At 42.4% G+C, this 144,179-nt stretch overlaps 1 protein-coding gene across 2 annotated transcripts; it reads left to right on the top strand.

Moving 5' to 3' along the window:
- The first annotated feature begins 33,236 nt into the window (after positions 1-33,236).
- LOC100995628 (cleavage and polyadenylation specificity factor subunit 6-like) lies at positions 33,237-143,317 on the top strand. 2 transcript variants are annotated; one of them, XR_010108960.1, is made up of 7 exons: positions 119,969-122,973; positions 123,845-123,869; positions 129,665-129,721; positions 133,357-133,461; positions 136,554-136,665; positions 137,484-137,589; positions 139,804-143,317. XR_010108960.1 is itself a non-coding variant. In XM_055096086.1 (3 exons), the coding sequence occupies exons 2-3, from the start codon at positions 63,145-63,147 to the stop codon at positions 88,571-88,573; spliced, it is 765 nt and encodes a 254-aa protein (XP_054952061.1). In that variant the 5' UTR covers positions 33,237-34,035; positions 62,725-63,144; the 3' UTR covers positions 88,574-91,996. The 2 variants fall into 2 exon arrangements, 1 of the variants encoding a protein (XP_054952061.1); XM_055096086.1 differs by lacking the exons at positions 119,969-122,973; positions 123,845-123,869; positions 129,665-129,721; ... (2 more) ...; positions 137,484-137,589; positions 139,804-143,317 and adding exons at positions 33,237-34,035; positions 62,725-63,217; positions 87,882-91,996.
- The last annotated feature ends 862 nt before the right edge of the window (positions 143,318-144,179 follow it).

Genomic DNA, 144,179 nt, shown 5'->3' with positions numbered 1-144,179 from the left:
TGTGCTGTGCCCCGGGGAGCTGGTCTTCAGTGGTTCTCTCATTGACTCCCTTCCTCTCCACTTCTAGTTGAGTTCAGCCAATGGGAAGCACCAAGAGGAGACAGAAGGAGGGGAAGGGAGTGTGGATGAGCTGTTGACTTCCCCTCTTGAAGGCCACAGCTCCTCTGAGGCAACCCAATCCAGTAACTTCATCTCCCTGCACCCATTATAATCTGGGGGCAGGAGTTAGTTTTTACTGCATTACAACCTCAAAACCTCAGTGGCTACAGGAGCAAGCATTTATTTCCTTGCTTGAGGATTTGTAGGAGGTCTTTGGTGCTATTGGGTTCAGCTGATCTTGGTCAGGCTGCCAGCTGGGCTCAGATCTGCTCCATGGGTCTCCTTATTCCAAGGCCATCAGATACCAAGAGCATGTTCTTCTCATGGCAAATGATAGAAGCACAAGAGGGCGAGCCAAGCCATGCAAGCATATTTCTAGCCTCTGCTCCAATCACTTCCTACTTTGTATTCTATTGACTCAGGCAAGTCATATGGTCAAGCTCACAACAAATGGGATGGGCAGGTTCATTCTTCCTATTCTACTGGGAGGTATTGCAATGGTTCGAAAAGAAAGTGCTGGAACAATACTCTTATTGACTCCACAGTGGCCATGGCTCCCCACTGGTGTATTCCTGGCATTCAGCATTCATCTTGTTTTTCCAGAGCCCCATCCACATATTTGTAAATAGATCATGCATGTATAATTTTAATGGTTGTTTTATTATTTAAATATGTTTTGGTGTCATTAACTTTTGTATTAAACTCTCCTCAAATTACCCAATTTAAGGGTGTTAAAAACATTAATTTATCATGCAATTGAGCCGATGTTAACAGAGAGCTTCCTCTGTGCCCTGTTTGGGATGGATGAGAATCAGATTGACAAAAATGATGCCCTCTTCTTGCTGAATTCACATCATGTTACATGCAGTGTGCTAATATAACTTCATATGCATCATCTAATCTAATTTAATTATAACAACCACCCTGGACAGACGTTCCTATTACTATTCCAATATTAAAGAAACTGAAGCTCAAAATGGTGGAATGACTTACCCAAGTTTTACTCAGCTAGTAGGTAAGAGGCAGGATTTGCCCCCAGGTCCACCCTACTCTGCAGTCCTTTCCTCTTAACAAATGCATTTCACAGCCTCACATGCAGCAAAATAAGCACTTTGCAAACACAGTTTCATTTCACCTTCATCTGTGCAACAAGTTCGGTTATCTGCTCATCTTGCAGATTAGAAAAATCGAGTCTTGAAGAATTGAGACCAACTCCCTAGAGTAGAAAATTGTACAGCTGAAATAGAAATCCAGTTCTATCTGACTCCAAAACTTATTCCCTTTCTACCACACCTCACTGTCAATCAAATCTACTTTCTCATCAAGACTGTCCTGAGCAGGTCCCAGTGGGAACTCTGGCTGGCTGTGACCACGGCCCACTGGACAGAGGTCAGCCTCCTCTACCCTCTGCTTTATCTCCCTCTAAATTGTCTGGCCTCTCTCCAGGCTCTGCTAGCTCTCCACTCCCATGTCAACTGCTTTTGGTTGCTGCCTGTCACCCATGTTTTACAGCCCTCTCGATGAAAAGCAAATTCATATTGATTTCAGAACAACTCGAGCTGTAAATTACTGGTGATGATCAGCTTGGTCATCCCGAGGTGAGAATGTATTGACTGGACCAGGGGCCTAAATCTAATTATTGTCCCAGGAAACCCATTGGCAAGGCTGTCGAATGCCTATGTGGAAAGGAACTATTAAAATGGCCAAGAGCTACCTGCAAAAGTATATAACACATAATTTTAAACCATCATCTTTGTCTGACAGATCGAAGTCCTGCAGCTTCCTTCAACCATTGAATTAAGTGTAAGAACTGGCCTTGAACCATTTCTGTTATTAATAACGGTAATAATGACCTGATGACAACACAGTAATAGCTCATATTCACTGACCAGTTTGCATGCATTATCTCCTTCTAAAGCCTCACGATAGCCCTGTCACTTACTAGCTGTAGGGTCCTGTGCAAGTAAATCCTTAGCTTTTCTGTGCCTCTGTTTTCTCATCTGTGAAATGAGAGGTAATAGTAAAACTACTTCATCATAAAAAGGTAAAAGTTAAATATAAATTGCTAAGATCAGGAGCTAGATGTATTCTTGTCCCCATTACTCATGAAGAAACAGAAACTCAGAGATGTTAAGGGGCTTGCCCAAGGTTACACTGCTGGCACAGGGTTTTTGTCTGGATAGTGGTGGATTAATTTTTAAATGTTGAGCTGGGTGCAGTGGCTTATCCTGTAACCCCAGCACTTTGAGAAGCCAAGGCAGGAAGATCGCTTGAGGCCAGGAATGCAAGACTAGCCTGGGCAACATAGCAAGATCCCCATCTCTACAAAAAATTTAAAATATTAGCCAGGCTTGGTGGTGGGTGCCTATAGTCCCAGCTACTCATGAGGCTGAGGTGGGAGGATCAATTCATCCCAGGAGTTCCAGGCTGCAGTAAGCTATGATCACACCACTGAACTCCAGCCTAGGTGACAGAGCAAGACCCTGTCTCTTTAAAAAAAAAAAAAAAATGTTGCTGAAGTGGCAGCATTTTAAAATGGAACTGATTTCCTGCTTCTCTTGAGCATTTAAAAACCCTGGCAACACTGAGCTCACATTTCCTTCTACCGTACTTACTGCTGACCAAATCTAGTCTCTTAGCTCAGCTGAGCCCAACAATGCCAAAGCCCCCCGAGAAACTACTGAACAAAGAAACAGACTCCAAGATTTTGAGAATGTCTGTAATGCCCTGGATCAAATGCCAGAGTGCCTGGGTCAGAGGATGCTGACCAGCTGTACCCGTTACACGGGGCTTGTGCTCCCTGGTTTACTGTAGTCCCCAACACTCCCTACTGCCCTGCATCTGACCCGCTTCTCTCATTCATGACATCTGCCTGGCCCCTATAGGCATCTGTGGTTATAGAATAGATTAGGCCACTCAACATCAAATCAAACTGAGGGATATACTATGATCATCCCCAGCAGATACAGAAATAGGGTCAGGGAGACAGTGGCTTGCTTAAGATCACACAGCACGTGACAGAACTGGAATCTGAATGCCAGCCTACCTACTTCCAGAGCCAATCTTCTCTGCCCTTCACTGAGGTTCCTTCCCAGTCAGTCACAGGTGAAAAAGCCTGCAAGCAGAGACAGGAAACAAAAATCCCTGTCCATCTCCCACACTGGGAAGGAAGGTAAAGAGAGTGCTCACCTCTACTTTCAGGTTTCATGGCCTCTCCTGCAACTGCTTTTCTGAGGACAGTGTTATTTCCAACGGTTAATGGCTCCATCCGTGCAAAACCCTTATCAGGGATTGCACAGAGCTTACATTTGTTGCTGTTTTGTGACCCGCACAAAACACATTCCGTTTGTTTATCCTTTTTTATTCTTCAGACCTTGAAGGAAAGCAGGAGGCAGGGAGGGCTCTGGCTGACAGCGACCCCTTTCTCATCACCCACCCCCCACGGGGATGGTGCCAGAGCCCCACTGCCCTGCCAGCCACTGTGGAAAGACAGCGTTCCCCCACCCCAGTAAAGCCGCTCCACAGTTGCCGGGAGGCCCAGGGAGAGAGATTTTATTTTTTCTCCCTCTTATGGGACTGACAGCTTGGACAGTAGCTTCCCAGAAACAAACTTTATTCTCAGGGAGACGGACGTGCCTGAACCTTGAATGTTTCCAGAATATTTATGGCTTTTCTGTCTGCCCTGGTCTGTTTTGGCCATGATACAAGGTTTCCCGTTCACCGCCTGTAGATGCCTTATTATTGCTCCGCGGGCTCAACTTGTATGTAGCTAGGGCAAAAAACCACTAAGTGACTCTGTTGTCTCTAGTTAGTAACGATGGTGCTATTGCTATGTGTATTAAGCACTGTGATTTGTGGAGTCAGACACTACGTGCTTCACATACATCCAATCATTTCATTCTAACGACACCTCCAAGACGAGGGCAGAGAGGTGCTGAGAGGGGAAGTTGATTATCCAAGGTCACAAGCTAGGAAGTAATGGAGACAAGATTCGAATCCATAAACTAGTGTCAGAAGTTGTCACTGCAAAAGTGCAAAGACACCAACTACCTCTGTCTGCTCAGGGATAATTTTGGGGTTTTTTTGTTGTTTTTTTTTTCTGAAGTTATATCCTTCCTACTCTTTGAGTATTAAAATGGTATTTCTTTTATTAAATGATGGAGACAGTGGATGTGTTTGTTGTGTTTGTTTCTAGCCCTTAGTAATTTTTTTTTTTTTTTTTGAGACAGAGTTTCACTCTTGTTGCCCTGGCTGGAGTGCAATGGCATGATCTCGGTTCACCACAACCTCTGCCTCCTGGGTTTAAGCGATTCTCCTGCCTCAGCCTCCCGAGTAGCTGGGATCACAGGCATGTGCCACCACGCCTGGCTGATTTTTTTGTATTTTTAGTAGAGACAGCATTTCTCCATGTTGGTCAGGCTGGTCTCGAACTCCCGACCTCAGGTGATCCATCCGCCTCAGCCTCCCAAAGTGCTGGGATTACAGGCATGAGCCACCACGCCTGGCCAATAATTTTTAAAAAGAGCCAGACATGGTGGCTCACGCCTGTAATTCCAGCACTTTGGGGGGCCAAAGTGGGAGGGTCACTTGAGCTCAGGAGTTTAAGACCAGCCTGAGCAACATAGCAAGACCTTGTCTACTAAAAATAAAAAAAAACTAACATGGCATGCTGGCAGGTGCCTGTAGTCCCAGTTCTTTGGGAAGCTGAGGAAGGAGAATCACTTCAGCCCAGAAGGTTGAGGTGGCAGTGAGCTGTAACAGTACCACTGTACTCCAGCCTGGGTAACAGAGCGAGACCCTGTCTCAAGAAATAATAATAATAATAATAATAATAACAACAAAATTTTTAAATTGCTATCCTATGTCTTTTCCTCCCACCCCCTAGGCCCTCAAAATCCAAGATCTAGAGCATTTCTCCTGATGATCAAGATATAGTGCTGAGCTTGGTGGAAATTCACTACTAATCCAACAAGAATTAGGTTGGTAACTTTCTATTCTTAGCAATGTTTCTGCCCCACTCCAAAAAAAAATCCAAATATACCTTGAACACTTACTATGCATCATTTACTCCAAAAACAAATGCTTATTGAACATCTACTTTGTGCAAAGCCTTGTTCTAGGTGCTGGAAATACAAGGTGAAGCAAAAGAGGCAGAGCTACTCCCTCAAGGAGTTTACACTCTGCTGGCGGAGATGAGAATGAATCAAATACACACACACACACACACACACACACACACGTGAACTTGTGAGCTATGAAGGGGAGGTGGGGGCATGCTGTGAGGTGGCTGCATGCTGTGAGGTGGCTGTTATGTGGACTAGGAGGTCAGGGAAGTTTTTCCCAAGGAAGCCACTTGTGAGCTGAGATCTGAAGAATAAATAGGCATCAGTTAATGGGACAGAGGCAGGAAGAATCTTCCAGGCATTAGGAAGAGCATGAGCAAAGGTTCTGTGGCTGAAGGGAGACAAACACATCTGAGGCCAGAGCGAAAACCAGTGGGGCTGGAGCAGAGCAAGCAGAGGGGACACAGCATAAGACGAAGTTCAGGAAGCAAACAGGAGCTAGGCCTTGTCCTTTAGGGCTCGTTCAGGGACTTGCTCTTTATCTCGGGAACACTGGGGAACCATTGAAAGGTTTTCAGCCCCAGGCACTTGAGGAGATCCACTGATCAGATGTGCTCCCATTTTTAAAGATTCCCTTGCTGCAGTGACAGAGAAGAGGTCAGAGGGGCTACAGTCAGTGAGAGGAGACAGATTCGGAGTCCACTGGATGGTACCGATATGATAGTCAGTCACATGGACAAAGGCCAATATTTGAACTGAAAGCCAAGGTGTTCAGGGTCCTGCCAAGCAGAACAGAAAAGAATCAGTTCTCATGCATAGTGCTCTGGTGAGCTGGTGAACAAGTGCAATGCCTTTTGCAAGGGCCTCACCCACCTGCACCATTTCAAGTAGGGAAGCCAACTTGTTGTCCCAGTTTGTCTGGGACCTTTACCACTGAAAGTCCCATGCCAGGGAAAACTCCATCCTCGGAAAACTGGAGGGTTTGTCACCCTAATTTCAGTACCAGGTCTGCTGGATCAATCAGGGTATACCTGCACCTTGCTCCATTTAGCATTTCATTAGAATGTGCCAGGTGACCCTCGGTGCCTGAACTTGAGATTTTTGCCTTGATTGTGTCCTGCAGTATGCATTAAAATATATTCTCCTTGTAGTGACTGGGATAAGTAGTCTAAGGAGAAAGACACCTTGTTGCCAAAATGCTATTCAATAAACCAGGAACTGGATTCTTGAAATAGTAAAAAAATTCTGAATAATATTTATATAATTCTTATAAAGGAGTCCTATATGTTACTCTATTAGGTTGGTGCAAAAATATTTGCAGGTTTTTGCTAGCAGGTTTTGCCATTACGGTTACATGCTTCAGCTGCAATGAGAGACTGCCTGGGTTTAAATTCTGACTTTGTAATTTACAACCTCCATGAGCTTGCGTTTGTCTTGGCCTGTCTGTGTCTCAGTTTCCTTGTAAGTAAAATAGAAAGAATAATAATATTTACTTCTTAGAGTTATGATGAGAGAAGACACGGGCATCCTGCCTGGCATGCACCAGATGTTCCATAAATGTTACCTCTAGGTGTATATTAAGGGACCTTATCTAGGGAATTGTATGAAATTGATTCCATTAGAGTTTCGCTGTTCAGTAGCCACTATGGGCATGCAGTTACTGACCACTTGAAAGTCTCAACTGAGATGTGCTATATACTGTAAAATACTCTTTAAAGATTTCTTAAGAAGAAGAGAATATAAAATACCTCCTTGCTAATACGTTTATATATTGATTCCATATCAAAATAATAACATTTTGAGTGTGCCAGGTAAAATAAAATTAAAATTATTAAAATTAGTGTTGCCTGTTTTTTAATATGGTTATTAAAAATTTTAGAATTATATATGTGCTTTCCATTTGGGGGTTATGTTGTCTATTCAACAGTGCTGGATTAGAGGTCTGGAGGTCAAAAGACAAGAATAATCAACAAATTAGGGAGAAGCGCTACCACCCTTGAAACACTCCTCTGGAACCACACAAGTCTTCAGTACCCACAGCTCATTGATGAAAAGTTGTGCATCGCAGTTGCACCCACCCATCCCGAATGAAAAGATCCCTTTCATCAGACATCAAATCACTCCATGTTCAAGTTTGGATTTCCTTCCAGAATTTTAGAAAGCAAAGAGAAATCAGAAAAAGAATGATACTTGGAGAACAGAATTTTCTCTCCTGGCTGTTGGAAACGACACTGTTCTTTAGCCAAAAACAAATGTGCCCTTTCACATAGATAACCCCATTTATCCTCTGAACCTTGGGACAGTGAAGTCCGTCTTCCCACTTTCAAGGAAGTGGGAACCCCCCAGAGTTTGGAAATGCCTCCCAGCTCTGGGATGAGGACCTCAGTGGGTAGGGGCAGGACATTGTGTTCTGTCTCTTGGTGCAACTCCAAGTCTCAGAGGTACTCAAGCTTATTAGCTATGGACATAGACAAGAGACCTAAACTCTCTGGGCCTCAGCCTCCTCATCTGTAAGTTGGAATACATATAGTAACTAAGGGTGTTGTGGTAAGGAATGAATTAGGTAATGTGTGTGATTTGCTTATCACATTATCTGACAAATAGTAGGCACTCTTTTGTGTCTGATTTCTTTCCCTCTATGTGAGATTAGTCCACATTCTTTCATGCAGTTATCATTTGCTCATTCTCAAAGTGGTGTAGTATTCCACCATGTAAATATACGGTAGTCCTCCCTTTTCCATGAGGGAATACATCCCAAGGCCCCCAAGGGATCCCAGAAATCAATATAGTACCATACTGTATGTATATTATTTTTTCTATACATATATACTAAAGATAACATTAATTTAGAAATTAGGCACAGTAAGAGGTTAGCAACAATAACCAATAATAAAATAGAACAAATATAGTAGTATACTGTTATAAAAGTTATGTGAATGTGGTTTCTCTTTTTCTCAAAATATCTTATTGTGATATACTCATCTATTTTCAGACCAAGGTTGACCATAGGTAACTGAAACCTAAGAAAGCAAAACAGAGAGAATGACTGTACCACACTTTATTCTATTGTTGATGGCCACTTGAATAGTTTCAGGCCTGCAGCCATTATGAATAGTGATGCTATGAACATTCCAAATCATGTGTATTCATGGACACAAGTACATATCGGTGTTGGGACAATACAGGGGGGTCACTGTAAAGTCTAAGGGTGTGGATGTATTCAGTTTTAGGAGATTTTAGTATATCATTTTCAGAGTTTTGTATCTACTTATCCAAACATCAGCAATGAACGGATTTGCAGTTCCCCCATATCCTCAGTGACACTAGATATTACTAGATATTGAGAATTTTCTTTTTAGTCATTCTGGTGAAAATGTGTTAATATCTTGTTGGGTTGTCAGTTGTATTTTACTGCAAACTAATGAAGCTGTGCATGTTTTCATTTCTTTTTTTTTTTTTTTTAGCAATGTGGATATCCTCTTTTGCAAAGTGCCTATTCACATCTTTTGCCCATTTTCTTTTGTTTTTTTTTTTCTAGATACAAGATATTTGTTGGCTCTGTGTATTATGGGAAGCATTTTCCACTCTGTGGCTTCTCTTTTCACACTCTTAATGGTGTCTATTGATGAAGAGTTCTTTGTTTTAAAAGAGTCCATTATTTTTCCTCCATGGTTAGCACCTTTGACCTAGTTATATAATCTTTGCCTACCCCTAAAGTCATGAAAAATTCTCCTTTATTTTATTCTTAAAGTTTATTGTTCTATCTTGCATAGTTAGATCCACAGTAAATCTTGAACTGATTTTTGGATATAACTGTGAGGTTGAGTTGAAGATTTCCTTATGGGAAATTAAGTCAGAATCATTTCTTGAAAAGCATGGCCAAATTCGTTTTTGTTTTTGTTTTAATCTCCATAAGTACTATATTTCAATATATATTAAAATACAAAATGTATGTGAAACATATGTATTCAATATATAGAAACAATATATTTTAATATTTCAGTTGCAATTACGTTTTTTTAAAATTTTACTTTAATTTCTGGGATACATGTGCAGAATATGCAGTTTTGTTACACAGGTATACATGTGCCATGGTGGTTTGCTGCACCTATTGACCTGTCCTCTAAGTTCCCTCCCCTCGCCCCCCATGCCCCAACAGGCCCCGGTGTGGGATGTTTCCCTCCCTGCGTCCATGTGTTCTCAATGTTCAGCTCCCACTTATGAGTAAGAACATGCTGTACTTGGTTTTCTGGTCCTGTGTTAGTTTGCTGAGTATGATGGCTTCCAGCTTCATCTATGTCCCTGCAAAGGACATGATCTCATTCTTTTTATGGCTGCATAGTAATCCACGGTGTATATGTGCCACATTTTCTATATCCAGTCTATCATTGATGGGCATTTGGGTTGGTTCTATGTCTTTACTATTGTAAATAGTGCTGCAATAAGTGTACGTGTGCATGTGTCTTTATAGTAGAATGATTTGCATTCTTTGGGGTATATACCCAGTAATGGGACTGCTGAGTCAAATGGTATTTGGGGTTCTAGATCCTTGAGGAATTACTACACTGTCTTCCACAAGGGTTGAACTAATTTACATTCCCACCAACAGCATAAAAGCATTCCTATTTCTCCACAGTGTCACCAACATCTATTGTTTCTTGACTTCTTAATAATCACCATTCTGATTGGCATGAGATTGTATCTCCTTGTGGTTTTGATTTGCATTTCCCTAATGATCAGTGGTGTTGAGCTATTTTTTTTTTGAGACAAACTTGCTCTGTTGCCAAGGCTGGAGTGCAGTGGTGTGATCTCAGCTCACCACAACCTCCACCTCCTGGGTTCAAGTGATTCTCCTGCCTCAGCCTCCTGAGTAGCTGGGACTACAGGCACATGCCACCATGCCCAGATAATTTTTGTATTTTTAGTAGAGATGGGGTTTCACTATGTTGGCCAGGCTGGTCTTGAACTCCTGACCTCGTGATTCACCCACCTTGGCATCCCAAAGTGCTGGGATTACAGGCATGAGCCACCATGCCCAGCCCAAGCTTTTTTTCATATGTTTGTTGGCCACATAAATGTCTTATTTTGAGAAGTGTCTGTTCATATCCCTTGCTCACTTTTTGATAGGGTCTTTTCCTTTTTTCTTGTAAATTTGTTTAAGTTTCTTGTAAATTCTGGATATTAGACCTTTGTCAGATGGGTAGATTGGAAAAATTTTCTTCCATTCTGTAGGTTGCCTGTTCACTCTGATGATAGTTTCTTTTGCTGTGCAGAAGCTCTTTAGTTTAATTAGATTCCATTTGTCCATTTTGGCTTCTGTTGGAATTGCTTTTGGCATTTTTGTCATGAAGTCTTTGCCCATGCCTATGTCCTAAATGGTATTACCTAGGTTTTCATCTAGGGTTGTTATGGTTTTGGGTTTTACATTTAAGTCTTTAATCCATCTTGAGTTAACTTTTGTACAAGGTATAAGGATGGGGTCCAGTTTCAGTTTTCTGCATATGGCTAGCCAGTTTTCCCAGCACCATTTATTGAATAGAAGATCCTTTCCTCATTGCTTGTTTTTGTCAGGTTTGTCAAAGATCAGATGGTTGTAGATGTGTGCTGTTATTTCTGAGATCCCTGTTCTGTTCCATTGGTCTATATATATCTGTTTTGGTACCAGTACCATGCTGTTTTGGTTACTGTAGCCTTGTAGCATAGTTTGAAGTCAGGTAGCATGATGCCTCCAGTTTTGTTCTTTTTACTTAGGATTGTCTTGGCTATATGGGGTCTTCCTTGATTCCATATGAAATTTAAAGTAGTTTTTTTTCTAAATCTGTGAAGAACGTCAATGGTAGTTTGATGGGAACAGCATTGAATCTGTCTATTTCTTTGGGCATTATGGCCATTTTCATGATATTGATTCTCTTATCCATGAGGATGGAATGTTTTTCCGTTTGTTTGTGTCCTCTCTTATTTCCTTCAGCAGTGCTTTGTAGTACTCCTAGAAGAGGTCCTTTACATCCCTTGTTAGCTGTATTCCTAGGTATTTTATTCTCTTTGTAGTAATTGTGAATGGGAGTTCATTCATGATTTGACTCTCTGCTTGTCTATTGTTGGTGTAAAGGAATGCTTGTGATTCTTGCACATTGATTTTGTATCCTGACTTTGCTGAAGTTGCTTATCAGCTTAAGGAGTTTTGGGGCTGAGATGATGGGGTTTTCTAAAATAGAATCATATCATCTTCAAACAAAGACAATTTGACTTCCTCTCTTCCTATTTGAATACACTTTATTTCCTTATCTTGCCTGATTGCCCTGGCCAGGACTCCTAATACTATGTTGAATAGGAGTGGTAAGGGAGGGCATCCTTGTCTCATACCAGTTTTCAAAGGGAGTGCTTCCAGCTTTTGTCCGTTCAATATGATATTGGCTGTGAGTTTGTCATAAATGGCTCTCATTATTTTGAGATGTTTTCCATCAATACCTAGTTTATTGAGAGTTTTTAACATGAAGCGATGTTGAATTTTATTGAAGGCCTTTTCTGCATCTATCGAGATAATCATGTGGTTTTTGTCTTTGGTTCTGTTTGTGTTATGGATTAGGTTTATTGATTTGCATATGTTTAACCAGCCTTGCATCCTAGGGATGAAGCTGACATGATCATGGAGGATACGTTTTTTGATGTGCTGCTGGATTCAGTTTGCCAGTATTTTATTGAGGATTTTTGCATTGATGTTCATCAGGATATTGGCCTGAAGTTTTCTTTGTTTTGTCTTTCCCAGGTTTTGGTATCAGAATGATGCCGGCTTCATAAAATGAGTTAGGGAGGAGTCCCTCCTTTTCAATTGTTTGGAATAGTTTCAGAAGGAATGGCACCAGCTCCTCTTTGTACCTCTGGTAGAATTCAGCTATGAATCTATCTGAAGTCAAATACCTGAATAGACCAATAACAAATTCTGAAATTGAGGCAGTAATTAATAGCCTAAAAAGCAATCATCTTTTTCTTTGCATCCTGACTTCCCATTGGTTAATAGTCCCCGTGTTGTGTGGGTATGAGACAGCTGAGTTATGGATGTTCTTTGTTGAGGTTCTGTGAGATATATCAATGTGGTAAGCAGCCACTTCAGTACATGGGTAAGTTATTGCTCATCATCCTGGAGTAGGAGTAACTTCCAGGGATACTGTTTCAGTTCAGCTCTATAGAGAGCTAACTGAAAGGTGCTAACTAACACAAAGCTAACTAACACAAAGGTGCAGGGCCAGATGTAATCCCACGATGGGAACATATCCTGTAGTGCTTGCACCAGAACCATGTGGGAAGTGAAGGAGAAATGAATTTTGAAATCAGTGGCACCAGAGGCTCCATTTTTTTTCCCATGCTAGGATATATAAAATCACAAGAAGCAGACTTTAATCTGATCAAAGGTGAATCAAAATAGAAGTTCTCTCTATTGGAATATACTTGATAGCACAGTGTATGTAATTATAAATGTGCCAAACAATGAGAGTTATAACAAAACCTTTCCTATCATACCAAAAGCAGAAATTCATAAAGAGGAAGAGATACATTTCAAATAGAATCAAAGACTAGGCACTTAGATTGTTCAATAACCAAATTAATGAAGAAGAATAAAGTTTATCAACATATTGCAGGATTATATAAAGTTCTGATTTAACATAAAATGAAGATAACACAAAACTCTTTACATATTTATATTAGTGACAGATTGATTAATGAGTGTCATTACCTCCAGGAGTATTTAAGTTTAACCAGTTATCTCTGTCTCTCTCTCTCTTTCACACACACACACACACACACACACACACACACACGACCCAAAATCCCCAGAAATCTGACAGTTCACATATGTAAGAATCTTGATATAGGGCTTGCCCAAATTTGACAACAATCCTTAAAATCAACATTACATTACAAATAATTATATGTGACACCAATATTTTTTTCTAAACTGTGATTAATAGAGAACAGATTTCTATCCTTCATGATGGAAGAAAACCTGTAATATACTTTTACTCTTTCTATACCAAGTATTATAAAATTAGTGCTATCTGTAGGAGTAATCAAACACTATGAAGGAAAAAAATAAATAAATCAGGAATAAAGCATTACACACAATTATTTTAAATGTTATTTTTTCCAAATTTTGTGATGTCAGTCACATTTCTCAGTTTTCTTAAATTGATGGCTTTTGCAGTTTCTCCTCTAATTCTAAATAACTATTCACTTTTGAACTGAAATTTTACAATTTTTTTTCTTAAAGCAGTCCACAAAACTGTGGCAGTTTTGAACCCTATAAAACATGGATTGACACTTACAGCCAGCCATCAGTTCATCCTGCCCCCATCCACCGTGCCTCATCCAAAGATATAATCTCCTTCACCCCATAGTCTCAGGTGACCCCAAAGTACTCAATACATATGTGCCCAATGAACAGCCAAGGCTTTTTAAAAATTATTATTAACAAAAGTAGAGAGGAAGATATTTCTGACATTTTGTTGAGGAAGTTGCGATGAGAGTGGCTTTGAACTTATAACCCTGAGAGCAGCTGATTTTGCTAACCTTTGGGATAAACTCGACCATGAGTACTAAAGAACAAGGCTGCAAGTTGGGGATAATTCAGGATTCTCCACACTCATTTTGTATAAGCCTGCTCTAAAGGGCTCTGAAGAGAGGGACCAGGAGGGAGAAAAAGTTGCAAGTGCACCGCGGAGGTGAGAAGCTATGAAAACCACCCGGAGCCCCATCAGCAGGTGTGGCCTGAGAGCTGAGAGTTCATTGACTGGACCCCCTGCTGCCCAAAAGCTCCCTCCTAACTGAGCTGGATGCTAAAGTTATATATGGCACTTAGTAGCAATTCAATAAGAATGTGTTGATTGAACAGATAATGCTACCAGTTGAGATATGATTCTTTCGTTCTTGATATCTTATGGTCTTCAAGAATCCTCTACAGTAGTGATGCTAACTTAGGCTCTAGGAAGCCCTGAAATTGTATGTAAAACGTAGGCATGAATGTGTTTTTCTGGGGGGAAGTATCTATAGAGCTCATCATATTCCCTGCAGTGTTTAAGGCTCCAAAGAAATCTTGAGTTCTGCCCCATCTGTCCACGTCCAGCTAAGGGCACTGCCCCTGCTCCCCAGTCCCCCAGTGCTCAGATGCCAGGGCAGTAGAGGGCTCTGGGGCATACATCAATGGTAAGTAAAGAAACAAGTACTCCTGGAAAAGATAAACCACCAATGATAGGTGGCAGCACTGCAGAACCAGAAGGGACCTTAGGGATGGGCCTGTGTGATTAAGCCAACACACCCAAAAATGGGACCTTTGATAAGACAAGTGGGAGAATCTGTCCTCCACCTTCCCTTTTATAGATGAAAAAGGTCACAAGACCAAAGTGCTCATTGTATAGCCTACAGCAGTTCATTCACTGATTCAGCCAACATTAGCTGAGACCCTCCTCTATGGCATGCTCTGTGCTCAGTGCTGGGGACACATGGGCGCTGCCCTTGAGGTTCCCAGGGGAGTGGACACATGACAAACTGCCCATGGAATAGGTCTGTCATATTCATCTCTGTATTCTGCAAGCTTCGCCCAGTAGTAGGAGCTTAATAAATAGCAACTTCTACTGGCATTATTGCAATATTATGTCTCTGGCATTTTAACTTGGACAAAAAGCTTTGTCAAGTCACACCCTGTCCAGGTATTTGCTGTGTAACCCTGAGCAAGTCACATCATCTCCCTGAGATACTATTTCCTCATATGTAGGCTGGGAACATACATCATGGGGGCCTGTGGGGGTTACCGGAGCTAATCCGCGAAAAGAGCTCCACAAGTTACAGTGATTGAAGTTTAAATCATTACCATATGGCAAACAGCCCTGGTAAGCACTCTGGTCTCCAGTCTGCCTCCTGGGAAAGGGCTGACCAGCTCACCTGTCTCTACCAAACTAGGATCGAAGGAATTAGAAATGGTGGTGCTCAGGTGGGTGCAGAGCAGCATCTAGTGGACTAGAAGGGGAACTGACGAAGTGTGAGAATGGCATTGGGAAGAGAAAGTTTGAAGGCTGGGACAAAGGTTGACAGAGGAGCCAGGAAGGAAGCCTGCACGTGCTGGGTGTCCCCAGCGGGGAGATCAGATGAGGTCCCTTAGAAGTCAACAGGACCTCAAGCCCCCATGTGCTAGCTGAGGGCATCCCTCTTCTACACCCAAGCCTCCCTGGGTGCTGGGTCTCTGGGTCCCTGGGTCCTGTGGGCTCAGGGGCCCATATTTCTCAGGTTCTGCTCTGTGTCCAGCTGAGGGCACTGACCCCACTGCCACAGTCCCCAGTGCTCAGATGCCAGGGAAGTAGAGGGCTGTGTGCCAGGGCACAGCCAAGGCATCCTCCACTGCTCTGGGCCACAGGTGGGCAGCTGAGCCCCACATCCCACTAACACCAGGTCCTGGGATTTCTGGCTCTGCCCATTTTTTCTCTCAGCCTCCATTCCAACCACGTGGATCAGCAAGGAGGAGCACCATGCTGTCCCTTCACCTTTCTCCATCCTCCTTTTCTCCCCGTCATCTTCTGCAGAGGAGATCCCAATAGGAGCCCCTCACAGAGTTATGAAGGGCAAATGGGATAACTCAAGTAAAGTGCAAAGCAGGTACACAGTAGTGCTCAAGAAATGGGAGCCACTACTACATCTCCATCATCACCATCAGGACAGGCACACGGTAGTGAGTGCTCAAGAAATGGAAGCCGTTACTACATCTTCATCATCACCATCAGGATAGGCACACAGCAGTGCTCAAGAAATGGAAGCCAGTACTACCATCTTCATCATCACCAACACGACAGGCACACAGTGAGTGCTCAAGAAATGGAAGCCATTACTGCCATCTTCATCAGCACAATCAACCAGAGGAGAAAGAGCCCACTATGTTTGAGAAAAGCATTTATATGTTGATAAAAATTTCCTTGTTATATTTATCATTTACAGTCAGTAGTAAGAACATTAAAAAGTTAAAATATAGGTGCCAGATGTTAGTTTCATTCCTGTGAATTTATTGAAATAACAGACAAGTAAATACAATTCTATTTGTCAGTGAAAAATATTTTTTAAAATCTTGTCAAGTGTAAATTTTACTAATAGGGTAAGTCCTCACCTAATGTCATTAACAGATTCTTGGAAACTGCAACTTTAAGTGAAACAATGTACTACAACTCCGATGTTACCATAGGCTAATGGATATTAACTAGAGTTAAGTTTCTACAGGCATATTTCTGGCCACAAAAACATCACCAAACTTTTTTTTTTTTTTTTGAGATGGAGTCTCGCTCTGTTGCCCAGGCTGGAGTGCAGTGGCGCAATCTTGGCTCACTGCAAGCTCCGTCTCCCGGGTTCACGCCGTTTTCCTGCCTCAGCCTCCCGAGTAGCTGGGACTACAAGCACCTGCCACCACGCCCGGCTAATTTTTTCTATTTTTAGTAGAGACGGTGTTTCACTGTGTTAGCCACGATGGTCTCGATCTCCTGACCTCGTGATCCGCCCCCCTCAGCCTCCCAAAGTGCTGGGATTACAGGCGTGAGCCACCGCGCCCGGCCAAACATCACTAAACTTCTAAATGAAGAGCAAAACATTTCTAGTATTAAACATTGAAATAAATGTGAGCTATACATACACTTAAGAAAGATTAATAAAAACAAGTAAGATAATCATTAACCCAGTAATTCCAGTTCAGGGTTGCAGGTGGCCACAGCCTATCCTGGCAGCTCAGGGCACAAGGCAATAAGCCACACTGGACAGGATGCCATCCCCTCACAGAGCACACTCACACCCACACCCACACTCACTCAGATGGGGCCATTTTATTTATTTTTTTTGAAACAGAGTCCCTCTCTGTTACCCAGGCTGGTGAGCAGTGGCGTGATCACAGCTCACTGCAGTCTTGACCTCCCAGGCTCAGGTGATCCACCCACCTCAGCCTCCCAAGTAGCTGGGACTACAGGGGTGCACCACTACCCCCCGATAATTTTTGTATTCTTTGGAGAGATAGGGTTTCACCATGTTGCCCAGGCTGGTCTTGAACCCTTGGGCTCCAGTGATCCTCCCTCCTTGGTTTCCCAAAGGGCTGGGATTACAGGTGTGAGCCACCGCACCTGGCCCAGACTGGGCCCATTTAGACACGCCAATTCACTTGATGTGCACATCCTGGGAATATGAGAGGAAACCAGAGAGCCAGAGAAAACCCATGAACACATGGGGAGAATGTACAGACTGCACCCAGCTGATGGCCTTGGCTGGGAATTGATTTTTCTTTTTCTCACCAACATTATAATGAAACATTTTAGTATTATTCCAGGACCTGCTGTACAGTAACTTTAAAGGACTGAAGAGCAGAAAACTGACATTTATTGACTGTCTACTATTTCCAAGAGCTACCATTCCCAGCCACTTTTTAATCATCACCACAACTTTATAAGGCAGGGATTATTACCCCGTTGTTGGAGAGAGGCTCAGAGAAGTGAAGTGACTTGTCCAAGGTCACACAGCAAGTGAGATGACCAGAACTTAAACCTAGGTCTGTCTGAGTTCAGCCCTTCACAAATCACCATGCTGCCTCCCTCTCTTCAAAACATAAAGCAAACAAATAAAACAATTCACTATTTGCCTGGGAAATTGTTGGCAAGAGCAAGACAGGATTGGAGGAAAATGTATTCCCAGACATACTGTAAACCTCCTGACTCCACTGGACAACTTCTTTTGGGGCCTGAGAGCAACAGTTGCTGGGATTCCCTTCATCCACCACAGCACCAGGTGTGGGCCAGGGTCTGGTTGCTGAAGGATCCAGCCAGAGGTCCCAACCATCCCATGTCAGTGCCACCCCTGGTGCAAGGGATGGTAGATTCTCCCAGGCAGGAGCAGAGAACCACTGGGACTAACATGCAGGCACCGGAGAAATGGATTGTGTATGTGTGTGTGTCTGCTCTGTGTGTGTGTATATATATACACACATATATACATATATATACACACACATGTGTATATATACGTATATATACACATATATGTATATATACACATATATGTATACATATATGTATATATGTGTGTATATGTGTGTGTGTATATATATGTCTGTTTTTCTCCCTCTTTTCCTCCATCCTCTCTCTCTCTCCATTCCTTCTTAGCCCTGTCCCTGACCCTGTCCTTCTGCCTCCCTCTCTATCTTCCTCTCCCTCTCCCTCTTGCTTCTCTCCCTTCTCACTCTCCCCTTGAATTGCTCCCCCATCTCTGCTTCTCTCTCTACTTGCTGCTCCATCTTTCCCAAATGTCCTCCCAGTGTCCAGGGCAGATGTCACCACTCAGTTCCCTAGTTTACATACCCTCACACACCATTCCTGCACAGACAGACCAGCATTCATAAATCCTAAGTCTTAGTTCCTGGGAGAGAAGCAAGAGTGGGCCCAATGCGGGTCAAGGGTCCACCCCAGGTCCTCTCGGCCATGCCAAAAATTCAGCTGCCTCCAGGAGACTCTCCATCACCTTCTCCTTCTTCTCCTCCTTCCCATCACATTCCAATGAGCTCCACGACCTGCACAGGATGAAGGCAGATCAGGACCTGTGTTTTGTCTAGGCTCGAAGCCTGGTTAGGCCCTAGCTCAGTGCGTGGACTATGGAGCCAGACCACATGGGTTCAAATCCCACTTCAGCAACTTACAAGTCGGTGACCTGGGCCAGGGGGTTAATCCTTTGAGTGTCTCAGCTTCTCCATCGGCAAAACAGAGATAAGAACAGTGCCCCCTCCTCAGAGCTGTTGTGAGGATAAAATGCAGATGAGTATATGCGAGGAACTCAAAACAGCACCCGGCACACAGAAAACCCTGTGTTGTCGATCACCATCATCTTTACATGATGACAGAGGCAGAGCCCAGGCAGCCCCTCAAGAGGCCAGTCAATACCCTCCAGGAACACACGTGCAGTGGAGCAAGTTGGGTTTATTACTCCTTGCAGGGAGGAAAAGCACGCACCATGGGGGAACTGTGGGGTGTCAGTTTCAGGTTGGTCATTTGGGGCTAGGTGTCAGTAAGCAGTGGCTCCATAGTGATTGGATGCTGCCAGAATGTGGGGACAATTATACAATTAAGTGTCTCAGCACATTGTACGTAAGGGGAGGCTCACTCGAGTGAGAATAAAGTTCTGACTGGTAAAGAAGCAGCAGCCACCCAGCCCTCCACAAGGAACAAAGATGTTGGAATTTTGGAAGCCGCACAGGAAGCTTGTTTTTATTTCACATTTTATCACAGTCTCAGAGTACCTTGTCTAATGTTGATATTCCATGAGGTTACTTATCTCCAATAAAGCGACAATGATAATGGCCTGTTTCTGGTCATCAGACCCATTTCTGGACGTCAGGGGCTGATTTTCTTTCTCAGGCCTCATCATTCACACATATTCATTCAAAAACCATTGAATAAGCACCTCCCAGATGCCAGGCCTGCAGCAGGCACTGGGGATACAGTGGTGCATAAGTGGAGCCCCTGGGGGCTCTCAGCCTAGAGGGGAAGCAGGGACAGGAGGGGTGACAGAAAAAGGCGGAGTGACAGAAAAGCACATGGAGTGGAAAGACATCAGCCAGTGAGGAGGTGGGGGCAGCCCATGACATGTGAAGCTGCAGAGCCAGGCCAGGGCTAGAACGCCAGGCCCAGTAGACTATGCTGAAAGCTTTTCATAGCATGTGGCTTACAAACACACACACACACATGCACACACAAACACACACATGCACACACGACATAAAAGAGATAAGAAAAGCATTCAATAATTTTGAGTATACAATTTTTGGGCCAGGCATGGATGGTTCACACCTGTAATCCCAGTGCTTTGGGAGGCCAAGGTAGGAAGATCACTTGAGGTCAGGAGACTGAGAACAGCCTGGGCAACACGGCAAGATCCTGTCTCTACTAAAAAAAATTTTTTTTAATTATCCAAGCATGGTGGCACACCCTTGTAGTCCTAGCTACTCAGGAGGCTGAAGTGGGAAGATCACTTCAGCCCAGGAGTTTGGGGTTACAGTGAGCTATGATGGTGCCACCACACTTCAGATTGTGTGATAGAGCAACACCCTGTCTTTTAAAACAAAAGCAAAAACAAAACCACAATATGATATTCTTATACTGTGTAGATCATAAAAACTATGACATAGATATACAATTGACCTTGCACGGTGCAGGGGTTGGAGCACCAACACCCCGTGCGGCTGAAAATCCTCATACTATGTTTTTGGAAATGTAACAGCTAATAGCCTACTATTGACTGGAAGCCTAATGATAATATAAACAATAGATTAACACATATTTTGTATGTTATATGTATTAGATACTGTATTCTTACAATAAAGTAAGCTAGAAAAAAGAAAACATTAAAATCATAAGGAAGAAAAAATATATTTACTATTCCTTAAGTGGAAATGGATCATCGTAAAGGTGTACTAACATAATCTAAAATGTATTGTTTAAAAATAGATTATCAAAGAGCATGTATAAAATACTCCAGATTTTTAAAAATATGAATATACATACCACTAATGCCCAAGTCAATGGGAATTACATTGGAATGTACATACCACTAATGCCCGAGTCAATTTTCCCAATGCAAAAATTAAAAAAAAAAATATGTCCCAGTGAGTGAACAGAAATGCTGGGGTTGTCCAGATTATATAAGCTTTTAGGGAAAACAAATATGTACTTATAATATTAGTTTAGATGCAACTATCTATCTATATGATATATTTTATGAGTGTTGCTGGTTTCTTTCACATTAGAAAACATTTTTTTTTTTTGAAGCAGAGTTTCACTCTGTTGCCCAGGCTGGAGTACAGTGTAGCGATCTTGGCTCACTGCAACCTCCACCTCCTGGGGTCAAGCAATTCTCCTGCCTCAGCCTCCCAAGTAGCTGGGATTACAGGCACACGCCACCACACCGGCTAATTTTTCTATTTTTAGTAGAGACGGGGTTTCATCATGTTGGCCAGGCTGGTCTCGAACTCCTGACCTCAGGTGATCCACCTGCCTCGGCCTCCCAAACACCTGGGATTACAGGCGTGAGCCACCGCACCCAGCAGGAAAACAATTTAGTTTTTTTACAGAGACAGCCAACCATCTTTTATTTATTTATTCATTTTTAATTTCAACTTTTATTTTAGATACAGGGGGCATATGTGCAGATTGTGACATCGGTACATTGCACCCAGGTGTTGAGGCTAGTACCCAACTGGTACTTTTTCAACCCCCATCCCCCTCCTTCCCTCCCTCCCTCCCCGCTCTAGTAGTCTGCAGTATCCATTATTCCCATGTTTATGTCCACAGATGCTCCAAGTTTAGCTCCCACTTATAAGTGAGAACATGTGGTATTTGGTTAGAAAACAATTTTTTTAACTCAAATTCTTCACAAGCATCTCCAACAGTAATGCCTTTCTCTTCTCTAAAGTGAGTTTGGCATCTTCAAAGCCAAGTTTTCCAGGGCTTCACATCTTTTCTTTCATCTAAGTGGAGGGAGAAACAGAAGCCTTGAATCAGGAAACTCTTGACCACAGCAAGGGATTCATGTGGCATTAGGATATTTTTAAATTAATCCTTTAAGTGTGAAACCTCCACAATATCAATGTGAGATTCTTCTTTTAAGTAACTGTAAAAACACTGTATACATCCCCATCAATGCATGTAAGTGTAAGGTCATCTTCCAAGGAATAATTGCTAAGTCTGAGTCCAATTTCTTTACCACTTGTTTTCCTGGTTTCCCGGGACACCTCTTTAGGTCCCAATATTCATGTTAATAGAGGTCCTTTAAAGCCCATGCATCTTCTCTAAACTTCCTTTTGCAATTCAAAATGAAGTTGAGAGAAACCCTTACCCCATGAACAACTTTTTAAGGACTCATTCTCTCTTTCCTATGGGATAATGGGGAGGGGGCTCATATAGACATAAGACATGAACAAGGCCTACTCAAATACAAATGGTAAGGGTCCCTTGGTTTGGGGATTATTTTCGTGGAATGGTTTCATTTAGTTCATTTCGCGCATCTGCAATTTCTACACTTTCTACTAAGAACATTCATTGCTTACTTAATAAAGGAAAAAAACAACAAATAATGGTTGTATTTGCCATTTCTTTTAGAAAATAGTTAGTCTCAGGCTCCAGGACCCCTCAGGCTCAGCCCAAGCTTCCCATCCCTGACCCCAGGCAGTCAGCACCTCCTGATCTCAGTGACAGGTGAAGCCACCTGGACTTCCTGGGTCGAGTGGGGACTTGGAGAACTTTTCTGTCTAGCTAGAGGATTGTAAATGCACCAATCAGCACTCTGTGTCTAGCTAAAGGTTTGTAAATGCACCAATCAGCACTCTGTAAAAACACACCAATCAGCGCTGTGTCTAGCTAAAGGTTTGTAAACGCACCAATCAGCACTCTGTAAAAACACACCAATCAACACCCTGTGGTCTAGCTAAAGGTTTGTAAATGCACCAATCAGCACTCTGTAAAGCAGACCAATCAGCACTCTTTAAATGGACCAATCAGCGCTCTGTAAAATGGAGCAATCAGCAGGACGTGGGTGGGGCCAAATAAGGGAATAAAAGCTGGCCACCCGAGCCAGCCACGGCAACCCACTCAGGTCCCCTTCCACGCTGTGGAAGCTTTGTTCTTTCACTCTTCACAGTAAATCTTGCTGCTGCTCACTGTTTGGGTCTGCACTACCTTTATGAGCTGTAACACTCACCGCGAGGGTCTGTGGCTTCATTCCTGAAGTCTGCGAGACCATGAACCCACTGGGAGAAACAAACAACTCTGGATGCCCCACCTTTAAGAGCTATAACACTCACTGCGAAGGTCTGCGACTTCACTCCTGAACTCAGCGAGACCACGAACCCACTGGAAGGAAGAAACTCCGGATACATCTGAACATCTGAAGGAACAAACTCCAGACACACCATCTTTAAGAACTGTAACACTCACCATGAGGGTCCGTGGCTTCATTCTTGAAGTCAGCAGACCAAGAACCCACCAGAAGGGACCAATTCCGGACACACCAGGGGCAGATATTACACTATCTAGTTTTTGTAGGGGGCAATGTCTCCTCATGCAGCAGGAAATGGGGAATGATGGAGGCCCGTTCCAGGACATGCTAGGAAATTCCCAAGGAAGTGGGGGCTATGCCCAGGGAGGTTGCATAATCTTGAGCAAATCACTTACACCTACATCTTCGCCCATTCTCCAAGCAAGCTTTGCTTTACAGGACCCTGGCAGCCATTTTTCCTAGCAGCCTTAAACAGAAAGAGGAAATTCCAGCTCAGAAAACTCAAATTTCAATTTTTGAACATGAAAATAGCAGGAAGGACCCGGAAGGCCACTTACAGCAGCCCAAAGAGTGAGGAAGTTAGATGCTGCCTGGAGGACTTCCCAGCCCTCTCCTCAGCCCAAGGAGAAGAGGATAAATCCCTCTCTGCCCCACACTGTCTCCTTCCCTGTCAGCAGAGGAAAGCCTGCTGGAGAAAGAATGGAAGGTGCCCTTACAGGACTGGGCAGAAGCAGAGAGGATTTATTCCAAGGGGTAGCCTCGTCCTGCAGAAATGGAGCCCTCCAGGGATCTGGATAGACTCCTGGGGACAGGCTAGTGCCTTCTTAGAGTGCAGCCTTCAACCCTAGGGGGACTGGGAGGAGGAAGTGCAAGACGCCTGGCAGGTTCTGCGCTTCCAGGATGAGCTGCTTCCAAACCATGAAAACATATCATCATTTGAAAGGGATGTGGGGGCTTCAAGGCTTGTAGATGGAATACATATGACAACCATAACATGAAGAGCCACATGAATGTATATGACTGTTAGGCTTTCACATATTACTCGAGTTGGTAAGATACACCTCTTATTAGACTGAAAAGTGTGGCATACATATTCTAATCCCCAGAACAACCACCTAAAAATAATTCCAATCACATTCAAGACAAAATGGATAAAATGAAAAGTCCTATGTCAAGGAGGTAAGACTAATGCAACCAAAACCATCTACATACAGGTTATGGGTGAATAAACATCCACCCAGAAGTTTTCATTTCTCTTGGGCAAATACATGGAACAGGATTACTGGGTTATAAGGGAAGCATGTCTCCCTCCACCTGCCCTCCCCACCACGAAAGACCCCGTCAGAATCTGTTCAGCCCTTGAGGGGCTCTTCCCAATTCCGCTGGAGAAAGGGCAGGACATCTCGAGGGTGCTGACCCCAAAGCTGCCACCTGATGGCGCAGCAGTTCTCGCCCTCCTAGCCCAAGGGATCCCCGTCCTATGCCGTCCCCTGTCAGCGCTGGGGCCCCAGTGCGGGAGGGCCAGCTGCATTTCCCCATGAGCCTGTCTCCCTCGTACCAAACACCCTCCACCGGCAGCTGCCCCCTGTGCACACTCCTAGGGTGATCTCTGCCCCCTCCCTTTCCTCCCCGGTGCGTCTTCCTTGCGGGTTCCATGAGCATGCGCGCCCATTCTTGGCTCACACATTCCAAAGGTGCATCCCAGCAACAGGCCCAACAGTGCAGGATGAGCCTTTGGCTGAGTTGGCAGCCAAGGAGAAGTCGCCAACCTCGCTGTGCTGCCAAGACCTGACTTGACACTACTGCCCCGCTTTGCCCGTTACCCGCGAAAGCTTTGCTCCACAGCGCCCCCTGCAGGGGGCTGGGAGGGCAGCTGGCTTCCTGCCCTTGGCCGGTTCCTTGGCTGCCCCGGCTTCTGCACTTACCCTTGGTCCTGGACCAACTCCAAGAATTCAGTGACTTTACAGTGGCTTTTCTTAGAGCCTCTTGGAGACAACATCCTAAGATACTGCAGACCCTGTGTTTTGTTTTTGGTTTTGAGGGCCCTCTGAGGGCCCTCAAATGGACCCTGAGGAAATGGATGCCTGAGCAGGACAAGGACCTTGGAGTCACAGAGGTTCTTGATAATTAGAGAAAGGGGCCTGATGATACTGGGGGTGCACAGATCACATTTAGGTCCTTGAGGGTCAATGGAGGGCTCTCTTCTGTCGTGCCCAAGCCTGGGCCTCTGCAGAGAGACCTCCATGCCCAGAGATCAGAAGTCAGATTGAACAAGAAATCCCAGCCTTTCTAGGTGAGCTCCTGCCCCCAAAATGCTGTCTGCAGCTCACACAGCACCACAGAAGGTTTCCCGCCACTGAAGAGGAGGAGGGGGCCAGCCTCATTCCTCTCCCGGCTGCCACTCCGGTGCTCAAAGACAGTGAGTGAGGAGGGACCCTGGTTTCCCTCTTTGGCTACAGAGGTTTCCCAGAGGAAGATCTGGAGTGAAAAGGCAGCAGATGCAACACAAGGGCAGAAACTCGCTTCCAAGAATGGCTCCCTCGCATCCACAGTACTGGCCCCTTCGATGCAAGTTTCCTCTGCTGCCATGCAGGCGAGGGGAGCCTCTGACGCTGTACCTCCCTCCCAGCTGGGGTTCCCACTCACGGCTGAAGACCTGGACCTGGAGAAGGAAACAGTGCTGCTGTGCATCCACAGTGCATTGTGGGGTGAGGCCAAGGCCATCTGGGACTGGGGAGCCTTGCAGCCTTCCCATATTTTGCCACCACCTGCGGCAGCAATGGCTCCTCTGCCCACTGCCTCTCCAGACCCCCTCCACCCTCTGGGACTAATGCACAGGAGGAGGGACGCAGGATGCAAGACTGCTCAGGCCCAGTAGCCCTCCTGGAATCTGCTGCAGTGGCTACCTCTATGCCTCCTGTGTCTGGGAGGAAGCACAGCTCACCAGGGCCCCTGTTCTCCCCCTCAGAGCTCCATCCAGCCACCTTTTCATACTTCCTGGTCTCAGCCTTGCTGACCCTGCTCCTTCCTCATCATTAGGCAGATACAGAGCACTGCAGCAAAAAAGAGAGGGGTCCCAAGCACCACACACTTCGTGGGGGAAGCTTGGGCCTGAACAGCAGTAGTCCCTGTAGCCAGAGCACCCAAACCATGGGACCCAGCGCCAGGAATAATTGTTTGCAGGCACTGTTGCCCATGCTTTTTAAGCCACATCCCTAGAGGGCTACCCAAGCAGAAACCCCACATTTCAAGTTGGGGGCCTAATGCCACTTGCAAGCAAGGCTGCCCCTAGGTACATGCCTGCGCCAGCCTCTGACCCTAGCAACCGTACTTCCCATGTGGGCCCTCACCTTTAGGGCTCCCTCATCCCCTGTCCAGGGTTCTGCAGGGCCTTCCTCCTCCAGGTTGGGTTCCACTCCCTTGGGGTCCAGGAGGGAAATGCTGGTCTGAGAGGAGAACTTCCTGGAGCCAGTGCCCACCCATCCCCTCAGGCTGGACTTTGTGTGAGCCTGTTTAGATGGGAAATGCAAGGCTAGCCCCTACCTCTGCCATCCTGGAGGGCTAGAGATATAGCATTCCAGTCCCACCCCTTCCCTCAAAGCTTTAGTCTGAAAGCAGGTAGTTTGAGGCTCTTAAATTGTCCTATCCCAGTGGTCAGAGTCCTCATAGCAATAGACAGAGGTAGCATTCCAGTCCCACCCCTTCCCTGAAGATTTAGTCTGAAAGTAGGTGGTGTGAGGCTCTTAAATTGTCTTATCCCAGTGGTCAGAGTCCTCATAGCAATAGACAGAGGGCCCTTGGTTTATTTCACTCCAGTCCTGAAGCAGGTGGGATACTCCCTGCTGCCTACAGTTGACTCTCCTCTCCCGTTTTTTCCCCCAGAACCCTTGTGTGTCTTCTGTGTAACTTATAATAAAGCTTTGTTATTGCTTCTGTACAATAAGAATTCTCATGTGTCTCTGCTCCATAAATCAAGTGTGAAGAGAGTATTGACTTACATGAGCGGTGACAGATTTAACTGATTAAAATTTCCTGTAACCTACCTAATGGGGTGTGGAAAGCAGCACAGCTCAACGGCTAAAAGGACTCAGTATTAAATAGTGTTTGGGGTTTAAGGGATGGTTTGGGTTTAAGCCCAGGATCAAGTGGCCCCAGGGAAGGCATAGGCGGGGGACTCATCCCTGCCTGTAAGCACAGCTCTCTGACTTGGAGTAGACTGGATCATCCCTAGAAGTCCAGACTCTACACGTTTAGTCTTTTTTAATGTGGATTGCTTTTTCAAAAATTTTTGCTTTTAATTCAAACTTGGACAAATCACTTACACATATATCTTACCTAGAGAACATAGGCCCAGCATCAAGTCTCCTGGCCTGGGGCAAACAAGGAAGAAAACTCTCTTCTGTAATCAATAGAAAATTAAGTCTAACTGGATAAGGAATATGTGCTATATATACACCATGGAATACTAGGCAGTCATAAAAAGGAATGAGATCATGTCCTATGCAGGGATGTGGAGGGCACTAGAGGCCATTATCCTCAGCAAACAAATGCAGGAACAGAAAAGCAAATACCACCTGTTCTGGCTTATAAGTGGGAACTAAATGATGTGAACACATGGACACAAGGAAGGGAACAACACACAGTGGGGCCTGTCGGAGGGTGGGGAGTGGGAGGAGGGAGAGCATCAGGAAGTATGGCCAATGGATCCCTCGGTGATGGGATGATGTGTGCTGCAAACCACTGTGGCACATGGCATAGGTTTACCTACGTAACAAACCTGCACATCCTGCACATGCACCGCTGAACTTCAAAGTTGGAAATGTTTAAAAATCTTTTAAAAAGAGAAGGAAAAAAGCTTAATCCTAAGTCTAGAATGTGACATAGTTCAGATTAATTCTTTTCATCTTAAAAGAATCAACTTCTGCCTAAAAGAAGCAGAGTACCTCTAAGTATGTATCTTCCTTTTTTCAAGATTTAGAATGGAGGGCTGTTTGCAGAAAGAGAAGATAAAATTCATGATATTTTAACTAAAATAAGGGTAAAAAGTTCATACCCACCCTATAAAGTGCGCATTCACAAGTGATGGACAGGCATAAAGATCTCAGGTAATTTGCCTGAAGTCACCCAAGTAATTAATAACAGGTCTTGGGTACAGAAGATAAGCTGGATTCTAGTCTAAACCACAAGTGCTACAATTCTACCACAAGTTGGGCTGACCCCGAGGCCCAAGCTGTGTCTCCACCCCACCCAAGTGCTAAAAATGCAACCCTTGTAAACCATGTCGCCACTCAGGAAAGTCATCTTACACGTGGTAGAAAAAGGCAAGTGCTTTATATCAGTTTATTAAAACATGTATCGAGTGATGATTCTGTGCTAGACCTCTATGCTGGGCACTGAGCATAGAGAGCTGAAAGGCAAGTCTTTTTCTCGGGGCAATTACAATCTAGTGAGACAAATGGATGAAGAACCAATAATGAGAGCTTAAGAAATACACGCTAGAGGGAACACTAACCAAGGCTGGGGAAGTTGAAATTGGAGCTGGATATCAAAAGAAGAAGGAAGCAGCCAGGTGGTAAAGGGACATTTTCAGAGAAGGAAGAAGGAGTTTGAGTCAGTGGGACCCTCCACAGAGCTCTCTGAGCTCCTGATAAATACCTATTGAATGAATGAATGAATTGAATGTATAAAAACAAATGAGTATTGTCCAAATCTGAGATATGCCAAAGTCTTGGTTCTTTAGCCTCTAGGGAGTCTGTCACTTGTGACAGAGGCTCAGGTGCATGTATACCTCCCCACACCTTCCCTGCCTTGCTTCTCCCAACAAAGCAGCTCACATTTGCTTTCATACTGGCTACACTGGGGTTTACCTTTGATGTGGCCACCCCTCAACAAACACTAATGAGCTCCTAGGAAGTGCTGAATCCTAGTGCTGAATCCCAGAGCACAGGCTCTGGGGCAGGCTGTGCTGGGTTCAAATCTCAGCACTGCCATTTAATGGCTGAGTGAGCTTGGGCAATGGGGTCAACAACAGTACCTGCCTCAGAGAGTGGTAGGGAGGAAAACATGAGCTGGCTTCTTCAAAGTGCTCAGCAGAGACTGACAAGGTTAAGACATAGGCCACTCAGGCAGGGAGCACAAAATCTAGCCCTAGACTAGACTGGCAATGCGTAGCCAGTTATCTCAGGTTCGCACACACCCAGAACTGGCACAATGCAAATCAGACACCTCTTCCAGACAAAACAGCAAACATGAGTGAAAAAATGGAAGACTCTCGTCACTAGTGTCAACTCTTGTCTGTTGAGGATTTGCACTGCACTCAGCCATAATACAGAGCTTTCTCCTGGAAATGTGGTTTATTTCATGATCCAAATGTTGATCCTTTAATCTGTTTCCTAAGAAGCTGCAAAGGAAAAGTGAAGTGAGGAAATGGAGTAGAGAAAAGGAGAGAATATTTTGCCCCATACTTTCAGGTCGTTGACTCTGTGTTGGCTGCTGGGTGTGAGTGACTAGAATCAACTCTTTCTCCTTTCCTATTTTTCTCCTTTCCTACTTTTTCTCCTTTCCTGTTTTGTGTGAAGAATCTAATCCAAGTTCTAAGTCTGAAAAAGGTGTATGAGTATATTAATAGCAATTTCATTTTCCTGATCTCCAATAAATACATGATAAGTAAATATTGTAGAATGATGACTAAAGGGTGCCAAATTATGAGCCTGCCCATATATTCCACGGCTCTCATAGGTGGGCTCTGTGGCAGATTCAGGAAAGGTTGAAATGACTGTGAGCTGCTATTGTAACCTTGGTAGTGGTGGTGGTGGCCACCTGCAGAGTCATTCTTTGTTGTTAAAAGGAATAGGTCATAGCCCAGAGATGTAATTTTTCAGCCCATGTGGTTCAATGGAGAGAAATATAGCAGAGGCACAAAGTCAGATAGCTGCTCCTCAATAAGAAACCCCAATCACATTTCCAAAATGGAAAAGCTAAGCTGTTCTGAATCAGCTCTTTGCATGCATCTGATGTAGAACTTTCTTCCCCCAGCTCTGCAGTCACTGTACTTCTCAGCTGCATCAAGGTAGCCCCAGTGTTTGTCCCAATTGCTACAGAAACAATGATTTCAAATCCAGAAACTCCTGATGAATCTTAGGGCCTGGAATGAGACTCTGATTCATTGAATTTTCCAGTTATTTAAGTATTAATCAGAAAATCCTTTGCCTTTCAGTTCCTGTGGCTGAGAATCTTCCAAGAAGTATGTTGGTTCCCTCTTCTTATTCTTCACAGCTCCATCACTGAGGAGTTGGGCAGCCTTTCACAGGTTACTTAATATAATTGCTACAGATGATCGTGTAGCAAATTACCACAAATTTATCAGTTTAAAATAACATACATTGATTATTGCGCAATCTCCACATGTGCGCATGTACACACACACGCACACACATACACACACAGACACAGACACAGACACATGCTTAACCAGAAATGGGGAACTAGTGGTACAGACAGGTTCCTAAGAGAGCCCAAAGGATGACTTCCGTGTCTCAGGGAATCAGAATCAGTAATATTTGAGCTGCATCTAGGAGAGTAAGAAGGAGACCACCAAGGGTCATTATTACACACTTAGAATACTGACTGAAGTGAATTAAGATTTACTGCTCAAAAAACATAACAGAAAAACACTCAAAAGCAGCTCTTCTCACCTGGGTGGTCATCTGTAACATGAAAAACTTATCATCCTTATCCAAATATTAATTATTACACCAAAATTATAAGGTAGATATCAAAAGGGCAGTCAACCCTATAAGGCAAATTTGTACACTTCCTGGCAACGTGGATAGTGGTTCAGATTTCTAGCAGCTGCTGATGCCAAGCCTAGGCAGTAACTAAGCAAGGAAGAGAAACTGAGGAAGAAAGAAAAGAAGGGGAAACCTAAGTTTTTGACTCACAAGACAGGTTCTGCTCCCACAGATATCCTTCTGAGAGCTCCCAGGCCCAGAGCTATCTAGAGGGAACATGAGACTATCCACTATCCACAATCCATCATTGCAAGACTGAATAAACAAAACGTGGTCTATGCATTCAGTGGAATATTACTCAGCCATAAAAAGGAATGAAGTACTGTCTTAGTTTGGGCTGTTATCACAAAATACCATAGACTAGGTGGCTTACAAACAACTGAAATTTATTTCTCACTGTTCTGGAGGCTGGAAATCCTAGACCAGGGTGCCAGTATGGTCAGGTTCTGGTTAGTAGCCTCTTCAGGATTGCAGACTGCTGACTTCTCACTGTGCCCTCACATGGTGGAAAGAGGATGCCAGAGCTCTCTAGGATCCCTTTTATAAGGGTACTAATCCCATTCATGAGGAGTCTGCCCTCATGCCTAATTGCATCCCCAGGGCTCCATCTCCTAATACCATCACGTTGAAGGTTAGGATTCAACATATGAGTTTGGGGGTAACAGAAACATTCAGTCCATTGTAATTACTAGTATATGCTACAATGTGGATAAACCTGGAAATCATACTATTTTTTTAAAAGCCATTCAAAAAATAATACGTGCTGTATTATTCCATTTACATGGAATATCCAAAGTAGGTAAATCCACAGAGGCAGAAAGCAGATTAGTGGTTGCCAGAGCCTGGGATGAGGGAAATGGGGAATGACTTCTAATGGGTATGGAGGTCTCCTTTGGGGCTTATTAAAATGTTGTGAAACTAGATAGGGGTGTTTATTGTACAGCATTGTGAATGCACTCAGTACCACTGATTGTACTCTTTAACGTGGTCAATTTAATGTCAGGCAAATTTTGCCACAGTAAAAAAAAATAAATAACCCCAAGTAGGAACCTTATTTCTAATGGTTGTCACAGGGCTTAGTTTACACCAATGTCACCTCCTCCAAAACAAATAACTATTTAATGAGCAAAGCCACACAAACAATATGATAGCCTGAGAAAAATCCTTGAGACTCCTCCAAAAAACAACAGTTCAGGTACACATAATTGTAAAGTAACATAGTTTATCCTAATTCTGAAAGGCAATTAAATATATACATATGTATGTATATATGTACACATGTACATGAAATGGCAGTCACTTAATAGAAATATAAACCAAATAATAAGATCCAGTCAGATAAGAACTGCACACAGGTCTCCTTTAAATGGTAAAAGTGAAACTAAAAGTTTCCCATGGCTTGCAAATGCAAAGACAGACTCACAGAGCCTTTTGTGAATTTGGAAGTTGAAGGGAACTATCTGATCTCAGATGAAGATTAACCATTCAAAAGTTTATTTTGATTGTTTTAACTAAATTGCTCCATTTCTTTTAAGTAAAAAAAGAAGTGCCTTAAATTTATCCTTCAGTCTATTAAAAGGGGAATAAAAACTCTTAACTCCAAAACAGATAATGGCGTTCTAGTGTCTGATCTTGATTGACAAGCTGTGGCTGTCTTAGCTGTTCACCATAAAACTAAACATGAAAATATGAAGTTTCTAAATGTCCTTTGCTCTCATTGAATGAATTAACTAAAAAATAATGGAATGCTATTGTCATTAAGTTCAAAGCCTACTCCAAAATCATCAAGTTCACTTATAATAGTCTACTGTACTAAGTGGCCTCTTAGCAATTCCTTCAGCAGAAATATTTAAGAATCGGAGTGGAAAATAAAATTCAACTTAATTAAAAGATTCTCCTTGCATTTTGATTATCAATATTGCCATTAAGAAGGTGCATTGGAAACGTATCAAACCTGTTCCCCCAAAACATCCTTTTCCCAATTTCTGTAACAAGATGGTTTTATTGTGTCATGTTATAAAAAGTCGGTCAAGAAAGTAAAAATCAGAGTTTAAAGAAAGGGCTCAGTGTGTCCAGAAAAGAGGTACTGAGAGGAAGAGTCACTTTGGAGGCTGTAGCCTACAATTTTCAGATATTGCCTCACAGGTAAAAATATACTTGGAGTATCTTGGAGAGAAAAATACAAGAGAGTTGAAAGTTTTCCAAAGAAAAACACATCAAAGTTCAATGGGAGGCCCAGCTGTGGGCTGCTCCCCAAGCCAGCCCGCGCCCCACATGGCTGCCGCCCCCGCGGGACCTGTGTAGCTGTCCATCGCCAAGTCGGCGCCGGCGGGCGAATGCGCAGCGAGCAGTTCCCCAGCAGGCTGGGCGGGCGGCCAGCGTGGCTGGGCGTGGCTGGGCGTGGCTGGGCGTGGCTGGGCGTGGCTGGGCGTGGCTGGGCGTGGCTGGGCGCGGCCGGGCTGCCGGGGTTCCGGCCCCTGGCCTGAGAGCTGTGCGACCGTCGCTCTTCTTCCGGCGGCAGGTGTACGCGTCGTTGCCCGGCCGCGCAGACGCCTTCCACCGCATCTTCCTCTTCTGCTGCCACGAGCCGCCGTGCTGTGCCGCCCTGCGAGTTTCTAGGAATCAGCTACCCAGGAAAAATGATTTTTACTCATATGAGCCACCTTCTGAGAATCCTTCCCCAGAAACAGGAGAATCGGTGTATCTCCAACTTAAGTCTGGTGCTCATCTCTGCAGGGTTTGTGGCTATTTAGGCCCCAAAACTTGCTCCAGATGCCACAAAGCGTATTACTGCGCAAGGAGCATCAGACCCTAGACTGGAGATTGGGACATAAGCAGGCTTGTGCACAACCAGATCATTTGGACCTTACAACTCCAGACCACAACTTCGTTTTTCCAGAATTTGAAATTGTAATAGAAACAGAAGATGAGATTATGCCTGAGGTTGCGGAAAAGGAAGATTATTCAGATATTATAGGGAGCATGGTTACGCAGTTTCAGGACTTCATTCATTAAGTGGTTAAACTTAATGCTCGGAAGAAAGGTCTCAATGTGTCTAGAAGAGAGGTACTGAGAGGAAGACTCACTTTGGAGGCTGGAGCCTACAATTTTCAAGGATTGCCTCAGGTGAAAATATACTTCCTGGACTTTGTTTCCTGACATATATCAGGTGTGTTCTGCTCCCTATAAAGACAAGAGGAGGCGGGTATCCAGATGGTCCCACGAGTAGGGCTACACAAGATGCTGGAGGCTTGGTAAGTTCCTCTGGGTCCCAGATCTTTTTCTCAGGTCGGGATAGTGTGAGTGCCTAGCACAGTGTCGGGCATGCAGAAGGGCCCCTTAAAAGTTTCTCTTTCATCTGGCCAGTTTTAGATACACAATTTTGTCAGTTTATCTGCAGTGCATACTCTTGGGTAGTGCCTGTGCTGACCAAGTATCTTAGAGGCTTATTTTATTATAGTAGCCAACATTTATCCAGCACTTAACCTTATATAAAGGGCTGTTTTTGCATGAGCTAATTAAAATCCTGAGAGTAGACCAGTAAGTCAGAAACTCTGCCCCGTTTTGAAGGTGAGGAAATTGAGGTTCTGGGTATAACTTGCTTTAGTCACATAATGTTAAGTTTTACAATTTGAGCCTTGAGCCATACACAAAGCCACCATAAACATTAGATTTATAGACTCAAAATGAAAACATCAGCTTACTGGTTTGTAGTTCATACCAGTCATACATTCCAAAACATGTTTGAGTCTTACTCTGTGCCTGACCTTGTGCTTGATAATATGGATATAATGGGAAGCAACCCTCCAGTGGTCATGCTCACAGTCTCATGGAGGACCCCAAATAATACTTACGGAAGATAAATTCCATGTAATGACTGATAAGAGTACAATACAGGTGTCATGGGAACATGTGACATTACTGAAGACTGCCTGGAAGGGGACACACGTGTGTTCATACCAATAAGATGAAAAGGATAAAGAATGAAAATGCTTACCTTTAGGAGAAGGAAGAGCCTAGAGTAGGAGGGTCAAGGATGAAACCTGGACTTCAAATATGCCTTGTTTATGTAAATGTGACTTCGGAACTGTGTGAGTATTTTAAGATACTAAAATCAGTTTTAAAATAAGTTTTAAGAAGCAGTCCCTAATCATCAAAAGTAAAAAACTCTTGATGTAGTCATATACCCACACTAAGAACTCTTCTAGGTGACTTCACAACATAGGGCAGTACATCTCTAGTGGAATATACCCTGAGAATGAAAAGAACGTAACAGTGTTAGTGTTTTCAATAAACATGTTATTACTAGACTGTTGCTGTTATTTTGAGATGGTTGTGTGTGTGTTGGGGGATAAAGCAAATGAGTAATTATGTTGGTGTTACTGAGAACTGAGGTGTTGGGCATGGGAGGAAGATTTTGTTGATTGTGTCTACATACCATTCTCTCTAAAAGGAACTCCAGGCTCTTTGGAGAGGTCGTTGATTCCAGAACTGGGTCAGGAAATGTTCAAATAATGTGGGAACATGGTCACATCAACAAGGTCATATGAAAGATTAAGGAAGCTAGCAAGGATTACTAGGGCCATGTCAGAAGAACTCAAGCAACATGAAAAGGCTCCTGTTGGCAAAAGATAGACGGTTTGCACATCCTGCATCAGATATGTTTAACGGGTTCAAAATAATACTTAAAAGAACTCAGTAATCATCTTTGTAGGATACTTGGGAACAGATTCATTATTTTCAAATTGGTAAATAAAAGGAAAGAGTTCACATTATAGGGGTACATAACTTAATTATGAATGAAGTGATATCTGTGGGATTTACTTCAGAGTAATCGAGTTGGAAGTGGCAGAGAAAGGAAACACTGGACTTGATAGTGTTGAAGCTGATTAATGGTACGTGGTGGTTCATTATAGTATTTCCACTTTTGTATATGTTCAAATTTTTCCAAAATAAAAGGAGAATTAAAAGAAAAAAATTCAATGGGAAACAATCCTTTAACAGAAATTCACTTTATTGTAACCACTCTCAGAATCACATGGTCCATGATGATGAGATGTACCCTTAATATATGGGGCTCAGGCTTAGGAGGGAGCTGAGTGTTTTTAAGTAGAGTGGAAACAGCTGTCATGCAACTCAACATCGGCATCCTCACCAGCACCAAGTCCTTATCACGGGAGCTCAGGACTTACCAAATTCATATTTCTCCTAAAGCTAATGTATCAGTCCATTCTGACATTGCTATAAGGAGCTACCCAAGACTGGGTAATTTATAAAGAAAAGAGGTGTAATTGGCTCATGATTCCACAGGCTGTACAGCAAGCATGGCTGGGGAGGCCTCAGGAAACTTACAATCATGGTGGAAGGTGAAAGGGAAGCAGGGATGGCCTACATGGCTGGAGCAGGAGAAAGAGAGAGAGGAGGGAGGTGCTACACACTTTCAAACAACCAGATCTCACGAGAACTCACTCACTATCACAAGAACAGCAAGGGGAAAATCCACCCCACCATCCAATCTCCTCCCACCAGGTCCCTCCTCCAACACTGGGGATTACAATTCGATATGAGATTTAGACAGGGACACAAATCCAAACCACATCAGCTAACTAGAAAAACAACTGTTTCTAGGCCCTCTTCATAGCTTTTTTTTTCTTCATTATTCGCAATTCCAGAATTTGCTAATAAAGTAAGTGCAAATTTTGATCTGCAGTATTCGTGATTGGTCAGCAAATGTACGGAATTCCTATCTAACCTCCCACCTTGGAGTGGCTCTCTGGGAGGATAAAGGAAGGAAGGAAGGAAGGAGTATGGCTTGGAAGCCAACTGAAATTGAAGAACCCACAGAACCACTTTCAGTAAAGACCCTTTATTTCTGCCACTTGTTAATACTGTTTAGTAAATCCTATGCTGAATCCTGTGTCTAGACTTGAAATCTGTATTTGTTTTGAAATACTTTCTTGTGCTCTCATCCCATTTGCTATTGGAAAAGAACAAGAAGTCTCAGCCTTCATGACTTCATAAGGAAGAGAACATTATCTTACAAATTTCCACCCAATTAAAAATATAATTGTTTTTACAACTTTACTTTGGAGCACAAGCATAACTTTTTAAAACTGTATTCCACTTTTATGAAAAGTGGATTATTCTGGATTAAATCATACAATTCCTCTGCCTACCTGTGCTCACAGCATCATTATGGTAACCTTTTTCATCCATAGAGGACACACCCAGAACAGATGTCACCATTATCTAATGATTTCCTGCTAGAGAAAAATGAATGGGGTTAGCAAGTCATGTGGAACTCAACCTCACCTACATCAGAATTTAATGGCCCCATCAATCCAACAGTACTTGGTGAGTGGTCAGTCTCTAAAGTCAATCAATTATGAAAAAAAAGAGAGAGACTACCAGAAGATGTCTAACAGAATGGAAGGTCAAATTTCTTATCTAGTGCAGAGGGAGCACAAAGAACACTCCTCCCCCACTCACTTGTGTGATTATGGCAACAAATCTGGGATGGACAGCACAAAAGGAACTATCCCAGGTCACACGAGAAACCCGGATGTCATCATAGCACTGGTCATTTTTCACCACTAGACCAAATATATTCCAAAACTCGCTCTGACGTACCACTCACTTCATGTGTCTGCAGAAGAGCAAGAATTATGTCAGAACTTCACAAACTCAAAGCTTTGCTTTCATCAATGAAAAGCTGCAACTAGAAAAAACAAAATGGTGTGATATTCTGTCTGCTCTCCTAAGAAGCAGCCAAATTGCAATCCAAATCTCCTTTAATGGCATATACCCAGAGAAAATGCAAAATACATCAGAGGTAGAATTATACAGAAATGAAAAATCCCTAATTCAAAATCCAGAAACAGTTCATCATTTTTAATTGCAGGAGAAAGATCAGTGGGAAGGATAAAAGCAAATTAGATTTGGGGAGCTTTCACGGCAATGATAACCACTGCAACCTTATCCTTTGATAGATAAGAAAACTCTAAAGGTAAGAAGTTTTCTGGTAGATGTGAAGCTGAAGAAAGCCCCCAAACAATTTATGGTTTTGTGGCTTTGTCCTCAGACTGCCAAGGTAATTTTTCAGTGTTTAACCATTTTCCCCAGACATTAGCACTCTGCTGAGAACTGTGCCCATACACCAAAGTCTCCAAAAGAAAAATTACATTTAGTGGGGATTCAACAGAAACACAAGCAACCACCCTTGTCTTCAAGAGCCTTCCATTCTCCTCCTGACACAGGCATTCTAACACAGCCTGTCTGTCCTCCCCCTTTCCTACAAGCCTGCACATCCTCAAACAATTAGGCCCAGGGATAATCCCTTACAAACTGATATCTCTCCTTTAATCAGCACTTAACTTCCCAAATCCATTTGAAATTTTAATCTCTCTTCTTTTATCCACCGCTGTATTTTTTAGGCAATTTCTCTTCCCTATTTTTAGAATAAGAATTTAAAAATAACTCTGATTTTAATTATGTTTTAAAAATAATGCAAAAGTCAAATTCCTTTTGACTTTGGAACAGGGCCGTTTGCATTACTTACTTCTATATAGGAATGTTTATATTAAAGAACTACTGAGACTCATTTTCATAGCACAGTAGTGATACATGGCTTTGGTTGTCTTATTTGGCTTTTACCCAAAAAGGCATTTTTTAAAAAAAAATCTAGGCATGGTGGCTCATGCCTGTAATCTCAGCATTTTGGGAGGACAAGACAAGAAGATTGGTTGAGCTCAGGAGTTCAAGGCTGCAGTGAGCTCTGATAGCACCACTGCACTCCAGCCTGGGTGACAGACTGAGACCCTGCCACTAAAAAACAAAAGAAAACAAAAGCCAAGCTTTCTTGTTTGTATGTCTGTGCCTGAGTGTTTGTTTCAATTTCAGGTGATATTGAAGGTAACAAAATAGGATTAAGAATTAAGTTTTGGCGTAATGTGGTGTGGCTCATGCCTGTAATCCCAGAACTTTGGGAGGCCAAGGTGTGAGGATTGCTTGAGCTCAGGAGATCAAGACCAGCGTGGGCAATGCAGGGAGATCCTATCACTACAAAAAACAAACAAACAAACAAACAAACAAAAACAATTTAACTAGCCAGACATGGTGGCGAGAGCCTGTAGTCCCAGCTACTCAGGAGGCTGAGGTGGGAAAGTCCCTTGGGCCCATGAGTTGGAAGCTGCAGTGAGCTATGATTGTGCCACTGCACTCCAGCCTGGGTGACAGAGAGAGACCCTGTCTCAAGAAAAGAAAAAGAATTAAGTCTTGACTGCCTAGCAATCATCATAATTAATATCTCATCAGCAGAAAATATACCCCTGCTTTTCAGTTTAGGAGAAAGAAAACTTAAAAACTAGTGATACCCATAATAATTCACAGGCTCATCTAAGAAAATCAAATAGATCAACAGTTTCATTACATGTCAGGTGAACATCTTAACTAAGAACAACCAGTGGCCGGGCGCGATGGCTCACGCCTGTAATCCCAGCACTTTGGGAGGCCGAGGCGGGCAGATCACGAAGTCAAGAGATTGAGACCATCCTGGCTAGCATGGTGAAACCCCATCTCTACTAAAAATACAAAAATTAGCTGGACATGGTGGCGCATGCCTGTAGTCCCAGCTACTTGGGAGGCTGATGCAGGAGAATCGCTTGAACCGGGGAGGCAGAGGTTGCAGTGAGCCGAGATTGCACCACTGTCTGGTGACAGAGCGAGACTGCATCTCAAAAAACAAGCAAACAAACAAACAAAACAACAACAACAACAACCAGTAAAAATAAGGTCTACTTATATGATGTAAGGACTTGTTTCATAAGTGAAATCAAAATGTTTGCTAAAATCCTTCTCAGAATATAATTTCCACCCCACAGTCAATTAACAGTCCTCAACCTTTCAAGGAGACTATAAAGGCATGCTTCTCATTGTACTGCCAAGCTGGATCACACCTAGAAAATGTACTTCGTAAGCCATACAAGAAATGTGTTGAGTGTTAGGAGGAAAAAATGTCGATAGGACAAGATGTTTATAGGGTAGTAACCCCAAGTAAGCACACTCAAAACACCAGAGCAAATATTACTACGTTTTCTTTAATTTTCCCTGGATATTTCCATCAACCTTATAAATAAAATAATTTTTTCATTTTCCTGTTAATTGAGAAGTTATCTGTTTAAAGATTCCAGCAAATAGACCTCTTTGATTTAGATTTCGGTCACTTCATACAAAAGGACACAGCTCCTGCCAGGAACACATACAGGATAAGCCCTGCTAGTAGCAAAATCCTGTATGGCCCATTTGCTGAGACCATTCCAGGGCATCAGTTACTCAAGTGCACAGTAGGCCGAGAGTATTCCCTCAGCTAGCAGCAACTGCAGAATTATGAGATCCACATGGCAGCGCTGCTGACCTTAACCTTCATTTCTTGGTCAAGGTCGTGTGTGCCAGCCTGCTCCACCATAAAGCGACTCTTTTCCTTCTCTATACTTGGTTCTTTGGAGCTATGTCACCAAGTCTAGCACATCTCAGTATGGGTGAATGAATTTAGATCCGCCTCCTGAAGGTCAGTCACAGGCAGTGACACTTCCCTGTCATTCAGAGCGTCAAAGAATGAGGAGCAAGAAGAGTCTGGGTCACTCTCCTTGGGAGGAGGACATGTCCATATTTATGCATAAACCTCCACATTGTGTATACAGGAGGAAGAAGAACCTCCATTATACATAGTGGTATATGGTGAGATATATAGTAAGGTATAATAATATATATAATAATATGCATATTGGTATACGGTGATATGTAGTGAGATATGTGATGGTATGTATGGATATAGTGATATATATTGTGATATATAATGAGACGTATAGTGATGTATAATAATGTATATGGTGAGATACATAGTGGTATACAATGATATATAGTGAGACGTAGAGTGATACATAGGGATATTGTGACATATAGTGAGATATGGTGAGATGTATAGAGATGTATAATAATATATAGTGATACATATAGTGGTATGCAGATATATAATGATATATATTGTGATATGTAGCAGTATCATGATATATGTCATGATATACACTGATAGATATTGTGGTATATAGTGATATGTCATGATATTTATAGTGATATACAGAGTGGTATACAGTAATGATATGTAGTGAGTTATATAGTGATATGTAGGAATATATAGTGAGATACATAGTGATGCATAATAATATACAGTCATAGACATAGTGGTATTTGGTGATATGTAGTGAGATATATAGTGATATGTAGGAATATATAGTAATATATATTATAATATATAGTGAGATATGCAGTGATTTATAATAGTATATAGTGATATACATAGCGGTATACAGTGACATATAGTGAGATACATAGTGATATGTCGGGATAGAAAGTGACATAAACTGATACAGATTGTGTTATATAGTTGTGATGGTTAATATTGAGTGTCAACTTGATTGAAGGGTGCAAGTATCATTCCTGAGTGTGTCTGTGAGGGTGCTGCCAAAGGAGATTAACATTTGAGTCAGTGGACTGGGAAAGACAGACCCACCCTCAACCTGTGTGGGCGCAATCTAGTTAGCTGCCCATGTGGCCAGGATAAAAACAGGCAGAACATGGAAGGACTAGACTGGCTTAGTCTTCTAGCCTTCATCTTTCCCCCATGCTGGATGCGTCCTGCCCTCAAACATCAGACTCCAAATTATTCAGCTTTTGGACTCTTGGACTTACACCAGTGGTTTGCCATGGGCCCTCAGACCTTCAACCACACACTGAAGGGTGCACTATCGGCTTCCCTACTTTTGAGGTCTTGGGACTCAAACTGGCTTCCTTTCTCCTCAGCTTGCAGACAGCCTACTGTGGGACTTTACCTTGTGATCGTGTGAGTCGATACTCCTTAATATAAACTCTCCTTTATATATACATCTATCCTATTAAGTCTGTCCCTCTAGAGAACCCTGATTAATACAATAGTGATATATATAGTGATGTATAGTTATATATATAGTGATATATATAGTGGTATATAATGGTATGTAGAGAGATACATAGTGATAAGTCAGGATATATAGCGATCTGTATTGTGATATATATTGTAATATATATTGTGATATATAGTGATATAGTGATACATAGTGATAGATTTGTGATATATAGAGAGATATATAGTGATGTATATAATGGCATGATTCAGGATTTGTCACTGGAAAAGTATGAAAGTTTTTCAGTGTTTCTAAGAACAAAGACAAGAGAAAATGCAAACAAGATATACCAAGAGATGTTCAGGCTCAGGCCTCATGGGAGCTAGGACTGGAGAGGGTTCCAAAGCTCATCCATTCCAGGCCCTTCATGTTTCAGCCTGGAGACGTGTAACTCCTCCAAAGATAAAGACTTCTGAGAAAGACACAGTGACCTGGAACCTCAAAGTACCAGGCAGCTCAACTGTTCGGCCCATAAACTTCCATACTCTTCCAATGATAAATCCTGACTCATCCATACAATTCAGCTATCTGGCTGAACTGCAACCACATCAACGGCACTGGAGGACATTATCTTAAGGGAAATAAACTGGGCACAGAAAGACAAACTTCACATGTTTTCACTCATTTGTGGGAGCTGAAAATTAAAACAATTGAACTTATGGAGATAGACTAGATTGATGGTTACCAGAGGCTGGGAAGTCTAGTCACAGGGAGGGGGAAGTGAGGATGGTTGACTGGTACAAAAATATAGTTAAAATGAATAAAATCTAGTATTTGATAGGACAACAGTGACTACAGTCAACAATAATTTACTGTAAATTTTTAAGTAACTTAAAGAGTATAATTGGAATGCTACTAACACAAAGAAAGGATAAATGCTTGAGGCGATTGATACCCTATTTACCCTGATGTGATTCTTATGCATTGCATGCCTGTATCAAAATATTTCATGTACCCCATAAATATATACATCTACTATGTATCCACAAAAACTAAACATTTAAAAATGAAAATTAAAAAGATCATTTGAAGATGAAAAGATTATTAAAAAGAAAAGAAAAAAAAATTTTGTGAGCATCTGTTATTGTGGCAGTGCTAGTTTCAGAACTAAGGACCCAGCAGTGAATGAGACCCACATTTCCCTCCTTGGAATCTATAGTGAGTGGGGATCTAGGCACTAAGTAAAGACTTGAGCAAATCAATGCTGACTGGCAGCTGAACTGCGGGCTTGGAAGGAGGGTGGTGTGGGAAGGAGCTGAACAAAGGAATCCAACTTGCAGAGGAAAGAAAAGGACAGAACGTGTGAATGAATGGGTTGGAAAGGGGAGAGCTGCCAGTTGAGAGAGCCAGGACCCCGTAGACCAGAAAGGAGTCTGCATTTGGTTCCACAGTACTGGTAGCGAGGGTGGGTTCCACATGTTTAGACAATATCAGATGGAGGCACTGCAGGGCGGTCAAGGCAAGTGTTCAAGAAGCCATGCATGGGCCGGGCATGGTGGCTCATGCCTGTAATCCCATCACTTTGGGAGGCCGAGGCGGGCAGATCATGAGGTCAGGAGATCGAGACCATCCTGGCTAACCCGGTGAAACCCCATCTCTACTAAAAATACAAAAAAATAGCCGGGCATGGTGGCAGGTGCCTGTAGTTCCAGCTACTCGGGAGGCTGAGGCAGAAGAATGGCATGAACCCGGGAGGCGGAGCTTGCAGTGAGCCGAGATCATGCCACTGCACTCCAGCCTGGGCGACAGAGCAAGACTCCTTCTCAAAAAAAAAAAAAAGAAGCCATGCATGGAAATGGGCCCTACGTGCAGACACCTCACAACCCAGGGAGACCACATCTGCTTACTGGGACATCCTCCTGACTGTGCTCTTTCCAAGCCACCTGCAGAGAATGCATGGTCCCTGGACAACCTCACAGTCCCCGCCTGGCCTGATGGCCAGCTCCTCCAGCCCTCCCAATAAGGACACTGCACACTCCAGGCTTCCCGTTCATAGTGGCATGTTGACTGCTCCTGTGTGTCTGCCTATTAGCTGCATCTCACCTGCACCCTGGAAGGTTGTTTCCTGCAGCCCAGGGAGTGTGGACCAGATCTGGCCCTGGAAACCCATAAAGCTTCTTCCCATCCAGTGGGCTCCAACCACACCCTCTCCTGTGAAGTCTGAAGCCCATCCTTGGGGAGAGAGCCCTCTAAGAGTGTTTCCTTCCTTGGGTACTCTCCCTGCAGTTCTCTTTACATCTTATGGTTACTCTCCTATCATAGCTTAATCATTCTTTATATTATGCATGCCCTATTTAAAACACCTTGTAGTTTATGTCTTCTGGATGGTCCAAACTGGTACTTGATCTTCATGTTGATTCTCTGTGATTTTCTGCAAATAGTTTATATTAGTTGTATGATTTATTTGAAAATCATGGCCGGGCGTGGTGGCTCACACCTGTAATCCCAGCACTTTGGGAGGCCAAGGCGGGCGGATCACGAGGTCAGGAGATCGAGACCATCCTGGTTAACATGCTGAAACCCTGTCTCTAATAAAAATACAAAAAATTAGCTGGGCGTGGTGGCAGGCGCCTGTACTCCTAGCTACTCAGGAGGCTGAGGCAGAAGAATGGCGTGAACCCAGGAGGTGGAGCTTGCAGTGAGCCGAGATCACGCCACTGTACTCCAGCCTGGGTGACAGAGCAAGACTCTGTCTCAAAAAGAAAAAAAAAAAAGAAAATCACATTCGAATATCACCTCCTCCCTCAAGCATTGCCTTATTTCCCAAGATTGGCTAGTTATTTCCTCCTTTTTGTTCCTTTTAGTGTACTTTTGTAGAGGCTAATAATAATCATAAGATGGGTTATGGAAATAATTACAATATCTACTCAGAACGGAATGCTTTTTTATGGCCCAAGTACTGTGCTGTTACAGCAACACTATTGTGTCATCCTTTCATTGACCCTCTGAGATACAATTATTCTCCCTATTTAGTAGATGAGGAAATTAGGGCTGTGATTGGTGCAAAGTCATCCATACAGCAAGTGTCAGAGCCTGAATCAACATGAAGTTGTCTGACCCCAGAGCCTGTGTGCGTAGCCGTAGCAGATGCTGCCTCCTGTTGGTCATTTGTCATTAATCTATGCATGCATTTCTTTTGGCTGTTCCTTCATCAAAGGATTCGCAAGGGCACAGGGATGCTTTTGTCCACCTTTAGTGGATTCTGACCAAGAGTTTTCCAAATGAAATGCCCATCTGATGCTCACGCCAGCCATGGACAAGAGATTGGTTGTTCCCCAGCCTCTCCATCAATTGGTATTTTCTGACTTTTAAATTTTAGCCATGCTTGGAGATGTGTAAAAAGCACATGGAAAGTCCAGATGCTTTGGGGAAGCACACAGATTCTGAGAGTCTGGAGGCAACACAAAGAACAAACTGATAGTCTTAGCTCATTCACACTGCTTTAACAAGAGACCATATACTTAGTGGCTTATAAACAACAAAAACGTATTTCTCATAGTTCCGGAGGCTGGGAAGTCCAAGATCAAGGCACTGACAGATTTAGTGTCCAGTGAGGACATCTATGAACCAAGAAGCTTGTTAGGTATGGTGCCTTCTCTTTGTGTCCTCACACAGGGGAAGGGGTGAGGGAGCTCTCTGGGGTCTTTTTTATAAGGGCACTAATCCCATTCATAAGATCTCCACCCTTATGATCCAGTCACCTACCAAAGGCCCCTCCTCCTAAAACCATCACACGGGAGGGAGGCTTTCAACATATAAATTTTGGGGGGACACAAACATTCAGTCTATAGCCCTGTGTCTTCTATAATCTTTTTCCACTGGCATATACTAAAACCATAAAATTTATGGTTTTATCATTACAGCATAGTAATTTTTTTGTTAATTAAAAGACATAAGCAAAGTTTGGTTTTGTTGTTACATAGAATAATTAGTTTTAGGGGAAAAAGAAAAGAGCTCCAGGTCACTGTCCATTTATAATGTGCAGATCTCCTGACTGGAACCTACTGAGGGTTGGGGTGGGGAGGCAAGGTCACCTCTGCCACCCCTGTGTCATCAGACCTTCTGCTTTTCTCAGGGTCCAGGTGCATGGGACTCTGCCTTTACATCCTGGAGGCCTAGAGACCTCCCCTTTCCTCCGCATCTGTTTCACTAGTCAAGTGAATGCCTGGGCTAATTTTCTCCTGTAGGACATTTATAGACACTCTCTGCTGAAAACAACAGCCTCAGTGGAGAGCAGCAGACAGCCCTCAGTGTCCTGTGGACCTGACTTGAATCAATATTCTCTGTGTTCTTTTAATATGCAGAATCTCCTAGTAAAGGTGAACTCAATTAATGAATGACATACAGAGTTTCATTTTATTTTGTTTTTATTGATGCATAGTGTACATAGTTTCAGAGTACATGTGATAATTTCACACATTCATATAATTTGTAAACATCAATCAGTATATTTGGGACATCCATCACCTTAAATATTTGTCTTTTCTTTATACTAGAACCATTTGAATTCTCTCTTCCAGCTATTTTTAAATGTATAATAGACTATCGCAAACTATAGTCACTCTATTGATCTATCTAATACTAGGTCTTATTTCTTCTGTAAAACCATGTTATTTGTTTATAGCCAATAATTACTGAGCCCACAACGGGGCTTTTATTCCTGTTGCCTCTGTTCCATGTGCAACTGTCAACATATGGTTCACTCGCGCAGCCAAAACAGAGCTCACTGAGAAAACTCTTGGTCTAAATAACTTTATGGATGGATGAGAATTAAGCCATGGGCCTGTCCAGCTTTTCCTTTCCAGACAGTGAAAAAGAAGCTTTGAATGCTCTAGGGAAGGCCAAACCAGAGGCAAGAATAACAAATTCTTGACTTTTCTGTGGATAAAGAGAAAATATGTGAGACTAGATATAAACAGGGTGTTATATAAATTAGGCAAAAATGGGCCCTGTATTGTACATCCAACGGAATAAAACTAGAAATCAACAGCAGAAGGAAAAATGGAAAATTCACAAATGTGTGGAAATTAACACATTCTAAAGTGACTAATGGGCCAAAAAAGAATTTATAAGAAAAATTAGGCTGGACATGGTGGCTCACACCTGTAATCCCGGTACTTTGGGAGGCTGAGGAGGGCGGATCACGAGGTCAAGACATCGAGACCCTCCTGGCCAACACGGTGAAACCCCATCTCTACTAAAAATACAAAAAGTAGCCAGGTGTGGTGGTGCACACCTGTAGTCCCAGCTACTCAGGAGGCTGAGGCAGGAGAATCACTTGAACCCAGGAGGCGGAGGTTGCAGAGAACCACTGCACTCCAGCCTGGCAACAGAGTGAGACTCCGTCTCAAAAAAACAAAAAACAAAAAACAAAAGATATGGGATCCATCACTAAGGTAACAACAAGTAATGTTTGTAATGCCAGTATCCAGCAAAATCCCTGCTTTGTGTAACCAGGGATTCACCCACAGTGCATTCAGAAGCACAGTGCTGGCTGAGAAGCACCTTCCCTTTCTCAAACTCAGTGTCCAGAATTCAAGTTCTGTAGACAGTTTGATCTCTCCTCGCTGGTGAACAGATTCTTTGCAAGCTCCTAGTTCTGATTCTGTGCTTGTTCCCAAATCTTCCTCCTAATAATAGCAACTGGAAGTGAACTGAGGGGAGCCCAAATTCTGAAGGTAAATCTCAGCATGTTCTTTCAGCTTCTGTTCCATATGCCCACATTGGACACTCTGCAGGTCATCAGAAATGACAAGGAGCTCATCAGCTGTGTCAACATCCAAGGTCATATCTACTGTGAAAGAAAAAAAATCAGCCTCTCAGCAAGTGGGCAGTACACCTATTGCATTCAAACCCAACGCAGCCACCATTAATTCTATGATACATTGTAATAGACACTAGGAACAGAGAGAGATGCAGGAAGACTTAGCACATTCGAATGAGTCTGCGTTCAGGAATCTGGTAGGTATAGGCTGGCATGCTGACTTTAGCACATTACACAGGCAGCTGAGTTATGATAATTCACTTTAAATATATACACTCCACCAAATTGGGTTACAAAAATTACTCAGAGTTAAGTTGCGATATTGAATCGAGCATTATTTCCTTTAGTGCCTGCTACATGTGGTTAGCACATGATGTAGTGCTCTGGGCCAGAATTCACAACCAAATCTATATGTACAGGATCAATAACCACACGCACTTTTATCACTGTTTGCTGAGGGGCATTAGCCCTGGAATAAATTCATTGATCATAATGGTTGCCAAGACTCATTGTGGGTTGTTACAAATCACCAGACTGCTTCTAAATATTGCAGTCATGAGCCTCACAGCCAGAGAGAAGCTCAGATGCAGCTGATACCAGGCCCTTGCTATTCGGTGTGTGTGGGAACCAGCTGCAACAGCATCATCTGGGCACCTGGGAGAGAAATCTAGATTTGCAGACCAGCCTAGAGCTGCAGGATCAGAATCTGCATTTTAACAAGTCCACCAGGTAATCTAATGCATAAAAGTTTGAAAAGCCATGATCCAGTGCAGTGTTCCCAATAGAAACATAATGCCAGCCACATGTGTAATATTAAAGTTTCTAGTAGCCACATTATCAAATATAAAAAGAAACAGGTGAATTAATTTTAATAATATTTTTATTTAACTTAATCAAAAATATTCTCTTTCCATATGTGGCTGTAACCACATTTCAAGTTCTTAATGGTTACAGTGGCTATCATGTTGGACAGCACAGGTACAGGGCATGACCTAAACATTATGCATCCTTCAAAAAATCCAGGTGGTTCTAATCCATACTCAGGAGAGAGAACTAGTGTTGCTTAAAGAGCATAAGAACATTAGGTGCCAAAATTTGGCCGGGCACGGTGGTTCACGCCTGTAATCCCAGCACTTTGGGAGGCCAAGGCGGGCGGATCACAAGGTCAGGAGTTTGAGACCAGCCTGGCCAATATGGTGAAACCCGTCTCTACTAAAAATACAAAAATTAGTCAGGAGTGGTGGCAGACACCTGTAGTCCCAGCTACTCGGGAGGCTGAGGCAAGAGAATCACTTGAACCTGGGAGGTGGAGGTTGTAGTGAGCCGAGATCGAGATCAGGCCACTGCACTCCAGCCTGGGAGACAGAGCGATACTCTGTCTCAAAAAAAAAAAAAAAAAAAATAGGTGCCAAAATTCAGCTGACTCCTATATTTAATGGAGAGCATTTTTCACCGTTGGCTTTTCTGGGGCCTTCATGGGGAGGGCTCCAGATACCTAACCTTGGAACTTCGGCATCCTTGAGTTCAGGCATAGAATAGCTTTCAGCTGGGCTCCAGTTCTTTGATCTTGGAAACCAGCTTCCCCAGGTGGCAATTTGTCTTAATCTCATTCTTTTGAGAAACTATTGAGCAGAAAGTGCACAATAAACTCTCCTTTTGGGGTTCTGTCTTCAGTAAGTTGAAGCAGTGGGGGCAGCAGATGTAGCCACATTATAAGATGGATAGGACATCTGCTTGCTTCTTGAAAGTGTGCAGCCTTTGCTGCTGCTGCTGCTAGGGTGAAACATACATAATAGTAATGGAGATCCAGGAGTTGAAAGAACAGGGGCTATCCCATCTTCACATGCATAGAGATATCACGTACCATCCCTAGCACAAGGCAAGGGCTAAGGAATCTCTCTTTCATATATATATATGAATATATGCGAATGGCCCTGGTCTTCTGAATTTGAAATTCTAGTTGAAATAAAGGGTGTGATCTGTCACTTGGCTTAGAGTTGAGACTGTGAAAGGGAATGGAACTGGACTGTCTAATATAGGAGCTGCCAACCATATGTGACTCTTGTCACCTGCAATGAGGCTTATCTACAGTGAGACATGCTTTGAGTGTGAAATCTGCCCAGGATTTTGAAGACATTATCAGAAAAATGTCTCATTAATAAGGTGAAAATTGATTTACATGTTAAAAATGATAACCCTTTGGATATTAAAATTAATTTATCTTGTTTCTTGTTACATTTTTTCACTTGGCTATCAGGAAATACATAGCTACATATATGAATTACATTATTTTGTCTGAGACATCCCTAGCCTGGACCCAGAGCCCCTCCAGCTCTTCATCTGGTCCCACCTGGCTGGGCACAGACCCACAGCAGCAGCTGAAGGGTTAAGTCAATGGGGGAAACTCAAGTTATCATCTCCTAGAGTAGCCCAAGCTATGATTTGATTGAAAGAATCTGTCAGACTCCCAGCCTGTGTATTGAGAATCTAGTCCTGCCTTCAGCTTCTGGGCAGAGGATCCCGTGTCCCTAAGTGCTCCCACTGTGCCTGGCATTGAGTTGGCCTCAGATCATACTTGCAGCATTAATTACTTCATTCCCTGGATGTTGCTCTCTTATATTTGTCTTTTGTAGAAAGCTGAGAAGTGAGAAAGGAATAACACTGGACTCACTTCCACAAGATGCTTCTCTTGCTCCAGCTGCTTCTGAAAGGAGCTGAGATGTGGAGTGGGACCCACCTATAAGGGGCTTTTTTATAGAAATTCCTCCCTCCCACTTTATCCACATCCTGCCTCTTCTCTTTAACTCAATCAGTTATTGATTCAAATCTGGAATCAATGAGTTTTTTACTGAAGATATAGAGAAGCACCACGTGCAAAGGACAGCAATTTATCCTGCAAGTGGTTGTATTTTGATTAATATAGACATACCCTTTTTTCTGGATTAGCTTTTGAATATCATGTTTGCATATGACAAAATTTGGAATTTGGCCAGAAAACTTTCAAAGCCAAATATGTGGCATCACTATTAGCCCTTATGCAATGAATGGAGCTAGTTTCAAGTACTTTTTACTCACAAAGTAAAACCACCTCATATTTATTTAATTCATTTATTTTGTTAATTACAGACAGAAATCTCACTATGCTGCCCAAGCTGGTCTCCAAATCCTGACCTCAAGTGATCCTCTTGCCTTGGCCTCCCAAAGTACTGGGATTACAGGCATGAGCTACTATGCCCAGCCTTCATATTTATTTTAGACCAAGGAAATTAATTCAACCTAATCGTAAGTCTTTCCTAAAGTCACCCTCACTAGACCATGATTTCTTCAAATGGGCTTTTTCTTTATGCTTCTTATTTATTTATTTATTTTTTGAGATAGAGTCTCACTCTGTCGCCCAGGCCAGAGAGCAATGGCGTGATCTCGGCTCAATGCAACATCCGCTTCCTTGGTTCAAGCAATTCCCCTGCCTCAGCCTCCTGAGTAGCTGGGACTACAGACACCCACCACCATGCCCGGCTAATTTTTGTATTTTTGGTAAAGACGGGGTTTCACCATGTTGGCCAGGCTGGTCTCGAACTCCTGACCTCATGATCTGCCCGCCTCAGCCTCCCAAAGTGCTGGGATTAAGATCTGTGTTTAGAAGTTTGATTTTAAAACAAACAGGAATAATAGCCCCAGATAATCAGGCTTTTCAAGTTTTTGGCATTTTTTTTTCCTTTCCCTTTTTTAGTAACCATGTCAAAAGTAAAAGATATTTTTATAATCTTACTATTTTCCTTATATCACAAACTACATGAAATGAGATGGCTCTCTTTATTAAAATATAATTCAAAAAAAGGTTTCCCTGTGGTTTTAGATCATTCAGTGGTGGGAGAGTTGAGAATGGGAGAATGAAAAACTGGGACTCAAGGGGCTGGGTTGGGGAAGAAATTAGATTATATATTTCACTGCTTGGATCTGGCCTGAGGGTGAGATGTCACAGCCTGGGCTGCTATCTGGATGCTGGGAGGGTCTCAGGGATGTGTTTCTGACCCGGGCATCTTTGTCCAGAGGAGAAGTTGACAAATGCCCACCCACAGGGCTTTTCTGTTGAACTGCATGGAGCAAAAGGAGCTCCTTGGTGTTCATCCAGTTTGCCATGTGGGGAACCCAGCAATGAGGGGATTTGAGGGAGCCTTTCTCGGGCAGTTTGTTCTAACAACCAGCAGATGGCGCCCGAGATTGAGGTCCGGTGCCCGGTCTGCCCTCAAGGAATATTCAATATAGACCATATTCTGGGCCATAAAACACACCTTCACATATTGAAAAGAATATAAATCATACAAAGGATGATTTCAGATCACAATAGATCAGAATAGCCATCTATAGCAGAAAGACAGAAAATTTCAAAAATATTAAACAACGCTCTTCTCTGAAAATGTTTAGAGATTTAGTAACACATGGGTCAAAGAAGTCGCAAGAGAAATTAAAGAATATTTGAGGCAGGATGTGGTGGCTGGCACCTATAACCCCAACTACTAGGGAGGCTGAGGTGGGAGAATAGCTTGACACTAGGAGTTCCAGACCAGCCTGGGCAACATAGTGAGACCTTGTCTCTAAAAAAAATTAATTAATTAATTAATTAATAATAAATTTTATTTTTAAAACTTGGGTTTTACCGAAAATTTCACTTTTGCTTGGCTTTTTCCTTTCCCTCCTGCTCCTACCTTTCCCTCCACTAGTTTCTCTGAAACTTCATGAATTCTGGAGTCAGAGTCTGGGAAACTTACCTATGCCAGTCAGGACAGGTATACATATACTGGGATCTTCCTGATTCTGCTGAAAGTGTACTTTTCAGTCATAGAATATTGCATATATCCCCAGCACATTCACGTGGCTGGGAGGCAGGGCCTTTTCTAAGTCAGCTCACAATGCTGACACATCAGACCCTTGACCATCTTCAATGATTCTTAAAAATGGGATATAAGGCCAGGAGCAGTGGCTCACACCTGTAATCCCAACATTTGGGGAGGTCAAGGTGGGCAGATTGCTTGAACCCAGGAGTTTGAGACCAGCGTGGGGAACATGGTGAAACCCCATTTCTATTAAAAAAAAAAAAAGGAGAAATTAGCTGGGCATGATGGTGCACACCTGTAGTCCCAGCTGGGGCTAGAGGGAGGCTGAGGTGGAAGGATCACCTGCACCTGGGGAGGTCAAGGCTGCAGTTAGCTGACATCACACCACTGCACTCCAGCCTGGGTGATAGAGTGAGGCTCTTAAAAAAAACGTATGTAAAGGTTGCCAGTGGTTTAAAATGCAAAGAACACTTGAAAAGCCAGCACTAGTTTCAGTAGATCCCTCCTGCAGGGAACTGACTTGTGATAAGAGCATGACTGCCTGGCCCCCAGCATGCATCTCCAGAGTGACCAGAGCTGTGCCAGCCAGAGGAGCACAGCACTGAGGACCCCACAGGGGTAACGGAAGGAGGAAGGATCGGCTGATCAGAGTCAGGTATTACCAGGAGTGCACTCGAGACAAAGCAGTACATTCTACAGTGGGGGAATTACCATTGTTAATGTAGACAACTCATGTCCAAGACAATGTTAGCTACACGGAGCTGTGGTGGTGGAAAGTTGTTCAGTGCTGGATAGGACACAGGTATTTATCCACATTTGTTTTGTTCAAATACACACACACACACACACACACCCCTGCCCACCCCCCCCCACCCACACATTGCACTATGAATAAAAAGTGTTGCACCCCTATTATTTAGAAACTCACATAATCCATTTGGTTACAGCCAAATAGTTATTTAACTTATAAACTCCATAATACATAAAGCCGAACTTACAGAAATAAAAGGTAAAGCATTTGGAAATTAAGAATACAAAACATATCATTAGGAAACAAAATATAAACATAAAACTCAACACGTTTGATGGTGACAATAATCAATATTTAAAACTCAGCTTCTATTCTAATGAATCTATGAAGTTAAGTACATCGGGAATGAGGTTTTTATTGGTGATAAATCTGCAGTCCACAATATTCTTAGTAAAACCCTTCATCCTGATAATATTTACCTTGAAAAAGAAGATAAGATTAAGTTGCCATCACTTTAGATTAGATTAGACCTAACCTGCTAATATTGTAAGCCTATTTTAGGGATTATTCCAGCATTTTTTAGTAGCAATGGTTTTGCTGATATATACTATACACGTCAAGCTTTGCTTAGAATCCTAAAATAGATTATCAGTGTGATTGCATTTGCAATTTTACAAAGTTCTATAAATTTATATACATCAGACTCAAAGGTAATAGGTGCATGCATCTCAATGAGAAAATTTTAGAGAGTTTTTATTTACTTCCATCTTTGGAAGTAAATTGTTCATGTTTTATCCTAAAAATTTTTGATAAATAGTAGGAATAATTTAAATTGTGAAAAATGACCATTAAACTCTGGGCATTAGGCACTTCATAGTGTTAGGATACAAGCCAGAGTTGAAGAACGGGGAATGTTTTCTCTGCTGCTTATGTTTTCAAGTAGAAATCATTAACAGTGAAGTAAATCGTACTTTTCTTTCCCTTGAACCAGCCTTGAGTCTTTTCTTTTTAATCCCCTTCTGTGTATAAAAATCCCCTACTGAGATATTTGTAGTTTCGTTTCAAAATTCAAATGATTCTAATATCATCTTGCTATTTTTCCCATCTCACATTTTATCACAGATTAAATAACTTTTCTCTTTCTACATACTTTTTTAAAGAGAGGCCTAGTTCTGGTCCTCTTTAAATATGATTCCTCATGGCATCAGATGACTCAGAGAGACTCAGATCTTGAGCAAAAGGAATAATGAATCTACAGATATCATGAAAGAGGCTAGGTTAATTTAAGTGATTAACGTCTACTTAATTTATAGAAGAACAGCTTCATTTTCAACTTTTAAATAACTTTTTTTTTTTTTTTGAAACAAAGTGTCGCTCTATCGCCCAGGGGCTGGAGTGCAGTGGCACCATCTCAGCTCACGGTAACCTCTGCCTCCCAGTTCAAGCAATTCTCATGCCTCAGCCTCCCAAGAAGCTGGGATTACAGGCGTGCACTACCACACTTGGCTAATTTTTGCATTTTTGGTAGATCGGGGTTTTACCATGTTGCTCAGGCTGGTCTTGAACACCTGGCCTCATATGATCCACCAGCCTCAGCCTCCCAAAGTGCTGGGATTACAAGCATGAGCCACTGTGCCCAGACTCAAGTTTTAAATAACTTCAATAAATATAATCTTACTATTTCCCCCACTAAAAGTGTATCACATATTAAATGAATATTCTTTCATTCTTTGTATATACTTTTGAAAATACCTAATTTTGGAACTACTCAAATATGATTTATAATGGGATGAGATGAGCCTCAGTGATTCAGTGTCTAGACAATGAAAATGAAGTCTCGGGAAATAAGATGTAGGATTGATGTCCAGTGATTGGATCAAGTTGGATTTTGTTTATAAAGCGATCATTTTGTAATTTATGTTTTGCTGGATTCTAGGTCATTCCTCACCCAAATATAAAGACATGGTCCAGCCCTCCTATATTCTCTAAGGGGGAAAAAAAACTGAAAAAGACACAATTCAAACTAAAACTTGCGAGTAGAGTTCTGTGAGATCAGTGTGTAATTTCTCATGACAGAACAAAAAATGGTAGAAACAATTTATCTTGAGCTATAAAAAAGCTTATATAGGAAGCAGCCACTTAGTTGGGCTTTGAGTTTATGTAGGATTTTGTCAGCCAGCCAGGCTCATTTCTGAGCAGAAAGAAGGGCCGGTGGCTATCACAGGAGGCATGAAACGACTTAGGCTATTTATTGATCCTGTACATTTACCTTGTAGGGAATTCGGGAGTCCTGATGACCATGTTAATGAGCAAATGCTCAAGATTCCCACTAGATGTCAAGAAAACAATATTCTATAACCTGCTGCATAATGTATTTATCTGCAGTAGTCCCAGCAGGGGAATGAGAATGTTGTGTTGCAGAAGATGCCCGGTGGTGCACCCAGCATTGAGATGGTCATGGTTTGGTAAAAAAGCAGAAAACTAGGAGCTGACACCCTAGAGCAATGATGGGAAAGCGCTGGCAGCTCTCACGAGAAGCAATGAATCCACAAAGCCAATGGTGATGGGAGGAACAGACCCCACCTAAGGCGTCTGTCCAGGCAGCAGCATGACCCCTGGAGAGGCTGGCTCCAGTTATGGAAGTAGAGCGCGGAACCTCCAGGGAATTGGCACACATAAGTTTGTGGGTGAGGCTGGGTGGGGTGGCTCATGCCTGTAATCTCAGCACTTTGGGAGGCCCATGCAGGCAGATCACTTGAGGTTAGGAGTTCTGGCCTATCCTGGCCAACATGGTGAAACCCTGTCTCTACTAAAAATACAAAAATTAGCCAGGTGTGGTGGCATGTGCTTATAGTCCTAGCTACTCGGAAGACTGAGGCAGGAGAATCTCTTGAACCCAGGAGCCAGGAGGCGGAGGTTGCAGTGAGCCAAGATCTGCACTCCACTGCACTCCAGCCTGGGTGAGACAGTGGGACTCCATCTCAAAAAAAAAAAAAAAAAGATTGTGGGTGAATGTCCATGATTCTCCAACACCCACTAAGGGTTGATGGAGTCCAAGGGTGAGGCCTTGTCAGGTCTCACCTGCCCAGAGCCAGCAGTGATCAGGCCAGTGATGCGCCGTTAAGGTGCGATCAGGGACAGGAGACATGCAACAGCAGCTGGGTCACACTTTCAGATTTTGGTTACTACTTTTTCTCACGAATTTTGTGATTTAAGGGAATATTGATGTCATTTTCACTTAAGAGTCACTTTAGACAACAATGGCTTTACAATAGCCCATAGTTGATCTTTCCAATTTATTACTTAAATATTATTAAGAAACAAAATTTCCAAATTGTGTTACAATTTTACATGATATTGAACTTCACATTAAAAAAGACATTTCTTTTCTTGAGTGTTTGCAAATCTCACAGCCCATTGTTTTGGCTACTGTTTATTAAGAATGCTTTTACTTCTAGGAGGAGGTTTATATAAATAAATTAAATCTAGATATTCTACTTCATTATTACTTAGATTATGTATTATTATATATATTATATATTACATGATTGTATATTATGCTATATTATATTTACATATTACTTATATTAGTACATTTTATATAAGTATGTTTATATAGGTACTATATATATTATACAATATATTATAGTCATACGTGTGTGTGTAAAGATTTCATGTTTAATCTTCAGTCAATACAATGGCAAGTTTTAAAAAAAACCTCTCAGTTTAATTTAATTAATATTGATAGCTTCTCTACCATTTAAAACTTTCAGTGTTGTGAATATTCACCCTGAACTAATTCATGATATAAATTCTCACTTATTTTAGCTAAAGCACTTAGAAACAGGTCCAGGAAGATGGATAAGCAGAATGTTTGCTAAGCAATTATTAGGCCGTACTATGTTCTAAAGTAAGAGAAAAGAGGAATAAGGAGAGATTTGCCAGAAGATACAAAGTTACAGTGACCATGACAGGAGGAGTAAGTTCTAGTGATGTATACCACTGTAGGATGACTACAGTTCACAAGAACATATTATATAGTTTCAAATAGCTGGAAGGAGGATATTGAATGTTCCCAGCATAAAGAAATGATAAACGTTTGAGATGATGAATGTGTTAATTACCCTGATCTGATCACCACACATCATATGTATCGAAACCCCCTAAACGTGTTGATAATTATGTGCTAATAAAAAAATTAGAATGAATAAACAAAGGGGAGACAGAATTTGGCCATGTTTTATTCCCATCTTATGAGCAAGATTTTTCTCCTTGGTATTATTGCCAAACAGTGATAAGAAAGAAGAAACGTTACTGTTGACTTGTTTTGTCTCTCAATTAAATGTAAAATAGTTAATGGTCAAAAGTAATGAAGCTAATTTTAAATAGTTTTGAGATTCATAGAGATGAGGAGGTCATATGGATAATTCACAAGTTGCAGTTATATTTTATTTATTTAGAAATTTCTGGGCTGGGCCAGACACAGTGGCACACGCAAGTAATCCCAGCACTTTGGGAGATTGAGGTAGGCAGATCACTTGAGGTCAGGAGTTCAAGACCAGCCTGGGCAACATGGTGAAACCCCCATCTCTACTAAAAATGCAAAAATTAGCCAGGTGTGGTGGCAGACGCCTGTCATCCCAGTTACTCAGGAGGCTGAGGCAGGAGAATCGCTTGAACCCAGGAGGCAGAGGTTGCAGTGAGCTGAGATCACACCACTGCACTCCAGCCTGGGTGACAGAGCAAGAACCTGTCTCCAGAGAAAAAAAAGAAAGAAAGAAAAAGAAAAAGAAATTACTGGGCCACCTTTCCACTATGATTTGAATGGTTTGTGCCTAAGATCCTGTGGAGGTTTTACTTAGTGACAGTTGCAGACCCTGTTAACATGCCACTCATTTAGGATACAAATAAAACCTGCAGCCACCCCCAGGAGGCACTGTGTTGAGATTCAAAAAGGGATCTGGGGCACCCCGGTGCTGGTACAGGTCCACCCCTTCCTGAAACACCCACCACTGAGCCAGGACCAACACGACGCCGTCTATGCTCAGTTTTCATGACATTTACATCTCTTGAGACCTGAGATTTGACTCCCTCTTCCTTAGGAGGTTAATGGAAATCACCATGGTTTAAATTCCTGGGTCAATTTGCAGCCAACATTTTCAGTAGCCTCCACGCGTCTACACTACCCCCTTCCTTCTGCCTTGAAACCTTGAAGCCTGATTGACCTGGAGAAAACCCGCTAAACTAAGCCCCCACGGAGTTGTTTCTTCCTATAGGAATATTTCCATAAGTACTGAGACAAAGCTGGTTCTCCCAGAGAGAATTTCTGATCACTTCTAAAAGAACCGGTTATTAATTTACTTATATTCCCGTGTTCTTCAACTTGCCTTAAGGTGCCCATTCTCGTGTTTAACTTACCAACCATGGTACAACGTGGAATTGAGAACTGGGACTGCAACCCTGAGTATGGATCCAAAATACATGGTTTTGACCAAATAAATAAATAAATGAATATAATAATTATGGTTCGATTTAATATGAAATAAATATCATTTCTTCCACATTTTCTCCTTTTTTTATCCTAATATTTTAACTGTAGTAGGATTATATACTGCTGATGTGAGGGTCTATGATTCCTGGGCTTGGAAATCAGCCTTGGGGACAGCTGCCTCCGTGTAGATGTTTAGGAAAAGCCAGTACCCAAGAGGTGAGTGGCAAGGTTAGCTGTGCCATTACCTGCTGTGAGATGCGTCTAGATCTTTCAACAGCAGAAAGCGTTGCCGAGTTCCAACCTTCAGAACCAACCAGCTACCTTCTGCAGATTAGGGATGTTTGGAGAGGTTGACGAGGAATATGATGGACAGAAAATCTGGCAGAGGCTCCCAGTTGGAAGAGGTCAGGAATCAGGGACTCTGGAACTCCATCTTGAGTTGTCCCAAGATCCAATACCCCAGAAGGCATCTCACGGGTCACCCAGAGAAGGGCAGCAACCCTGGCTGGCAGCCCCTTCCCCTGGCACCAAGCCAGGACTGGACTGGGTGGAGTCAGGTCATTCCTCAGATGGAATGTGGGGCTGCCACCAGATAAAGGAGGTGTGGTCCCCGGGCGGCCAAAAGCACAGTGTAAGTTCCTTACACTAGGGCTTCCAAGAAACCCTTCCTGCTGTAGTCCCTGGGGAGGGGCCTCAGCAGCCCTGGTCTGGATGTTTGGACACAGCCCCCCGCCCCCAACCTAGGCACCTCCAAGGGTATAGGGAGCCTGGCTGAAGGACAGTTCAGGGTCCCAGATAAATGAAAGGCAGAGAAAGGGTTCCAGTTTGCCAGATGAGGGTGGCAGACACCTCCCTCTTCCAGATCTTGGTTTTCCATAGCCCAACTCAGTGACCATTTATTTATCGGTTTGCTAGACCCTCCATTTTACTTACCTTACATTTAATCATGGATTTGATTATTTCATCTCTGAGCCATCACTCCATTTCTTTTTAAAAAAAAGCAAAATGTCACGGTTCTAATTCAGCGGAAGGCTTAAAAAATAGAGAGAGTCACCAGGAGTGGTGGCTCATGCCTGTAATCCCAGCACTTTGGGAGGTCGAGGCAGGTGGATCACGAGGTCAGGAGATCAAGACCATCCTGGCCAACATGGTGAAACCCCATCTCTACCAAAAATAGAAAAAATATTAGCCGGGCATGGCAGCACGTGCCTGTAGTCCCAGCTACTCAGGAGGCTGAGGCAGGAGAATTGCTTGAACCCGGGAGGCGGGGACTGCAGTGAGCCAAAATCGTGCCACTGCACTCCAGCCTGGGCAACAGAGCGAGACTCCGTCAAAAAAAAAAAAAAAACAGAGAGTGTTAGCTCTCTCCTCAATTTCCTCATTCGTCAAAATGGAGACAATCTAAGTAAACCACCTTGAACGCAGCACACCACATGGGTAGGGGCTGAAATAAAATTCTATTTATTCTGCATCTTTATTTCTTTACAGTATCAGATAAATACACAGTAGCACCAAACCCAGAATCTCTACATTTCTTTTTTTTTTCCAGCATATTCTATCCACAACATTTCTCAGTAGAAGCTGACATTTAAAGAGTTTCCTCCTACTAGGCCCTCAAAATACTGAGAACCTGGTTTGCAGTGAGCCCTCCATAATTGAATGTTAAATGAATGAATTCCTCCATTAATGACTTGCTTATTTAATCTTGATAAACATACTTTATTTTGTTCTTTCAATAGCAAATATATCCCAAGGGCTACAGAGAAGGTCAGTGGTCGTGCTCTGAGCTGTGCAGGTGGGGCTGTATCGGAGTGGTGGGAGGGTCAGATGGGCGTTTCCGACGCGGGCATCTTTGTCCAGAGGAGCAGAAGTGGACACACGCCCACCCACAAGGCTTTTCTGCTGACGTGGGTTGGCGGGAGGGGCTCCTGGGTTGTGGCTCCGTTTATGATCTACAGCTGATCAATGAGGGGACTGGAGGGACCTTTCTCAGGCAGTGGCATCTGTCAACCAGCACGTGGCGCCAGAGGTCGCAGGGCCCTGCCTGGGTGTGGGTCTTTTTGGTTGACACCCCAGGTTCTTGCGTGGGGACTCTCACCCCTGAGCACTGAATGCAGTTCCTCAGTCCGAGACCTTCTCACTCGCAGAATGCACAGTAGCACACATGAGCCCCTCACCTGTCACCCATGCTCTCTTACACACCCTGCCACTCCCACCCATACCTCCCCTCTCAGATGTGTGCTCCAGGATTTTCTCTCCACCCACAGCCGCAGATGCCCCTGCGGTGCGTGCAACTGTGCACACTCGGTGCAGTGGACCCCCGTCTCCTGCTCTCAGCCTTGCACTTTGTCTCACGCATTTTCCTACCTAGAGACCCCATTTCAGACCCACAGACCCTCTCAGCTTCTTCCCTTGCCTCCTATCCCCTTAAAACGAAAATCCTTTATTTCCTCCAGAATGTGTCTGCTCTCTTCCCAGAATGCCCGTCCGTCTTCTAGCTGATCCTCTAGGGAAGTTCTTTCCTGCCCCTTGGTTCCAACAGCTCCTTCCGTGCCAGTTTTTGTCATGTGCCTCTTACCATGCTGAAGCGAAACCGACACAGCACATCACAGAATGCCCAAACTCAGGTCTGCAAATATGACTCATTGATAGGCTGCCTGTTTTGGTAAATAAGTTTTATTGGTGGGTTTCCTAGGGCTGCTCCATGCCACAGTGACAACATTAAGGTGGTTGTGACAGAGAACTTACAGTACTGTCCACAGCCTAAAATATTTACTGTCTGGTGGCTCAAGCCTGTAATCCCAGCATTTTGGGAGGCCGAGGTGGGAGGATCACTTGAGCCCAGGAGTTTGAGGCCAGCCTGGGCAACATGATGAAACCTTGTCATTACAAACATTTTTTAAAATTAGCCAGGTGTCTGTGGTCCCAGCTACTTGGGAGGATCACTTGAGCCCTGGTGGTTGAGGCTGCAGTGAGCTGCGTTTGCACCACTGCACTCTAGCCTAGGCGACAGAGTGAGACCCTGTCTCAAATTTTAAAAAAGAAGAAGAAGAAGAAGAAGAAATTTGCTGATCCCTGGAACTCCTCACACTTTTCAGGACTTCTAGTGCCTGCTACCTACAGCATCTCAATGCCAACAGTGGCCCCAATCCCTGTGACAAGCACACACTCCCCATGGGTTTCCAAGGTGCTCCCCACTGAGAAACTGCGCTGCTGCCTTTGTTTCTTAATAACCACTTCTTCTTGTTTTTATTCTGTTTTTAGAGATCACTCTTCCAAAAGCACTTAAGGCCATGTGGGAAGACCCCATGGCCCACGACATGAAAGCATCTTGAAGATTTTACTCTAATTTTTTTAAGGTTTTTTGATGTTTTGTTTTGTTTAATGCAGCAGTTTTACTTACTGCCTTAAGTGTAGGTGACACTCTGGTTTTATTCCTCCCTTTGTGATGGATTTTGTTTTGTTTTCTTTTTTTTTTTTTTTTGAGACAATCTTGCTCTGGTGCCCAGGCTGGAGTGCAGTGGTGTGATCTCAGCTCACTGCAGCCTCCACCTCCCAGGTTCAAGCAATTCTCCTGCCTCAGACTCCCAAGTAGCTGGGACTACAGGCATGTGCCACCACAACCAGCTAATTTTTGTATTTTTAGTAGAGACAGGGCTTCACCATGTTGGCCAGGATGGTCTTGATCTCCTGACCTCGTGATCCGCCTTCCTCAGCCTCCCAAAATGCTGGGATTACAGGCGTGAGCTACCCTACCCAGCCATGGATTTCCTTTTAAGGCTTCTTTTTTGTTGCAATGCCTTCCTCTGTGAAAGCAAAAGAAAAAAAAAGAGATCATTCTTTATCTTTCAAATGAAAACTGAAATTACTATATTTATTTTGCGTATTTATAGTTCAAATGAATACTATGTACTGATTGTGTGAATGTGTCCCCCATATTTCACGTGCAGGACTTAATCTCCAGTGTGGCAGTGTTGAGAGGTGGGGCCTTTAAGAGGTGATTGAAATTGGAAGAGACAGGATAAGTACCCAGAGAAAAGTCACCATGTCAGTAAGGGCCTAGAAACTGTATCATTTCCTCAGCTTCTTCTTTCTTTTCTCTTAGTATCTAAGAAGCATGTTACTGCACCAAGGACCCCGCATCTCCTCTTCCTCTTTCTGGAGGGTTCTGACCACAGTTGCTCTCAATAGGAGCTGGCAAGTAATGGCATGTTTTCCCTATTATACATTAAAAGATGGGGCCCCAAGATGCCTACCTCACTGGCAATCACCCTGCCACAAATGGATGCTGATCTCAAGGTGAATGAATGAATACGTGTAATTACCCTATTTTTTCCATTCTTTCTTTCATTCGCTGTTTTAATAGAAAACATCTCTTGAGATCTGCATCATCAGACTGTGCGTGGACAGCTCTGGACCACATCTGGAATGAAGGGGAGGGGTGTGTGTGTGTGTGTGTGTGTGTGTGTGTGTGTGTGTGTGTCTGAATGGAGCATCTTTGTCCAGAGGAGCTGAAGTCAGAAAAATGCCCCCAACCAACAGGATTCCAGCCCTGGCTCTGATGCTGAAGGTCTCTGGAGCTCCTCTGCTGAAGTGGGGTATGTGTGGGGTGGGGTGGAGAGCATCAGAGATTTTAATTTAATTTTTTTTAACAGAGAATCAAAGGTCTCTGACAGGGTATCAACTCTAATGTTGAGAAATATGGAAACGTTCTCTGTGCTGCACAAACTGATGTAAACAGCTACACATCTCGGTTCAGCACTTGAAATGTGGATAGTGCAGATGAGGAGCTGAAGTTTTTTAAATAAATGCTATCGTGTATATTTAAATTATGTTATGGGATACATATAGTGAAATGTTACTATAGTGAAGCAAATTAAAGTATCTGTCATCTTACAGTTACCACCTTTTTTTTTGGTGGTGGGTGTGGGTTGTGGCAAGAGCAGCTAAGAGTTAGCAGGCATCTCAAATGTGTGCAGTCGTATTCCCTGTAGTACTCCTGTTGTGCATTAGATCTCTAGACTTGTTCGTCTCATATTCCCTGTAGTGCTCTTGCTGTGCATTAGATCTCTAGACTTATTCGTCATCCATAGCTGCTACTTTGCATCCTGTGACCTACGTCTCCCCATTCCCTCTCCCCACCTCCAGCCCATCAGCCCTGTTTTATTCACTATTTCTGTATAACTGACTTTTGCGTTTTTAGATTTCACATGTGAGATCATGCAATATTTTTTTCTTTCTGCATCTGTCCTAGTTCCCTTAGCATAATTAATGACTGAATTTCTAAACTTAATTCATTTTCATTTAACAAACAACATGCAACTAATTGTTACCAAATGGTGTAGCACAGCTCTAGGGAGCTAGGGAAGGAAGCCGAAAAGACCTTTTCTTGACTTTGAGGTCTATGGTACAGCCAGAGAGGCCGATGGGGAAGATGGGGCCCTGGGGGCTGGGGTTTGGGGACAGGGCAGGAGCAGGTTAGGTTTGATGGGACATGGCTGGGATCCCTTCCCATGGGAGACCTCTTCCTCTGTGACACACACAACTATTAAATAAAGGAATTCACTTTCTCAAAAACACATTTCCTTTGTCTCTAGCCTTTTCTCCCTTAAAGAGACATACCCACTCTTTTTCTAACACACATGCACACACTCACACCCTTTGTCACAGGGTCTTGTATACACTTTCACACTCTCTCCTCCAGCCTCTCTCACACACACTCTTATACCTCATCTCGGTCTCTCTCGTCCACGCTCTGCCCCACGGCCAACACACACACACTCTTTTATCACAAGTGAGCCTACAGACGCCCTTCTCTTGGCCCTTTTCCCCACCTACTGAGACACATGTATTCTGGTGCATTCTCTCAACAGAGAAATGTGGAGTCACGCACAGCATCTATGGAAATACATACACACTTTCTTTCCCAACCTGCATGCTCGTGCACCACCTATACTCCCTCTGTTGAGCATACTCACAGTTGTTCTGTAAGCATTCCATATGTTTTGGTATTTTATGTTTTCATTTTCATTCGTCCCCAGAATGACTTATTTCCCTTATAATTTTTTTCTTTGACCCATCGGTTGTTTAGGAGTGTATTGTTTAATGTCTGCATGCTTTTTTAATTAACTAGTTTTGCTTCTGGTATTGATTCCTACCTCCTTTCATTGTGTTTGGAGAATATAATTCATATAATTTTGATCTTTATGAATTTGCTCAAACTTCTTTTGTAGCCTAACATGCCTCATTCTGGAAAATGCTCCACGTGCACTTGAAAACATGTGTATTCTGAAGTTGTTGGGTGGCACGTTCTAGAGAGGTCTGTTAGGTCTAGCTGGTTTTTAATGTTGTTCAAGTCCTCTATTTCCTTATTGACCTTCTGTCTGGCTGTTCTACCCATCACTGAAGGTGGAATATTGAAATCAGCAACTGTTATTGTAGAACTGTCTATTTCTTACTTCAGTTCATTCATTGTTTGCCTCATATGTTTTAGGACCCCATTATTTGGTGTGTATATATTTATAATTGTTATATCTTATGTATGAATTGGCCCTTTTATTAATATATAATGTCCTCTATTTCTATTGTAAAAGTTTTGATTTAAAGTATGTTTTGTCTAATACAAATGATCGACAGGTACCTGGAAAAATGCCCAACATCACAAGTCATCAGGGAAATGCAAATTAAACCACAATATCACCTCACACTCATTAAAATGGCCATTATCAAAAAGACGAAACATAGTAAGTATTGGCGAGGATGTGGCAGAAGGGAACCCATGCACACATTGGTGGGAATGTAAATTACTACAGCCATTATGGAAAATAATGTGAAGTTTCCTCAAAAGATTGCAAATAGAGCCATCACATGATCCAGCAATCCCATTACTGGGCATATAGCCAAAGGAAATAAAATCAGTATCTCAAAGAGATATCTGAACGCCCATGTTCAATACATTATTCACACTAGCTGAGATATGGAATCAACCAAAGTGTCCACTAATGGATGAATGAATACAGACAATGTGATGCACAGTCATTTGCCACATTATGACATTTTGGTCAATGACAGACTGTTTTATCTGACAGTGGATGCATAAGATTATTGTGGAGCTGATAATTTTGTATCACCTAGTGACATCATAGCTGTCTTAATATTGTAGTGCAATGCATTACTTACATGTTTATGGTGATGCTGATGTTAACAAACCTACTGTTCTGTCCATCATAACAAAAGTCTAGCACATGCAATTATGTACAGTACATAATGCTCAATAATAAATGACTGCATTACTGGTTTATGTATTTACTATACTATTTGTTGTTATTTGGGGTTTACTTCTACTTATTTTTTAAAATTAATTGTAAAACAGCCTCAGGCATGTCCTTCAGGAGGTATTCCAGAAGCAAGCGTTGTCATCACAGGAGATAACAGCTCCATGCATGTTATTGCCCTTGAAGAACTTCCAGTGGGGCAATTTTTAGAGTTGGGAGACAGTGATATTGATTATCCTGACCCTGTGTAAGCCTAGGCTAATTTGTGTGTGTTTGAGTCTTAGTTTTCAATAAAAAAAAATTGAAAGTTAAAAATAAAATTTAAATAGAAAAAAAGTTTACAGAATAAGGATATATAAGAGAAAGTATTTTTGTACAGCTATACAATGTGCTTGTGTTTTAAGCTAAGTATTATTACAAAAGAATCAAAAGTCAAAAAAATTAAAAGTTCATAAAATAAAAAAGTTACAGTAAGCTAAGTTTATAATTGAAAGAAAACTTTTTATAAATTTAGTGTAGCCAGCCTAAGTGTATAGTGTTTGTAAAGTCTACAGTAGTGTGCAGTAATGTCCTGGGGCTTAATATTCATTAAAATAACTGAACTTATAGAAGCAGAGAGTAGAATGGTGGTTGTGAGGGTCGGGGGGCAGGTAGGGGAGAGAAGGGGAGATGTTGGTCAAAGGGTACAAAGCTTCAATTAGACAAGATGAATAAGTTCCAGAAATCTATTGTACAGCAAGGCTACTGTAGCTAATAATAATGTATTATATACTTGAAAATTGCTAAGAGAATAGATTTTTAAATGTTCTCACCACACCAAAATAATGATATGTATGTAAGGTGATGGATATGTCAACCAGCTTGATTTAATAATTTCACAAGGGGTGTGTGTGTGTGTATATATACACACACATATATAATGTATATATTTAATGTATATATAATTTGTATATCAAAACGGCATGCCATATACTATAAATATGTATATATAATTTTTTAAAATTTTACTTTAAGTTCTGGGACACGTGCAGAATGTGCAGGTTTGTTACATAGGTATACAGTGCCATGGTGGTTTGCTGCACCCATCAACCCATCATCTACATTAGATATTTCTCCTAATGCTAACCCTACCCTAGCCCCCACCCCCAACAGGCCCTGGTGTGTGATGTTCCCCTCCCTGTGTCCATATGTTCTCATTGTTCAACTCTCACTTATGAGTGAGAACATGCGGTATTTGGTTTTCTGTTCCTGTGTTAGTTTGCTGAGAATGATGGTTTTCAGCTTCATCCATGTCCCTGCAAAGGACATGAACTCATCCGTTTTTATGGCTGCATAGTATTCCATGGTGTATATGTGCCACATTTTCTTTATCCAGTCTATCACTGATGGGCATTTGGGTTGGTTCCAAGTCTTTGCTATTGTGAACAGTGCTGCAATACATGTGCATGTGTTTTTATAGTAGAATGATTTATAATCCTTGGGGCATATACCCAGTAATGGGATTGCTAGGTCAAATGGTATTTCTGGTTCTAGATCCTTGAGGAATCACCACACTGTCTTCCACAATGGTTGAATGAATTTATGCTCCCACTGACAGTGTAAAAGCATTCATATTTCTCCACATCCTCTCCAGCATCTGTTATTTCTTGACTTTTTAATGATCGCCATTCTAACTGGCATGGTATCTCATTGTTGTGGTTTTAATTTGCATTTCTCTAGTGAGCAGTGATGACGAGCTTTATTTCATATGTTTGTTGGCTGCATAAATGTCTTCTTTTGAGAAGTGTCTGTTCATATCCTTTGCCCACTTTTTGATGGGGTTGTTTTTTTCTTGTACATTTCTTTAAGTTCTTCGTAGATGCTGGATATTAGCCCTTTATCAGATGGATAAATTGCAAAATTTTTCTCCCATTCTGTAGGTTGCCTGTTCACTCTGATGATAGTCTCTTTTGCTATGCAGAAGCTCTTTAGTTTAATTAGATCTCAATTGTCAATTTTGGCTTTTGTTGCCATTGCTTTTGGTGTTTTAGTCATGAAGTCTTTGCCTATGCCTATGTCCTGAATAGTATTGCCTAAGTTTTCTTCTAGGGTTTTTATGGTTTTAGGTCTTATGTTTAAGCCATTAATCCATCTTGAGTTAATTTTTGTATGAGGTATAAGGAAGGGGTCCAGTTTCAGTTTTCTGCATATGGCTAGCCAGTTTTTCCAACACCATTTATTAAATAGGGAATCCTTTCCCCATTGCTTATTTTTTGTCAGGTTTGTCAAAGATCAGATGGTTGCAGTTGTGTGGCGTTATTTCTGAGGCCTCTGTTCTGTTCCATTGGTCTACATATCTGTTTTGGTACCAGTACCGTGCTGTTTTGGTTACTGTAGCCTTGTAGCATAGTTTGAAGTCAGGTAGCATGATGCCTCCAGCTTTGTCCTTTTTGCTTAGGATTGTCTTGGCTATACGGGCTCTTTTCTGGTTCCATATGAAATCTAAAGTAGTTGTTTCTAATTCTGTGAAGAAAGTCAATAGTAGCTTGATGGGGATAGCATTGAATCTATAAATTACTTTGGGCAGTATGGCCATTTCCACAATATTGATTCTTCCTATCCATAAGCATGGAATGTTTTTCCATTTGTTTGTGTCCTATCTTATTTCCTTGACCAGTGGAACAGTGGTTTGTAGTTCTCCTTAAAGAGGTCCTTCACATCCCTTGTAAGTTGGATTCCTAGGTATTTTATTCTCTTTGTAGCAATTGTGAATGGGAGTTCACTCATGATTTTGTGTCTGGAATTGGTGGGTTCTTGGTCTAGCCGATTTCAAGAATGAAGCGGCAGACCCTCGCGGTGAGTGTTATAGTTCTTAAAGATGGTGTGTCCAGAGTTTGTTCCTTCAGATGTTCAGATGTGTCCAGAGTTTCTTCCTTCTGGTGGGTTCGTGGTCTCGCTGACTTCAGGAATGAAGCTGCAGACCTTCACAGTGAGTGTTGCAGCTCTTAAAGGCAGCGTGTCTGGAGTTGTTCGTTCCTTCTGGTGGGTTTGTGGTCTCGCTGGCCTCAGAAGTGAAGCTGCAGACCTTTGCAGTGAGTGTTACAGCTCATAAAGGTGATGTGGACCCAAAGAGTGAGCAGCAGCAAGATTTATTGTGAAGAGTGAAAGAACAAAGCTTCCACACCGTGGAAGGAGACCAGAGCGGGTTGCCGCAGCTGGCTCCCGGTGGCCTGCCTTTATTCCCTTATTTGGCCCCACCCACATCATGCTGACTGGTCCATTTTACAGAGAGCTGATCGGTCCATTTTACAGAGTGCTGAGTGGTCCGTTTTGACAGAGTGCTGATTGGTGCGTTTACAAACCTTTAGCTAGACACAAAAGTTCTCCAAGTCCCCTACCTGATTAGCTAGACACAAAAGTTCTCCAAGTCCCCTACCTGATTAGCTAGACACAGAGCGCTGACTGGTGCGTTTACAAACCTTTAGCTAGACACAGTGCTGATTGGTGCGTTTACAATCTTTTAGCTAGACAGAAAAGTTCTCCAAGTCCCCATCCGTCCCAGAAGCCCAGCCGGCTTCATCTCTCACTGGCATTGGCAGGGCAGCGGGACTTTGCGGCACCTAGCCCGGGCACTCCAGCAGCCCAGAGGGAGCTCCTCCCAGACAATCAAGAGGGAAAGAGGGGAAGCAGAAAGAGACGGAGACCTGCTATCTTGGCCAACGATCCCGTGAAGAGGGAACGGCGGTCTACGCAGGGAATTCAGCTTCCTATCAAGCCCAGCAGGCGAGGCCGGCCACGCCTGAGTGCGGGGCTTGCGGAGCCGCGCTCACCTGGAACCCGCGCCGGCCCGCGAGCGCCGTGCCCAGCCGGGGCTCCCTCCCGCGCCTCTCTCTTCACACTTCCCCTGGAGCAGAGTGCACAGCGGCCGGCTGAAGGGCTCCACGAGCGCGGCCACAGGGAACGCTGAGGCCGAGGAGGGGCCGGCAGGCGCTGAGAGCGAGCGAGGGCTGCTAGCACTTTGTCACCTCTCAATTTGGCTCTCTGTTTATCTATTATTGGTGTGTAGGAATGCTTGTGATTTTTGCACATTGATTTTGTATCCTGAGCCTTTGCTGAAATTGCTGATCAGCTTGAGGGGATTTTGGCTTGAGACAGTGGGGTTTTCTAAATATAGAATCATGTGATCTGCCAACAGAGACAATTTGACTTCCTCTCTTCCTATTGGAATACCCTTTATTGCTTTCTCTTGCCTGATTGCCCTGGCCAGAACTTCCAATACTATGCTGAATAGGAATGGTGAGAGAGGGCATCCTTGTCTTGTGCAGGTTTTCAAAGGGAATGTTTCCAGCTTTTGCCCACTCAGTATGATACTGTCTATGGGTTTGTCATAAATAGCTCTTATTATTTTGAGCTATGTTCCATCAATACCTAGTTTATTGAGAGTTTGAGCATGAATGGGGTGTTGAATTTTATTGAAGGCCTTTTCTGCATCTATTGAGATAATCATGTAGTTTTTGTCATTGGTTCTGTTTATGTGATGGATTATGTTTATTGACTTGCTTATGTTGAACCAGCCTTGAATCCCAGGGATGCAGCCGACTTGATCATGGTGGATAAGCTTTTTGATGTGCTGCTGCATTTGGTTTTCCAGTATTTTACTGAGTATTTTCACATTAATGTTCATCAGGGATATTGGCCTCAAATTTTCTTTTTTTGTTGTGTCTCTGCCAGGTTTTGGTATCAGGATGATGTTTGCCTCATAAAATGAGTTAGGGAGGAGTCCCTCTTTTTCTATTGTTTGGAATAGTTTCAGAAGAAATGTTACCAGCTCCTCTTTGTACCTCTAGTAGAATTTGGCCTTGAATCTGTCTGGTCCTGGGCTTTTTTGGTTGGTAGGCTATTAATTACTGCCTCAATTTCAGAACTTATTATTAGTCTATTCAGGGATTTGACTTCTTCTTGATTTAGTCTTGGGAGGGTGTATGTATCCAGGAATTTATCCATTTCTTCTAGATTTTCTAGTTTATTTGCATAGAAGTGTTTATTCTCTGATTGTAGTTTGTATTTCTGTGGGATCAGTGGTGATCTCCACTTTTCATTTTTTATTGTGTCTATTTGATTCTTCTCTCTTTTCTTCTTTATTAGTCTGGCTAGTGGTCTATCTATTTTGTTAATCTTTTCAAAAACCGGCTCCTGGATTCATTGATTTTTTGAAGGATTTTTTCATGTCTCTTCTTCAGTTCTGCTCTGATCTTAGTTATTTCTTGTCTTCTGCTAGCTTTTGCATTTGTTTGCTCTTGCTTCTCTAGTTGTTTTAATTGTGATGTTAGGGTGTCGATTTTATATCCTTCCTGCTTTCTCCTGTGGGCATTTAGTGCTATAAATTTCCCTGTAAACACTGCTTTAGCTGTGTCCCAGAGGTTCTGGTATAATGTGTCTTTGTTCTCATTGGTTTCAAATAACTTATTTATTTCTGCCTTAATTTTGCTATTTACCCAGTAGTCATTCAGGAGCAGGTTGTTCAGTTTCCATGTAGTTGTGCAGTTTTGAGTGAGTTTCTTAATCCTGAGTTCTAATTTGATCTCACTGTGGTCTGAGAGGCTGTTTGTTATTATTTCCATTCTTTTGCATTGGCTGAGGAGTGCTTTAATATCAATTATGTGATCAATTTAAAATAAGTGCAATGTGGTGCTGAGAAGAATGTATATTCTGTTGATTTGGGGTGGAGAGTTCTGTAGATGTCTATTAGGTCTGCTTGTTCCAGAGCTGAGTTCAGTCCCTAAATATCCTTAATAATTTTGTCTTATTGACCTAATATTGACAGTGGGGTGTTAAAGTCTCCCACTATTATTGCGTGAGAGTCCAAGTCTCTTTGTAGGTCTGTAAGAATTTGCTTTATGAATGAGGTTGCTCCTGTATTGGGTGCATATATATTTAGGGTAGTTAGCTCTTCTTGTTGCATTGATCTGTTTGCCATTATGTAATGCCCTTCTTTGTCTTTTTTGATCTTTGTTGGTTTAAAGACTGTTTTATCAGAGACTAGGATTGCAACCCCTGTCTTTTTTTGCTTTCCATTTTCTTGGTAACTATTCCTCCATCCCTTTATTTTGAGCCTATGTGTGTCTTTGCACATGAGATGGGTCTCCTGAATACAGCACACTGATGGGTCTTAACTCTTTATCCAATTTGCCAGTCTGTGTCTTTTAATTGGGGCATTTAGCCCATTTACATTTAAGGTTAATATTGTTATATGTGAATTTGATCCTGTCATTATGATGCTAGCTGGTTATTTTGTCTGTTAATTGATGCAGTTTCTTCATAGTGTCGATGGTCTTTATAATTTGGTATGTTTTTGCAGTGGCTGGTACAAGTTTTTCCTTTCCATATTTAGTGCTTCCTTCAGGAAGCACTGTAAGGCAGAGCTGGTGGTGACAAAACCTCTCAGCTTTTGCTTGTCTGTAAAGGATTTTATTTCTCCTTCACTTATGAAGCTTAATTTGGCTGGATATGAAATTCTGGGTTGAAAATTCTTTTCTTTAAGAACGTTGAATATTGCCCCCCACTCTGTCCTGGCTTGTAGGGTTTGTGCAGAGAGATCTGCTGTTAGTCTCTGGATATGAAATTCTGGGTTGAAAATTCTTTTCTTTAAGAATGGTGAGCAAATAGGGCTTTCATTGATTTGCAAGTGACAAGGTGCAAAGGGGAAAAGGAACTTTTTTTATTTGGAACCTGAGTTTTTAACAACACAATCACAGGTCATTGTGGGTCTCTTGAAAGTAAAGTAGAAGGTAACATAGGCAATTATGCATCACCTATACTCAGCTCTCAAACCCAGTGAATAATACTTAAATTTGAATGTTCTTTATCCCTCCCCCAAATATAAATATTCCAAAAATAATCAATGGCAAAATGGTCAAATTGCTCATTACCTTGGTCAGACTTAAGCAGCTCCTTTTGTGACTCATATGCTTCTAGTACACATTTTAATAAAGATAAATTTCAAAAAAACAAAGAATGTTGAATATTGGCCCCCACTCTCTCCTGGCTTGTAGGGTTTGTTCAGAGAGATCTGTTGTTGGGCTTCCCTTTGTAGGTAACCCGACCTTTCTCTCTGGCTGCCCTCAACATTTTTTCCTTCATTTCAACCTTGGTGAATCTGACAATTATTTGTCTTGGGGTTGCTCTTCTCGAGGACTATCTTTGTGGTGTTCTCTGTATTTCCCGAATTTGAATGTTGGCCTGTCTTTCTAGGTTGGGGAAGGTCTCCTGGATAATATCCTGAAGCGTGTTTTCCAACTTGGCTCCATTCTCCCTGTCACTTTCAGGTACGCCAATCAAACATAGGTTTGGTCTTTTCACATGGTCCCATATTTCTTGGAGGCTTTGTTCATTCCTTTTCATTATTTTTTCTCTAATCTTGTCTTCATGCTTTATTTCATTCAGTTGATCTTCAATCTCTGATATCCTTTCTTCCACTTGATCAATTCGGCTATTGATACTTGTGTATTCTTCACAAAGTTCTCGTGCTGTGTTTTTCCATAAGGTTATTTATGTTCCTCTCTAAACTAGTTATTCTAGTTAGCAACTCCTCTAACTTTGTGTGCCCATTAACATAGTCTTATAATTATTGTTCTATGAATTTATCTTTTCAATCATATAGTAAAAAAAGAAAGTATTACAGATTAGAACATGCAGTAATGCTAGCTTCATATTTCCTCATGTAGTTACATTTACCTGAATTCTTCATTTCTGCATATGGCTTCAAGTTACTATCCAGTGTTTCTTCATTTCAGCCTGAAGGATTATAGGTCATCCTCATCCAGTTTTAAAAAGAGTTTGACTGTTACTTAAAGAGTTAAATATACGCTTACATAAGACCCATCAATTCCACTCCTAGTTATCTACTTAAGTGAAATATTTATACATGAAGTTTTGTCCATGAATATCCATAACCACGTTACTCAAAATGCCCCAATAGGGGGAATCATCTAAATTTCTAATAACTTGTAAATGGAAAAATAAAATGTAATATGTACATGTAATGGAATACTACTTGGCAGTTAAAGGAATGAATTGCTGATACCTGCAGCATCATGAATGAATGTCCAACATCATGCTAAGTAAAATTCATCAGACAGAAAAAAACTCCATGCTTCATAATTTCATTCACATTAAATTCTAGGAAAGCCTAAACTGTAATGACAGATGGCCTGTAGTTGGAGTTGGGGTGGGGATTGACTGCAAAGAAAATTTGGGTATTTTGCTCTAAAACCTGATTGTCATGAGGATTTTATGACTATATATAGTTACTAAAGTTTGAATAATTCAAAACACTTAAAATTAGTGAATTTAATGCATACAATATGTGCCTATGAAGCCATAAAGCAAGAGTTAATTGGTCCCTTCTGTAAATATGGTGATATTATGGTAATTATATATTTATTTTTCCTTTAATTGTACACCAACTATGTGCCAGATACCCTTCTCTCTGCCTTTGCATGACACTGTTGAACAAAAGTCATCATTCCTCCAACCACTTAAAGCAGGTGGTCGGACTCCTCAGGATTTCTCTCTAGTAATTTGGTGAAAAGTCTGAGATGGTCATTTGGATCCATGCTGTCTTGCTGATGTTATCCAGCCACTTCCTCCTTTCAGCCTCATATCTTCCTGCTGCATGACCTGCAAAATGTATCCTCTCTCAACCTCAGTCTCCTCTTCTTCAAAGTGCAGATGATAACAGAATTTACCTCTAGAGTTGTTCTGAATAGTACACGAGTTTAACATTTGTAAAAATTTTAGAACAAAGTCAAGTACATAGTAATCTATGTTAAATGAAATCATTCTGAAACTCCTTCTCACAGTTATCCCAGTTGCCATTGCTTGTAGTACTTAGAACAATGTTCAATATCATATCAAGTGATACAATTTTACTTGGCAATTTAGAAACAGTTATTGACTTCCCATTGCTTTCAGAGAAAAGCCTAAATTTGTTATCATCACATACAAGAACTTCAACATGGCCCTTATGACCCTCTCTGGTCTCAGTCAGTAAGTCAATAAACATTTATTAGGCATTCTCTGTTGTCCTTCTCTGTGCCATGCACTGGGGATATTTTTGAGCTACTGTAAATAGTAATGTTTTTCAAATTTCAGTTTCCAGTTGTTCATTGCCAGTGTGTAGACATACAACTAATTTTTTAAATACTGGCCTTGTTTTCTAAAACCTTGTTAAACTCACTTATTTGTTCTAATAGCTTTTAAAATTGATTTTACAGAATTTTTAGTCATGTCATCTGAAATTAAAGGTGGTTTTATTTCTTTCTTTCCAATCTGTATACCTTTCCTTTTCTGTTTCTCACTTTATTGCACTGGCTAAGTTGATGATATGATATTGAATAAGACCGCTGTCCTTGTCTTGTTCCAGATCTTAGTGGCAAAATCATTCAATCTTTCACAATTAAGCATAATTATAGCAGAAGAATCTTAGTGGATACTCTTTATCAGATTGAGGAAGCTTCCTTATATTTTCTCTCTCTCTCTCTCTCTCTCTCTCTCTGTGTGTGTGTGTGTGTGTGTGTGTGTATTTATTGCATGCTAAATAATGCATATTGTAATAGATACATTATTTGAGACTTTGGTTAATCTTTGTTTCTTAGACCTCTTTATTGAATTTCCAATTAATTACCAGACCCTTGTGTATTTTTCTCCTAAGAGTTATCTTATTTATTACTGCATTCATAAATGAAAAACATTTGCATGGACCCAACTGATTGTGTGGCTAATTAAATGTTAAGAGCATAAAATCTCATGTAAAGCAGAAGATAAATTTGAATGCAATAAAAAAGGCATAGATGGACGATTGACTTCTGGAATTGAAAACACGGTGTGGGCCGGGCACGGTGGCTCACGCCTGTAATCCCAGCACTTTGGGAGGCCGAGGCGGGTGGATCACCTGAGGTCAGGAGTTCGAGACCAGCCTGGCTAACATGGCAAACCCCCATCTCTACTAAAAACACAAAAATTAGCTGGGCATGGTGGCGAGCACCTGCAATCCCAGCTACTGGGGAGGCTGAAGCAGGAGAATCGTTTAAACCTGGGAGGTGGATGTTGCAATGAGCCGAGATTGTGCCGTTGCTCTCCAGCCTGGGAGACAAGAGCAAAACTCCTTCTCAAAAAAAAGAAAAAGAAAAAGAAAAAGAAAACACAGTGTGCTATGATTGCCTTTATGAAGGCTTTTAATGAACACACTTTAAATTGAAAACCACTTTAGTTAATAAAAGATGTTCTCTTCTCAATGCACCACTCCATTCTGGATTCCCCTGGGAATCAGAGATTTTTATAAAAGATACAAGTGTTAAGCAACTGAATTGTGGCCGCACACAGTGGCTCAAGAGGTCAAGAGATTGAGTCCATCCTGGCCAACATGGTGAAACCCCGTGTCTACTAAAAATACAAAAATTAGCTGGGTGTGGTGGCGCACAGGTACTCGGGAGGCCGAGGCAGGAGAATCGCTTGAACCCAAGAGGCAGAGGTTGCAGTGAGCCAAGATCGTGCCATGCACTCCCGCCTGGTGACAGACTGAGACTCTGTCTCAAAAAAAAGAAAGAAACTCAATTGTTCCCATGTAAAAATGAGGCAAGTCTATCTAGGTCCACAGTAGATTCAAAGTGCACATCATGGAATAAGACACGAAATGCATATGTTAACACAATTATCATCAGTTTTCTTCATAAACACAAGAGAGTTTAAGCTTTGTGCCAAAAACCTGGATGATGTGCTGTTTTCTTTCACTGAATTCAACATGTCTTGACATTGACACTTTTCAAAAACACGTTTTGTACACTGTCAAAAAATAACATTCTGGAGCCTGGTTAGCACTTCCAGGAAGATAGGCACATACAGCCCTAAATACTTAAAGCAAGATATGGCACAAAAATAATGTATGATGTGCTGTTTTCTTTCCCTGAATTCTACATGCATTAACTAAGAGCAGTTTTCAAAGACACATCTTGTCAAATCTCAGAAGAAACAATTGTGAGCATAGTAACCACCCACAGGTAATGTAAGTATCTAGTCCTAAAAAGTAAACACAAGGTTTGGCCCAAAACCAAGGTGATGTGCCGTTTCCTTTCACTGAAATAAACATGTTTTCACATTGGTCACTTTAAAAAAAACTGTTTTGTAGAAGCTCAGAAAAAAAAAAAAAACATTTTGAAGCCCAGTTTGCACTTCCAGGAAGATATACATATAGAGACCTAGATGCTAAAAGCAAGATATGGCACAAAACATGGTTTCACCATGTTGGCCAGGATGGTCTCGATTTCTTGACCTCATAATATTTTCTTTTATTGAATTCAACATGTATTAACTAAGAGCAGTTTTGAAAGACACATCTTCTTTAATCTCAGAAAACTCAATTGTGAGCATAACAGGCCCACACAGAAGATGCAAGTATCTAGACCTAAAAGGCAAATGCAAGCTTTGTGTCAAAAACCTAGATGATGCTTTGTTTTCTTTCACTGAACTATACATGTTTTGACATTGGTCACTTTTCAAAATCATGTTTTGTACAAGCACACACACAAAAAATGTTAAAGCCCAGTTAGCACTTCCAGGAAGAGATGCATATATAGTCATAAATGCTAATAGCAATATATGGCACACAGATAATGTATGATGTGCTGTTTTCTTTCTCTGAACTCAACACGTATTAATTAAGAGCAATTTTAAAAGATACAACTTGTCAAATCTCAGAAAACACAATTATGAGCACAGTTCACCCACACGAAACATGCAAGTATCTAGGCATAAAAAGTACATGCAAGCTTTGTGCCAAAAACCTAGATGATATGCAGTTTTCTTTCACAAACTTCAACATGTTTTGACATTGATCACTTTTAAAAAATATGTTTTGTACACACTCAGAAAATAACATTTGGGAGCCCAGTTAGAGCTTCCAGGAACATATGCATAGACACCCTAAATACTTAAAGCAATATATGACACACAAATAATGTATGAAGTGCTGTCTTTTTTCACTGAATTAAACATGTATAAACTGAGAGCAGTTTTCAAAGACCCTTCTTCTCAAATCTCAGAAGAAACAATTTTGAGCATAGTAGGCCCACACAGAAAATGTGAGTATCTAGAACTTAAAGGTAAATGCAAGCTTTGCGCCAAAAATGTAGATGATGTGCTGTGGTTTTTTTCTTTGAACTCAACATGTTTTGATATTGATCACCTTCCAAAAACATGTTCTGTACAAGCTCCCCCAAAAAACATTTTAAAGCCCAGTTAGTGCCTCCAGAAAGATAAGCATATACAATCCTAAATGCTAAAAGCAAGATATGGCACACAAATAATGTATGATGTGCTGTTTTCTCTCACTGAATTCAACGTGCATTAACTAAGAGCAGTTTTCAAAGACACATCTTGTCAAATCTCAGAAAACACAATTCTGAGCATCGTGGGCTCACCCAGAAAAATGTCAATATCTAGCCCTACAAGGTAAACACAAGTGTTTTGTTAAAAAACAAAATGATGTGCTGTTTTCTTTCACTAAACTCAACATGTTTTGGCATTGATCACTTCTCAAGAAAATGTTTTGTACAAGCTGAGGAGAACAACATCCAGAGCCTAGTTCGTGCTTCCAGGAAGATATGCATATAGAGCCCTAAATGCTAAAAGCAAGATATGGCACACCAATAATGTATGATGTGCTATTTTCTTTCACTGAATTCAAAATGTATTAACTAAGAGCAGTTTTTGAAGACACTTCTTGGCAAATCTCAGAAAACACAATTCTGAGCACAGTAGGCTCACAAGGAACATGAGAGTATTTATCCCTAAAAGTTAAATGCAAACTTTCTCCCAAAAACCTAGATGATGTGTTGTTTTCTCTCACTGAATTCAGGGTATTTTGAAGTTGATCACCTTTAAATAACACGTTTTCTACAAGCTCAGAAAATAACATTTTGGAGCCCAGTTAGCACTTCCAGGAAGATATGCATACACACCACTAAATGCTAAAAGCAAGATATGACATACAAATAATGTATGATGTGCTTTTGTTCTTTCACTGAATTCAATATTTATTAACCAAGACCAGTTTTCAAAAAGACATCTTGTCAAATCTCAGAAAACACTATTACAACCATAGTAGGCTTACACAGAAAATGCTATTATCTAGCCCTAAAAGATAAACACAAGATTTATGTTAGAAAACTAGATGATGTGCTGGGTTTTTTCACTGAACTCAACATGTTTTGTCATTGATCGCTTTTCAAAAACACTTTCTGTAGAATCTCAAAGTAAAACATTTCAATGCTGTTAGTGCTTCCAGGAAGATATGTGAATATATTCCCAAATGTTAAAAGCAAGATATGGTGCACAAATAATGTAAGATGTGCTTTTTTGCTGAGTTCAATATGTATTAACCAAGAGCAGTTTTCAAAGACACAGCTTGTCAAATCTCAGGAAACACAATTCTGACCACAGTAGGCTGACACAGAACATATGCATTCCAGAGCTGAAAAGTAAACTCAAGGTTTGTGCAAAAACAAAGATTATGTGCTGTTTTCTTTCACTGAATTCAACATGTTTTGACATTGATCACTTTTCAAAAACACGTTTTGTACAAGCCCAGAAAAAATATTTCCGAGCACAGTTAGTGCTTCCATAAAGATGTGCATATAGAGCCCTAAATGCTAAAAGAAATTTATGGCACACAAATAATTTATGATGTGCCCTTTTCTTTCACTAAATTCAACATGTATTAACGAAGAGCAGTTTCTAAAGAAACATCTTGTTAAATCTCAGACAACACAATTCTGAGCAGAGTAGGTTCACACACAACATGCGAGTATGTAGCTGCAATAAATAAATGCAAGCTTTGTGCCAAAAACCTAGATGAAGTGGTTTTCTTTCATTGAATCCAACATATTTTGACATTGATCACTTTTTAAAAAGACGTTTAGTACAAGCTAAAAAAAAAAATTCGCAGCCCAGTTAGTGCTTCCAGGGAGATATGCTTATACAGTCCTGAATGCTAAAGGCAAGATATGGCCCATAAATAATGTATGCTGTGCTGTTTTATTCACTGAACTTAACATGTATTAACTAAGAGCAGTTTTCAAAGACACCTCTTGTCAAATATCGGAAGAAATAATTGCAAACATAACAGGCCGACACAGAAAATGTTAATATCTAGTCCTGAAAGGTAAACGCAAGCTTTGTGTTTACAATGTAGATGATGTGCTTTTTTTCCCAAGTGAACTCAACATGTTTTGACATTGATTACTTTTCAAGAAACGTTTTGTAAAGGTCAAAAAAAAAAAAACTTTTAAAAGTCCAGTTCGTGCTTCCAGGAAGATATGCATATACAGCCCTAAATGCAAAAAGCAAGATATGGCACACAACTAATGCATGATGTGCTATTTCTTTCCCTAAATTCAACATGTATTACCTAAGAGCAGTTTTCAAAGACACATCTTGTCAAATCTCAGGAAACACAATTCTGAACATAGTAGTTTCACAGAGAAAATGCAAACCCTAAAAGGTAACCTCAAGCTTTGTGCCAAAAACTCAGATGATGTGCTCTTGTCTTTCACTGAATTCAACATGTTTTGACTTTTATCATTTTTCAAAAACACGTTTTGTACATGCGCAGAAAATAACATTTGAAAGCCCAGTTAGTGCTTCCAGGAAGATATGTTTTAACTCCTTAAATGCTGACAGCAAGCTATGGCACAAAAATAATATGTGATGTGCCGTTTTCTTTCACTGAATTCAACATGTATTAACTAAAAGCACTTTTCAAAGAGACACCTTGTCAAATACAAGAAAAAACAATGGTGAGCATAGTAGGCCCACAAGAAAATGCGAATATCTAGCCCTGAAATGTAAACGCAAGCTGTGTGCCAAAAACCTAGATGATGTCCTGTTTTATTTTACTGAACTCAACATGTTTTGACACTGATCATTTTCAAAAACACGTTTTGTACAAGCTCTGAAAAAAACTTTTCGGAGCCAAGTTAGCACTTCCAGGAAGATATGCATATGCAGTCCTAAACGCTAAAAGCAAGATATGGCACACAAATAATGTATGATGTGCTGTTTTCTTTCACTGAATTTAACATGTATTAACTAACAGCAGTTTTCAAATTGGAATGCAGTGACAGGATCTCGGCTTACTGCAACGTCCGCCTGCTGGGTTCAAGAGATTCTCCTGCCTCGGCCTCCCAAAGTACTGGGTTTACAGGCATGAGCCGCCTTGCCTGGCCAAGACATTTTGTCAAATATCAGAAAAAACAATTTTGAGCTTAGTAGGCCCACACTGAAAATGCAAATATATAGCTTTAAAAGGTAAACACAAGCTTTGTGCCAAAAACCCAAATGATGTGCTGTTTTCTTTCAATGAATTCAACATGTTTTGATTAAGAGTAGTTGTCAAAGACAAATCTTGTCAAAAATTGGACAAAACAATTCTGAGCATACTAGGTTCTGACAGAAATGAGAATATCTAGCTTTCAAAGCTAATAGCAAACTTTTGCCAAAATGTATTATGATGTGCTGTTTTCTTTCATTAAATTAAACAAATTCTTATTAAAGAACAGTTGTCAAATCTTAGTTTTATAGAAGATAAAAAAATACTTTATCCCAGGCAGCCCTCATTAAAAGAGGTGAAGTCCAGCTCTAGTAACAAAAGCAAGTTTTGTGCCAAAATCACATATCATATGCAGTATTCTTTCACTGAATTCCACGTTTTGCCTTTGAACAGTTTTCTTTCTTTCTTTCTTTGTTTTTTTGTTTTTTGTTTTGTTTTGTTTTGTTTTGTTTTTTTGAGACGGAGTCTCGCTCTGTCGCCCAGGCTGGAGTGCAGTAGCGCGATCTCGACTCACTGCAAGCTCCGTCTCCCAGGTTCACGCCATTCTCCTGCCTCAGCCTCCTGAGTAGCTGGTACCACCACGCCCACCTAATTTTTTGTATTTTTAGTAGAGACAGCATTTCGCCGTTTTAGCCAGGATGGTCTCGATCTCCTGACCTCCTGATCCGCCCGCCTCGGCCTCCCAAAGTGCTGGGTTTACAGGCGTGTGCCACCGTGCCCGGCCGCCTTTGAACAGTTTTCAAAGCAATGTTTTGTACAAGTTCAGAGCAAACACTTCTGAGCTAGGATAGCCTTTCCAGGCACATAGACATAACCAGCTGTAAATGCTAAAAATAAGATATGGCACACATATATGGTATGATGTGATGTTTTCTTTCACAGAATTCAACAGGTTTTGATTTGAACAGTTTTCTTTTTTTTTTTTTTTATTTTAAGTTCTGGGATACAGGTGCAGAACATGCAGGTTTGTTACATAAGTATACATGTGCCATGTTGGTTTGTTGCACCCATCAACTCATCATCTAGGTTTTAAGTCTTGTATGCATTAGGTATTTGCCCTAATGCTCTCCCTCCTCTTGCCCCCAACCCCCCTGACAGGCTCTGGTGTGTGATGTTGCACTCCCTGTGTCCATGTGTTGTCATTGTTCAACTTCCACTTATGAGTGACAACAAGCATTGTTTGGTTTTCTATTCTTGTGTTAGTTTGCTGAGAATGATGGCTTCCAGATTCATCCATGTTCCTGCAAAGGACATGGTTCCATGTCCCTGCAAAGTCCATGAAAGGACTGCTCCATTTATTTAAAAATTACATAAGCAAACATTATTCTGTTTGGGCTGAGTTACAGTTTTGTAGCCTCTATGCCAAATTTTGACACCTTATAGCATTTGGCAGAGATGAGTATGAAATTGCTTGATTAGTAAATGCAAACAAAAATATATGCTGGCAACTCTTAAGATGTTTCTAATCTTACTGTACCAGTAAACTTTAAAGATTAAAGTCACATAAACTGAAAGGTCCCACAGCTTTTACTTTTTCCTTAAAAGTATTTGATTTAAATGCTTATTTTTTAGGCCAATTAATTAGAGCTTTTTAAATAGACATTACATGCATAACACATATAAACACATATATAGCCACACAGACAACCAGAAGAAGATACAGTAGTTATAATATTTTTTTCTGCTAATTTCCTAATTGGATTATTGGCCTTTGGGTGAGACCCTTTAAGAGCAGGGCCAGGAAAATAGTTTCCAGGGCCTAATAAATAAGCATAGCTGGAAGACAAAGACATTTTGAAAGGTACTTATTTACCTCTAATTCCAGTGGTTCCATAAGGAAAACAGAGATTTTTCCCAAAATGGGATTTGTGGCACCTTTTCTGTTTTCCCAAGGAGTCTTAGGTCACCAGAAGTTATTTTAGGGTTTTTCATACATGCACCAAGAGTGGCAAGACAGAGTGGAGAAGAGTAATTCAGCTGACTAGGAAAAAACCTTTTCCGGCCGGGTGCGGTGGCTCACACCTGTAATCCCAGCATTTTGGGAGGCCGAGGCAGGCAGATCACCTGAGGTCAGGAGTTCAAGACCAGCCTGACCAACATGGAGAAACCCTGTCTCTACTAAAAATACAAAATTAGCCAGGTATGGTGGTGCATGCCTGTAATCCCAGCTACTCGGGAGGCTGAGGCAGGAGAATTGCTTGAACCCAGGAGGTGGAGGTTGTGGTGAGCCAAGATCATGCCATTGTACTCCAACCTGGGTGACAGAGAAAGACCCTGTCTCAAAAACAAACAAACAAACAAGCAAACAAACAAACAAACAAAAAAACGCTTTCCAGGAAAACAAGATTTCTTAAAGAGAAAAACATAAAGGCCTTTTTGAATATACTCGTAGCTTGGATATTCATTTTAATTCAGCTGAGTGCTCTCTTTGATTGGGTTATGTGCAGGAATTCCCTGCAATAATGAGAGGGATTTTTAGAGAAAGTTCCTCGGGACTGTTTCATCTGCAACAAATCAGACATGGAGAAAGGGACATGAATGTGAGCAATGCCTTCAGCCCCAGCCACTTCCAGGATAGGGAGAATAGCATGGGTGGTTTGAGCAGTTTTTGGACAGGTAACAGGTGGAGAAGAAGGAGGAGCAGGGTTTGGGGCTGGAGAATCTGGGGCAGGAGGGACCACCAGGGTGGAGGGTTTGGATGGATGAGGAGCATATGCAGTGGGATGGGAATATGGAGGAGGTTCATCTGCAAAGTCAAAAGGGGTTTTGGAGGAAGGAGGAAATCCTTTCTCGAGAAGAAGGATTTCATGACGAGTGCAAGCTTGATATAGGGAAGGTCGAGATCTAAGGTAGAAGAAAGCCTGAATATAGATAACCTCTTGCATTTGCCATTCCTGGTTATAAATTTGTCAAGGTCCCTGAGAATTTGCAACTCAGAAGTGCCATTTTTGGGCCATCAGATGTCATTATCTAATGTGTATTTGGGCCAGGCCGTGTTGCAATAAAAGACTAAACGCTTTGGCTTTATGCTTCCATGTAAGCCATGTTTGGTGAGTTTATGAAGGAAGCAGCCCAGTGGGGGTATTGTAAGAATGTGAGATTGTTTGGCACCCATGTGGACTGGTGAGAAGAAGCTGAAGGTGTCTGTTTTTGTTCTAGGCATCCCCAGACAAAAGACAGAGACCCAAGAGACCCAGAGCCCTCTTTCTAAAGAGGATGGTCAAGCTGAGAAGAAGCTGGGCATCCCTATGATTTCTTCTAGCTTAGTCCTGCTAGTCCTGAAAGGACAAGGACAGCAGACCTGACTTTCCCAGGTGCTGCAAGAAAAGCAGGGGAGGGCAGATTTTACTAGTCGGCTGGATTAGTGTCCAATGTTGGATTTTCCAGTTGGAATTGGCAAAGGGCCCCTTAGACTGGAGCCGCACAAGGGAGAGACAAACAGAGAAGGGAGGATGAGGGAAGAGGAAAGGAGAGAGTGAAATACCCATTGTGGGTGGTTGGAGGTGGATTCCTGAGACCTGAGGGTTTTGAGAACTCTCTGGGGAGTATCACCACCCAGAGCCTCGCAATCCCTTTCAGGGATTAAGCAAATCGCTAGAAAAGTGAAGTGAGAAAAAAGATGGGGCAGGTAGCAAAAGACCCTCAGGATCCAGGAGTTAACTCAGGATAAGCTGCCATTGTCCACTGTTTCCTGGGTTGCAAGACAGCCTCTGCCCATAACACCCATCCCGGGTTTTAGCACCAAATGTAAGAGTTAAAGAACGAGGAAAGGAACACAAAATGCAGCTTAACAGTTAACGACAGATTTATTTTAGAGAAAATAAACCTGAGAGGGGCATCTGGGCCACTTTTGGTCAGGAACATTCTCTCTTACAGACTAAGAGTATATATTGGTTTTAGGATGAAGGGGCTTATCACAAGCCTGGATTGTTTCTGTGTGGGGGAGGAATTTATGGTGGGGTTGGAATGTCACATGACATTGTGGAATGTCTCTGGGCAGAGGGGAGGTTGGTTATCTTGGGGCTGACCTCTTTCTGGCTGGAGGGGGGTTATTTCGGGGCTAGCATGTCTCTGGTTGGGGACAAGTTTGGAATGTTTCTGGCTGGAGATGTTATATGTGGTTTATGGTCATGCTGACCTTAACCATTAGGCTGATGCCCTTTGGATTTAGGTGGTTTTTGAGTAAGGTGAACTTTAGAATGAGGGCTTGTCCAAGATGGTGATGCTCCTGCTCTGTCAATTACAATACTAACATAAAAGATCACTCATCACAGATCATCATAACAGATATAATAATAATAATGAAAAATTTGAGATACTATGAGAATTACAAAAATGAGACACTGACAAAAAGTGAACACATACTATCAGAAAAAATGGCCCAAATAGACTTGCTCTATGCACAGTTGACATAAACCTTAAATTGGTTAAAAAAATGCAATATCTGCAGAGCAGAATAAAACAAAGTGCAATTAAACAAGATACACCTGTTTAGTGCATGAGGAAAGCAGGGACTCTGTTTTCTTATTCAAACTTAAATTGAGAGTGTTTGTCTCATTTAAAGTATCAGTGTGCTGGTGTGAAGCAGGTGAGGAGCCTGCAGTGGGTGGCATAGACTGAAGCCAGTGACTCCAAGCTGAGGCCAGCCTTGAGCCTGCGAATATAGGGAAGGAAATGGAGCTTCCCTTGGTGTTTCCTGGGCAGCCTGCCCTCCCCTGCACGTAGCCTCCAGCTATTTGGAACAGCTAAGGAGTGTGGATTCTGTAAGCTACAGAGACCTGGAAAGCTGGAGACCTGCATGCAGATGTGGTTGTGGGGGCTGAGAATGGGGCAAGAGAGCATGTTGAGTTCTGTCCTTTCTGAGGCTTTACCTCCAGTGTCTGGGACCATTTCCTGGACAATGTTTTCATTTTGGTATTAGAATTGCAGGAGTCAGACTGTAGTTTGTAATGAAAAAGAAAAAAAAATTAAAGTTCCTTTAAATCAGGCCCAGAGAGGCATTTAAAATGTAACAGGAGTCATATCTCACTCTCCACTTGAGCTAATTACCTCTTGAAGCCACTTGTTCTGTGGGCTCTAAATTAATGCTAAGTAGAACTTTTACCCAATAGTTCAACAATGTAATGAGTCACTAACCAATGTTATTTGTATGAACCAATGAGAATTCCTGGACAACTTTTGTAAGTTCTTTGTCATTTGTCCTTTTTTCTTAAAACTCAAGCCTCTGCTTTATTCTCCAGAGCACTCCCCAAGGCCAATTGGAGGTGTATCCTGGGAAGTTGTCCTCAACCTCAGGCCAAATGAACCCTCTATTAATTTTGCCCCAGCTTCTGCCATTAGGTTGATACATAAGTGAAGAAAATCTGTGAAGGTCACTCTTACAGCTTCAGACTGGAGAAAGGGTTTATGAATTTGACAGTTTATTCAGGTCAGAATCCTAAACTGATGCCATGTGAGAGCTTCTTGCTGGTGGATGTTAAGGCACTAAAGGAGGGAGTGTTGCCACGCTGAGGATGGTCAGGGAAGCATGTTGAGCTCACAGTTCAATCCTTAGGTTCCTGGTCTGTTCCACCCCAGGCTCCATGCGAGGGGTCAGAGTCTGACTCCCAAGCTTGGAATACTCTTAGCCTCCCGAATGCGGGTTTTCCTTGCGAACTGTAGGTGCAGGGGGCTGCTTCTCTGATCTAGTTTAAATGTTTGCTTTTCTTCTCCTTTAGTTCCTTTATTGAATATTGCTGTCATATAACTCCAGTTTTTCCATGCATTTAATAATGATGTTCTTGTTGGTGTGTCTATCTTCTTGGCTGCGAATGAATAGATTGAAAGATAGGGTATGAGAAAGCCTTGGCCTTGCCCCACAGCAGTCTCATCCCAGTGGCCCTCCCTCCTGCTTTCTCTCTCTCTCCCTCTCTGTCTCTCTCTCTCCCTCCCTCTTTCTTTCTTTCTTTCTTTCTGAAGGAGTCTTGCTCTGTTCCCCAGGCTGGAGTATAGTGGCATGATCTCGGCTCACTGCAACCTTTGCCTCCTGGGTTCAAGTGATTCTCCTGCCTCAGTCTCCCCAGTAGCTGGGACTACAGGCATCTGCCACCAAGGCAGGCTAATTTTCGTATTTTTAGTAGAGGCAGGGCTTCACCATGTTGGCCAGTCTGGTCTCGAACTCCTGACCTCAAATGATTCACCCACCTCTGCCTCCCAAACTGCTGGGATTACAGGCGTGACTCCCTCCTGCTTTAGTCTTGCCTCACCAGGCCTGGGCACCCTTGCGGCTCTGAGGCCCGGGGATTACTCTCTCCATTAGACTCAGTGTGGAGTTTCCTCCTCCTACTTGTGACCCACCCTGCCCAGGAGGAAAAATCAGGAAGGGCCCACTGCATACAGGCAATGCCAGTGTCTGCTTGGCAAAGCCTGAAGAAAGTCCTGTATAAATGCAAATATCACGTCCGGGCACAGGGAGGATGCGTGCCCTGTAGCCATGAACCCGTCATTCCCACTCCACTCAGCCTCCAGCCAGGGCGGGGAACCTGAGTCAGTGTCCAATCAATGGGGCTGGGGACCGTGCACACTGTTCAGTCAGGTGTGAAGCTGTCACCCGCAGGTGCTGGGCTTCGTTGCTGTTTCTGGCAGGGTCCTGCTTCTCGCGCCAGCTGCACTGGGTTTGGCGTCTCTGCTGTTCGCTGAGATCTGCACTCTCCAGGAGCCATAGGGAGGACGCCAGGACAGCCCCGAAGACGAGAATGGTGAGTGAAAGGGGCAGGCGTCCCCAGACTGGGGATGGGCTGGTGGAGCCGGCGGGATGCGGCTGGCGGGCCGCATATGGAGCTGGTGGCCACGTCCCTCCCGCGGTCAGCTCTGGGGCTGTGACCTGGGACCCCGGTCATGGCTTGTCCCCCAGGGTTCCCTCCGGCCGCAGAGTGGGCTGGGCGAGCAGCTGGATGGGGCGTCCTGCCAGTCTCCCGGGTCTCCTGGATGTGCAGGGCCGCGGGAGGATCCTGGGAGAATCCCACTCGGAGTGCGGGGCTCATGCTCAGTCCCTCCTTTTTCCCCCGGCGGGTGGGGGTGACGGGTTTCCAAGTTCACGGGAAGCCAGATCTCAAACCTACCGCCCTGTCCCCAGCCTCGCTCCTCCTAGGACGGGAGGAAAATCCCACAGATCCTGCCTACTCCAAGCAGCCGCGCCCCTCGGGAGACCACCCCAGTTGGAGGGGCCCACTCCAGCCACCGCTACACCGGGACGCGCTCCTCCTCCCCCTGTGCCCGCCCCTTCTCGTGAGGGACCACCAGGAGGCCCCTCGATTCCCCAGGTATGGGAACTCTAACACCAATGCCTCTGCTCCCTGGGCGGTGAGCGCAGCGCCCATGGGTCCTTCGGCCAGGGGCTGGGCTGCCTCGATTTCCAACCCGGACCCGAAAAAGGGACGGACGCGGTGGCTTACGCCTGTAATCTCAGCACTTTGGAAGGCCGAGGCGGGCGGATCACTTGAGGACAGGAGTTCGAGAGCAGCCTGGCCAAAATGGCGAAACCCCCATCTCTACTAAACATACAAAAAAATTTGCTGGGCGTGATGGTGCGGGTGGCGGGCGCCTCTAGTCTCAGCTACTCAGAAGACTGAGGCAGGAGAATCCCTTGACTGCTTCTGGAGCCCTTGTCCCCCCGCAAGCACAACCGACCCGCAGACTGGTCAGGCAGCGCGGCGTTCACACGCCCATCCTTGGGTCCATAGCTCCGTAGCCGAGACCCCGCCCTTCGTCTGCTCTACAGTCCGGGATCCCGCCCGTCCTAGGCTGGGCAGTCTGGGACCCTGCCACCACCGCGTTCCTGCGCACCTGTGCCGCGCGTCTTCGCCCCCCAGCCTCCGCGGGTTCTCAGGCAGCCCCGGCACAGCCAGCATCGGCACGGCCCCCTCCTCCTGCGGGCCTCAAGTCCCTGCCCGCCATGCCCCAGGGCCCTCAGCTCCACCACCAGCTACGGGTCTGCCGGAGAGCACGCGACACCCTCCACCGCCAGACTTCCCACATTAGAGTCGTTGGGTGGACACCGTGGTGGCAGCAGCGGCGGCGGCCAATCCAGGCGGCCTGCGGGACCGCGGCAGAGATGGCGCAGAGGCTGCAGCTCAGGCGCCTGGGTGGGTTGGCGGGGCGTGCTCTGGGCGGCCTCAGTATCCTGAGCGCACCGCCTCCTCAGCGCGAGAGCCTGCCTGACCACGCTGCTGGCTGTCTCCTCCTCGGCGGGCGCACAGAGCTGGGGGCCGCTAGCGCTGGGCAGTCCTAACCCTCAGCCTCTGCGCTGTCTCTGCCGCGGTCTGGCGGACCACCTGGATTGGCCGCCACCACGTTGTCCACCCAGCGTCTCTGATGCTGGGAGCCTGGCCGGGCGGGGTGTCCTCGCTGTTGTTGCCCGCCTGGAGTGCAGGTGACGACTGCAGGTCAGGGGCACCGAGGCAGGCGGGGTAGGAGTGCCCTGGGCGGCCTCAGGATCCGGAGTGGACAGCAACAGCCAGCAACCTCCCACCCTACCGGGCTCCCAGAGACGCGGACAGAGGGACAGATGCGGCAGCTGGGGCAGCCAAGCTAGGCGATCTGCCGGGCTGTGGCGGCACAGGGGTGGGGGTAACCAGACCCACTCGGCCAGATCTCTGGTGGCTGCAGAGCGCCAAGACCCCAGCCCTCCCAGCCTGTTCTGGCAGTCCGGCCCTGGAAGCCCAGCGCCAGCCGCGCGCAGCCTGGGAGCGGCTTCCTGGGCCTCGGGCTGGCTGTGGTGCCCAGGCGTGGGCCTAACGGCTCTGCCTGGCTCACTAGGTCCGAGAGGTCGGAAGCGGCGGTTTCGCTGCTAAAGGCTTTGGTGCCCCGGGCTTGGCTAATTGTGACTGGACTCCGGAGTCCGCGAAAAGGCGAAGGGGAGCTGCAGGGTAGCTGAGGCTTCTCCGAAGCTGCCGCGATGAAGAAGCTGTTTGGCTCCAGGAGGAAGAAGGATGAGGTGGCCCTGGGCTCCATTCCTGACCACTTCTACTCGGATTCCTGGTAGCACCGCCGAGATTGAGAGCTCGGCAGGATCCACAAGACGGCCAGAGAGGGAGATACGCCCACCGTGCAGCAGTGCCTTCTGCTCAAGAGCCCTGCATTGAAGGAGGGGGACAACAGGAACAGGAGATGGGAGCTCCCAGCCGAGGGTGGCGGCGGGAAGGGTGGGTCTGGGAGGCGCCCCTGTCCTTCCGCGCAGGCCCCGCAGCCCCTGGGACAGGGGCGCCTTGGAGGGGGCGCTGGGGATCTCCATGAGCAGCAAAACCAAAACAAAACGTTAGCTGGTTTCCTATCCTCTTACTCATACTGTCCCGTCTAGAGCACATTATAGACAATTTTAGTGATTTCACTAACAAGTATATAAAGGATTTTATTATTATTATTATTTTGAGACGGAGTCTCACTCTGTCGCCCAGGCTGGAGTGCAGTGGCGCATCTCGGCTCACTGCAACCTGTGCCTCAGGGGTTCAAGCGATTCTCTTGCCTCAGTCTCCGGAGTAGTTGGGATTACAGGAGCTGGCCAACAAACCCGGCTAATTTTTGTATTTTTAGTAGAGATGGGGTTTCAATTTTAGCCAGGCTGGTCTGGAACTCCTGACTTCAAGTGATCTGCCCGCCTTGGCCTCCTAAACTGCTGGGATTACAGGCCTGAGCCACCGCGCAGGTCCAGGATTTTACTTTTAGTGCATACATTTAAAACATGTGTTATATACATGACAAAAAGGTGCGTAATGAGAGAAAGGGTTCCCGTCATACAAATACTCTTAAAATATTTTTAGTAGGCTAAAAATTCTTTGGATGAAATCCAATATCCATTTTATATCAATGTACATCTATGTAAATATGTTCTTTACTGAGGGACCTTAGAAGGAAATGTTGAAGTAGGAAGAGAGCTGCATGTTCTTTGATAGGAAGACCCATTTTTCTTAAAATATGAGCCCTTTACGTGTTTATTAATTTTTTATAAACCTAATAAAATATCAAGGTTTTAACATGTTATCTATATACAAAAGAAAACATACTTAGCTTTCCTGGGAAGAGAAGGAATTTAAAGTAAAAGAAGAGTGAAATACTGTTTTCTATTCCCAATTTTGTGATGATGAAGAGCAGTGGTGCTTATACTGCTGCTTAAAGTTAAAAAGAGTCTGATGACTTTTCAAATGGATAATTTGGTGGTAAGTGCCATATTTTTTAAAAGTATATGCTCTTTACTCCTCAATTCCATTATACTAAAATAGCTTTAGGAAACAGACATATATGCAATTTGGTTTTCTCAGCACTGCTTAATTTTAGGAAGAACCCATAGAATGGATTTTATAAATTTCAGTGCATTCATAGCATGGAATAAGTGATTGTTGAAGGTGGCAACAGATACCGAAGAATGTTGATGTACAAAGATGTATTTTGGCATACTGAGTGAGAAAAAAATCAGTTTGATTATATATCCATACAGGTTGTGATCTTATGTTACCAAAAATATGTACAATATATAAAGTTTTTTCCTTTTTCTTATCTGTGATTTTGGCAATGAGTATGCATAAAAGTTGTAGTGAAAATTTATTACTAATAGAATAATGCGTGGGAAGAGAAGAATATAAGTCTTCAAAGTTAAAAATAATTTATCATTTTCTGTTTATTATTACTATTTTTGTGTAGATTGGTGTCTTCGGTGAACTTTTGACCTCTTCAGAATAAAGGGACTTTTTTTATCTGTGCTTGTAGATTTTATTATATATATATTTTATTATATATGTGTGTTTTCATTACATGTAGGTTCATTACATATGTGCAAAAAATTAATAGGGTATTCATTTTATTTTCATTGTGTCCTTATGAAAATAAAAAATAGAAGATATACATGATTATTACTTTTGCAGAAGTATTGGTTTACTTTATAGGAGTTTTATTCAAAAAATATTGAACTCCTCAACTGTATTTATCCATTCTTAAAAGAATTTATTCATCAAACATTACCTGAATATCTATTAGGTAGCAGAAATATTCTACTATCTCTCAGAACTCTTCCATCCTGAAAAAATCACGTTTTCCAGCCCAGTCTGAGCAAACGGAGAGATTTAAAATTGGAGTATTAGGACTTCATTTCATTGAAGCTTTCCTTCCCTCCTTTCAAACAAAAGCATTTCTGGGTAGAAAATAGTAAACGACAACCTTAACTGCCCTTTTGAAAATTTATTAGTCTTAAATATTCATATAAATCATTGCAAGTATGTGATTTACATATATTGTATAAATCTAAGTATTGAATAAAATGAGTCATACTTGCTCATTTGAATCCTAAGTTTCCTTTGGCTTATAGTTTTTTTTACAAATCAAAGTAAGAACTTGTTTTTAAAAATTTGTTGTTGTTATTTTAGCCCTCTCTCCTCATAGTATTTTAAGAACTAACTGGCCAGGCGTGGTGGCTCACGCCTGTCATCCTAGCACTTTGGGAGGCCAAGGTGGGTGGATCATGAGGTCAGGAGTTCGAGGTCAGGTGTTCGAGACCAGCCTGGCCAACGTGGTGAAACCCCATCTCTACTAAAGATACAAAAAATTAGCCAGGCGTGGTGGCACTTGCCTGTAGTCCCAGCTACTCGGGAGGCTGAGGCAGGAGAATCTCTTGAACCTGGAGGTGGAGGTTGCAGTGAGTCAATATCACGCCATTGCACTCCAGCCTGGGTGACAGGGCGAGGTTCTGTCTAAAAAAAAAAAAAAAAAAAAAGAACTAACTTTTTGTTAAGTGCCAATCATGCCTAGAGCTGCCCTGGACCCTTTGAATAGACCACATTCTACTTCACGTAAGGCACAATGGATTGTGTGATGCTTCTTTATTTTATGCTTTTTAAGGAGTTTTTAAAAGTGGTAGTCCTGCCTTTGTATATGAAGGAAGTAAAGGGAAATGAAAATACAAACTGAACCTCAAAAGAATCTGAGATTACACCAGTATTTGAGAAAGCCAGTTTACTAAGTGGTGGTCTGCTACAGCTGAAGGATGACAGCAGTTTAAGTGAAATAGATGAGGAGAAAGGAGGTGACATCTGTAAGTTCTGTATTTCCCTCTGAAGGAGTGTTAGCAGTGATTCCTTTTTCTGGAAGTAGAATAGTGTAGTCAGCCAAAGCTAGGGAGAATACTCAGCTGTATCAATGTTGCTGAAAGATCAATTAAGATGAGGACTAGTGACTTTGACAAGGAGCAGTTTCAATAAATGTCACCGTGAAACCCTGGGTGAGTCACAGAGCATGACTTAGTTTTCACAACTTTTGAGAGAACTTTTACAGGGAAAGGCAACATCGAGGGACAACCGAAGAAAAATGAGGGATTCAAGGGAATTTTCTGTTTGTAATTTTAAAATAGAAGCCTTTAAAGCATGTTTGTAGGCTGATGGGAATGATCCAGTGGAGAAGGACGTGTTTATAAAATTTAATTTTGTTTGCAAGTTAAACATTAGAAAGCTTGATGCATTATCTTTTAAAGACTTACAGGAAACTAATTGTCCTTAGCACTTTTATTCATTTATAGTTGTGTGTTAAGAGGTTGTTCCTTCAGAATTGGCCCAGGAATGGAATATTCTAGTCTAATTGAACCTGAAAATGATAACCTAAATATTAAACTCTCATAGTAGATTTTTTAAATGATGTGATATTAAACATACAAACACTTAGGCCACCCTGAATAGAATGTAAATATTCCTTGAGGATGTGTATATATTACAATACCTTTTACAGTAGTATTATGAATAGCTATGATTTAGTAAGGTACTTGAAAATATCAGGTGTATCAACTTCATAATGGTTTAGATTCTAGGGAGAAGGGGAGGATTTTGTTTCTGTACAATAGTAAGGCAAACTATTGACAATCTGTTGTGGATTATTACTTTCAGATTATAAAGTTCTAAAGTATCAAAATCATTTCCCTGGACCAAAAGTGTCATCAACATGTATTGTGTGCCCATTAAGTATTTGTTCCATGGTGAATAAACAGTTGAGTAAATGAATAAAATCCTGTTGCTCAAAGTCTTTAGAAAACATAAACTATAGTTGATTGAAAGTACATTTTAAAAATTGCCTGGGTATAAAGTATTTTTATTTAAAAAATTGTAAGATTCAGAAATTGTTATTTATAGTTATCACCAGAAATGGGATGATAATATGAATTTATCTGCCACCATATCGCCTAAAAACACTTGAAAATAAATGTTACTTTCCCTTCACAGCAAAACACAGGTTTTGGAGCCAGAGTTTCTGAGTTTGAATGTTTGGTCTGCTACTGACCAACTCTATGGGCTTGGGTGAGTTACATGGCCTTTTTGTGCCTAGTTTTTTTTGTGTGTGTGTGCAGATGTCAAGTACCTAGTTTCTTCCTTTATAAAATTTCTAATATGTTACCTACCTCACAGAATTGTTGTGAGAATTAAAATGAGTTTAACACATGTACAGTGCTTAAAATAACACACAGTACTTGCATAGTAAGTCCTGAAAAGGCTAACTAATGGCATCATTAAAAAAAGGTTTTCCTCTTATAAGGGCATAGCAATATTTTGCAAATAGGTTTAAGTGCTGATAAAAACTTGTTTTTATTGAAAAGGGCAATAAAAATACCTGGTATATTTCTAGCAAATGATGCAAGTAACATTACGTTTGTCCTTTCACTTTGTCTGCCAGAAAGCTTGCTCTAAATTGAATTCTTCATTAGATGATTATTAGAATAGTGGTAAGAGAATATTTTCTTTGTCCCTAAAGCTACTCTTTCTTTTTATAGTTTAATCCCCTCTGTAAAAATTATTGTACTTTACATTACCTGCAAAAAATAGTAACTGCAAACTTTATGACCAGGAGAAACAAATTATAAAGCAGAGATTTTATATTTAAAAAAACAATAGTTTTAGATATTCTTTATATTCTACATATTTACTATTTGCCTAAAAAATTTTTTTCTTTTAGGCCTGCAAAGAAAACATCAAAGAAGAAGGTATTGTAAAACATACATTATCAAAAATATTACTGTTGAAAATACATTATAAAACATAAAATGAAAAAGCAAAAATATTTTGCCATAAAGACATCTACTTTGAAAAACAATTAAGAAACAGTAGCCATTGATAATTATCCTTTTAACAAAACTCAGTTCTTTTAAGAAGTACCTATATTTTTGCTTATATAAAAATATGGCCAATTGCCACTTCTGTACACTTAGTATATGCAATAAATATTTGGGGGATGCTTTAAAACAGTGTTATTTATTTTGTAGGTCAAAAACCAATTACATTCTAGGAGCGACCTTGATGACTTAACTCTGTAATCTGCAGCAACCTCAGAGGATCATGGGATGCATTATGCACATCATGGAATGGATTGTAATGGTAGGACCATTCCATAATTAGGCCTTTTTGTGCTTCCTACTGTAACGTATGCATGTATTGCTTAGCACTGGTGTGTTATAGTGATGTTCATCTCAGAAATCTACCTTATGTTAAAATAGAATGAGAACTCTTACATATTGTACACTCTCAGCCAAAGACCTAGGGTTATTCCACTGTACTTTTCTCAGTGTGAGTGGCACTCCCAGTGTTTCTGTTGAGTCTGCATCTCTCCTGTGCCTTCATCCAGCTCAGGTTACCATGTCTCCCATCTGGAATATACTACAATAACCTTAGATGTGTTTTCCTTGCTAACCTGCCTCCTAAAACCATGGTCTACTCTGCCATCATAATCATATATTTTTAAAAATTCAGATCTAATTATATTACCACCTTGCTTAAAACTGAGCTATTCTCATTGCCAGAAGGTGAAAGATCTCAGTACTCCAGCTTTACCCTGCATCATTTCATTTTCTTCTTTCTGTGTGTCCAGCCACTGTCTTAGATGTTTGTTCCTGTAATCCATAGCTTTAGTGAGGAATAATTAATAGATAATAAACTGAACAATATAAGATGTATGATTTGATAAGTTTTGAAATATATGCAAATATGAAACCATCACCGTAATCAAGGAAGTTAAGATATTCATCATCCACAGAAGTCTCATTGTGCCACTTTATGTTCTTTTATCAGGAAACTGCTGAATTGTTTTCCAAAGTATATGTACCATTTTCTGTTTCTGCAGCTGTATATGACAATTCCAGTTGCTCTGTGTGTCATCACAAACACTTAGCATCAGCATTTATTTTATATTTTGAGTCTTTCTGAAGGGTGTGTATTGTGCACATCATTATGTTTTTCATGTTTATTACCTGAATGACTAATAATATTAAGCATCTTTTTATGTGTTTATTTGCCATCTGTATATCTTCTTTGCTGAATTGTCATTTCAAACATTTTGCTATTAAAAATCAGGTTTCTTTTTTCTTTTTTCTGTTTCTTTTAAACATTTCCTGAAAATTTTCAGTGTAACATCTATGAAATCAAAGGATGAAGAAGATTGTGCCCAGGTAATACCCACTCTCTTTGTCTTCTAAAGAAATGTTGCTTTCCTGATTTCCTCCCTTCTCAATTTAGATGTGAAAATCTAACAATACACATAATGTACAACATATACAATTCTCTTTGTGGGGGTGGTATTCAGTGGGACTCTCCTCCCAACTGACACCTGATACCCTAAGACATTTTAAAATGACAGTATTCATTATCAAGTGTAATGTAGAGGCATTTTCCTCAGCATCAGTTTTCCTCCTTGGAGCTTTGAGTGTGCTGTGTTTGTGATCATCTTTTCTTGCTTTATTATTTAAAGTTGATTTTTCTGAGAACACCGGCTCTTTTCTGCCACTGCTACTGTAAAATAGCAAAGCTTTTGGTTTGGATTAGTTAGCACCCCATGGGGATTCTGTGTGAGATGTTTTGGGTTGGGTGTTTTATGTTATCTGTGATGGAAGGAGTCTTCAGGACACAACTATCTCACCGGTGCTTCCTTAATCCTGGAGACAAAATTCTCCTACTGTATGCCCAAGTGTTTGCCCTCACCCTATGAACTTTTAGGACTTGTAGCAGCACATTAATTTCTCTGTCCTTACTGTTTACTTCTGATTTAAAGAGCTCTCCTTGGGGGTGGATGACAGAATGAACATTTACTCTGGGCTCACTGGAAAAGCTCCAACGTCTTGGAAATTGAGTGGGTAAGCACAACCTTGAGCACATTGTCAGCATTCCATTTCTTTTTTGAATAAGAATATGCAGTTTTACCAATATCATTGGTTCAAGAGGCTTTCCTTTCCCAGTTGTGTATTCTCGGCACCTTTGTTGAAGATCACTTGACTGTGTATGTGTGCATTTAGTTCTGGGCTCTCTTTTCTCTCCCAGGGGTTCTAATGGGTGCCCTTATGCTAGGACCATGCTGTCTAAATTTCTGTGGCTTTGTTGTAAATTTGAATCTTATGAATGTCTGTCCTCCAACACTATTCTTTTTCATGTTATCATGGCTATTTGAGGCCATGGGAAAATTCATAAAAATAATTTTAGGATTATCTTTTCCATTTCTGCACACATGGCCATTACCAGTTCGATAATAGTTGTTTTGAGTCTGTAGATCATTTGTGTAATATTGTGTATTAGTAAGATTTAGACTTCCTATCCATGAATACAGGATGCCTTTTCACTTATTTTTACCTTCTTTGCTTTCTTTCAGTAGTCTTTCTTTCTAATCACTCTACAAGTATTTCACCTCCTTGGTTAGGTTTATTCCTAAGTATTTAGTTATTTTAGATGTTATTATAAGTGGGATTACATTTGTCATCTTCTTGTTGGATCATTCACTGTTGGTTTGTATTAACAAACCAATCATTTGAATATTGGCCTTGTACCCTGCAACTTTGATGTAATTATTAACACTAATAGCATTCTTGGAGATTATTTCTGATTTTCTATATGTAGAATGATAGAGAAGTTCTCAGTTTCACACCTATTTTCTCAAGATAGTCTATATTGATACTGTAAAGATATGTTCATATTCACCTACTGAATGATGTCCTTCCAAAAGGCCTTGTTAGATTATTCAAAAAATATTTTGTCATTACATTCCACAATTTAATAAAAAATAGTAATTCATTGTCCATAATGTTGTCTTTTTCTCCATTTAGTAAAATGCAGTATTTCTCATTACATTCTGCACACCTAACTATCCTGTTAGATATTATCTGGAAGAATACAGAATCTATTTTCCTTCTGTTTTAGGATCATCAATGACCCTTTAAATTCTCGATTTCATTAATCTGAAGTGAATCTGAAATGCAGAAATGTGAAGGAAGGCATTTCACACAGAAAAGAATTCTAACATTTCTTGTAACAAATTGGTGCAAAAGTAATTGTGGTTTTTTGCCTTTACTTTTAATAACACAGCTTCCTTCTCTTCTTCAGCCTGAAATGTGTATTTAGTTTACCATATTGGAGAGCATGTTGCTTCTTCTCATATCACAAGTTTTTCCAAATATATCATAACTTCTGTGTCTAAGTCAGTTTATCTACCAAAACATATAAATTTTAAACATATTTTTGTGGATTTTACAAAATTTTCTCTTTACAGAGCTATTAATTATATACTTTCACCCAACCTATGATCTCCAGGTATAAGGAATGCACAAATTAGTTTTCCTGTGACAGCATGCAGAGCACTTTTCCAAGGTGAGGCTATGGGCATCTCCACAACTGGGAAACAGGCTCAGTTTGAGCCACTTCTATTTAGGAGGAGTAAATCATACAGGATGATATTATGTCATATTTTTAGAACACCAAGATGTTATAGAAGACAATTCATCTCCCCAGGTAAACTGGTGTTCATCTTATTTGACCAGGTATTTGTTGATCTTTGGTCAGGTAACTCATTCATTTTGTAGAAAATATAATTTTTAAAAAATTGTAAGTAGTCACTGTGTAGAATCAGGATGTCACCAAAAGCATTTTTGATACCTGTGTCTGATTCCTTCAACATCAGGTTGGGGTTAAGTTAAAGTGGTTATTTTGGTACAAAGCAGCTATGTGTCGTGGCATTAGCCCTGACTTGGAAGCTTATCTCCTGGGTTTGAGTGCCCCTCTGGAGCTTGCTAAGCTGCGAGATACCAAGCAAGTTGATACACCTCTACTTTCTTCAAGATATACAATACACATTTTATTTAATTAACCCATTCAACCCTCACGGCAGCCCTCACCTGAGTTGTGGTTGTTCACTATCTGTACTCCTCAGATGAAGAAACTAAGGTGCTAAATGCATATGCCCAAGCATACAAGCCCCTAAGGAAAGGAGGTAACATGTGCCTAGGCATGTGGCCCTGGTGTTAATACAATCAATTATTGAACTGCAGTTATCACCCCGAAAAGGGTGGCTCACAACCCTGCCATCAGTTGTAACCATAAGGTGATTCCCTTACCCATGCCAGTCCTAGGTTTACATGGGTCTACAGAAATCCCAAACATCGTCTACAAGGTGGCTACAGTAGTCACAGAGCTTAGGGAAAACATCAGCATTTGAAACTGCAAGATTTAACATAGCCATTGGTGATAAAAGGACATAGAAGGCCTGTATACCTCTGATACTAGGGACAAATACAAGTTTCTGAATATTAGGAAGCAGCACTTAGAAATATTCATAAACACTTTGGGATGCCCAGGCGGGTGGCTCACGAGGTCAAGAGATTGAGACCATCCTGGCCAACATGGTGAAACCCTATCTCTACTAAAAATACAAAAATTAGCTGGGTCTGGTGGCATGTGCCTGTAGTCCCAGCTACTCCAGAGGCTGAGACAGGAGAATCACTTGAACCCAGGAGGCGGAGGCTGCAGTGAGCCAAGATCGCACCACTGCACTCCAGCCTGGTGACAGAGCAAGACTCTGTCTCAAAAGAAAAAAAAAATAGCAGTTTAAAAATAATGTTATAGTTGATAGAATTTGTGAGGAGGGATGTGTAAGGGACATGTAAGGATTTCAATTGTTTTGGGACTTTGTGACTATTTACATAGATACATGCACACAAGGAGCTTTAGAACACACTTTACAAGTTATAAACATAACCAATAGACAAATGGAAAATAATGATGATGGAGCTAATAAGAGTTTTATGGTAGAGACAAGTGGGAGAATTTTGTGATAAATAGTTGACTTTTTAAAATTATGAATACAGAAAGATGAATTTTAAGCATGTTATTTAGAATCTTAGGAAGTACCAGAACAACTAATAACAGAAACAAAAACTGTGCCTATAGCTGAGTGGGTGTGGTAGGAGCTCTTTTCTGTATTATCTTGCTCTTCTTTAAATTTTGAATTCTTTGCACCACACAATAAATGAACGTACCTTGTATTATTGTAAATATTCCCCCATCACTAACATATTTGTGTTTGGTTTCTGTTCAGCCCCGTCACCTGTCCTTAGTTCCTCTGAACTATACAGAGGAACAAATCAATATAAATGCAGAAGAGAAAGATGAGATCAGCTGATTTTGGTGTTGATATGGGTAATATCTGATTTACATTCAGTTTTCATGTGGGATCTCTGTGCCTGGCTTGGTTTAATGATTCAAAGTGACAATACAGTCAACTTCTGAGAAAATGATTAGATCTATGGAAAATTGAAAGTTTAAAATATTTTCTTCCTCCTAACTTTGAAGAGGACTTGTTTCATATCAAATCTGCCTGTTCATCTGCCTGTCCGTCCACTCACTGTTTATCCATGGATCTTGGTGTTAGCTTCTGAGGTGGTAATGAATTCAAAACCCTTCTGTTCCTACTCTCATATTAAAGGTTCAAAAATCAACCTTGATTGCGATGAAGCACTAAGCCCACAACCACAACTCAGGTGAGGGCTGCCTTGAGGGTTGAATGGGTTAATTAAATAAAATGTGTATTATATATCTTGAAGAAAGTAGAGGTATATCAACTTGCTTGGTATCTCGCAGCTTAGCAAGTTCCAGAGGGGCACTCAAACCCAGGAGATAAGCTTCCAAGTCAGGGCTAATGCCATGACACCCATGATTTATGGGTGGATTGGTGGCAGGACAAGATAGAAAGGAACCAGCGGTGGCTCAGGGTTTTGACCTGAGCAACCAGGGAGAGGAGGTGTCGTGTAGACAGATAGGAAAGACACAATTCTTTGAACACATTTGGGACTCAGATAGTCAAGGCAGCAAGGATGAAGATGGTTTGTCTCATCACCCGTCTTCCAGGTGACTCTGGTGGGCTCCCTCTTTGAAAGGGTGCCTTCTGGGGGCTGACTTTCAGGCTAGCGGTTGGCTTCTTTTGACTGGGGGTCAAGTGGGCCTCCAGACACCCTGAGCTGCATGGAGAACAGCAAGGGCCTTTTGCTCATCTGCAGTGTACAGCACTGCCTCTACTTCATCTTGATGCTGCTCCTGGTCAGTCTTCTCGGCACGCTGGGGATCTCCTTACTCACAGACCCAATTCCTGTTAAACAAGTTAAGTGCTGCCAGGTAGGGTGCTCTAGGGTGGACCCTGCAGTTCTAGGGAGTCACTGAAGAATAGGGAAATTCCTGCATTGTCTTTGGAAAGGGGAGGGTTTGGGGGAGCATTGGGGTGGGCAGAAACAGGCAGGTACATTTTAAAGGGCTCAGCCGAGTGAAACAAAGCTGAACTCAACCAGATGTCCTGCAGCAATCTGCCAGGTATTCCTTTAGATCGAGAAGTTTGGCTTTTAAAATGCAAATTTTCCTTGGAAGTTTTAAATCCACCAACCTTAGTATGAATTAATGCAATCAGGGCACTCCCAGCTGTTACCCACCCAGGGGGAATGAAGCCAATGGACATTCAGCCCCCACTGTAGTGCAGTAGGTGAGAGCATGGCAGGCTCTGGAGCAGACTGCCAGGATGCCGATCCTAGCCTTGCCCTTACTAGTGTGTGTGATCCCGGATGAATATTTAACTTTTCTGTGGCTCAGTTAAATGGATGTAATAATATCTACCTCACAGATCAGTTATGAGGATTAAATGAGTTAATCAATGTAAAGCACTTAGAACAGTGTTTCGCATATGTACGCCTCATCTTAGTATTAGCTGCTGTTATTGTTACTATTAATAAACAATCCTTGAAGAGCAAGAACTGAATTATCTGTGCCCCACAATACCCAGCATCACTCCATTACTATGACAGACCTGCCACATGTATTTCTTGGATGGGTTACTCAATGGATCTCTTTGCCACTTCTACATTTTTCTTCTTCTACTTTGTTTTATAGCAGAGGAGGGGCAGAGTTTAGGTGGAGTTCATTGCTCAGCTGGACTGAAAAAGCTGAACTGGAATAACTTTCAGTGAACATGGGCAGTGGGTAAACATTGGGAATTTGCAGACTTTCAAATGAGTCCTCTCTCGAGCACACATCCTCTAAGTTAGTAGCAACACCATTAACTCTTTGAAGACTAGGAAGGCACAGTCTTATTGTCTCTGTATCCTTAGCCCCCAGCACAGGGGTTCGTAGAAGAGGAACGACTGAATCTTCAGGTGTCTGTGGGCTGCCAGGAGGACACTTGGCCAAGAACTATGTCTCATCTTGCTTTCTGAGACCTCTTCCCCTCTTTTACACTTGTTCCTGTCTTTTGAATACCAGGAAGCCCAGGTTGCCTTCTGACCTTCAGAGGCCCTCACACCACCTATTCCGGGGGCTCCAGTACCATCTTTCCCTGTAAATGAGGCAGCACAGACTTTGAATTTAGGCAAACCTGGGTTCAAGTTTCAGCTTCACTGGTATCTTGCTACACTCATAACCGTAGACAATTTTACTTATTTTTGTTAAGTCTCAGTAACTTCATCTGCAAAATGTGGATAATAGTAACTATCTCATGGAATTGTCATGAGGGAGTTTCTTAAATGTAGTTATGTACAGAACTCTTTTAAAGGAACTCCTAAAATCTCAATGTTTATCCAAATGAGTTTTTCAATAATGCTACTTGGATACATGCAAATATAATGTTCTATAATGTTTAGCTATAAATTCAATGTTTTTATACAACCTAAACAAAATTACAAACTAAATACAAATAAAACTATAACACTAATAAAATACAAATTAACAATTTTAATGTAACAGATAATGTTTTGCTGAAATTAAACGTTGCTGATGTTGAGTTTAATTGGGTGTTAAATGTTTTACTTGTCAACTTGAGTCTTGATTTTCATATGAGACATCATGATTGCCATATTATTTGTCCTTTTAAACAATATATTTTTAACTACTAGTCCATTATTTTAATGGGCCAATTGATTTATAGTGTGTCCCCCACACAAACACACACAAATTTTAAATGTTCCTTACTACAAAAGTCTTTTCTTTTTTTTTTTTTTTTTTTTTTTTGAGACAGCATGCTGCTCTGTGGCCTAGTCTGGATTGCAGTGGTGCAATCATGGCTCACTGCAGCCTCAAACTCCTTGGCTCAAGGGATCCTCCTGCCTTTACATATGTTTATTGTGGCACTATTCACAATAGCAAAGACTTGGAACCAACCCAAATGTCCAACAAAGATAGACTGGATTAAGAAAATGTGGCACATATACACCATAGAATACTATGCAGCCATAAAAAAGGATGAGTTCATGTCCTTTGTATGGACATGGATGAAGCTGGAAACCATCATTCTGACCAAACTATCACAAAGGCAGAAAACCAAACACTGCATGTTCTCACTCATAGGTGGGAATTGAACAATGAGAACACCTGGACACAGGGTGGGGAACATCACACACTGGGGCCTGTCGTGGGGTGGGGGGAGGGGGGAGGGATAGCATTAGGAGATCTATCTAATGTAAATGACAAGTTAATGTGTGCAGCACACCAACATGACACATGTATACACATGTAACAGACCTGCATGTTGTGCACATGTCCCCTAGAACTTAAAGTATAAAAAAATAAAAAATAAAAAGGTGAAGGAGAGGAAGCAGGAGGAAACCGCCAAGCAGACGCTGAGGCCAAACTTGCTGCCAGGCGGGACTTTCCTCCAGAAATACCCATGGAAGGACCCCTGGTATGGAGCAACCCCCTCCAGGAAGTTAAGCCCCGGTATTCCCCAACTGAACCAGAATTGGGGACTTTCACAAGGACATAGTTTTCTCCCCTCAGGGTGGCTAACAACAGAGGAAGGAAGGGTGGTCATACCTGAAGCCAGCCAGTGAAAATACTTAAAACCCTCCACCAAACTTTTCATGTGGGTATTGAAAGTACCCATAAGATGGCCACATCCCTATTTATGGGGTCAAACCTCTCAAAACCATCCGGCAAGTAATCAAAGCCTGTGAAGTGTGCCAGAAGTATAACCCCTTAGCCCACCATAAGGCCTCTCCAGGCAGACAAAGAACAGGACATTATCCTGGAGAGGACTGGCAGTTAGATTTTACCCATATGCCAAAGTCAGGAGGATTTCAGTACTTACTGGTCTGTGTTGATACCTTTACAAATTGGGTGGAAGCCTTCCCTTGTAGAACAGAAAAGACCCAAGAGGTGGTTAAAGTCTTAGTTCATGAAATAATTCCTAGATTTGGACTTCCCCAAAGCTTACAGAGTGACAACGGACCAGCTTTTAAAGCTACAATAACTCAAGGAATTTCCAAGGCACTAGGAATACAATATCACATTCACTGTGCTTGAAGGCCACAATCCTCAGGAAAAGTCAAAAAGGCTAATGAAACACTTAAGAGGCATTTGAGAAAGCTAACACAAGAAACTCACCTCCCATGGCCCACTTTCTTGCCCATGGCCTTATTAAGAATTCGAAACTCCCCGCACAGAATGGGGCTCAGTCCATATGAAATGCTATATGGATGGCCTTTTCTCACAAATGACCTCCTGCTTGATCAGGAAATGGCCAATTTAGTCAAAGATATAACTTCTCTGGCAAAATATCAACAGAATCTTAAAACTTTACTTGAAAAGTGTGACAGGGAAAAAGGAATAGAGTTGTTTCAATCAGGAGATCTAGTATTGGTCAAGTCTCTCCTGTCTACGTCTCCATCTATGGATCCTTATGGGAAGGACCATACTCAGTAATCCTCTCTACCCCCACTGCAGTTAAAGTAGTAGGAGTGGAATCCTGGATTCACCACACCTGAGTCAAACCTTGGACACCTCCTGAGGAACTTGTAGGATCATCACCTCAGGAGTCACGAAGTCAGCCAGACCAGCCTCGATACACCTGTCAGCCACCAGAGGATCTGCATCTCATATTTCGGAAAGAAAAACCTCTGAGCAGAAAAACTCCCGCAGTTAATCCTGAAAAGGAACTTTTTTCTACCTAAAGGAGGATAAGTAGAAAACCTACATGATCTTTGACATCTCCCCTTGCTCTCTTTAATGGAATCCTTCTACTGCTTCATTACATTATTAAGCAGTACAGTAACTACACTTTTTGCAGTAGGATTATATACTGTAGCTCCAGCCGAGACAAAAATCTTAATCACATCAAGTTATCACATCAACCCTTTTTCTATCGTCCTTCCTTCTAACAGCAATTTACTCCTTTTTCCCTCCTCTTTCCTACGACCATTCCACCTAGAACACGTCTTGACTCCTTTTAGGTTTCCTGCCATCCTCTTCGTACTTATGTCCCTTTCTCCAGCTGCAACACACCCCCCATCTCAGTGTGCCTCCCTTGGGGGAGTCAACCAGCATTCTCTCAGAAACTCTTGGGGATTAGGTAGCCCCTTCCAAACACCCACATCTTTTGCCGTGTATACTTACATGAGAACAAAATGTTGTAAAACTGCTTCTCTCTGTTCTCACAATGGCCATACATATCACCAAGGAAAAATGATCTGATCTGACTGCCCTGAGAAATGGGGGGCCAATGCTTTTTGGACATATTATACCCATATAGGTATGTCTGACTGAGGGGGCCTCCAAGATGAGGCTAAAGAATGGCATATCCAACAAGATATTTGTGGGGAAAAGAAAGAGAGATCATACTGTTACTGTGTCTATGTAGAAAGAAGTAGACGTAAGAGACTCCATTTTGTTCTGTACTAAGAAAAATTCTTCTGCTTTGAGATGCTGTTAATCTGTAACCTTACCTTTAACTTTGTGCTTGCAGAGACATGTGCTGTGTTGACTTAAGGTTCAATAGATTTAAGGCCATGCAGGATGTGCTTTGTTAAACAAATGCTTGAAGGCAGTATGCTTGTTAAAAGTCATCACCACTCTTTAATCTCGAGTACTTAAGGACACAATACACTGCGGAAGGCCACAGGGACCTCTGCCTAGGAAAGCTAGGTATTGTCTAAGGTTTCTTCTCATGTGATAGTCTGAGATATGGCCTCATAGGAAGGGAAAGACCTGACCATCCCCCAGGCTGACACCTGTAAAAGGTCTGTACTGAGGAGGATTAGTAAAGGAGGAAGGCCTCTTTGCAGTTGAGATAAGAGGAAGGCATCTGTCTCCTGCTGGTCCCTAGGAAATGGAATGTCTCTGTGTAAAACTCGATTGTATGTTCCCTCTACTGAGGTAAGAGAAAACCACCTTAAGGCTGGAGGTGAGACATGCTGGCAGCAATACTGCTCTTTAATGCACCAAAGATGTTTATGTATGTGCACATCAAAGCACAGCACCTTTTCTAACCTTGTTTATAACACAGAGACATTTGTTCACATGTTTTCCTGCTGACCCTCTCCCCACTATTACCCTATTGTCCTGGCACATCCCCCTTTCTGAGATGGTAGAGATAATGATCAATAAATACTGAGGAAACTCAGAGACCAGTGCCGGCGCAGGTCCTCCATATGCTAAGCGCCAGTCCCCTAGGCCCACATTTCTTTCTCTATACTTTGTCTCTGTGTCTCTTTCTTTTCTCAGTCTCTCATCCCACCCAATGAGAAACACCCACAGGTGTGGAGAGGCAGGCAACCCCTTCATCTGGCGCCCAACGTGGGGCTTTTCTCTAAGGTGAAGGTACGCTCGAGTGTAGTCATTGAGGACAAGTCAACGAGAGATTCCTGAGCACATCTACAGTCAGCCTTGCGGTAAGCTTGTGTGATCAGAAGGACCTAAGGTAGCAATAGAGCAAACTAAAAGTAAATATGCCTCTTATCTCAGCTCTATTAAAATTCTTTGAAAAAGAGGGGGAGTTAGAGTCTCTACAAAAAATCTAATCATGCTATTTCAAACAATAGAAGAAAATAGAGTCTCTTATGTCTACTTCTTTCTACATAGACACAGCAACAGTCTGATCTCTCTTTCTTTTCCCCCACAAAATTAAAAACTTAGTCCAGCCCTCCAGTACTCCCAGTCCATACAAGAAATTAGACCTTTCCAGGCTACAGGAAACCCTTAACTCTCATTCTCATCTCTGGAGCCTGTTTAACACCACCCTTACAGGAATACAAGAAGCCTCTCCTGGTAATCCAACCAACTGCTGGATGTGTCTCCCCTTGCATTTTCAATGTATGTCCCAGTCCCTGTCCCTGGACAGTGGAACTTATCCACCCCAGTACTAAACATCACCAAATTAATCAGTCCCATAGTCACCAATTTACCAGCCACACAGGCCTCAAATCTCACGTGCATAAACTTCAGCATGGCTGTCAATAAGAACACCTTCTGATGTCAGTCCTGGATATCAGTAACCCCAGGTTTCACCTAACTTCAGGCATTTTTTTCATCTGTGATTACACAGGCTATTGATGCCTAAACAGCACTCTGAAAGAACTATGCTTTCACTCCCTTCTAGCACCTCCCATGTCCATATATACTGAACGAGAGTTACAAAGTCTCCTTATACCCCAATCTCACCACACATGAGCCTTTATTGTAGGGAAGTAGGTGGTTTTCTGATAGCCATAAACTTCCTTTGGCACCTCGTATGCCATTTACATCATGAGTAGTCCAGACAGTGAGATCCTTTCCTTGTATTATTTTGATAGCCTCTGACACTAAGACAACCACCGCCGCAACTACCCTTAAACAGTGAGGCCAGCCTTTTGCTACTACATCAATTTCCTTACTTAGGTATGCCACTGGTTGTGGGGTTGTCCCACGAGTCTGAGTAAGGACTCCAAGAGCTAACCCTGCTCTCTCTGTGACGTATAAAGGGAAATTTTGTCCTGTGGGAAGGCTTAAAGCTGGAGCTTGTACTAGGGCCTGCTTTAAGGATTTGAAGGCTGTTTCTGCCCCTGGTTCCCATTCTACTAGATGAGTATTTGCCCCCTGGGTATCCTTGATTAGAGTATAGAGTGGTCTGGCCCTCTCACTACATCCTGGGATCCATAGTTGGCAAAAGCCAGTGATTCCAAGGAACCCCCACAACAGTTTTAATGTCTTAGGGTAAGGATAAGCCAGTATAGCCTATATTCGTTCCTTGCTGAGGGTCCTGGTTCCTCTGGCTAAGATTAGGCCTAGATATTTGACCTGCTGTAGGCAAAGCTGGGCCTTCAACCTAGACGACTTGTACCCTTGATTAGCTAGAAAGTTCAAGAGATCTAGAGCAGCCTGCTGGCCTGAGGCTTCTGAAGTTGTAGCCAAAAGCAAATCATCCACATACTGAAGGACCAGAGTGCCTGGACTTGAGAAGTGGTCTAGATCTTGGGCCAGTACCTGACCAAACAGATGAAGGCTATCCCTAAACCACTGGGGCAAGACTGTCCATGTAAGTTGGGATATGTAGTCTGTGGGATCCTCAAAAGCAAAGAGAAACTGGGAGTCAGAGTGCAGGGAAATACAGAAGAAGGCGTCCTTGAAGTCCAGAACAATGAACCACTGTGCTTCCTCTTGGCCCCTATTATAGAACACCAAGGTTGCCAGGTTTAATAATGCCTCCAGATTTTGTTCATGGCCCAGGGCTAGCTTTTGGGGCTTTCTCCTGATATCTGCGGCTGATTCGGTAATAAACTTATCTTTTAGGATCAATTGACCCTTGAGTGAGTCGGGTGACAGGGGAGTATATTTTCTTAAGGCCTCCTTTGCCACTCAAGGAAGGCAGAAGGATTTTCTTCCTTTCCCTGAGTTATGGTGGACATCATCAAATAATTCATGGGCTTTTTCCTAATTCTCCTTAGTCCTTCTAGAACACAGGTCAGCAAATGTTTATGACTCCAGTCCCCATGATCTGAGTCTAGGTCCCAGTGGGGATCCACACTGGAGATGGCTTGCTGACTGGTAGGGAATTGTCCCTTTCTTTAGCTCTTATTCTATCATTTACTTGACTAAGATACCAGGTATGTCCAAACTCTCAGGCTGCAGCTAAAGCCACATTCTTTTCATTAAAGGCCAGGATTTGATCTTAACAATAGCATGACATCTCTCCAAGTGAGATCAAAGGTTTGCCCTAGACCCTGTAGGACATCTGTGTACCTATCAGGATCATCTGAAAACTTCCCCAGGTCTGCCTTGATCTGCTTTAAATCAGAGAGGGAGAAGGGGACATGTACCCAGGTTGGGCCAAATTTCCCTCCCCCTACAGCTTGATGGGAACATAACTGATAGCCCGGGGGTTTTTGTGGTCCTTTGGAGATTTCTTTGCTTGTTTCCTTCTGGGCTGGGGAGATTAGAGGAGGCTTATCATTAATAGGAAGGGGAGCTATAGAGGGCTAGGATACGGGGGTAAGCTGAGAGGTCCTTCTGTGGGATGTAAATTGCAAGCTTTGCATAGTTGTGGATTCTCCTTCAATGAAAAGAAAGCTCGGACATAAGGTATTTCACTTCTTTTGCCTTCTCTCTGCAGGATAGTATTGTAATTTATACTTCCCTCAGGTGGCCATTTTCCCCCCATCAAAGAGAGAATACTGGGGCCAAGCCACAGTGCAGAAAAAAATGAGCCACCTCTTTTTCAGGGTTTGCAGGTCAAATTGGTCCCAATGGCTTAGGATGCATTTCAAGGGTAAGCCTGTTGATGCCTGGGTGTTTCCCATCTGAAAGACAAAATCGCCCACAGTTTTGGTTTGTTTGTTTTGCCCCCTGCCCAAGAACCCACAACAGTCCCTGGACCCTGCTGATGAGAATAGTTGCGCTCACTGATGCAGCAGCAGAAATACCTCTTGCCCGAGAACCTGCAATGGTCCCTGGACCCTGCTGATCGGAATAGTTGCTCTCACTGATGCAGCAGCAGAAACAGTAGTTTTCCTCCTAGACCACAAGGAGGACCGAGGAATATTGTATTTAGTGGCCCTTACCAATGCATTCTCGAAAACCTGCACCTTTGCCTGTCCTCCTAGACCACAGAGAGGACTGAGAAAAATCAGATTTATTGGCCCTTACTGACGCATTCTCGAAAACCTGTTAGAGTCCTAAGCATTCTTCTATTAGTATTGGGACTTTACTCGTGTCCTATAAAGATGTTATGCCCCAAAAATGAAGTGAAGGGCCATACCCTGAGGGAGGGAAGGGATATCCAGGGTTGGAAGAGTGACGCTTTTTGTCCTCACTTGAATAGGAAGGATATCATTTCTGAAGCTCCCCATATCCTAGCTTCAGGAATAGCTTTTTTTAGGTCTGCTGGTCTGAGAAGGGATCCTAAAATTCCAGATAGTCCCCTGCCCAATGGCGCTTTGGGCAAAAATTATGTCTTTCTGATTGGTGAGTCTGGGTGCCTAAAGAAGGTAACAGAGTCCTGAAATTTATACTAGAAATCATTCTTATAGGAGGAACTAGGAAAGCACCAGAGACAGGGAGTGGTTTTTAGAAGCAGGACTAGTCTCAGAGAAAAGAGGCAAGAGGAAGTTTGTCTGACAGACGCTAGGACCCAGGAGGCAAGGGTCAGGATAAATAGGATAGCTGGGCGAGTCTCACTTGGGCGACATGACTTTGAGAGTTCTGCTCATGGCTGCAGGGTCAACCAACTTGTTTTCGGGACCCTGGAGCTGAATGACTTTCCTCTCTGTTGATGCTCGGCTCAGCCCAGAAGTACATGAAAAGTGGAAGCTGGTTCTAGGCAAACCAATGCTGCCAGCTCTGAAGAGTCAGGGGTTGTTAGCCCTTTCCCAGAAAGCTTGACACCCGTGTCTTTAGTCCAGTGGCCACACTAGTCGCTTTCAACTGGCTGACAGGTGCAGGTATTTAGCCCCCAAATTCTGAGGAAAAATAGGACAGAATAGCAAGCGAAAGGGGTCTGATGGTACTCACTGCTTGGCGATAGGCGATAACCCCTTCATGGTTGCCAAAATGTGTCCGAAATTGGTTCCTTCTGGTGGGTTCTTGGTCTCACTGACTTCAAGCATGGAGCCACAGACCCTTGCGGTGAGTGTTACAGCTCTTAAAGATAGTGTGTCTGGAGTTTGTTCCTTCAGATGTTCAGATGTGTCCGGAGTTTCTTCCTTCCAGTGGGTTCGTGGTCTCACTGACTTCAGGAGAGAAGCCGCAGACCTTTGCAGTGAGTGTTACAGCTCTTAAAGGTAGTGCATCCAGAGTTGTTTGTTCCTCCCGGTGGGTTTGTGGTCTCACTGACTTCAGGAATGAAGTTGCAGACCCTCACATCATATAAAAAGGTAAATTCTAGGTGGTCTAGAGATTTAAATATTGAAAAAAAACCATACGAAATGTTAAAAGAAAATTTAGAATAATATTTGTACCATCTTACACTGGCGGGAAACATTGCTAAGCAAGCCAGGAAATCTAGGAGATAGAAGAAAAGGAGAGCTGGCTTTTTAAAACGAACAAAAATGTGGCCAGGCGTGGTGGCTCACGCCTGTAATCCCAGCACTTTGGGAGGCTGAGTGGGGCAGATCACCTGAAATCAGGAGTTTAAGACCAGCCTGGCCAACATGCTGAAACTCTGTCTCTACTAAAAATACAAAAATTAGCCAGGCATGGTAATGCATGCCTGTAATCCCAGCTACTTGAAAGGTGGAGGCAGGAGAATCACTTGAACTGGGGAGGTGGAGGTTGCAGTGAGCCGAGACTGCGCCAATTCACTACAGCCTGGGCAACAAGAGTGAAACTCTGTCTCAAAAAAAAAAAAAAGTGAACACAAATTCAAATGACAAAAGGACACCAATAACAGAGTCTAGACCAGTGGTTCTCCACCAGGGTGATGTTGTCCCATTCCCCAAGGGGACATATGGCAACCTGGAAATGTTTGGTTGTCACAACTGGGTAGGGGTCAGGGTTACTTATAAGCATCCTATAATGCCCAGAGACCCCTCACTACAAGGAATTATAATGCTGAGGTTGAGAAATGCTTGTCTAGACAAGTGGTAGTTTCGGAAAACCACATTAGCCATCCATGAATCAGATCAGACAGCTCTAAGTTCAAATTTGAACCCCATCACTCCCTAGCTGTTACTTAACCTCTTTAACCCTCAGGTCAGTTGACAGTATTATTCACAGCACAGTGTCTGAGGGTAGGATGTTTGTGAGCGCTTGCATAAGCGCTCACATTTAATCCTGGGTAGTTGTGGATATTATGGCCACCATTGTGATGATCCTAACAAGGACTCCTTATGAAACAGCAATCAGGTTCCAGGCAGCCAAGCTGTGTGTTCGTTATTGGGTTTGGGAGATGTAAGGGGTAATGGTCAAGAACGTCTTTACTGCTGAGGACCTGCACTGACTCTGGCTGGAAGTGTAGGGAGCAGGTAGGCAAGGGGAGGGTGGAGAGGGCCCCAGGACACCAGGTGGGGGCCAGGTACTGGCAGGGGGGTGTCAAGCCCATCCCAGTATCATTATCAATTAATATTATGAAAAGTTTCCATTTCTATATAAATTCTTATACTGGCTAGCTAGGTCACAAGTAAGCTTTTTCTTTCTTTGGTTCTTATGTAGCTCATTCATAGATAGTACATATTAATGAGAAAATGTAAGCACAGACTGCCAGGTAAAAAATGTATTACCATCTATTTCTTTCAGTAATCATAGCTAACGCTTATATAGCTTTTGTTTTATTTCCATAAAATGATGCTTCATAGAACTTGCACATATATACTGAATGATTTTAGCAACTATATCCATCAATTATGTTTTTCATAGAGTCTGCTGTCAAAATTGAGCACAATATTTTAGAATATGTATCATGGAGCAGACTAAAGCAATAAAGGGAAACATCAGTCTATTGCTTTAAAATCCCATTAAATCCAGAATTTTGACTTAACATAGCCGGATTACTGTCCATCATGATAAAACTAATTTTTTTACATTTAACTGAAATTGTTATTTGATAAATGTGAAAGATTAAAAATATCTATGTCACAGGTTTGATCTTCTAGGCTAAAAATTGGCAACATTTCTTTATAGGTCTGGATGTCCTTTGAGATAAAATGTATTTTAAATTATTATTGAACAGTGTCTCATGTCACATGACTCAACTAAAACTAAAGAAAGTTACTTGCCAATTTTCAAATTTGGAATCCATTAATTTTTCATCAGAAAGGCATTGTATTTTCACTCTGTCACCCAGGCTGGAGTGCAGTGATGTGATCACGACTCACTGAAGCCTTGACCTCCAGGGCCCAAGCAATCCTCCCTTCTCAGCCTCCCAAATGCCTGGGACCACAGGCATGCCCCACCACCTGGCTAATTTTTTTTTTTTAATTTTTGTAGAGATGAGGTCTCTCTATGTTACCCAGGCTGGTCTTGAGCTACTGGCCTCAAGTAATCCTCTTGCCTGGGCCTCCCACAGTGCTGGGATTATAAGTATGAGCCACTGTACCTGGCCACTTGCATTATTTCTGAGAAATTTGCTGTCATTTTTACCTTTGTTCTTCTGTATAAGCTGTAATTTTTTTTTCTTCTGGCCACTTAAAATTTTCTCTTAGATGAGTTGGTTGGAGAAATTTGATGATTATGATGTGCCTCAGTATGGTTTTTTTCATGTTTTTGTGATTATGGTTTGTTGAACTTTTCTCCATCTCCCACTTATCTTTGGAAGAAGATATTTTTATTTGAGTTTGGGTTTTAAGTCAATTATAGCAACAGTTGAGAGATGACCCTTTTTCCTATACCATCTTTTGATACTGAGATATTTGTCAATCAGGGTGGTATCTGGAGATGAACCACACCCGTAATTTAAACAGGAAACATTTCAGGGTTGTTAAACCGTAAAGAGTAGTTAACTCATGAAAAGGATAAAAAAAGACTGTTAAGCCTTTCACGAGTAGCAGATTCAGAAAGCAGCTACCGACTCATGCTGAGGGAAGCCAGCCAGCGAAGGAACTAAGAGCTTGGGAATGAGACTCCAGGCAAGGCTGAAATTCAGACTTTCCCAAAAGACCTCGACTCTGCTGTGACCTCCAGCCTGCCAGTGGCCAAGATGCTTGCCAGAGTGTGTGAGCCGGCGCTGGTCCACAGAAGGGTCTGTCACTGCCCAGGGGCATGTAGGTGGGCTAAAACAGTTTGGTAGGATCAGCTCCAAGGTGGGGAGTCAGTTGCCTGAGGATGCAGCAGGACCTCATCTGTAGAAGTGTCAGCCAGGGAATTTATGTTTGAATTGATCATCTTTCCCCCATTTCCTTTTTAGGGATCTGGAAAATTCAGTCCTAGGCTAAACAGATGCCTTCTTTAGCAGTATAGAATGTAGGCCAGACATGGTGGCTCATGCCTATAATCCAGGTGCTTTGGGAGGTCAAGGTGGGAGGAGGTCAGGAGTTTGAGACCGGCCTAGGCAACAGAGTGAGACCCCATTTCTACATGAAAATTAATTAGCTGGGCATAGTGCTGCCTACCTATAGTCCCAGCTACTTGGGAGGCTGAGCTAGGAGGATCACTGAGCCCCGGAGTTTGAGATTGCAGTGAGCTATGGATGTACCTCTGCAGTCCAGCCTGTGTGATACAGCAAGACCCTGTCTCACAACAAACAAACAAACAAACAATCAATGAATCAGAAAAGACAAGGAAAAGAAAAAGAAAAAAGAATACACCATGGAAAAGGAGATGAATTTTTGGTGCTCAGCAGTCTGTTGCTGCCATAAGAGGGTTTTGGCAACCAAGTGTTAAATATAGTGAACCCCAAGTTTCTCTTCAAAGAATCAGTATGTCAGTATGTTCAACTCTTTTATTCTTTGATTCTCCATTTTAAAGTTTAACTTCCTGGTTCTCTTCTCCCCCTTGCTTCTAGTTTCAGTAAACAACCTTCCCGCCAGTCCTAATCAGTAGTTCACCTCTGTTCCCCTGGCCACCTGCTCCATCCTGACTCATCCCAGTCACCTGCTTTGACCTGAGTCACCCTGGTCACCCGCTCTGACCTAAGTCACCTTGAGTTACTTGATCCTAACCATCCTTCCTGCCAAACTACCCACCCTGCCACTTTGGCTCATACCCCTGCTCTCCTTAAAATAGCCAATCAGAATTAGCTTAGACTGTGTGGTCCAACCCTAGCCGATAGGGGAAAGACACAGCAGTGGGGGCTACCTGCATCAGGAATAAGAACTCCTTTCCCCTCCCTGTCCAGGTGTGCTCTTGCCATTACTCTATTCACGAGTGCTACCCTTCTATAGAAGTAAAAATTGCCTTGCTGAGAAAATTAAATTTATGTTCGAGTGCTATTTCTTCATGGCACCAGGGAATGAGCATTTCTAATAATTGGGCTAAGTGTAATGGCTTTGCTCTTGCAGGGGCCACCCTCATTTCCCACCTATTCTACCATAGGTTGTGATATTTAGGCTGCTGAGATTTGGGAAACAAGGCTCACACATAGAATGAGAGGGAAGTCGACCAAAGAAAGGCCCTGAGATGTAGGGCCAAATTCCAGGACCCAGGAGGAAGCACTCATGGTGAACAAGTGCCTCTGGTCAAGCTAGCTGAGTAACTGTTGTTCTAGGTGTGAGGTGGTGACTGCTTTCGGTTGGGGGACCCTTTTGGTAATTCTCAACCAGGGAGCAGCCCAGTGGTCTGCAGCCAGGCAGTGGGAATTACTGCTCTATGAGGTCACTGCTTATTCCAACCCCACGAGCCAAGCCATTCCACCTCAGCCACCACAGGAAGGGAGGCGTGCAGGGTGCCCCATAGGCACTACCCCTCCCAGGGTTAGCTAATTCCTAGAGATGGCAAAGAGTGTGCCTTTCATGTGCAAACCAACCAATCCAGAGCTCATAGCCTGAAGCCCTTTCTTTACTGGGCTCTCACACTCTGGGCCACTATCCACCTGCCCTCATCATTCCAAGTCCAGGTACCAGAAAACTATGTATCTAGTTGTCTGTCCCTGTGCCTAAGAGCCCACCGAAAGTATTCAAACTAGCCAATCCTAAACCTGCTTGCTTTGCTTCCCCTGTTCCTTCCCAGGGGAAACCACAATACAGATTCCTGTCTTCTGCCTCCTGACCACCCTGGTGCTTCCCTGTATGGCCCTGTGTGGCACAGTATGTCCCCTTTTCTTGAAATCTATGAGTATAACAAGCTTTTTTCTTTATACCAGTCATTTCTGTGTCTGCCTGTCTTTCCATACCTGTTTAAAAACAAATCCCAGGCACCCTTAAAACACTGTGCCACATCATGGTCTTGATTCAAAACATAGACTGCATCCTTAAGACAGGACTCCCATATGTCAGGGTGCTGTCTCTCAATAATTCATGCCATAACTGAGTCTTCAGCAAGTCACTCCACTTTTAATTAGGTCAGCCACTTCCAGGCGATGGGTACATGGTGAGACCAGTTAATTTCATGCTGCACTTCTTTTACAGTGGAATGAGTTCCCTGATTAGACACAACACTGTGGGAAATGCCACCATGGTGGGTAAGGATTGCAGGAACTTAGAGATGGTGATGCTGGAAGAAGCATTACAAGCAGGGACAGAAAATCCACATCAAGCATTCATGTCCCTTCCACGATAGAAGTGGCCAATGGAATCAATCTGCCAGCAGGAGGCTGGCTGGTCCCAGCATTAGTGCTATATAGGGGACTCCATGTTGGTCTCTGCTCTTGGCAGATTGGGCACTTGGTGTCAGTGGTAGCCAGGTCAGCCTTGGGAAGAGGGAGATTTTCTGTCTTAGTTTATTTATTGTTGTTATAACAAAATACCCAAGGCTGAGTAACTTATAAGGAAAAGATATTTATTTGGTCCCCTGTTCTGGTGGCTGGAATGTTCAAGAGTGGGTAGCTGCATCTGGTCAGCGGCCCAGGCTGCTTCAACTCATGACAGAAGACGGAAGGGGAGCAGGCAAAGTGACAACATGGCAAGAGAGAGGAGGCAAGAGAGAAAAACTGAGGAAGCCAGACTCTTCTTTTGTAACTACCTGTTCTTGAGGGAACAAATCCATTCCCATGAGAGCAAGAACTCACTCCAATGGAGGACATTATTCCCAAGGGATCTGGCCCCATGAGCCAAATAGCTCCCACCAGGCCCCACCTCCCAACATTGTCACATTGGGAATTGTATTTCAGCATGATTTTTGGAGGGGACAAACCACATCTAAGCCATGGCAGCCACGCTGATGAGCTCATGCACAGCCTCTATGTGTGCCACCATGACTGGCCCTCTGTCCATGAGTCCACTGGGCAAACACAGGGATGACTGGGGGACAAGGCTGACTGACATCTATGGAATGTGTCATTTTGTCCACCTGATTATTGAAACCTCCTCTGCAGAGAGTGTTCTTGTGCCATGTGGTGAGCGTTTATATGGAATGTCAGGGTCTGCTCATAATGTCCATTCTGAGAGGCCCAGCCCTATGCCCCTTCCCACTCTTTCTTGTCATTAATTTTCTTTCTTTTTTTCTTGTCATTAATTTTCTTTCTTTCTTTTTTTTTTTTTTTTTTGAGATGGGGTTTTGCTCTGTCGCTCAGGCTGGAGTGTAGTGGCACGACCTCAGCTAACTGCAACCTCCACCTCCCAGGTTCAAGCGATTCTCCTGTGTCAGCCTCCTGAGTAGCTGGGATTATAGGCACACACCACCAAGCCTGGCTAATTTTTGTTATTTTTAGTAGAGACAGGGTTTCACCATGTTAAGCGGGCTGGTCTTGAACTCCTGGTCTCAAGTGATCTTCCCGTCTCAGCCTCTCAAAGTGCTGGGATTACAGGCATGAGCCACCGTGCCTGGCTACTTTCATTATTTTTCAAATCTGATCGTTGATCTTTCTGAGGCCCTGATTATCCAGCCAAACCTCTAGCAACTCCTCATGAGTCACTGTGGTCCATATTTCTTGCGGTCTCTCAACCCAGACCAAGATACCAGTGAAATATACCCCTCAGTCTTCTGCCCCAGGAAAGCCGACCTTCCCTGTTGTTGTTCAGGGCACCCTGAGTGGGGCAGCAGTGCTGCAGCTGGCCACCTTCAGGTGTCACCAGCACGTCTTGCAGACCCAGCTGTAAACAGGCTCAGATTGCTTCTTCCTCAGTCAATTGGTCCTAGGGAGCAGCCCAGGTGGCCTTAGGCTGGATGGGGAGACCTCTGGGTTCCTGTAAGCCCTTACACCAGAGGCCTGGGACCTGCTTCCTGCCACATCTCCCCAGAGTTCTGCTGAATATGTTCTCCTTGCTAGAATTTTTATTTGGTTCTTGGGCGGTGCTCACTCAGGAATCTTCACTGTCCCTGGCCTGGGGGTTAGGGGATGGGTGAGGGGGCGGTGGTCAGCTGCTGTCCTAGGCTTGAGGCCTGCACCACCCATCCTCTGGTAGTGCCCCAAGGAAGGCAGTTAGGTCTGGGTCCTGGTCCTGGTCATCAGGAATGGACCTCTCTGTGTGGTCCACAGAGAAGACCTCTCTATGGCTTCTGGGATCCTGGTCTCAGCCTCCTCCTTCATTGGATGGCATTGAGTGCCGGGGTGAGGCTCTGCTCTGCCAGAGCTGTCTGCCTCCAGGAGGGAAGCCAGTCAATGTGAGGTCAAAGATAGGGCAAATAGAAAAGGGGCCGGGCCTCTGGCTTCAGGTGGCCCTGAGCACCCCACACCTGGATTCCATGTTATTCAAGGTAATAATTCTCCCCTTGTCTGAGGCCATTCGAGTTGGGTTTCTGGGACCTGCGTGGGGCTCACTGACATGGTCTATAACAGACGTTGCATGCGTGCTCTGGAAGTGTGGGGGGAGGGGCACCCAGCAATGCTGTCTTGGCCCCAGATACTGTGCAGTGGACCCTTAAACAATGCAAGGGTTGGGGCACCAACCACCACCCCTGACCCTTTGTAATTTATTGAGCATTATGTAGTATATAGACTACTCTTGCATTTTATTTGATCATCACAATGTTTTGAGTTAGGTGTAATATAGGAATGATACTTGTGTTACATAACAGAAGACTGGTTCTAAGAAGCATATATTGAGTTTTTCAAGGTTTGAAAAAATTAGACTCAGTAGATCAAGAAGGTAAATTCTAGATATATGGCATATAAAACTAGAATTTATAAAACGGTGCATATGGGCTTCTTTGCATACTACCTTTTTTTAACTTTCCTTTAGTGTATTAAAGTAATTAAGCCTCAGGATTAGAGAGAAATAAAATGGAGATACTTGTAACCCAGTAATGCTTTTTATTTTTAAGAGACAGGTTCTTGCTTTGTCACCCAGGCTGGAGTGCAGTGGCATGATCATAGCTCACTGCACCCTCAAACACCTAGGCTCAAGTGACCCTCCCACCTCAGCTTTCCAAGTAGCTAGGGCTACAAGAGCACACCGTCACACCTGGATAATTAAATTTTTTTTTTTGTAGAGATGAGGTCTCACTATGTTGCCCAGGCTAGTCTCAAATTTCTGACCTCAAGCAATCCTCCTGCCTCGGCCTCCAAAAATGTTGGGATTACAGCCATGAGCCAGCACACGTAGCCCAGAAATGTTCCTAAAAGCCATAAAAATAAAGTTAAATGCTATTAAGAAAAATTTAAAGGGATAAAAATATACTATGATATATGAAATGTCACAGCTCAGTCACGGTCACTAAAATATTGATTAAAATGTAAAACAGTTCAGGCAAGTCTGAGAACTGAGAGGGAAGTACAGAATTGGTTTGGAAGCCAGAATTAGGATTGTCAGAGCTGAGAAAGCAGAAGCAATGCATGAGTGTGCACAAGACTGGGGCACATAAGCAGCTCCATGGTATACTGTGTGTCCTCTTATATGGCAGGCCAGCTCCAGGCCAGCAGATGAGAATCACCTGATGGGTGGAAACAGTGGATTGAGATAAAACCTCAGACCATGCATCATAACTAAGAGACTTTAAATATTTGTCTTATGGGCCATAAAACTAATAAAAGCAACAGCACAGGGAGAATAGAGCAGGTCGGTAAGTGCAGTAAGCCAACTGCCACCTCTTCCAGGGCATCAGTCATCCCAAAGAAATATTGGAGCAGCAAGATTTGACAAATCTTGTGAGAAGAGCTCTTGGTTCAGAGTCCAAGGCATGATCTGGAGGACTCAGGTGTTCAGGGGTCTCCATCCCCAGGGAAGCAACTACATTCTTTCCCAGATCTATTACTCTTCACTGTGGTAACTCTGGGAAAGTCACTCAAAATGTCTACATTTTAACTCGCTGATTTGGGAAATATAAGTTTTAGCCCCTGCTCTGCCCATCTCTCGGGGCTGATGTGGGGATCACGGGAAATCACAGATCTCCTCCATGAGCTGGAAAGCATCATGCCCACACAAAGGGTGAAGTCACTTTCCATCCGCCCCTGCCCAGGAGCCATGCAAGCTCCCTCTCTGTATTCAACCACTACTGAGTATCTGGATTATTCTTCCAGACATTGAATGATTGAACACTCTTGGGCATTTGCAAGGCATGAGTCTTCTGAAGGCTTTATCTGTATTTCATCCATTTTAGCCCTATGCCATAGCATAGACCATACTAACATTTCCACATTTCAGAATAGGAAACTGAGGCACAGAGGGGTTCATATCACTCTCCCAGGTATGTGAAGATTCTAAGTAGGATTTGAACCCAGGCCATTCTTGGTGACTTGGATCTGCTGCCTTTCTATATTGTCTCATCTAAATAAATGCATCTGCCTGCGCAGTCAGTCTGGCTTTAAGTGCAATCAACCTTGCAAGATCTTCCTAGAGTCCAACTCTGTTTCAGGTGACATTGAAAAGCAGATGGTGAAAAATGGGATCAAAAGTTTGATCTGTGAATAAGTTTTTACTAATTTCTCTGTGGTCCTCTGCCAGCAAGATGTCAAGAGCTGTCTTTATTGTAACACATTTTCTAGCATCTTGAAATGAAGATGCAAGAAGCTGTCCACATTGGCTTCAAGATCAGTTGCCACTTCAAATAGTGGGTGAAAAAAATCTGCCTATGGGAAAAAATTCTCCCTGGTGAACATGAAGGTAGTGTGAAAATTCAATCATTAAGTTCATTTAGGCAAATTATTTCAGCTTATTTATTCAGTGCCCCATATTAGAGACATAACTCAATAAATGCTATACCATGTTCTTCATTTATTTTATGCACGCCAATTTAAATGTATTAAGTTAATCAATAGTGGTACAACTACACAAGTAAAAATATATTGACAACTTAAAGTTTGGTTCACTTTTTTGTTTGTTTGTTTGTTTTTTGGAAGCAGGGACTCACTCAGTCACCCCAGAGCACAGTGGTGCAATCATGGCTTACTGCAGCCTTGAGCTCCCAGAGGCAGGTGATCCTCCCAGCTCAGCCTCGAGAGTAGCTAGGACTAAGGCATGTGCCATCATGCTCACTAAATTTTTCTTTTCTTTTTTTTTTTTTTTTTTTTTTTGGTAGAGATGGGGTTTCACCATGTTGCCCGGGCTTGGTTCACTTTTTTTTTTTTTTTTGAGACAGAGTCTAGCTCTGTCGCCCAGGCTGGAGTGCGGTGGCGCGATCTCGGCTCACTGCAAGCTCCACCTCCCAGGTTCACCCCATTCTCCTGCCTCAGCCTCCCGAGTAGCTGGGACTACAGGCACCTGCCACCACACCCGGCTAATTTTTTTGTATTTTTAGTAGAGATGGGGTTTCATCGTGTTAGCTACGATGGTCTCGATCTCCTGACCTCGTGATCACCCGCTTCGGCCTCCCAAAGTGCTAGGATTACAGGCGTGAGCCACCGCGTCCGGCCAGTTCACTTTTAATAGTAAAGAACATCTTAAATGTTTAGATATTTGCTTTCAGTTTGGGCAAGTATGAATACAGATATTATAAACCTTCCTATATCATTTTTGTAAACACAATTTTTAAAATATAAAACTAAGGAATACCTAGGATTTTATGATTACTTGCTTGCATGGTAAGACTCGATTTTTCTTGGTAAGAATTTGGTAGAATTTACCAGTGAAACAATCAGGATGTAGTGTTTTTTGTTTTTATTTTGAAAAGTTAATTATTATTCCTTTTTTTTTTTTTTTTTTTTTTTTGAGACGGAGTCTCACTCTGTCGCCAGGCTGGAGCGTAGTGGCGCAATCTCAGCTCACTGCAAACTCTGCCTCCCGGGTTCTCGCCATTCTCCTGCCTCCGCCTCCTGAGTAGCTGGGATTAAAGGTGCACACCACCACGCCCGGCTAATTTTTGTATTTTTAGTAGAGATGGGGTTTCATCGTGTTGGTCAGGCTGGTCTTGAACTCCTGACCTCAAGTGATCCACCTGCCTCAGTCTCCCAAAATGCTGAGATTACAGACTGGTTCTTAAGGTGACTATTTCACATGGATGAAGTTGCCCTCACTAGAAAGCCAAGGTTCTGTCTTCATTTCTTTCTGACTCTCTCATTTTCCTTCCTTCACCACCAAGGAGAATGGCCCAGCAGCAGCTCAGTCCATGCTTGTCAATCACCCACCTCCATATACTCCAGCCCTGGTCCACATCCCCCAAGGCTCCTTTTGTAGGATTCCTCAACAGCACCAATGCACCAACTGTCACTCTATGTTCTCCTAGACCTACAGGAGGAGTGTGCAGGTGATAATCCAGAGGAGGAAGTGTCATCTATCAAGGTAAGTTGCATTTCCTTGTCTGGAAAAGAAATGTTTTTTCAGGGGCTTCTTTCCTTATTAATGAAATGAAGATAGGAAAATCTGACCATGGCTGGGCACGGTGGCTCACGCCTGTAATCCCAGTACAGGCCGAGGTGGGCAGATCATTTGAGGTCAGGAATTTGAGACCGGACTGGCCAGTATAGTGAAACTCTATCTCTACTAAAAATACAAAAATTAGCTAGGCGTGGTGGTGCATGCCTGTAGTCCAAGCTACTCAGGAGGCTGAGGCAGGCAAATCTCTTGAACCCAGGAGGTGGAGGTTGCAGTGAGCCAAGATTACATCACTGCACGCCAGCCTGGGTGACCCAGCGAGACCCCATCTAAAATAAAAATAAAATAAAAAAATTAAAAAATCTGACTATGTACATTATAGATGACAAATACAATTTTCTTGGTGAGGGGGAATATCAAGTGAATATCATTTGCACTTGATATTCATCGTTCATCAGGCCACAGTTGGTCATGGGCTCTAGTGACCTTTAGTGACCTTTAGCTAGAGTCCATGACCAACTGAGGCCTGATGGATGACAGAGTCGAAAATGACAGCATCACTTACAAACTGTCTGGGAGTGAGCATATTTCTCAGTAGCAACTTTTTCTTCTTGAGAAAACGTTTTGTATTTTCCAGTCAACATGGACTTGCAAAACATTCCATGAAAACCGACTGCCTTTTCCACAAGCATCCTCTCTCTATACTTTATGATAGGGCTGGTGCCTTGGCCACTTTTTGCCATCTGGTTCTCTAATGTCACCAAGTGAATAAAAGACCTGTGCAAACAGGACATGGCATGATCTGATCCACAGGGTGTTTTCCTTTCTCCCATTGCAGGTGGAGTTCACAGCCAAAAAACACCGTACGTATTCTAAGAGCACTCCCTTGCTGACAACAAACCTAAGTGATGAGAAAGGAGGGACTCTCTTGCCTGCTTTTGTCTGGAGACCCTTCCTGGCTTCAGCTTCCTGATAGGAGTGAGGATCTGGGGTGTGGTGTGAGAAACAGAAGTCCCAATAAAGAACTATGACCATCCACTATAGTCTCTGGAAACAGCCATATCATTTAGATGGTGTGGGTTTGTATGCAGGAGGGTTGGGAAGTAACTAAGGGTGAGTTAATGTGTGGTGATTGTGAATGTGTTTGTCAATGTGTGTGTTTCCCCCAGGAAATGTGGACCCACATGCACAGCACAGTACAAGTGTCACTTTTCTTGAATTCCTGTCCTATAGTAACCCTCAAACCTCAATCATGTCATTTTTCTAATAAAAAAAAAAAACCAACACCACCATACACTTCACATAAATCACCTCTTTCCTCCCTCACCACAGCTGTACCTGAAGGTCAGTTTAATATCCCTACTCCTTAAATGGAGATGGTGCAGAAAAGAATAAACCCAGATTTTGACACCTGAATAGAGGAGGAAAACATGAACCCAGAAATGGGTCCCAGTGTTGACGCCCTGTTCCTCAACGGTGTGATCACTCAGGCATGGGATAAGGTGTTCCCACAACAGGGAGTTCTAGGATCTATGAGTACACCTGGAACTGTGACAGCCTATAAACATGCCAACCATTGCCCATCATCATAAGGTGAGCCCAGTGGTCACATAACCCAGGGTAGCAAAAGGTACAGGGAACAACAGACACTGGCATGGTCATTACTGTGAAATACACATAGAAAGCCCACAGGCTTCTGGTCAGCTCACAGATTCTGAGAAGTGTATGGCCCCACACAGAACAGTGTAGGTCAACATCTGTGCGTGCTGGGGTCATTCCTCAGCACTTGGTCAAAGCAGGGAAGAATCAGGAAGATACTATATTGTATTTAATAACATGACCACCTCAAGCCAAAGAAATGCTCCAATCCATAGCAGACGACATAGTGGACAAGGTCCACTGCATCAGAACTCAGACACAACCTTGTTGTTAGCCTGGTGCCCATCACCCTAGCTGGAGATCTCCCGCACAGCTAGGTTAGTGAGGCTCAGCACTCACCATGTGCTGAACCCCAGGATGGACTGTCCCACTGTCAGGGGCTGGTGTGAGCATGACCAGCCACTGACTCGATGGATGCACACACAGTGAGAGTGGAGCAGGGCTCATTCCTTTGTGGTTAGACCCTGGCACAGCAACATGCAACACCCAGGTCTGGTAGGAAACTGAGAAGGAGGTCTGCAGGCAGAGTTGGGGGATATCACTCCAACTGTCCCTGATGACATCTAACATTTATCTTCAGATAATGTTGCTAGGAATAGGAAATGCCATGTTCATGTGAAAACTCAGTCTCCTGTTACTTAGACTAGTCATGGTTTCTGTGTGCTCTACTCAGGAAACCCTTTAAAATGGAAAGGGTACAAGAGGTTTTCTTGAGGGACTGAGCATCAGGGTGAGCTCTTGGCTTCCTTCCTAGGGGGATGAAGGAGAAGTCAAGCTTCACAAGGTGGGGAAAGACAAACTCAGCTGTGGGACAGGAGAACCTCAGAATCCCTCCAGGGCCACCAAGCACCCCCTGGTTACCTCTATGGTGGGATTTTAACAAATCACAAGGTAATGTGGCCCCAAGCCCACCCTTTCCCACATCCACACTGAGCCCAGCTCTCCCAGGCCCTTGCTCTGGTCTCTCGAATGGAGGTGTTTCAGGGCCTTTGGCCATAGGAGGGCAGGGCTGGGGAGGAAGCCTCTGCTGTCTTGATGTGGAGGCCTCCAGCTGGGAGGGAGGATCCCTATCCTCTGAACCCCAGCAGCCCCTCCATGTCACAGGCTCACTCGCCTTCTACCTCTGCACCCTCATCTGAGCTCTCTGGAAGTTTCACTCCTGGGTAGCCACCTTAAAGATCCCCACCTGCCAGGTCAGGGACAAAGACAGTGAGGCTCTCCTCTCCTCCCCCAGTTACGCCCCAGCCACCTTGCCCTTGTACCATAGGGGACTGGCTTGAGCCAGCTGGCACAGTGCTCCCACTGCCCCCAGACAGCTCTGATTTTAGATTCAGGCTCAGCTCCACACTCACTGGGTGTGTCACTGGGCATGGAGCCTGGGCCCCCCTGAGACTGTTTTCTCATCTGTAAAATGCGATGGAAACCACGACTACCTCATAGATCATCCTGAGGACTCAGATTTCTGTAGCTATCACCATTGTTCTCACCATCATCCCTCTGAAGAAGAGCCAGGCAAGAGCACCCTCTAATTCCTTTCCTCCCTTCAACCTCATTTCCACCCTGTGAGGCCTGCACTACAGGCTATGTCATCTTTGTAATACCTCCATGGAGTGGGCTTGTGGTTCACATACAGGAACACAATAGTTGCAGCAGCCTGCCCAGGCTCACAGAGCTGGGTGTAGAGCCCTCTAGGTCTAAGGTTGCTAAGCCTTTCATAGACCATGGACATTTTTGAAAATATGATGAGGCCAGGCGCGGTGACTCATGCCTGTAATCCCAGCACTTTGGGAGGCCGAGGCGGGTGGATGACCTGAGGTCACAGTTCGAGACCAGCCTGTCCAACATGGTGAAACCCCGTTTCTACTAAAAATACAAAAATTAGCTGGGCATACTGGTGGATGCCCCCCTTTTTTTTGAGACAGAGTCTCGCTCTTGTTGCCTAGGCTGGAGTGCAGTGGCGCGATCTCAACTCACAGCAACCTCAGCCTCCCAAGTTCAAGCCATTCTCCTGCCTCAGCCCCCTGAGTAGCTGGGATTACAGGAATGTGACACCATGCCCAGCTAATTTTTGTATTTTTACTAGAGAGAGGGTTTTACCATATTGGCCAGCCTGATCTCAAACTCCTGACCTCAAGTGATTCACCTGCCTTGGCCTCCCAGAGTGCCGGGATTACAGGTGTGAGCCACCGCTCCGGGCCTTGACGACCTTTTCTCTTACCTGTTGTTCAATTTTATGTCTTCTTTGCAGAATTGTCTATTCAGGTTTATTGCCAAATATTAGATTGGATTTTTTTGCACTTTGAAGTGTTTTCTGTGTGTACACATTTCACAACCCCTCATAAACTATATTATTGCCTGAATTTTTCACCTAATATCTAGGATGATTTTTTATTTGAAAGGTAGTTTTCTTTGCTGTGCAGAAACTTTTAAGTTTGATGTAGTCCACGTTTCTTTTTAGTGCTTGATACATGTGATTTTGGTCACCCATAAAATAAAGTATATGTCAGCAGAAGGAAAAGTATTCAGTTGCCAAAGAGATTTTTCTCCCAAGGTGTTTTTTGTTTGTTTCTCTTACTCTTTGCAAAGGTGAGCAGAGATTCATGTGGCTCAACCTGTGTTTTAGTGAAAAATGTTTTATGGTTTATGGTCTTTTGTTTTGGCCTTTAATTTTGGGGGGCTGATTTTCTTTCATTGCGTGAAATAAGCATCCTATATCTGTCTTATGCATATGGATATCATTTTTGTCAAAGTTCTTTTTTTTTTTTTTGAAATGGAGTCTAGCACTGCCGCCCATGCTGGAGTGCAGTGGGGTGATCTCCGTTCACTGCACCCTCTGCCTCCCAGTTCAAGCGATTCTCCTGCCTCAGCCTCCCGAGTAGCTGGGATTACAGGCACCTGCCACCACACCTGGCTAATTTTTTGTATTTTTAGTATAGACGGGGTTTCACTATGTTGGCCAGGCTGGTCTTGAACTCCTGACCTCGTGATCCGCCCACCTCAGCTTCCCAAAGTGCCGGGATTACAGGCGTGAGCCATTGTGTCCAGCCCAAAATTCTTTATTGAGCAGCCTCTGCCTTCCACATTGTGTCTTTGTGGTATCCTTTGTCAAAGTGAGTTGACTATGTATAGGTTTGGGTTGATAATTAATTTTTTTTTGTCCTCCCTGTTTTCGTCCCTAGCTCTAGGCTTTTGTTTGTATGCAAACGCCACATATTTTGTGTAAATACAGCTTAGCAATGTAATTTGATATTGAGGATTGTGGGTCCTCATATTTTGATTTTATTTCTCAGGATTCCTTTGGATATTCAGGACTTGTTGTGGGTCCTTGTGATTTTTAGCATTGTGTATTCATAAGTGTTAAGTTTCATGTCTTTTCTTTTTTTTTTTTTTTTTTTTTGCACATCATGAAGCCTGATAATTAGGGCTACACTGGGATATTTGGATACGTGTATATGTTGAGTAATGAACAAGTCAGGTACTTAGCATCTTTATTCCTTAATACATATATTATTTTTGTGTGGAGAGAACATTCAAATTCTTCCCTTTTATCTCTTTTGAAAACTACAAAATTTTTTTGTGTGTGTGAGATGGAGTTTCACTCCTGTTGCCCAGGCTGGAGTGCAATGGCGCGATCTCACCTCACTGCAACCTCCACCTCCTGGGTTCAAGCGATTCTACTGCCTCAGCCTCCTGAGTAGCTGTATTACAGGCACCTGCCACAACACCCAGCTAATGTTTTGTATTTTTAGTAGAGATGGGGTTTCACCATGTTGGCCAGGCTGGTCTCGAATTCCTAACCTCAGGTGATCTACCTGCTTTGGCCTCCCAAAGTGCTGGTATTACAGGCATGAGTCACCGTGCTCAGCCAAAAACTACAAAATTGTTAACCAAAGTGACTGAGCTGTGAAATAGAACACTAGAATTTATTCCTTTCATGTGAGGGTAACTTTGTTTTCTTAACCAATCCTTCCTATTCCCCATCTATCCCCCAGCCTCTGGTAACCAATATTGTCCCTTCTGCTTCTTTATGATAATCTTTTTTGTAGATTTGAGTGATATCATCCACTGTTTATCTTTCCAGGCCTGGCATATTTCATTTAACATAACGTTTTCCAGGTTCAACCCTGTTGCTTCAAGTGACATGATGTCATTATTTTGATGACGGAAGTGTTTTGTCTTATATATATATATATATTAGAGTTTCTTGATCCATTTATCTGTGGATAGACAGCTAGATTGATTCCATAAACATAGCTTTTGTGAATGATGCTGCAAGAAACCTAGGAAGGCAGATTTCAGAAAATACAGATTTCATTTATTTTGAATGTATACCCAGAAGGGAGATGGCTAAATCATATGGTATTTGTATTTTCAATTCTTTGAGGAACCTCTAACTCTTTTCCACAGTTTACTAATATTCATTCCCACCTACAGGGTATGAGCACCGCTTTCTCCAAATCCACACCATAATTCTTATTTTTAGAAACCTTCATTCATTTAGCAATATTTATTTCAATAATAGTGAAGTATTATCTGAATGTGGTTGTTAATTACATTTGTGGAATTAATAGTGATATTGAGGTCCTTCTCTTTTACCTGTTGGTCAGCTTCGTATGTGTGTGTGTTTATTTGTTTGTTTTTTCAGAATGGTCTATTCAGTTTCCTTGCCAAATATTAGATTTTTTTTTTTTTTTTTTTGCCACTGCACAGCGTTTCTTTCTGTATACAGGTTCCAGAAGAACTCCCATGAGTTATATACTTGCCTGAAATTTTGGCCTATTCTTTGGGATGCTTTTTTATTTGGAAGATAGTTTTCTTTGCTGCGCAGAAACTTTTCAGTTTGATGTAGTCTAACGTGTTTATTTTTACATTTGATACATGTGATTTTGGTCACCAATTAAAAAATATATCAGTGTCAAAGCATCCCATTGACAATGAGTTTCCCCCCCGACCCCGCCAACTTCAGGATGTTTTTTGTGTTTCTTTTCCATTTTTCCAGGTTGAACACAGATTCATGTGGCCCGAAGTATACATTCAACCTATGTTCCTGTTAAAGGTATTTTATTGTTTAAGGTCTTGTGTTTTGGTCTTAGATCTTTTTTGGGTTGAATTTTGTACATCATGTAAAATAAGGGTTCTTTTTCTCTCTTCTGCATATGGATATAATTTTTCTCATAGTCGTTTATTGAGCAGACTCTGCCTTTTACATTATGTCTTCGCAGTGTTCCTTGTGAAAGTCAGTTGACTATACATTTGGGTTGATTATTTGCCTGTTTGTTTGTTTGTTTTTTGCCCATGGCTGTAGGTGTTTGCTTTTATGCAAGTATCACATATTTTGCATAACTATAGATTTGCAATGTAATTTGATATCAGAGATTGTCCTCATACTTTCATTGTACTTCTCAAGATTCCTTTAGATATTCAGAGCTTTTGTGAATCCCTGTGATTTTTAGCAACTAGTATTCATTTATGTTAACTTTTGCTTTTTTTTAACATCACAAAGGTCCACAATAAGGGGGTATGCTGGTACATTTTGATAAATGTATACATTGGGTAACGATCAAACCAGGGTGCCTAACATCTCTATTCCTTCATACAGGTATTAATTTTGGGTAGAAAGAACATTCAAAATCCTCCCTTCATTTATCCCTTACATTTATCATAATGTTTTCCAGGTTCATCTGTGTTGCTCCAAATGACATAATGCTATTAGTTTGATGGCTGAAGAGTATTCTCTTGTGTATATATACTAGAATTTCTCAATCCTTTCATCTGTGGATGATCAGGTATCCTGGCTTTTGTGAATGGTGCTAGAAGAAACACTGGAAGGCAGTTGACTCTCAAAAATACAGATTTCATTTGTTTTGAATATATACCCAGTAGTGGGACTGTTAGATGGTATGGTATTTGTAGTTTCCATTCTTTGTGGAACCTCCAACTGTTTTTCATAGTGTGAACACTAATTTACATTCCCATGAACAGTTCCCCTTTCTGGAAATCCCCACCAGCATTTGTCTTTTGTAGTATTTTTATCTTTTTGTAACATTCATTCCAGTTAGAATGAGATAAATCTGAGTGTGGTTTTGATCCACATTTTTCTCATGATCAGTAATGTTAACCACGTTTTTGTAAACATTGGGTTAGTTTCATGTCTTCTTTGCACAAATGTCTATTCAGGTTCTTCGCCCAATTTTGTTTTGGTTATTTTCTGTTGTTTTGGGTTTTGCCAGCTTGTATTGCTACTGGCATGTGCCTTTTCAGAAACAACCCCTTATCAGCTGTATGTTTTTCCAAACTTCTGTAATAATTTTTAAGATGCTTTTAAATTTTCCTCATTGTTTCCTTTGTTGGGCACAAACTCTTAAGTTTGATGTGGTCCCACATGTGTATAATTTCTCGGTTGCCTGTGATGTTGGTTCCTAATTTTAAAAAACCCAAAATCACTACCAAAGTATTCCATGATTTTTTTTCTTTTTTTGTTACTTCTTGCAAACTGTGAGCATACATCCAAGTTGCCCTAGATTTTCCTTTTTTTTTTTTTTGAGACAGAGTCTCACTCTGTAGGCCAGGCTGGAGTGCAGTGGCACAATCTCAACTCACCGCAACCTGGGTTCAAGTTATTCTCCTGCCTCAGCCTCCCGAGTAGCTGAGATTACAGGTGCATGCCACGATGTCTGCTAAATTTTGTGTTTTTAGTAGAAACAGGGTTTCACCATGTTGACCAGGCTGGTCTTGAACTCCTGACTTCAGGTGATCCGCCCGCCTCTGCCTCCCAAAGTGCTGGGATTACAGGCATGAGCCACCGCACCGGGCCCCTAGATTTTCTTTATAGGAGCTTTATGATTGCAAGTTTTGTGTATTATCTGCCATCCATATTGAGTTGATTATTGTGTATTTAGCTCCATAAGGGTCTTATATCATTCTTTTGCATATGGATATCTAGTTTTGAAAACCATTATAGAACAGACTCTCTCATCCTCATTCTGTCATGTTGGTGTTGTTTTTTAAAATGTGTTCACTATAAATAAATTTGTGTTTATTATTAAGCTCTCTCATTTTACTATTTGGTGTGTGTTTCTGTGCACATGCCAGTAACATATGGGTTGGATAAGTGTAGCTTTTCCGTGTAATTAGAAATCAGGGAGAGTGATGCATCCCCCGTGGCTTGTATTTCTCAGGATAGCTTTGGAAATTTAGGGTGTTTCATGTTTCCATATAAATTTTGCCATCGTTTGTTTACATTTCTTTAAAAAAACTACTTGTCACTTATTAAATGTATATAATTAGAGTGTACAAGAGCATTTTAATATATGTGTACATTGTGTAATGATCAAATCAGGTTATTTAGCATCTCTTTATTTAATATAGTTATTAATACTTTGTGGCAAAAACATTGAAAACCCTTTCTTCTAGCTATTTTGAAAAATACGGTACAGTACTGTTAACCCTAGTCTGTGGACGGCAAGCCACCCAGGTGCCGAGGCAAGAGACCAAGGACACGAGCTGTTTCAGTATGATAAAATATAAAATAAGAATAGTTATACCAGATATAGATCTTAGATATGATTATATATGAATATAATTAATCATTAGTTTGTGGCAATTACTCTTTATTCCAATATTATAATAATCCTTGCTCTATAATCATAATCTAGGAAAAACCAGGCCATACAGAGATAGGAGCTGAGGGGACATAGTGAGGAGTGACCAGAAGACAAGAGTGCGAGCCTTCTGTTACGCCCAGACAGGGCGACCAGAGGGCTCCTTGGTGTAGTGGTAATGCCAGCGTCTGGGAAGACACTCATTGCCAAGCAGACCGTGGTCTAGCGGTAGTGTAAGCGTCAAGGAAAAACATCCGCTACTTAGCAGACTGGGAAAGGGAGTCTCCCTTTCCCCGGGGGAGTTTAGAGAAGACTCTACTCCTCCACCTCTTGTGGAGGGCCTGACATTAGTCAGACTCACCTGCAGTTATCTGGAGGCCTAACTGTCTCCCTGTGAGGCTGTGCTTCAGTGGTCACGCTCCTAGTCCGCCTTCATGTTCCATCCTGTACACCAGGCTCTGCCTTTTAGATAGCAGTAGCAAATTAGTGAAAGTATTAAAAGTCTCTAATAAGCAGAAATAATGGCATAAGCTGTCTCTCTCTCTCTCTGTCTCCTCTCTCTCTCTGCCTCGGCTGTCAGGCAGGGAAGGGCCCCCTGTCCAGTGGACATGTGACTCACATGGCCTTACCTATCATTGGAGGTGGCTCACTCTCCTTATCCTGCCCCTTTGCCTTGTATCCAATAAATATTAGTGCAGCCTGGCACTCAGGGCCATACTGGTCTCCGTGACTTGGTGGTAGTGGTCCCCCGGGCCCAGCTGCCTTTTCTTTTATCGCTTTGTCTTGTGTCTTTATTTCTACACTCTCTCATCTCCGCACACGGGGAGAGACCCACCGACCCTGTGGGGCTGGTCCCTACACTAGTCACCCTGTTGTGGAATAGAACAGGAGAATTTATTCCTCTCAGGTAAGTGTAACTTTGTATCCATTTGCAATCCCTGTCTAGTGCCCCCTGCCCCCAAGCCTCTGGTATCCACCATTAAACTTTGTACTTCTACAAGATAAAGTTGTTTAGATTGCACATGTGTGAGATCATGCCACGTTTGTGTTTCTCTGCCTGGCTCATTTCATTTAACATCACACCTTCCAGGTCTCTCCATGTGGCTGCAGATAACGTGATTTTGCTAATTTCTATGGCTGAAGAAGATTCCATTGTGTACTGCAGTTTCTTATCCTTTCATCTGTGTGTGGACAAGTAGGTTGATTCCATATCTTGGCTACTGTAAATAGTGCTTTGGTCACCATGGAAAGGCTGATAGCTCTTCAACATACACATTTCAAGTGCTTTCAGTGTATATTCAGGGGTAGGGTCGCTACACTAAAGAGCAGTTGTATTTTTTTTTCTTTTTAGAGGAAACTGCAACTGTTTTTTATAGTGTACATAGTCATATACAGTCTGATTAGTAGTGTTGAAAGGTTTCTTTCTCTGCAAATCTACATTGGCCGTTACCTATAAACATTTTGAGGGGGGTTGTTTTAGGTAAGATTCATTCTAAGTGGATTGAGACCCCATCTGAGTGTGGTTTGGACTTACCTTTGTGGGAGAAATGATGAAGTTGAGCAACTTCTTTTTGACTCCTTAGTCAATTCATGTCATCTTTTCAGAAATGTCTATTAAGGGCCTTTGCCCAGTTTTAGCTTTGGTATTAGTGGATTTTTTTGTTTGTTTCGTTTTTTTCAAACACAGTGGTTTTAGTTTCTGGGACATGTTAGATAACAACCACTTTCAGAGATACAGTTTTTCAGATCTGTCTCCAACTCTGCAGGACACCTTCTCTTTTGGTTCATTGGATTCATTCCAGTGGAACACATCTAAAGGTTTCCATAGTCCTACACGTTTATATTTGCATGTGTTCATGGTGTTTGGGTGTTCCATCACAAAAAAAAAAAGGAAAAAAGATTGCATTGTCTATGGGTTTCTTCCTCCTACCTTTCCCTTTTGTTTTCTTTCCTTTTGGCAATCTGTGTGCATAGATTCAGGTTTCACTGAAGTAAATGCTCACCCTGTTTTCTTCTAGGAGTTTTGTGTTTTCAGGTTTGGGTGGAGATCTTTAATATACTTTGCATTGATTTTTGTGTCCTGTGTAATGTGAGGGCCCATTTCACTGTTTTGCAGGTAGAAATCCATTTTACTCAAAGACTATTATAGAGCAAACTTCTCTCTTCACTGTTGTGATATTTGGTGTTCTCTTGAAAAATGCATTCACCATATGTAATTTTGGGCTGCATTTTTTGGCTTTCTCATTTTGTCCATAGGTTAATCTTTCTGCGTGTTTGCCAGAAAAGGATTGTTTGGATAACTACAGGTTTTTCTTGTTTTTTTTTTTTGTTTATACAGCTCCTAAGCTTGTTCTTTGTGTGTGTGTGTAATAATTTCTACTTTTATTATAGACTAAAGGGTACACACACATGTTAATTACATCTGTTGACTGCATGACACTGGGGCTTGGGGTCCCAACAACCCCATGACCCAGGCAGTGAGCAGAGGACCCACAAGGTGGGTCTTCAGCATATAATGCCCCCTCCCTCTCATTGTTTTTGTGGGGGTCCGGTAGTCACTCTCACTGTCTGTTGTTCCCTTCTTTATGTTCAGGTACATTCATAGTTTAGTTTCCACTTACAAGTGAGAATGTGTGGCATTTGGATGTCTGTTCTGGCTGTAGTTCACTTAGGATAATGGCCTGCAGCTGCCAAAGATGTGATTGTCTTTTTTTGTGGCTGTTTAGTGTTTTATGGTATATAGGTATCACATCTTTACCTTATGCACTGTTGATGGGCACCTAGGTTGATTCTATTTATTTGCCCTTGTGCATGACACTGCTGTGAACATAAAAGTGCCTGTGTCTTTTGGACAGAAGGATGCATTTTCCTTTGGGTAGATCCCTAGGAGCGGGATTGCTGGGTCAGATGGTAGTTCTAAGTTCTTTGAGAAATCTCCAAACTGCTTTCCACAGTGTCTGTACTAGTTTGCATCCCCACCTAGACCACATCAGTGTTTCCTTTCCTTGGCTGCCTTGCCAGGGTCTGTTCTTTGTCTGCACAGTCATTGCCATTCTGAGTGGTGTGGGATGGTATCTCAACCTGCTTTTGACTTCCATTTCTCTCTTAATGAGTGAGTTTGAGCATGTTTTCCTCTTTGTTGGTTGCTTGCACATTGTCTTTTGAGAAGTGTGTGTTCACGTCCCTTGCCCATTTATTAATGGGTTTTTTTGTTTGTTTGTTTTTGCTGAATGATTTGCAAAGGTCCTTGAAGATTCTGGATATTAGACCTTGGTCAGATGCAGTTTGGGAACATGTTCTCCCACTCTGTAGGCTGTCTGTTTGTTGCTAATTTCTTTTGCTGTGTGGAAGCTCTTTACAGTATTAGGTCTGACATGTCAATTTTTGTTGCCATTGCTTTTGGGGACGTAGCCACATAGATTCTTTGCCAAAACCTATGTGAAGAAAGGTATTTTGTATGTTTTCTTGCAGGATTTTAATAGTTTGAGGTCTTCCATTTAGATCTTTTATTCATCTGGATTTCCTTTTTGTGTCTGGCGAGAGGTCGGGACCCAGTGTTTCTCTTCCGCCCATGGCTAGCCGCTTATCCCACCACCATTGATTGAATAGGGCATCTTTTCCCCCTTGCTTATTGTTGTGGATTCTGTAGAGGATCAGTCGGGTGTGTGAGTTTACCTCTTGGTCCTGTCTCGTGTTCCACTGCTCTGTGTGGAAGCGGGTCTCTAACTTTTCCATAAAATTTGAAATCAGTGGGTGAGATGCATTTCACATAGTCTGGATGTCTCAGGATTGCTTTGGAAGAAATTCAGGGTGTTTCATGGTTCCACGTGAATTTTAGCATCATGTATTTAAGTTTCTTTAAACAAATTTGCCGAATAGCAAAGGAACACAATGAGAGGGTAGAGTGCAATGTTTTGGTCTTTCCTTACATTGTAGAATGAGGAAATCAGGGTATTTAGTGTCTCTGTTATTTTGTACCATTGTTTATTCTTTTGTGGCAAGAAGCTTCAGTATCCTCCTTTCAAGCTATTTTGAAGATGCAACCATACTGTTAACCCTGGTTACCCTGCTGTGGAATAGAAGAACAGGATTTCTTTCCTCTCATCTGTGTGGAACTTTGTACCCTTTTCTAATCCCTACTCATTCCCCCTCTTCCCTCCAACCTCTGATAACCACTGCTATGCTTTCCAGGTCTTTGAGATACAGTTTCTCAGCTTCTGCATGAGTGAAAGGATGCAAAGTTTATCTTTCTTCCTGGCTCATTTCATTTACCTTCATGTCCTCCAGGTGTAACCGTGTGGCTCCCATGATGGGATTTCATTGTGTTCTTCTGGCTGAAGAGTATTCCAGTGTCTGCATGTGGGACAGCTTCTCTATCCCTTCATCTGCAGATGGACAGGTAGGTAGGCTGATTTCTTATCTTGGCTAGTCTGCATAGTGCTGGATTCCACCTGCGAATGCAGATAATCTCTTCCATGTCTTGATTTCATGTGCTGTGTATATATACCTAGTAGTCGAATTGCTGGATGAAATGGTAGTTGTCGTTTTAAGGTTTGGAGAAAACTCCAAGTGGTTTTTTTAGTGTGTATACTAGCTTATGTTTCCATGAACTGTGGAGACAAGTTCCTCCTTTGTAGAAAACCCACACATCATTGTTTTGTCTTTTAATATTTTTCAACTTTTTTTGTAGTATCCAGTCCATCTAGAGTGAGATGGAATATGAGTGGTGGTTTTGATTTTGTGTGTGTATGTGTGATTAGTTACATTTGCCAAGTTATTGTTTTTGTTTTTTGGGTTTTTTTGAGATGGAGTCTCACTCTGTCACCCAGGGTGGAGTGCAGTGGCATGATCTTGGCTCACTGAAACCTCTGCTTCCTGAGTTCAAGCTATTCTCCTGCCTCAGCCTCCCGAGTAGCTGGGACTGCAGGCACCAACCACCATGCCCAGCTAATTTTTGTATTTTGAGTAGAGACAGGGTTTTATTATGTTGGCCAGGCTGGTCTGGAACTCCTGACCTCAAGTGATCTGCCCGCCTTGGCCTCCCAAAGTGCTGGGATTACAAGTGTGAGCCACTGTATGCGGCCCACTATTGAACTTTCTACTGCTAAGAGATAAAGTTGTTTAGAGATAAAGTTGATCTCATTCTCACATGCATGAGGTCATGCAGTGTTTGTCTTTCTCTATCTGGTTCATTTCCTTTAATGTCACATCCCCCAGGTTTCTGCACGTTGATGCAGATGACATGATTTCATGAATTTCTATGGCTGAAGAGAATTCCATTGTGTACTGTGGTTTCTGTGTTGCTTCATCTGTGGATGAACAGGTAGGTTGATTCCATGTCTTTGCTATTGTGAACAGTGCTTCAGTCATCATAGGAAACCCGATATCTCTTCAATGTAACAGATTTCATGTGCTTTCAGTGCATAACCAGTGGTGGGATTGCTATATGAAAGGGTAGTTGTAATTTTAAATTTTTGAGGTAACTTCAACTGTTTTGCATCATGTGTACAGTAATGTACATTCCCATCAATAGTGTATAAAAGTTTCTTTTGGCTGGGTGTGGTGACTCATGCCTGTAATCCCAGCACTTTGGGAAGCCGAGGTGGGCGGATCATCTAAGGTCAGGAGTTCGAGACCAGCCTGGCCAACATGGCGAAAGCCCATCTTTACTAAAAATACAAAAATTAGCCAGGTGTGGGGGCACATGCCTGTAGTCCCAGCTACTCGGGAGACTGAGGCAGGAGAATCACTTGAACCTGGGAGGCGGAGGTTGCAGAGAGCCAAGATCATGCCACTGCACTCCAGCCTGGGTGACAGAGCAAGACTCCATCTCAAAAAAAAAAAAAAAGAAAGTTTCTTTTTCTCCAAATCTACATTGGCCATTGCCTGTGAACATATGGGGATTTTTTGTTGGTTTTGTTAAGTTTCTTTCTAAGTAGAGTGAGAGGTGTCTGAGTGTGGTTTGCACTTATACATTTGTGTGAGGATTAGTGAAGCTGAGCAATTTGTCTTTGACTTGTTAGTCAATTTCAAGTTTTCTTTTCAGATACACCTTTTCAGGTTTTTTGCCCAGTGTTGGATTGGGTATTAGGTTTTGTTCATTTTCCCAGTTATAGTAGTACATTCTACTATATAGTAGTATATTGTTGTGCATGTTAGATAACAACCCTTTTCATAGATATGATTTTGCCAAACCTTCTTTCAATCTGTAGGATGCCTTCTGTTATGACTGTTTTTCTTCCCCATGCAGAAGCTCTAAAATTTTGTATAGTCCCCATGTGTTTGTATTTGCATTTGTTAGCAGTGATTTTTGTGTCCCATCAAAAAAAAAAAAAGAAAGAAAAGAAAAAAGAAAAAAAAAGAGGGGAATGTTCACTTTTCCTCCCTGCGGAGGTGGCAGTGAGCCGAGATCGCACCATTGCACTCCAACCTGGGTGACGAGTGAAACTCCATCTCAGCAACAACAACGACAAAAAAAACAGCCTTAAAGATTATTGGTAAAATGTAAATTTTTGGCTGGGCATGGTGGCTCACACCTGTAATCCTAGCACTTTGGGAGGCTGAGGCGGGTGGATTGCCTGAGCTCAGGAGTTCGAGACCAGCCTGGGCAACATGGTGAAACATGTCTCTACTAAAAATATAAAAAATTAGCCGGGCATGGTGATGCATGCCTGTAGTCCCAGCTACTTGGGAGGCTGAGGCACAAGAATCACTTGAACTGGGGAGGCAGAGGTTGTAGTGAGCCAAGATTGTACCACTGCACTCCAGCTTGGGTGACACAGTGAGATACTTGAAAAAAAAATGAAAATTTTTGCCTAGGGTTAAAGGATTGTTTTGAATTAGATAAGATAAAGCTAAAAGTTCAAACAAGTTGTGGAAGGATTATAAAAATTAATCTTGCAAAAGAAATTCCATGTATGGGGCCAGGCACAGTGGCTCATGCCTATAATCCCAGCACTTTGGGAGGCCGAGGCAGGCAGATCTCTTGAGTTCAGGAGATGGAGACCAGCCTGGCCAACATGGCAAAACCTCGTCTCTACTAAAAATACAAAACTTAGCCAGGCATGATTGCACATGCCTGTAATCCCAGCTACTCAGGAGGCTGAGGCATGAGAATCCCTTGAACCCAGGCAGTGGAGGTTGTAGTGAGCCAAGATCACACCATTGCACTCCAGCCTGGGCAACAGAGCAAGACTCTGTCTCAAAAAAAAAGAAAGAAAGAAAGAAAGAAAGAAAGAAAGAAAGAAAGAAAGAAAGAAAGAAAGAAAAGAAAGAAAAGAAATCTCATGTGTGAACATATTTACTAATTCAAAAGGGTATTATATCATTTTTCTGTAAATTGAGCATTGAAATAAAAGCACAATAAGGTACTCTTAAAGCACTTATCTGCTCTTTAGCAAAATTTGTAAAGGGTTATAAAAGGTTTTTGCTTTTTTAAAATTTCTGAGTCGTCATTTTGGCAAAATAAATAACTTAAGGTAATCTGGAATTCTGTTTTATAACATGAAGTGTTTTAAACTTCTAACATATTTAACAGGCTTCCTAAAATCAAACTTCAGTTTCAAAATCATTTTTCCTGACACCTGGATATTGAATGCTACAGCAGGCCCTTGGAACATCCAGAAGGGAGGTAAACAGGATCACCTGACATGTTTAGGTACATGGGATTGCCAAAATGATGTTTAATCTTCTTCAGGTTATATTTTAGGGAATAATATAAATATTTGCTCCAAAATTGTATGGGATTTCTAAAATTTTAATGTCTGAGTATATGCTATCAGGCACAATTAAGGATGTTATGTTAAGTTATTGTAAACCACGGAGATAACCAAATTACTCTGTCAATCATGTTTATGACTGTAACTACCCTGGACATTTTGTTATTCATAGACAATTGTCTTGTTTTGATTCTCTTCAAAAGATGGTTTATAATCAGCTATAGAAATTTGACAGATGCTCTCAAATGCAGGTTTCTGATAACTTTGGAGATTATGACATTGGAATAAAGTAAAAACATACAGGACTCATGAAGAGCTGAAATCCTCACAAATATCAAGCAAAATAAGAGTTAACCAAATGGACTGAACTAGCAGAAAACTGAAGTAATCTTCTGACTTTTGCTTGGAACATTGCTGATCTTTGTCTTGTTTTTCAGAGTCAAGGAAACTTATTTTGAGTTATTTTTGGCCCTTAATAATTGAGTAAGGTATATTCCTGTGAATACAATTTTGAGCATATTTGTCTTTCTCTCTCTGCCTGGCTTCTCCAGAATTTAGAAACTAGTTGTGAGTATTCCTAACTTATGGCAATATAGTTGTTTGCATCTGTGCAATAAGAATCCATTTTCTTTTGCAACAGACAAATGAGTTGTTTTACCAAGGCTTTGACTGGAAGGGTATGCTTCCCTTTAAGAAGTCAAGCTTGACTTGCAAAGCCAATAAAAGCCCCTTAGGAAAATTGGCCTCATACCTTGTCTACACAGTCCCCATATAGGGTTCCTGGCCTGTGGTAAGTAAAGAATGTATGTTTCTTTCTTTCTTTCTTTCTTTCTCTCTTCCTTTCTTTCTTTCTTTTCTTTCTTTCTCTTTTTTTTTTTTGAGATGGAGTCTCATTCTGTCACCCACGCTGGAGTGTAGTGGCACGATCTCAGCTCACTGCAACCACTGCCTCCCAGGTTCAAGTGATTCTCCTGCCTCAGCCTCCCGAGTAGCTGGGATTACAGGCACACACCACCATGCCTGGCTAATTTTTGTATTTTTTAATAGAGACAGGGTTTTGCCATGTTGGCCAGGCTGGTCTTGAACTCCTGACCTCAGGTGATCCACCCACCTCAGCCTCCCAAAGTGCTGGGATTACAGATATGAGCCACCTATGCCAAGTCAAGAATGTCACTTTCTAACAGGCCCAGGAACCCCATGTTCTTGGGACCCCAAGAAGAAAGGAGTTTACCCAACTCACAGGTATTTTGAGGGTACACACCCATGGCTGGGCTCAGCTTGGAAAGTCCTATCTGAGATTCCTTGTGGAACTGAGTTTCATCAAAACCAATCTCAGGCCTATATAAAAATAATTATTCTTGCTGCACTTTATGCAAATAATCAGTCCAAGTATAAGACTAAAGTCTATTTTGCAAACAATTCAGTCCTATCCTGATTTGTTTTTAACAGGAATGGGGACTGGGGCTAGAGAAATTATGTTTCAAAACTTAACATACATTTGTCATTAAATTCCAGACTCATTAGTTGTTTTTAAGTTTTTGCCTACATTTTAGACTAACCCTGCTTATTCCTGTGAACCTACCAGCAATCTCCAACTGCAGCTCAGAGGGAACAAAAGGGATGGGTAATGTAAAAATCTGGATCAATATTCTAGTTCTAAGCAATTATCCTGCAAATCCTGCCCAGGTGATGGGAACAAATAGGGTGCTCATCACCCATCAACTTTCCTTGTTGGGAAAGTAAGACCAAGGGAGCTAACCAAAGCCAAGCCCCATGCACCCAAATCTTAGCAAGCATAACTATAGCCACCAGTTATCTGGGTGTGTAACAAGACATCCTTTTCTATCCCTTGTTGAAGGAGGACTCAACTCCACAGCTTCACTTCAGCATTTGGCTTAAGATAAGGAGTACATATAACCCCTCGCCTGAGACACATTTTTGTCCTAAACTCAATTCCAAGCTTTGTGTCAAAGCCCTAGAAAAGAAAACTGGATCTGAAGGATCCAGAGGCAGATAATAACATAAGTTAAAAGGCACAGCACAGGTGAGCATGACTAATTCCTGCCAATTAAACCAACCTCCCCATTTCATGGATAAAAGTCATGCTAGTATCCATGGTATACATGAAGTCTAGGGAAGTCAAAGGCTCCTGACAGCAGGGGAAATAGTGCATATCTGGGTAAGAGCAGATATTCCCACCCCCAACCCTCCTTGTTAACATGGGTGAAAGCTGCTTTGACACCCATGAGCAGCAAGCACCTGTTGCAGTGGCCGGGACTCAGGGATATAAGACTGGAAGAAAGAAAGAGGGATGCCTCACTTTCTCTCCCTCATGTACCTCAGGTATTTGCTAGGAAGAGAAGGGAATCTGGATGCCTCACTTCCCTCTTTCTAGATGAGTAGACATTCATCTTCAGTATGTAACCCTTTCGAATGCATCCTGAACCCCTGGGACTGCTTTGAAAAAAACACCTTCTTTTTTCCTTTTTCCTCCTCTGTCCTCTCTTCACCGATAGGTCTCTGTATTATGGCACACTCTCCTCAGATCCATCCTCCAAACTAGAAAAAGTTAATTTCCCAAAACTTAAATTGGTTGGCTTAGGATTGGGCTTGGGGGAAGGGAACCCAGTAGGCAGACATGCCAGCAAAAGGGTAAAAGTTTTTTTTTTAACCAGTCGGACTTTTGGCCTCCCTCTCTCTGTGCAAACAAGTAAAAGGCCTTGGGGGTTTTTGAGCTGTCCTTACCGCCCCGTTCATTTCGATACTTGCTTTCTAGTAACCTGGTTTGTCTCTTCTTGCGTTCAGGCCATCAAACTTCAAACGATCATGCAACAGGAGCCTCAGACGATGGACCCTTTTGTCAGCAAGCCTTAGCTAGGCCTCTGAGGGAGATGTGACCACTGCTTTCCCAAATCAGCGCCCCCTGTCAGCAGGAAGCAGTTAAGATCAGTCTTCATCCTAATCCTTATCCTTATAATAACGGCATTAGATGGGCTTTGTTAGAGGAGGGAATGATAGATGCAGGAGGCAGATGAGGGAAGGTCGCTGGAAAATCTCCAACCTGCCCGACAAGTGTTTACATCAAATGCTTTTGTGCAGATGAGAGAACCTGCCCAGGGTCTTGTCTGCGCATGCCTGCAATGGACTGGGGACCCGCCTGGGAGAATGGGGAAATTTGTGCCTTGTGCAGTGGGGAGGAGCCCTGGCCTCTTCACTTTGTGTGTGGTGGCCTGATAGTTAATCTGCGAGGTGGCAGCCTATTGGGGGACCCCTTTTCACTTTGCAAAGGGTTTTTGTTTTCCTTTTCGCCCAATAAATTCCACTGTCCTCACCCTTCAATGTGTCCATGTGCTTAATTTTTCCTGGTCGTGACACAAGAACTTGGATTTAGCTGAAATAAGGAGCAAAAATCCTTCATTATTTACATATGAAAAGTCAACTAACACAGGAGCTAACAATGATAGAGTTACCTAATGTTGAGCTTGAAGGAAGCTAGATGGCCCATAATCCAGCTCCCCAGGACCCACAAGGAAATGAGGCCCAGCGACCCCAAGGAACTTGCCAGCCTCACTCAGCACATTGCTGAGAAGCTGGGTGACCGTGTCTTACAACTGACAAAATAAAAAGCAAGCCCTAGTTCTGCCCTTAGAAGGCATTTGGAAATATTCAGTGAAGTGAAATGAACGCCACAAGGCAATTCATAACTCTCTGAAGAGGAAACAATGCATGCTTTGGTTTCAGGAGAGAACAAGATCACTTCAGGTGTGAGAGAACAAGATCACTTCAGGTGTGAGGGTTCTGGGACCAGCATATATTTTCCCATCTTTCCTGAAAGAAACTAACCACTGTCAACCATGTGGGTGGTAGAGAGGGAGCAAGGCAGCTGAGGCCATCCAGGTGGCTGTTGGACATCTCCCATCCCAGGGCTGCTTACTTCATAAGACTCAATAAACTTCCACCTGGGGCACTGCAGGAATTAACACCTGCCTTCTCACGATCCAAAAAGAATTAGCCTTTTTCTCCTTTTTATTTTTATTTTTATTAGTTCTATAGCCAGCTGAACTGGAAATTCCACTAGGATATTCAGGACTCAGACCCTGAGGCATCTAGCAACAGAGCAGGAGAATCTTCCCTAATAATCTTAATAACCAACATATACTGAGCATTTCCTGTAAGCTAGAGGTTGTTTTAGGTT

This window comes from Pan paniscus, chromosome 10, assembly GCF_029289425.2.
Source record: "Pan paniscus chromosome 10, NHGRI_mPanPan1-v2.0_pri, whole genome shotgun sequence".
Classification (NCBI taxonomy): Eukaryota; Metazoa; Chordata; class Mammalia; order Primates; family Hominidae; genus Pan; species Pan paniscus.
Note: the sequence above shows the minus strand (reverse complement) of the source record. Positions and strands in the feature narration are given on the sequence as shown.

Coding starts and splice junctions, on each gene's coding strand:
- LOC100995628 (XM_055096086.1), top strand. CDS start 63,145: ATGCCCCCAACCAACAGGATTCCAGCCCTGGCTCTGATGCTGAAGGTC. Junction 63,218..87,881: donor AGCTCCTCTGCTGAAGTGGG/GTATGTGTGGGG, acceptor TGTTTCTGGCAG/GGTCCTGCTTCTCGCGCCAG.